This window comes from Orcinus orca, unplaced genomic scaffold, assembly GCF_937001465.1.
Source record: "Orcinus orca unplaced genomic scaffold, mOrcOrc1.1 scaffold_120, whole genome shotgun sequence".
In the NCBI taxonomy this organism is placed as follows: domain Eukaryota; kingdom Metazoa; phylum Chordata; class Mammalia; order Artiodactyla; family Delphinidae; genus Orcinus; species Orcinus orca.
In genome coordinates this window covers 550,001-692,708 of record NW_026043917.1, presented here as the reverse complement: position 1 = coordinate 692,708, position 142,708 = coordinate 550,001, and the positions used below count along the sequence as shown (strand labels likewise).

The 142,708-nt window shown below is 61.0% G+C and overlaps 1 long non-coding RNA gene across 1 annotated transcript; it reads right to left on the bottom strand.

Moving 5' to 3' along the window:
• Positions 1–43,820: 43,820 nt before the first annotated feature.
• On the bottom strand, positions 43,821–111,988 carry LOC125963352 (uncharacterized). The gene is made up of 3 exons (XR_007475191.1): positions 111,958–111,988; positions 58,199–58,277; positions 43,821–43,931 (listed from the first exon to the last, which is right to left on the bottom strand). It is a non-coding gene; the product is annotated as an uncharacterized LOC125963352 (long non-coding RNA).
• Positions 111,989–142,708: the final 30,720 nt, after the last annotated feature.

The window sequence follows — 142,708 nt, the reverse complement described above, 5'->3', positions numbered from 1 at the left end:
ATCCTTCCCCGAAGCCTGACCCTCAGCCGTCCCCTAATCCTAACCCGTACGCTGACACTCACCCGCGCCCTCACACGTACGCTCCCCCTAAAGCGTTGTCGTACCCTCACCTGGACCCTAAACCGTCCCCGTCCCCTAACCCTAACCCTAGCCCGAACCCTAACCCTAACCCTTCCCCGAAGCCTGACCCTCACCCGTCCCCTAATCCTAACCCGTACGCTGACACTCACCCACGCCCTCACACGTACGCTCCCCCTAAAGCGTTGTCGTACCCTCACCTGGACCCTAAACCGTCCCCGTCCCCTAACCCTAACCCTAGCCCGAACCCTAACCCTAACCCTTCCCCGAAGCCTGACCCTCAGCCGTCCCCTAATCCTAACCCGTACGCTGACACTCACCCGCGCCCTCACACGTACGCTCCCCCTAAAGCGTTGTCGTACCCTCACCTGGACCCTAAACCGTCCCCGTCCCCTACCCCTAACCCTAGCCCGAACCCTAACCCTAACCCTTCCCCGAAGCCTGACCCTCACCCGTCCCCTAATCCTAACCCGTACGCTGACACTCACCCGCTCCCTCACACGTACGCTCCCCCTAAAGCGTTGTCGTACCCTCACCTGGACCCTAAACCGTCCCCGTCCCCTAACCCTAACCCTAGCCCGAATCCTAACCCTAAACCTTCCCCGAAGCCTGACCCTCACCCGTCCCCTAATCCTAACCCGTACACTGACACTCACCCGCGCCCTCACACGTACGCTCCCCCTAAAGCGTTGTCGTACCCTCACCTGGACCCTAAAGCGTCCCTGTCCCCTAACCCTAACCCTAGCCCGAACCCTAACCCTAACCCTTCCCCGAAGCCTGACCCTCACCCGTCCCCTAATCCTAACCCGTACGCTGACACTCACCCGCGCCCTCACACGTAGGCTCCCCCTAAAGCGTTGTCGTACCCTCACCTGGACCCTAAACCGTCCCCGTCCCCTAACCCTAACCCTAGCCCGAACCCTAACCCTAACCCTTCCCCGAAGCCTGACCCTCACCCGTCCCCTAATCCTAACCCGTACGCTGACACTCACCTGCGCCCTCACATGTAGGCTCCCCCTAAAGCGTTGTCTTACCCTCACCTGGACCCTAAACTGTCCCCGTCCCCTAACCCTAACCCTAGCCCGAACCCTAACCCTAACCCTTCCCCGAAGCCTGACCCTCACCCGTCCCCTAATCCTAACCCGTAGGCTGACACTCACCCACGCCCTCACACCAACGCTCCCCCTAAAGCGTTGTCGTACCCTCACCTGGACGCTAAACCGTCCCCGTCCCCTAACCCTAACCCTAGCCCGAACCCTAACCCTAACCCTTCCCCGAAGCCTGACCCTCACCCGTCCCCTAATCCTAACCCATACGCTGACACTCACCCGCGCCCTCACACGTAGGCTCCCCCTAAAGCGTTGTCGTACCCTCACCTGGACCCTAAACCGTCCCCGTCCCCTAACCCTAACCCTAGCCCGAACCCTAACCCTAACCCTTCCCCGAAGCCTGACCCTCAGCCGTCCCCTAATCCTAACCCGTACGCTGACACTCACCCGCGCCCTCACACGTACGCTCCTCCTAAAGCGTTGTCGTACCCTCACCTGGATCCTAAGCCGTCCCCGTCCCCTAACCCTAACCCTAGCCCGAACCCTAACCCTAACCCTTCCCCGAAGCCTGACCCTCAGCCGTCCCCTAATCCTAACCCGTACGCTGACACTCACCCGCGCCCTCACACGTACGCTCCCCCTAAAGCGTTGTCGTACCCTCACCTGGACCCTAAACCGTCCCCGTCCCCTAACCCTAACCCTAGCCCGAACCCTAACCCTAACCCTTCCCCGAAGCCTGACCCTCACCCGTCCCCTAATCCTAACCCGTACGCTGACACTCACCCGCGCCCTCACACGTACGCTCCCCCTAAAGCGTTGTCGTACCCTCACCTGGACCCTAAACCGTCCCCGTCCCCTAACCCTAACCCTAGCCCGAACCCTAACCCTAACCCTTCCCCGAAGCCTGACCCTCAGCCGTCCCCTAATCCTAACCCGTACGCTGACACTCACCCGCGCCCTCACACGTACGCTCCCCCTAAAGCGTTGTCGTACCCTCACCTGGACCCTAAACCGTCCCCGTCCCCTAACCCTAACCCTAGCCCGAACCCTAACCCTAACCCTTCCCCGAAGCCTGACCCTCACCCGTCCCCTAATCCTAACTCGTATGCTGACACTCTCCCACGCCCTCACACGTACTCTCCCCCTAAAGTGTTGTCGTACCCTCACCTGGACCCTAAACTGTCCCCGTCCCCTAACCCTAACCCTAGCCCGAACCCTAACCCTAACACTTCCCCGAAGCCTGACCCTCACCCGTCCCCTAATCCTAACCCGTACGCTGACACTCACCCGCGCCCTCACACATACGCTCCCCCTAAAGCGTTGTCGTACCCTCACCTGGACCCTAAACCGTCCCCGTCCCCTAACACTAACCCTAGCCCGAAACCTAACCCTAACCCTTCCCCGAAGCCTGACCCTCACCCGTCCCCTAATCCTAACCCGTACGCTGACACTCACCCGCGCCCTCACATGTACGCTCCCCCTAAAGCGTTGTCGTACCCTCACCTGGACCCTAAACCGTCCCCGTCCCCTAACCCTAACCCTAGCCCGAACCCTAACCCTAACCCTTCCCCGAAGCCTGACCCTCACCCGTCCCCTAATCCTAACCCGTACGCTGACACTCACCCGCGCCCTCACACGTACGCTCCCCCTAAAGCGTTGTCGTACCCTCACCTGGACCCTAAACCGTCCCCGTCCCCTAACCCTAACCCTAGCCCGAACCCTAACCCTAACCCTTCCCCAAAGCCTGACCCTCAGCCGTCCCCTAATCCTAACCCGTACGCTGACACTCACCCGCGCCCTCACACGTACGCTCCCCTAAAGCGTTGTCGTACCCTCACCTGGACCCTAAACCGTCCCCGTCCCCTAACCCTAACCCTAGCCCGAACCCTAACCCTAACCCTTCCCCGAAGCCTGACCCTCACCCGTCCCCTAATCCTAACCCGTACGCTGACACTCACCCGCGCCCTCACACGTAGGCTCCCCCTAAAGAGTTGTCGTACCCTCACCTGGACCCTAAACCGTCCCCGTCCCCTAACCCTAACCCTAGCCCGAACCCTAACCCTAACACTTCCCCGAAGCCTGACCCTCACCCATCCCCTAATCCTAACCCGTACGCTGACACTCACCCGCGCCCTCACACGTACGCTCCCCCTAAAGCGTTGTCGTACCCTCACCTGGACCCTAAACCGTCCCCGTCCCCTAACCCTAACCCTAGCCCGAAACCTAACCCTAACCCTTCCCCGAAGCCTGACCCTCACCCGTCCCCTAATCCTAACCCGTACGCTGACACTCACCCGCGCCCTCACAAGTACGCTCCCCCTAAAGCGTTGTCGTACCCTCACCTGGACCCTAAACCGTCCCCGTCCCCTAACCCTAACCCTAGCCCGAACCCTAACCCTAATCCTTCCCCGAAGCCTGACCCTCACCCGTCCCCTAATCCTAACCCGTACGCTGACACTCACCCGCGCCCTCACACGTACGCTCCCCCTAAAGCGTTGTCGTACCCTCACCTGGACCCTAAACCGTCCCCGTCCCCTAACCCTAACCCTAGCCCGAACCCTAACCCTAACCCTTCCCCAAAGCCTGACCCTCAGCCGTCCCCTAATCCTAACCCGTACGCTGACACTCACCCGCGCCCTCACACGTACGCTCCCCTAAAGCGTTGTCGTACCCTCACCTGGACCCTAAACTGTCCCCCGTCCCCTAACCCTAACCCTAGCCCGAACCCTAACCCTAACCCTTCCCCGAAGCCTGACCCTCACCCGTCCCCTAATCCTAACCCGTACGCTGACACTCACCCGCGCCCTCACACGTAGGCTCCCCCTAAAGAGTGGTCGTACCCTCACCTGGACCCTAAACCGTCCCCGTCCCCTAACCCTAACCCTAGCCCGAACCCTAACCCTAACACTTCCCCGAAGCCTGACCCTCACCCATCCCCTAATCCTAACCCGTACGCTGACACTCACCCGCGCCCTCACACGTACGCTCCCCCTAAAGCGTTGTCGTACCCTCACCTGGACCCTAAACCGTCCCCGTCCCCTAACCCTAACCCTAGCCCGAAACCTAACCCTAACCCTTCCCGAAGCCTGACCCTCACCCGTCCCCTAATCCTAACCCGTACGCTGACACTCACCCGCGCCCTCACACGTACGCTCCCCCTAAAGCGTTGTCGTACCCTCACCTGGACCCTAAACCGTCCCCGTCCCCTAACCCTAACCCTAGCCCGAATCCTAACCCTAAACCTTCCCCGAAGCCTGACACTCACCCGTCCCCTAATCCTAACCCGTACGCTAACACTCACCCGCGCCCTCACACGTACGCTCCCCCTAAAGTGTTGTCGTACCCTCACCTGGACCCTAAAGCGTCCCTTTCCCCTAACCCTAACCCTAGCCCGAACCCTAACCCTAACCCTTCCCCGAAGCCTGACCCTCACCCGTCCCCTAATCCTAACCCGTACGCTGACACTCACCCACGCCCTCACACCAACGCTCCCCCTAAAGCGTTGTCGTACCCTCACCTGGACGCTAAACCGTCCCCGTCCCCTAACCCTAACCCTAGCCCGAACCCTAAACCTAACCCTTCCCCGAAGCCTGACCCTCAGCCGTCCCCTAATCCTAACCCGTACGCTGACACTCACCCGCGCCCTCACACGTACGCTCCTCCTAAAGCGTTGTCGTACCCTCACCTGGATCCTAAGCCGTCCCCGTCCCCTAACCCTAACCCTAGCCCGAACCCTAACCCTAATCCTTCCCCGAAGCCTGACCCTCAGCCGTCCCCTAATCCTAACCCGTACGCTGACACTCACCCGCGCCCTCACACGTACGCTCCCCCTAAAGCGTTGTCGTACCCTCACCTGGACCCTAAACCGTCCCCGTCCCCTAACCCTAACCCTAGCCCGAACCCTAACCCTAACCCTTCCCCGAAGCCTGACCCTCACCCGTCCCCTAATCCTAACCCGTACGCTGACACTCACCCGCGCCCTCACACGTACGCTCCCCCTAAAGCGTTGTCGTACCCTCACCTGGACCCTAAACCGTCCCCGTCCCCTAACCCTAACCCTAGCCCGAACCCTAACCCTAACCCTTCCCCGAAGCCTGACCCTCAGGCGTCCCCTAATCCTAACCCGTACGCTGACACTCACCCGCGCCCTCACACGTACGCTCCCCCTAAAGCGTTGTCGTACCCTCACCTGGACCCTAAACCGTCCCCGTCCCCTACCCCTAACCCTAGCCCGAACCCTAACCCTAACCCTTCCCCGAAGCCTGACCCTCACCCGTCCCCTAATCCTAACCCGTACGCTGACACTCACCCGCTCCCTCACACGTACGCTCCCCCTAAAGCGTTGTCGTACCCTCACCTGGACCCTAAACCGTCCCCGTCCCCTAACCCTAACCCTAGCCCGAATCCTAACCCTAAACCTTCCCCGAAGCCTGACACTCACCCGTCCCCTAATCCTAACCCGTACGCTAACACTCACCCGCGCCCTCACACGTACGCTCCCCCTAAAGCGTTGTCGTACCCTCACCTGGACCCTAAAGCGTCCCTGTCCCCTAACCCTAACCCTAGCCCGAACCCTAACCCTAACCCTTCCCCGAAGCCTGACCCTCACCCGTCCCCTAATCCTAACCCGTACGCTGACACTCACCCGCGCCCTCACACGTAGGCTCCCCCTAAAGCGTTGTCGTACCCTCACCTGGACCCTAAACCGTCCCCGTCCCCTAACCCTAACCCTAGCCCGAACCCTAACCCTAACCCTTCCCCGAAGCCTGACCCTCACCCGTCCCCTAATCCTAACCCGTACGCTGACACTCACCTGCGCCCTCACATGTAGGCTCCCCCTAAAGCGTTGTCTTACCCTCACCTGGACCCTAAACTGTCCCCGTCCCCTAACCCTAACCCTAGCCCGAACCCTAACCCTAACCCTTCCCCGAAGCCTGACCCTCACCCGTCCCCTAATCCTAACCCGTAGGCTGACACTCACCCACGCCCTCACACCAACGCTCCCCCTAAAGCGTTATCGTACCCTCACCTGGACGCTAAACCGTCCCCGTCCCCTAACCCTAACCCTAGCCCGAACCCTAACCCTAACCCTTCCCCGAAGCCTGACCCTCACCCGTCCCCTAATCCTAACCCATACGCTGACACTCACCCGCGCCCTCACACGTAGGCTCCCCCTAAAGCGTTGTCGTACCCTCACCTGGACCCTAAACCGTCCCCGTCCCCTAACCCTAACCCTAGCCCGAACCCTAACCCTAACCCTTCCCCGAAGCCTGACCCTCAGCCGTCCCCTAATCCTAACCCGTACGCTGACACTCACCCGCGCCCTCACACGTACGCTCCTCCTAAAGCGTTGTCATACCCTCACCTGGATCCTAAGCCGTCCCCGTCCCCTAACCCTAACCCTAGCCCGAACCCTAACCCTAACCCTTCCCCGAAGCCTGACCCTCAGCCGTCCCCTAATCCTAACCCGTACGCTGACACTCACCCGCGCCCTCACACGTACGCTCCCCCTAAAGCGTTGTCGTACCCTCACCTGGACCCTAAACCGTCCCCGTCCCCTAACCCTAACCCTAGCCCGAACCCTAACCCTAACCCTTCCCCGAAGCCTGACCCTCACCCGTCCCCTAATCCTAACCCGTACGCTGACACTCACCCGCGCCCTCACACGTACGCTCCCCCTAAAGCGTTGTCGTACCCTCACCTGGACCCTAAACCGTCCCCGTCCCCTAACCCTAACCCTAGCCCGAACCCTAACCCTAACCCTTCCCCGAAGCCTGACCCTCAGCCGTCCCCTAATCCTAACCCGTACGCTGACACTCACCCACGCCCTCACACGTACGCTCCCCCTAAAGCGTTGTCGTACCCTCACCTGGACCCTAAACCGTCCCCGTCCCCTAACCCTAACCCTAGCCCGAACCCTAACCCTAACCCTTCCCCGAAGCCTGACCCTCACCCGTCCCCTAATCCTAACTCGTATGCTGACACTCTCCCACGCCCTCACACGTACTCTCCCCCTAAAGTGTTGTCGTACCCTCACCTGGACCCTAAACCGTCCCCGTCCCCTAACCCTAACCCTAGCCCGAACCCTAACCCTAACACTTCCCCGAAGCCTGACCCTCACCCGTCCCCTAATCCTAACCCGTACGCTGACACTCACCCGCGCCCTCACACATACGCTCCCCCTAAAGCGTTGTCGTACCCTCACCTGGACCCTAAACCGTCCCCGTCCCCTAACACTAACCCTAGCCCGAAACCTAACCCTAACCCTTCCCCGAAGCCTGACCCTCACCCGTCCCCTAATCCTAACCCGTACGCTGACACTCACCCGCGCCCTCACATGTACGCTCCCCCTAAAGCGTTGTCGTACCCTCACCTGGACCCTAAACCGTCCCCGTCCCCTAACCCTAACCCTAGCCCGAACCCTAACCCTAACCCTTCCCCGAAGCCTGACCCTCACCCGTCCCCTAATCCTAACCCGTACGCTGACACTCACCCGCGCCCTCACACGTACGCTCCCCCTAAAGCGTTGTCGTACCCTCACCTGGACCCTAAACCGTCCCCGTCCCCTAACCCTAACCCTAGCCCGAACCCTAACCCTAACCCTTCCCCAAAGCCTGACCCTCAGCCGTCCCCTAATCCTAACCCGTACGCTGACACTCACCCGCGCCCTCACACGTACGCTCCCCCTAAAGCGTTGTCGTACCCTCACCTGGACCCTAAACCGTCCCCGTCCCCTAACCCTAACCCTAGCCCGAACCCTAACCCTAACCCTTCCCCGAAGCCTGACCCTCACCCGTCCCCTAATCCTAACCCGTACGCTGACACTCACCCGCGCCCTCACACGTAGGCTCCCCCTAAAGAGTTGTCGTACCCTCACCTGGACCCTAAACCGTCCCCGTCCCCTAACCCTAACCCTAGCCCGAACCCTAACCCTAACACTTCCCCGAAGCCTGACCCTCACCCATCCCCTAATCCTAACCCGTACGCTGACACACACCCGCGCCCTCACACGTACGCTCCCCCTAAAGCGTTGTCGTACCCTCACCTGGACCCTAAACCGTCCCCGTCCCCTAACCCTAACCCTAGCCCGAAACCTAACCCTAACCCTTCCCCGAAGCCTGACCCTCACCCGTCCCCTAATCCTAACCCGTACGCTGACACTCACCCGCGCCCTCACAAGTACGCTCCCCCTAAAGCGTTGTCGTACCCTCACCTGGACCCTAAACCGTCCCCGTCCCCTAACCCTAACCCTAGCCCGAACCCTAACCCTAATCCTTCCCCGAAGCCTGACCCTCACCCGTCCCCTAATCCTAACCCGTACGCTGACACTCACCCGCGCCCTCACACGTACGCTCCCCCTAAAGCGTTGTCGTACCCTCACCTGGACCCTAAACCGTCCCCGTCCCCTAACCCTAACCCTAGCCCGAACCCTAACCCTAACCCTTCCCCAAAGCCTGACCCTCAGCCGTCCCCTAATCCTAACCCGTACGCTGACACTCACCCGCGCCCTCACACGTACGCTCCCCGTAAAGCGTTGTCGTACCCTCACCTGGACCCTAAACTGTCCCCGTCCCCTAACCCTAACCCTAGCCCAAACCCTAACCCTAACCCTTCCCCGAAGCCTGACCCTCACCCGTCCCCTAATCCTAACCCGTACGCTGACACTCACCCGCGCCCTCACACGTAGGCTCCCCCTAAAGAGTTGTCGTACCCTCACCTGGACCCTAAACCGTCCCCGTCCCCTAACCCTAACCCTAGCCCGAACCCTAACCCTAACACTTCCCCGAAGCCTGACCCTCACCCATCCCCTAATCCTAACCCGTACGCTGACACTCACCCGCGCCCTCACACGTACGCTCCCCCTAAAGCGTTGTCGTACCCTCACCTGGACCCTAAACCGTCCCCGTCCCCTAACCCTAACCCTAGCCCGAAACCTAACCCTAACCCTTCCCCGAAGCCTGACCCTCACCCGTCCCCTAATCCTAACCCGTACGCTGACACTCACCCGCGCCCTCACAAGTACGCTCCCCCTAAAGCGTTGTCGTACCCTCACCTGGACCCTAAACCGTCCCCGTCCCCTAACCCTAACCCTAGCCCGAACCCTAACCCTAACCCTTCCCCGAAGCCTGACCGTCAGCCGTCCCCTAACCCTAACCCGTACGCTGACACTCACCCGCGCCCTCACACGTACGCTCCCCCTAAAGCGTTGTCGTACCCTCACCTGGACCCTAAACCGTCCCCGTCCCCTAACCCTAACCCTAGCCCGAACCCTAACCCTAATCCTTCCCCGAAGCCTGACCCTCACCCGTCCCCTAATCCTAACCCGTACGCTGACACTCACCCGCGCCCTCACACGTACGCTCCCCCTAAAGCGTTGTCGTACCCTCACCTGGACCCTAAACCGTCCCTGTCCCCTAACCCTAACCCTAGCCCGAACCCTAACCCTAACCCTTCCCCGAAGCCTGACCGTCAGCCGTCCCCTAACCCTAACCCGTACGCTGACACTCACCCGCGCCTTCACACGTACGCTCCCCCTAAAGCGTTGTCGTACCCTCACCTGGACCCTAAACCGTCCCCGTCCCCTAACCCTAACCCTAGCCCGAACCCTAACCCTAAACCTTCCCCGAAGCCTGACCCTCACCCGTCCCCTAATCCTAACCCGTACGCTGACACTCACCCGCGCCCTCACACGTAGGCTCCCCCTAAAGCGTTGTCGTACCCTCACCTGGACCCTAAACCGTCCCCGTCCCCTAACCCTAACCCTAGCCCGAACCCTAACCCTAACCCTTCCCCGAAGCCTGACCCTCACCCGTCCCCTAATCCTAACCCGTACGCTGACACTCACCCGCGCCCTCACACGTACGCTCCCCCTAAAGCGTTGTCGTACCCTCACCTGGACCCTAAACCGTCCCCGTCCCCTAACCCTAACCCTAGCCCGAACCCTAACCCTAACCCTTCCCCGAAGCCTGACCCTCACCCGTCCCCTAATCCTAACCCGTACGCTGACACTCACCCGTGCCCTCACACGTACGCTCCCCCTAAAGCGTTGTCGTACCCTCACCTGGACCCTAAACCGTCCCCGTCCCCTAACCCTAACCCTAGCCCGAACCCTAACCCTAACCCTTCCCCGAAGCCTGACCCTCACCCGTCCCCTAATCCTAACCCGTACGCTGACACTCACCCGCGCCCTCACACGTACGCTCCCCCTAAAGCGTTGTCGTACCCTCACCTGGACCCTAAACCGTCCCCGTCCCCTAACCCTAACCCTAGCCCGAACCCTAACCCTAACCCTTCCCCGAAGCCTGACCCTCACCCGTCCCCTAATCCTAACCCGTACGCTGACACTCACCCGCGCCCTCACACGTACGCTCCCCCTAAAGCGTTGTCGTACCCTCACCTGGACCCTAAACCGTCCCCGTCCCCTAACCCTAACCCTAGCCCGAACCCTAACCCTAACCCTTCCCCGAAGCCTGACCCTCACCCGTCCCCTAATCCTAACCCGTACGCTGACACTCACCAGCGCCCTCACACGTACGCTCCCCCTAAAGCGTTGTCGTACCCTCACCTGGACCCTAAACCGTCCCCGTCCCCTAACCCTAACCCTAGCCCGAACCCTAACCCTAACCCTTCCCCGAAGCCTGACCCTCACCCGTCCCCTAATCCTAACCCGTACGCTGACACTCACCCGCGCCCTCACACGTACGCTCCCCCTAAAGCGTTGTCGTACCCTCACCTGGACCCTAAACCGTCCCCGTCCCCTAACCCTAACCCTAGCCCGAACCCTAACCCTAACCCTTCCCCGAAGCCTGACCCTCACCCGTCCCCTAATCCTAACCCGTACGCTGACACTCACCCGCGCCCTCACACGTACGCTCCCCCTAAAGCGTTGTCGTACCCTCACCTGGACCCTAAACCGTCCCCGTCCCCTAACCCTAACCCTAGCCCGAATCCTAACCCTAAACCTTCCCCGAAGCCTGACACTCACCCGTCCCCTAATCCTAACCCGTACGCTAACACTCACCCGCGCCCTCACACGTACGCTCCCCCTAAAGTGTTGTCGTACCCTCACCTGGACCCTAAAGCGTCCCTTTCCCCTAACCCTAACCCTAGCCCGAACCCTAACCCTAACCCTTCCCCGAAGCCTGACCCTCACCCGTCCCCTAATCCTAACCCGTACGCTGACACTCACCCGCGCCCTCACACGTAGGCTCCCCCTAAAGCGTTGTCGTACCCTCACCTGGACCCTAAACCGTCCCCGTCCCCTAACCCTAACCCTAGCCCGAACCCTAACCCTAACCCTTCCCCGAAGCCTGACCCTCACCCGTCCCCTAATCCTAACCCGTACGCTGACACTCACCTTCGCCCTCACACGTAGGCTCCCCCTAAAGCGTTGTCTTACCCTCACCTGGACCCTAAACCGTCCCCGTCCCCTAACCCTAACCCTAGCCCGAACCCTAACCCTAATCCTTCCCCGAAGCCTGACCCTCACCCGTCCCCTAATCCTAACCCGTACGCTGACACTCACCCGCGCCCTCACACGTACGCTCCCCCTAAAGTGTTGTCGTACCCTCACCTGGACCCTAAACCGTCCCCGTCCCCTAACCCTAACCCTAGCCCGAACCCTAACCCTAACCCTTCCCCGAAGCCTGACCGTCAGCCGTCCCCTAACCCTAACCCGTACGCTGACACTCACCCGCGCCTTCACACGTACGCTCCCCCTAAAGCGTTGTCGTACCCTCACCTGGACCCTAAACCGTCCCCGTCCCCTAACCCTAACCCTAGCCCGAACCCTAACCCTAAACCTTCCCCGAAGCCTGACCCTCACCCGTCCCCTAATCCTAACCCGTACGCTGACACTCACCCGCGCCCTCACACGTAGGCTCCCCCTAAAGCGTTGTCGTACCCTCACCTGGACCCTAAACCGTCCCCGTCCCCTAACCCTAACCCTAGCCCGAACCCTAACCCTAACCCTTCCCCGAAGCCTGACCCTCACCCGTCCCCTAATCCTAACCCGTACGCTGACACTCACCCGCGCCCTCACACGTACGCTCCCCCTAAAGCGTTGTCGTACCCTCACCTGGACCCTAAACCGTCCCCGTCCCCTAACCCTAACCCTAGCCCGAATCCTAACCCTAAACCTTCCCCGAAGCCTGACACTCACCCGTCCCCTAATCCTAACCCGTACGCTAACACTCACCCGCGCCCTCACACGTACGCTCCCCCTAAAGTGTTGTCGTACCCTCACCTGGACCCTAAAGCGTCCCTGTCCCCTAACCCTAACCCTAGCCCGAACCCTAACCCTAACCCTTCCCCGAAGCCTGACCCTCACCCGTCCCCTAATCCTAACCCGTACGCTGACACTCACCCGCGCCCTCACACGTAGGCTCCCCCTAAAGCGTTGTCGTACCCTCACCTGGACCCTAAACCGTCCCCGTCCCCTAACCCTAACCCTAGCCCAAACCCTAACCCTAACCCTTCCCCGAAGCCTGACCCTCACCCGTCCCCTAATCCTAACCCGTACGCTGACACTCACCTGCGCCCTCACACGTAGGCTCCCCCTAAAGCGTTGTCTTACCCTCACCTGGACCCTAAACCGTCCCCGTCCCCTAACCCTAACCCTAGCCCGAACCCTAACCCTAATCCTTCCCCGAAGCCTGACCCTCACCCGTCCCCTAATCCTAACCCATACGCTGACACTCACCCGCGCCCTCACACGTACGCTCCCCCTAAAGCGTTGTCGTACCCTCACCTGGACCCTAAACCGTCCCCGTCCCCTAACCCTAACCCTAGCCCGAACCCTAACCCTAACCCTTCCCCGAAGCCTGACCGTCAGCCGTCCCCTAACCCTAACCCGTACGCTGACACTCACCCGCGCCTTCACACGTACGCTCCCCCTAAAGCGTTGTCGTACCCTCACCTGGACCCTAAACCGTCCCCGTCCCCTAACCCTAACCCTAGCCCGAACCCTAACCCTAAACCTTCCCCGAAGCCTGACCCTCACCCGTCCCCTAATCCTAACCCGTACGCTGACACTCACCCGCGCCCTCACACGTAGGCTCCCCCTAAAGCGTTGTCGTACCCTCACCTGGACCCTAAACCGTCCCCGTCCCCTAACCCTAACCCTAGCCCGAACCCTAACCCTAACCCTTCCCCGAAGCCTGACCCTCACCCGTCCCCTAATCCTAACCCGTACGCTGACACTCACCCGCGCCCTCACACGTACGCTCCCCCTAAAGCGTTGTCGTACCCTCACCTGGACCCTAAACCGTCCCCGTCCCCTAACCCTAACCCTAGCCCGAACCCTAACCCTAACCCTTCCCCGAAGCCTGACCCTCACCCGTCCCCTAATCCTAACCCGTACGCTGACACTCACCCGCGCCCTCACACGTACGCTCCCCCTAAAGCGTTGTCGTACCCTCACCTGGACCCTAAACCGTCCCCGTCCCCTAACCCTAACCCTAGCCCGAACCCTAACCCTAACCCTTCCCCGAAGCCTGACCCTCACCCGTCCCCTAATCCTAACCCGTACGCTGACACTCACCAGCGCCCTCACACGTACGCTCCCCCTAAAGCGTTGTCGTACCCTCACCTGGACCCTAAACCGTCCCCGTCCCCTAACCCTAACCCTAGCCCGAACCCTAACCCTAACCCTTCCCCGAAGCCTGACCCTCACCCGTCCCCTAATCCTAACCCGTACGCTGACACTCACCCGCGCCCTCACACGTACGCTCCCCCTAAAGCGTTGTCGTACCCTCACCTGGACCCTAAACCGTCCCCGTCCCCTAAGCCTAACCCTAGCCCGAACCCTAACCCTAACACTTCCCCGAAGCCTGACCCTCACCCGTCCCCTAATCCTAACCCGTACGCTGACACTCACCCGCGCCCTCACACGTACGCTCCCCCTAAAGCGTTGTCTTACCCTCACCTGGACCCTAAACCGTCCCCGTCCCCTAACCCTAACCCTAGCCCGAACCCTAACCCTAACCCTTCCCCGAAGTCTGACCCTCACCCGTCCCCTAATCCTAACCCGTACGCTGACAGTCACCCGCGCCCTCACACGTAGGCTCCCCCTGAAGCGTTGTCGTACCCTCACCTGGACCCTAAACCGTCCCCGTCCCCTAACCCTAACCCTAGCCCGAACCCTAACCCTTACCCTTCCCCGAAGCCTGACCCTCAGCCGTCCCCTAATCCTAACCCGTACGCTGACACTCACCCGCGCCCTCACACGTACGCTCCCCCTAAAGCGTTGTCATACCCTCACCTGGACCCTAAACCGTCCCCGTCCCCTAACCCTAACCCTAACCCGAACCCTAACCCTAACCCTTCCCCGAAGCCTGACACTAACCCGTCCCCTAATCCTAACCCGTACGCTGACACTCACCCGCGCCCTCACACGTACGCTCCCCCTAAAGCGTTGTCGTACCCTCACCTGGACCCTAAACCGTCCCCGTCCCCTAACCCTAACCCTAGCCCGAACCCTAACCCTAACCCTTCCCCGAAGCCTGACCCTCAGCCGTCCCCTAATCCTAACCCGTACGCTGACACTCACCCGCGCCCTCACACGTACGCTCCCCCTAAAGCGTTGTCGTACCCTCACCTGGACCCTAAACCGTCCCCGTCCCCTACCCCTAACCCTAGCCCGAACCCTAACCCTAACCCTTCCCCGAAGCCTGACCCTCACCCGTCCCCTAATCCTAACCCGTACGCTGACACTCACCCGCGCCCTCACACGTACGCTCCCCCTAAAGCGTTGTCGTACCCTCACCTGGACCCTAAACCGTCCCCGTCCCCTAACCCTAACCCTAGCCTGAATCCTAACCCTAAACCTTCCCCGAAGCCTGACACTCACCCGTCCCCTAATCCTAACCCGTACGCTAACACTCACCCGCGCCCTCACACGTACGCTCCCCCTAAAGCGTTGTCGTACCCTCACCTGGACCCTAAAGCGTCCCTGTCCCCTAACCCTAACCCTAGCCCGAACCCTAACCCTAACCCTTCCCCGAAGCCTGACCCTCACCCGTCCCCTTATCCTAACCCGTACGCTGACACTCACCCGCGCCCTCACACGTAGGCTCCCCCTAAAGCGTTGTCGTACCCTCACCTGGACCCTAAACCGTCCCCGTCCCCTAACCCTAACCCTAGCCCGAACCCTAACCCTAACCCTTCCCCGAAGCCTGACCCTCACCCGTCCCCTAATCCTAACCCGTACGCTGACACTCACCTGCGCCCTCACACGTAGGCTCCCCCTAAAGCGTTGTCTTACCCTCACCTGGACCCTAAACCGTCCCCGTCCCCTAACCCTAACCCTAGCCCGAACCCTAACCCTAACCCTTCCCCGAAGCCTGACCCTCACCCGTCCCCTAATCCTAACCCGTACGCTGACACTCACCCGCGCCCTCACACGTACGCTCCCCCTAAAGCGTTGTCGTACCCTCACCTGGACCCTAAACCGTCCCCGTCCCCTAACCCTAACCCTAGCCCGAACCCTAACCCTAACCCTTCCCCGAAGCCTGACCCTCAGCCGTCCCCTAATCCTAACCCGTACGCTGACACTCACCCGCGCCCTCACACGTACGCTCCCCCTAAAGCGTTGTCGTACCCTCACCTGGACCCTAAACCGTCCCCGTCCCCTAACCCTAACCCTAGCCCGAACCCTAACCCTAACCATTCCCCGAAGCCTGACCCTCACCCGTCCCCTAATCCTAACCCGTACGCTGACACTCACCAGCGCCCTCACACGTACGCTCCCCCTAAAGCGTTGTCGTACCCTCACCTGGACCCTAAACCGTCCCCGTCCCCTAACCCTAACCCTAGCCCGAACCCTAACCCTAACCCTTCCCCGAAGCCTGACCCTCACCCGTCCCCTAATCCTAACCCGTACGCTGACACTCACCCGCGCCCTCACACGTACGCTCCCCCTAAAGCGTTGTCGTACCCTCACCTGGACCCTAAACCGTCCCCGTCCCCTAACCCTAACCCTAGCCCGAATCCTAACCCTAAACCTTCCCCGAAGCCTGACACTCACCCGTCCCCTAATCCTAACCCGTACGCTAACACTCACCCGCGCCCTCACACGTACGCTCCCCCTAAAGTGTTGTCGTACCCTCACCTGGACCCTAAAGCGTCCCTGTCCCCTAACCCTAACCCTAGCCCGAACCCTAACCCTAACCCTTCCCCGAAGCCTGACCCTCACCCGTCCCCTAATCCTAACCCGTACGCTGACACTCACCCGCGCCCTCACACGTAGGCTCCCCCTAAAGCGTTGTCGTACCCTCACCTGGACCCTAAACCGTCCCCGTCCCCTAACCCTAACCCTAGCCCGAACCCTAACCCTAACCCTTCCCCGAAGCCTGACCCTCACCCGTCCCCTAATCCTAAACCGTACGCTGACACTCACCTGCGCCCTCACACGTAGGCTCCCCCTAAAGCGTTGTCTTACCCTCACCTGGACCCTAAACCGTCCCCGTCCCCTAACCCTAACCCAAGCCCGAACCCTAACCCTAACCCTTCCCCGAAGCCTGACCCTCACCCGTCCCCTAATCCTAACCCGTACGCTGACACTCACCCACGCCCTCACACCAACGCTCCCCCTAAAGCGTTGTCGTACCCTCACCTGGACGCTAAACCGTCCCCGTCCCCTAACCCTAACCCTAGCCCGAACCCTAACCCTAACCCTTCCCCGAAGCCTGACCCTCACCCGTCCCCTAATCCTAACCCGTACGCTGACACTCACCCGCGCCCTCACACGTACGCTCCCCCTAAAGCGTTGTCGTACCCTCACCTGGACCCTAAACCGTCCCCGTCCCCTAAGCCTAACCCTAGCCCGAACCCTAACCCTAACACTTCCCCGAAGCCTGACCCTCACCCGTCCCCTAATCCTAACCCGTACGCTGACACTCACCCGCGCCCTCACACGTACGCTCCCCCTAAAGCGTTGTCGTACCCTCACCTGGACCCTAAACCGTCCCCGTCCCCTAACCCTAACCCTAGCCCGAACCCTAACCCTAACCCTTCCCCGAAGCCTGACACTCACCCGTCCCCTAATCCTAACCCATACGCTGACACTCACCCGCGCCCTCACACGTAGGCTCCCCCTAAAGCGTTGTCGTACCCTCACCTGGACCCTAAACCGTCCCCGTCCCCTAACCCTAACCCTAGCCCGAACCCTAACCCTAACCCTTCCCCGAAGCCTGACCCTCACCCGTCCCCTAATCCTAACCCGTACGCTGACACTCACCCGCGCCCTCACACGTATGCTCCCCCTAAAGCGTTGTCGTACCCTCACCTGGACCCTAAACCGTCCCCGTCCCCTAAGCCTAACCCTAGCCCGAAACCTAACCCTAACCCTTCCCCGAAGCCTGAACCTCACCCGTCCCCTAATCCTAACCCGTACGCTGACACTCACCCGCGCCCTCACACGTACGCTCCCCCTAAAGCGTTGTCGTACCCTCACCTTGACCCTAAACCATCCCCGTCCCCTAACCCTAACCCTAGCCCGAACCCTAACCCTAACCCTTCCCCGAAGCCTGACCCTCACCCGTCCCCTAATCCTAACCCGTACGCTGACACTCATCCGCGCCCTCACACGTACGCTCCCCCTAAAGCGTTGTCTTACCCTCACCTGGACCCTAAACCGTCCCCGTCCCCTAACCCTAACCCTAGCCCGAACCCTAACCCTAACCCTTCCCCGAAGTCTGACCCTCACCCGTCCCCTAATCCTAACCCGTACGCTGACAGTCACCCGCGCCCTCACACGTAGGCTCCCCCTGAAGCGTTGTCTTACCCTCACCTGGACCCTAAACCGTCCCCGTCCCCTAACCCTAACCCTAGCCCGAACCCTAACCCTTACCCTTCCCCGAAGCCTGACCCTCAGCCGTCCCCTAATCCTAACCCGTACGCTGACACTCACCCGCGCCCTCACACGTACGCTCCCCCTAAAGCGTTGTCGTACCCTCACCTGGACCCTAAACCGTCCCCGTCCCCTAACCCTAACCCTAGCCCGAACCCTAACCCTAACCCTTCCCCGAAGCCTGACACTAACCCGTCCCCTAATCCTAACCCGTACGCTGACACTCACCCGCGCCCTCACACGTACGCTCCCCCTAAAGCGTTGTCGTACCCTCACCTGGACCCTAAACCGTCCCCGTCCCCTAACCCTAACCCTAGCCCGAACCCTAACCCTAACCCTTCCCCGAAGCCTGACCCTCAGCCGTCCCCTAATCCTAACCCGTACGCTGACACTCACCCGCGCCCTCACACGTACGCTCCCCCTAAAGCGTTGTCGTACCCTCACCTGGACCCTAAACCGTCCCCGTCCCCTACCCCTAACCCTAGCCCGAACCCTAACCCTAACCCTTCCCCGAAGCCTGACCCTCACCCGTCCCCTAATCCTAACCCGTACGCTGACACTCACCCGCGCCCTCACACGTACGCTCCCCCTAAAGCGTTGTCGTACCCTCACCTGGACCCTAAACCGTCCCCGTCCCCTAACCCTAACCCTAGCCTGAATCCTAACCCTAAACCTTCCCCGAAGCCTGACACTCACCCGTCCCCTAATCCTAACCCGTACGCTAACACTCACCCGCGCCCTCACACGTACGCTCCCCCTAAAGCGTTGTCGTACCCTCACCTGGACCCTAAAGCGTCCCTGTCCCCTAACCCTAACCCTAGCCCGAACCCTAACCCTAACCCTTCCCCGAAGCCTGACCCTCACCCGTCCCCTAATCCTAACCCGTACGCTGACACTCACCCGCGCCCTCACACGTAGGCTCCCCCTAAAGCGTTGTCGTACCCTCACCTGGACCCTAAACCGTCCCCGTCCCCTAACCCTAACCCTAGCCCGAACCCTAACCCTAACCCTTCCCCGAAGCCTGACCCTCACCCGTCCCCTAATCCTAACCCGTACGCTGACACTCACCTGCGCCCTCACACGTAGGCTCCCCCTAAAGCGTTGTCTTACCCTCACCTGGACCCTAAACCGTCCCCGTCCCCTAACCCTAACCTTAGCCCGAACCCTAACCCTAACCCTTCCCCGAAGCCTGACCCTCACCCGTCCCCTAATCCTAACCCGTACGCTGACACTCACCCGCGCCCTCACACGTACGCTCCCCCTAAAGCGTTGTCGTACCCTCACCTGGACCCTAAACCGTCCCCGTCCCCTAACCCTAACCCTAGCCCGAACCCTAACCCTAACCCTTCCCCGAAGCCTGACCCTCACCCGTCCCCTAATCCTAACCCGTACGCTGACACTCACCCGCGCCCTCACACGTACGCTCCCCCTAAAGCGTTGTCGTACCCTCACCTGGACCCTAAACCGTCCCCGTCCCCTAACCCTAACCCTAGCCCGAACCCTAACCCTAACCCTTCCCCGAAGCCTGACCCTCACCCGTCCCCTAATCCTAACCCGTACGCTGACACTCACCCGCGCCCTCACACGTACGCTCCCCCTAAAGCGTTGTCGTACCCTCACCTGGACCCTAAACCGTCCCCGTCCCCTAACCCTAACCCTAGCCCGAACCCTAACCCTAACCCTTCCCCGAAGCCTGACCCTCACCCGTCCCCTAATCGTAACCCGTACGCTGACACTCACCCGCGCCCTCACACGTATGCTCCCCCTAAAGCGTTGTCGTACACTCACCTGGACCCTAAACCGTCCCCGTCCCCTAACCCTAACCCTAGCCCGAACCCTAACCCTAACCCTTCCCCGAAGCCTGACCCTCAGCCGTCCCCTAATCCTAACCCGTACGCTGACACTCACCTGCGCCCTCACACGTACGCTCCTCCTAAAGCGTTGTCGTACCCTCACCTGGACCCTAAGCCGTCCCCGTCCCCTAACCCTAACCCTAGCCCGAACCCTAACCCTTCCCCGAAGCCTGACCCTCACCCGTCCCCTAATCCTAACCCGTACGCTGACACTCACCCGCGCCCTCACACATACGCTCCCCCTAAAGCGTTGTCGTACCCTCACCTGGACCCTAAACCGTCCCCGTCCCCTAACACTAACCCTAGCCCGAAACCTAACCCTAACCCTTCCCCGAAGCCTGACCCTCACCCCTCCCCTAATCCTAACCCGTACGCTGACACTCACCCGCGCCCTCACATGTACGCTCCCCCTAAAGCGTTGTCGTACCCTCACCTGGACCCTAAACCGTCCCCGTCCCCTAACCCTAACCCTAGCCCGAACCCTAACCCTAACCCTTCCCCGAAGCCTGACCCTCACCCGTCCCCTAATCCTAACCCGTACGCTGACACTCACCCGCGCCCTCACACGTACGCTCCCCCTAAAGCGTTGTCGTACCCTCACCTGGACCCTAAACCGTCCCCGTCCCCTAACCCTAACCCTAGCCCGAACCCTAACCCTAACCCTTCCCCAAAGCCTGACCCTCAGCCGTCCCCTAATCCTAACCCGTACGCTGACACTCACCCGCGCCCTCACACGTACGCTCCCCCTAAAGCGTTGTCGTACCCTCACCTGGACCCTAAACCGTCCCCGTCCCCTAACCCTAACCCTAGCCCGAACCCTAACCCTAACCCTTCCCCGAAGCCTGACCCTCACCCGTCCCCTAATCCTAACCCGTACGCTGACACTCACCCGCGCCCTCACACGTAGGCTCCCCCTAAAGAGTTGTCGTACCCTCACCTGGACCCTAAACCGTCCCCGTCCCCTAACCCTAACCCTAGCCCGAACCCTAACCCTAACACTTCCCCGAAGCCTGACCCTCACCCATCCCCTAATCCTAACCCGTACGCTGACACTCACCCGCGCCCTCACACGTACGCTCCCCCTAAAGCGTTGTCGTACCCTCACCTGGACCCTAAACCGTCCCCGTCCCCTAACCCTAACCCTAGCCCGAAACCTAACCCTAACCCTTCCCCGAAGCCTGACCCTCACCCGTCCCCTAATCCTAACCCGTACGCTGACACTCACCCGCGCCCTCACAAGTACGCTCCCCCTAAAGCGTTGTCGTACCCTCACCTGGACCCTAAACCGTCCCCGTCCCCTAACCCTAACCCTAGCCCGAACCCTAACCCTAATCCTTCCCCGAAGCCTGACCCTCACCCGTCCCCTAATCCTAACCCGTACGCTGACACTCACCCGCGCCCTCACACGTACGCTCCCCCTAAAGCGTTGTCGTACCCTCACCTGGACCCTAAACCGTCCCGGTCCCATAACCCTAACCCTAGCCCAAACCCTAACCCTAACCCTTCCCCAAAGCCTGACCCTCAGCCGTCCCCTAATCCTAACCCGTACGCTGACACTCACCCGCGCCCTCACACGTACGCTCCCCCTAAAGCGTTGTCGTACCCTCACCTGGACCCTAAATCGTCCCCGTCCCCTAACCCTAACCCTAGCCCGAACCCTAACCCTAACCCTTCCCCGAAGCCTGACCCTCACCCGTCCCCTAATCCTAACCCGTACGCTGACACTCACCCGCGCCCTCACACGTACGCTCCCCCTAAAGCGTTGTCATACCCTCACCTGGACCCTAAACCGTCCCCGGCCCCTAACCCTAACCCTAACCCGAACCCTAACCCTAAACCTTCCCCGAAGCCTGACCCTCACCCGTCCCCTAATCCTAACCCGTACGCTGACACTCACCCGCGCCCTCACACGTACGCTCCCCCTAAAGCGTTGTCGTACCCTCACCTGGACCCTAAACCGTCCCCGTCCCCTAACCCTAACCCTAGCCCGAACCCTAACCCTAACCCTTCCCCGAAGCCTGACCCTCAGCCGTCCCCTAATCCTAACCCGTACGCTGACACTCACCTGCGCCCTCACACGTACGCTCCTCCTAAAGCGTTGTCGTACCCTCACCTGGACCCTAAGCCGTCCCCGTCCCCTAACCCTAACCCTAGCCCGAACCCTAACCCTTCCCCGAAGCCTGACCCTCACCCGTCCCCTAATCCTAACCCGTACGCTGACACTCACCCGCGCCCTCACACATACGCTCCCCCTAAAGCGTTGTCGTACCCTCACCTGGACCCTAAACCGTCCCCGTCCCCTAACACTAACCCTAGCCCGAAACCTAACCCTAACCCTTCCCCGAAGCCTGACCCTCACCCGTCCCATAATCCTAACCCGTACGCTGACACTCACCCGCGCCCTCACATGTACGCTCCCCCTAAAGCGTTGTCGTACCCTCACCTGGACCCTAAACCGTCCCCGTCCCCTAACCCTAACCCTAGCCCGAACCCTAACCCTAACCCTTCCCCGAAGCCTGACCCTCACCCGTCCCCTAATCCTAACCCGTACGCTGACACTCACCCGCGCCCTCACACGTACGCTCCCCCTAAAGCGTTGTCGTACCCTCACCTGGACCCTAAACCGTCCCCATCCCCTAACCCTAACCCTAGCCCGAACCCTAACCCTAACCCTTCCCCAAAGCCTGACCCTCAGCCGTCCCCTAATCCTAACCCGTACGCTGACACTCACCCGCGCCCTCACACGTACGCTCCCCCTAAAGCGTTGTCGTACCCTCACCTGGACCCTAAACCGTCCCCGTCCCCTAACCCTAACCCTAGCCCGAACCCTAACCCTAACCCTTCCCCGAAGCCTGACCCTCACCCGTCCCCTAATCCTAACCCGTACGCTGACACTCACCCGCGCCCTCACACGTACGCTCCCCCTAAAGAGTTGTCGTACCCTCACCTGGACCCTAAAGCTTCCCCGTCCCCTAACCCTAACCCTAGCCCGAACCCTAACCCTAACACTTCCCCGAAGCCTGACCCTCACCCATCCCCTAATCCTAACCCGTACGCTGACACTCACCCGCGCCCTCACACGTACGCTCCCCCGAAAGCGTTGTCGTACCCTCACCTGGACCCTAAACCGTCCCCGTCCCCTAACCCTAACCCTAGCCCGAAACCTAACCCTAACCCTTCCCCGAAGCCTGACCCTCACCCGTCCCCTAATCCTAACCCGTACGCTGACACTCACCCGCGCCCTCACAAGTACGCTCCCCCTAAAGCGTTGTCGTACCCTCACCTGGACCCTAAACCGTCCCCGTCCCCTAACCCTAACCCTAGCCCGAACCCTAACCCTAATCCTTCCCCGAAGCCTGACCCTCACCCGTCCCCTAATCCTAACCCATACGCTGACACTCACCCGCGCCCTCACACGTACGCTCCCCCTAAAGCGTTGTCGTACCCTCACCTGGACCCTAAACCGTCCCGGTCCCATAACCCTAACCCTAGCCCAAACCCTAACCCTAACCCTTCCCCAAAGCCTGACCCTCAGCCGTCCCCTAATCCTAACCCGTACGCTGACACTCACCCGCGCCCTCACACGTACGCTCCCCCTAAAGCGTTGTCGTACCCTCACCTGGACCCTAAATCGTCCCCGTCCCCTAACCCTAACCCTAGCCCGAACCCTAACCCTAACCCTTCCCCGAAGCCTGACCCTCACCCGTCCCCTAATCCTAACCCGTATGCTGACACTTACCCGCGCCCTCACACGTACGCTCCCCCTAAAGCGTTGTCATACCCTCACCTGGACCCTAAACCGTCCCCGGCCCCTAACCCTAACCCTAACCCGAACCCTAACCCTAACCCTTCCCCGAAGCCTGACCCTCACCCGTCCCCTAATCCTAACCCGTACGCTGACACTCACCCGCGCCCTCACACGTACGCTCCCCCTAAAGCGTTGTCGTACCCTCACCTGGACCCTAAACCGTCCCCGTCCCCTAACCCTAACCCTAGCCCGAACCCTAACCCTAACTCTTCCCCGAAGCCTGAACCTCACCCGTCCCCTAAACCTAACCCGTACGCTGACACTCACCCGCGCCCTCACACGTACGCTCCCCCTAAAGCGTTGTCGTACCCTCACCTGGACCCTAAACCGTCCCCGTCCCCTAACCCTAACCCTAGCCCGAACCCTAACCCTAACCCTTCCCCGAAGCCTGACCGTCAGCCGTCCCCTAACCCTAACCCGTACGCTGACACTCACCCGCGCCTTCACACATACGCTCCCCCTAAAGCGTTGTCGTACCCTCACCTGGACCCTAAACCGTCCCCGTCCCCTAACCCTAACCCTAGCCCAAACCCTAACCCTAAACCTTCCCCGAAGCCTGACCCTCACCCGTCCCATAATCCTAACCCGTACGCTGACACTCACCCGCGCCCTCACACGTAGGCTCCCCCTAAAGCGTTGTCGTACCCTCACCTGGACCCTAAACCGTCCCCGTCCCCTAACCCTAACCCTAGCCCGAACCCTAACCCTAACCCTTCCCCGAAGCCTGACCCTCACCCGTCCCCTAATCCTAACCCGTACGCTGACACTCACCCGCGCCCTCACACGTACGCTCCCCCTAAAGCGTTGTCGTACCCTCACCTGGACCCTAAACCGTCCCCGTCCCCTAACCCTAACCCTAGCGCGAACCCTAACCCTAACCCTTCCCCGAAGCCTGACCCTCACCCGTCCCCTAATCCTAACCCGTACGCTGACACTCACCCGCGCCCTCACACGTACGCTCCCCCTAAAGCGTTGTCGTACCCTCACCTGGACCCTAAACCGTCCCCGTCCCCTAACCCTAACCCTAGCCCGAACCCTAACCCTAACCCTTCCCCGAAGCCTGACCCTCACCCGTCCCCTAATCCTAACCCGTACGCTGACACTCACCAGCGCCCTCACACGTACGCTCCCCCTAAAGCGTTGTCGTACCCTCACCTGGACCCTAAACCGTCCCCGTCCCCTAACCCTAACCCTAGCCCGAACCCTAACCCTAACCCTTCCCCGAATCCTGACCCTCACCCGTCCCCTAATCCTAACCCGTACGCTGACACTCACCCGCGCCCTCACACGTACGCTCCCCCTAAAGCGTTGTCGTACCCTCACCTGGACCCTAAACCGTCCCCGTCCCCTAACCCTAACCCTAGCCCGAACTCTAACCCTAACCCTTCCCCGAAGCCTGACCCTCACCCGTCCCCTAATCCTAACCCGTACGCTGACACTCACCAGCGCCCTCACACGTACGCTCCCCCTAAAGCGTTGTCGTACCCTCACCTGGACCCTAAACCGTCCCCGTCCCCTAACCCTAACCCTAGCCCGAACCCTAACCCTAACCCTTCCCCGAAGCCTGACCCTCACCCGTCCCCTAATCCTAACCCGTACGCTGACACTCACCCGCGCCCTCACACGTACGCTCCCCCTAAAGCGTTGTCGTACCCTCACCTGGACCCTAAACCGTCCCCGTCCCCTAACCCTAACCCTAGCCTGAACCCTAACCCTAACCCTTCCCCGAAGCCTGACCCTCAGCCGTCCCCTAATCCTAACCCGTACGCTGACACTCACCCGCGCCCTCACACGTACGCTCCCTCTAAAGCGTTGTCGTACCCTCACCTGGACCCTAAACCGTCCCCGTCCCCTAAGCCTAACCCTAGCCCGAACCCTAACCCTAACCCTTCCCCGAAGCCAGACCCTCAGCCGTCCCCTAATCCTAACCCGTACGCTGACACTCACCCGCGCCCTCACACGTACGCTCCCCCTAAAGCGTTGTCGTACCCTCACCTGGACCCTAAAGCGTCCCTGTCCCCTAACCCTAACCCTAGCCCGAACCCTAACCCTAACCCTTCCCCGAAGCCTGACCCTCACCCGTCCCCTAATCCTAACCCGTACGCTGACACTCACCCGCGCCCTCACACGTAGGCTCCCCCTAAAGCGTTGTCGTACCCTCACCTGGACCCTAAACCGTCCCCGTCCCCTAACCCTAACCCTAGCCCGAACCCTAACCCTAACCCTTCCCCGAAGCCTGACCCTCACCCGTCCCCTAATCCTAACCCGTACGCTGACACTCACCTGCGCCCTCACACGTAGGCTCCCCCTAAAGCGTTGTCTTACCCTCACCTGGACCCTAAACCGTCCCCGTCCCCTAACCCTAACCCTAGCCCGAACCCTAACCCTAACCCTTCCCCGAAGCCTGACCCTCACCCGTCCCCTAATCCTAACCCGTAGGCTGACACTCACCCACACCCTCACACCAACGCTCCCCCTAAAGCGTTGTCGTACCCTCACCTGGACGCTAAACCGTCCCCGTCCCCTAACCCTAACCCTAGCCCGAACCCTAACCCTAACCCTTCCCCGAAGCCTGACCCTCACCCGTCCCCTAATCCTAACCCGTACGCTGACACTCACCCGCGCCCTCACACGTACGCTCCCCCTAAAGCGTTGTCGTACCCTCACCTGGACCCTAAACCGTCCCCGTCCCCTAAGCCTAACCCTAGCCCGAACCCTAAACCTAACACTTCCCCGAAGCCTGACCCTCACCCGTCCCCTAATCCTAACCCGTACGCTGACACTCACCCACGCCCTCACACGTACGCTCCCCCTAAAGCGTTGTCGTACCCTCACCTGGACCCTAAACCGTCCCCGTCCCCTAACCCTAACCCTAGCCCGAACCCTAACCCTAACCCTTCCCCGAAGCCTGACACTCACCCGTCCCCTAATCCTAACCCATACGCTGACACTCACCCGCGCCCTCACACGTAGGCTCCCCCTAAAGCGTTGTCGTACCCTCACCTGGACCCTAAACCGTCCCCGTCCCCTAACCCTAACCCTAGCCCGAACCCTAACCCTAACCCTTCCCCGAAGCCTGACCCTCAGCCGTCCCCTAATCCTAACCCGTACGCTGACACTCACCCGCGCCCTCACACGTACGCTCCCCCTAAAGCGTTGTCGTACCCTCACCTGGATCCTAAGCCGTCCCCGTCCCCTAACCCTAACCCTAGCCCGAACCCTAACCCTAACCCTTCCCCGAAGCCTGACCCTCAGCCGTCCCCTAATCCTAACCCGTACGCTGACACTCACCCGCGCCCTCACACGTACGCTCCCCCTAAAGCGTTGTCGTACCCTCACCTGGACCCTAAACCGTCCCCGTCCCCTAACCCTAACCCTAGCCCGAACCCTAACCCTAACCCTTCCCCGAAGCCTGACCCTCACCCATCCCCTAATCCTAACCCGTACGCTGACACTCACCCGCGCCCTCACACGTACGCTACCCCTAAAGCGTTGTCGTACCCTCACCTGGACCCTAAACCGTCCCCGTCCCCTAACCCTAACCCTAGCCCGAACCCTAACCCTAACCCTTCCCCGAAGCCTGACCCTCAGCCGTCCCCTAATCCTAACCCGTACGCTGACACTCAACCGCGCCCTCACACGTACGCTCCCCCTAAAGCGTTGTCGTACCCTCACCTGGACCCTAAACCGTCCCCGTCCCCTAACCCTAACCCTAGCCCGAACCCTAACCCTAACCCTTCCCCGAAGCCTGACCCTCACCCGTCCCCTAATCCTAACTCGTATGCTGACACTCTCCCACGCCCTCACACGTACTCTCCCCCTAAAGCGTTGTCGTACCCTCACCTGGACCCTAAACCGTCCCCGTCCCCTAACCCTAACCCTAGCCCGAACCCTAACCCTAACACTTCCCCGAAGCCTGACCCTCACCCGTCCCCTAATCCTAACCCGTACGCTGACACTCACCCGCGCCCTCACATGTACGCTCCCCCTAAAGCGTTGTCGTACCCTCACCTGGACCCTAAACCGTCCCCGTCCCCTAACCCTAACCCTAGCCCGAACCCTAACCCTAACCCTTCCCCGAAGCCTGACCCTCACCCGTCCCCTAATCCTAACCCGTACGCTGACACTCACCCGCGCCCTCACACGTACGCTCCCCCTAAAGCGTTGTCGTACCCTCACCTGGACCCTAAACCGTCCCCGTCCCCTAACCCTAACCCTAGCCCGAACCCTAACCCTAACCCTTCCCCGAAGCCTAACCCTCACCCGTCCCCTAATCCTAACCCGTACGCTGACACTCACCCGCGCCCTCACACGTACGCTCCCCCTAAAGCGTTGTCGTACACTCACCTGGACCCTAAGCCGTCCCCGTCCCCTAACCCTAATCCTAGCCCGAACCCTAACCCTTCCCCGAAGCCTGACCCTCACCCGTCCCCTAATCCTAACCCGTACGCTGACACTCACCCGCGCCCTCACACATACGCTCCCCCTAAAGCGTTGTCGTACCCTCACCTGGACCCTAAACCGTCCCCGTCCCCTAACACTAAACCTAGCCCGAAACCTAACCCTAACCCTTCCCCGAAGCCTGACCCTCACCCGTCCCCTAATCCTAACCCGTACGCTGACACTCACCCGCGCCCTCACATGTACGCTCCCCCTAAAGCGTTGTCGTACCCTCACCTGGACCCTAAACCGTCCCCGTCCCCTAACCCTAACCCTAGCCCGAACCCTAACCCTAACCCTTCCCCGAAGCCTGACCCTCACCCGTCCCCTAATCCTAACCCGTACGCTGACACTCACCCGCGCCCTCACACGTACGCTCCCCCTAAAGCGTTGTCGTACCCTCACCTGGACCCTAAACCGTCCCCGTCCCCTAACCCTAACCCTAGCCCGAACCCTAACCCTAACCCTTCCCCAAAGCCTGACCCTCAGCCGTCCCCTAATCCTAACCCGTACGCTGACACTCACCCGCGCCCTCACACGTACGCTCCCCCTAAAGCGTTGTCGTACCCTCACCTGGACCCTAAACCGTCCCCGTCCCCTAACCCTAACCCTAGCCCGAACCCTAACCCTAACCCTTCCCCGAAGCCTGACCCTCACCCGTCCCCTAATCCTAACCCGTACGCTGACACTCACCCGCGCCCTCACACGTAGGCTCCCCCTAAAGAGTTGTCCTACCCTCACCTGGACCCTAAACCGTCCCCGTCCCCTAACCCTAACCCTAGCCCGAACCCTAACCCTAACACTTCCCCGAAGCCTGACCCTCACCCATCCCCTAATCCTAACCCGTACGCTGACACTCACCCGCGCCCTCACACGTACGCTCCCCCTAAAGCGTTGTCGTACCCTCACCTGGACCCTAAACCGTCCCCGTCCCCTAACCCTAACCCTAGCCCGAAACCTAACCCTAACCCTTCCCCGAAGCCTGACCCTCACCCGTCCCCAAATCCTAACCCGTACGCTGACACTCACCCGCGCCTTCACAAGTACGCTCCCCCTAAAGCGTTGTCGTACCCTCACCTGGACCCTAAACCGTCCCCGTCCCCTAACCCTAACCCTAGCCCGAACCCTAACCCTAATCCTTCCCCGAAGCCTGACCCTCACCCGTCCCCTAATCCTAACCCGTACGCTGACACTCACCCGCGCCCTCACACGTACGCTCCCCCTAAAGCGTTGTCGTACCCTCACCTGGACCCTAAACCGTCCCGGTCCCATAACCCTAACCCTAGCCCAAACCCTAACCCTAACCCTTCCCCAAAGCCTGACCCTCAGCCGTCCCCTAATCCTAACCCGTACGCTGACACTCACCCGCGCCCTCACACGTACGCTCCCCCTAAAGCGTTGTCGTACCCTCACCTGGACCCTAAATCGTCCCCGTCCCCTAACCCTAACCCTAGCCCGAACCCTAACACTAACCCTTCCCCGAAGCCTGACCCTCACCCGTCCCCTAATCCTAACCCGTACGCTGACACTCACCCGCGCCCTCACACGTACGCTCCCCCTAAAGCGTTGTCATACCCTCACCTGGACCCTAAACCGTCCCCGGCCCCTAACCCTAACCCTAACCCGAACCCTAACCCTAAACCTTCCCCGAAGCCTGACCCTCACCCGTCCCCTAATCCTAACCCGTACGCTGACACTCACCCGCGCCCTCACACGTACGCTCCCCCGAAAGCGTTGTCGTACCCTCACCTGGACCCTAAACCGTCCCCGTCCCCTAACCCTAACCCTAGCCCGAAACCTAACCCTAACCCTTCCCCGAAGCCTGACCCTCACCCGTCCCCTAATCCTAACCCGTACGCTGACACTCACCCGCGCCCTCACAAGTACGCTCCCCCTAAAGCGTTGTCGTACCCTCACCTGGACCCTAAACCGTCCCCGTCCCCTAACCCTAACCCTAGCCCGAACCCTAACCCTAATCCTTCCCCGAAGCCTGACCCTCACCCGTCCCCTAATCCTAACCCATACGCTGACACTCACCCGCGCCCTCACACGTACGCTCCCCCTAAAGCGTTGTCGTACCCTCACCTGGACCCTAAACCGTCCCGGTCCCATAACCCTAACCCTAGCCCAAACCCTAACCCTAACCCTTCCCCAAAGCCTGACCCTCAGCCGTCCCCTAATCCTAACCCGTACTCTGACACTCACCCGCGCCCTCACACGTACGCTCCCCCTAAAGCGTTGTCGTACCCTCACCTGGACCCTAAATCGTCCCCGTCCCCTAACCCTAACCCTAGCCCGAACCCTAACCCTAACCCTTCCCCGAAGCCTGACCCTCACCCGTCCCCTAATCCTAACCCGTATGCTGACACTTACCCGCGCCCTCACACGTACGCTCCCCCTAAAGCGTTGTCATACCCTCACCTGGACCCTAAACCATCCCCGGCCCCTAACCCTAACCCTAACCCGAACCCTAACCCTAAAACTTCCCCGAAGCCTGACCCTCAGCCGTCCCCTAATCCTAACCCGTACGCTGACACTCACCCGCGCCCTCACACGTACGCTCCCTCTAAAGCGTTGTCGTACCCTCACCTGGACCCTAAACCGTCCCCGTCCCCTAAGCCTAACCCTAGCCCGAACCCTAACCCTAACCCTTCCCCGAAGCCAGACCCTCAGCCGTCCCCTAATCCTAACCCGTACGCTGACACTCACCCGCGCCCTCACACGTACGCTCCCCCTAAAGCGTTGTCGTACCCTCACCTGGACCCTAAAGCGTCCCTGTCCCCTAACCCTAACCCTAGCCCGAACCCTAACCCTAACCCTTCCCCGAAGCCTGACCCTCACCCGTCCCCTAATCCTAACCCGTACGCTGACACTCACCCGCGCCCTCACACGTAGGCTCCCCCTAAAGCGTTGTCGTACCCTCACCTGGACCCTAAACCGTCCCCGTCCCCTAACCCTAACCCTAGCCCGAACCCTAACCCTAACCCTTCCCCGAAGCCTGACCCTCACCCGTCCCCTAATCCTAACCCGTACGCTGACACTCACCTGCGCCCTCACACGTAGGCTCCCCCTAAAGCGTTGTCTTACCCTCACCTGGACCCTAAACCGTCCCCGTCCCCTAACCCTAACCCTAGCCCGAACCCTAACCCTAACCCTTCCCCGAAGCCTGACCCTCACCCGTCCCCTAATCCTAACCCGTAGGCTGACACTCACCCACACCCTCACACCAACGCTCCCCCTAAAGCGTTGTCGTACCCTCACCTGGACGCTAAACCGTCCCCGTCCCCTAACCCTAACCCTAGCCCGAACCCTAACCCTAACCCTTCCCCGAAGCCTGACCCTCACCCGTCCCCTAATCCTAACCCGTACGCTGACACTCACCCGCGCCCTCACACGTACGCTCCCCCTAAAGCGTTGTCGTACCCTCACCTGGACCCTAAACCGTCCCCGTCCCCTAAGCCTAACCCTAGCCCGAACCCTAAACCTAACACTTCCCCGAAGCCTGACCCTCACCCGTCCCCTAATCCTAACCCGTACGCTGACACTCACCCGCGCCCTCACACGTACGCTCCCCCTAAAGCGTTGTCGTACCCTCACCTGGACCCTAAACCGTCCCCGTCCCCTAACCCTAACCCTAGCCCGAACCCTAACCCTAACCCTTCCCCGAAGCCTGACACTCACCCGTCCCCTAATCCTAACCCATACGCTGACACTCACCCGCGCCCTCACACGTAGGCTCCCCCTAAAGCGTTGTCGTACCCTCACCTGGACCCTAAACCGTCCCCGTCCCCTAACCCTAACCCTAGCCCGAACCCTAACCCTAACCCTTCCCCGAAGCCTGACCCTCAGCCGTCCCCTAATCCTAACCCGTACGCTGACACTCACCCGCGCCCTCACACGTACGCTCCCCCTAAAGCGTTGTCGTACCCTCACCTGGATCCTAAGCCGTCCCCGTCCCCTAACCCTAACCCTAGCCCGAACCCTAACCCTAACCCTTCCCCGAAGCCTGACCCTCAGCCGTCCCCTAATCCTAACCCGTACGCTGACACTCACCCGCGCCCTCACACGTACGCTCCCCCTAAAGCGTTGTCGTACCCTCACCTGGACCCTAAACCGTCCCCGTCCCCTAACCCTAACCCTAGCCCGAACCCTAACCCTAACCCTTCCCCGAAGCCTGACCCTCACCCATCCCCTAATCCTAACCCGTACGCTGACACTCACCCGCGCCCTCACACGTACGCTACCCCTAAAGCGTTGTCGTACCCTCACCTGGACGCTAAACCGTCCCCGTCCCCTAACCCTAACCCTAGCCCGAACCCTAACCCTAACCCTTCCCCGAAGCCTGACCCTCAGCCGTCCCCTAATCCTAACCCGTACGCTGACACTCACCCGCGCCCTCACACGTACGCTCCCCCTAAAGCGTTGTCGTACCCTCACCTGGACCCTAAACCGTCCCCGTCCCCTAACCCTAACCCTAGCCCGAACCCTAACCCTAACCCTTCCCCGAAGCCTGACCCTCACCCGTCCCCTAATCCTAACTCGTATGCTGACACTCTCCCACGCCCTCACACGTACTCTCCCCCTAAAGCGTTGTCGTACCCTCACCTGGACCCTAAACCGTCCCCGTCCCCTAACCCTAACCCTAGCCCGAACCCTAACCCTAACACTTCCCCGAAGCCTGACCCTCACCCGTCCCCTAATCCTAACCCGTACGCTGACACTCACCCGCGCCCTCACATGTACGCTCCCCCTTAAGCGTTGTCGTACCCTCACCTGGACCCTAAACCGTCCCCGTCCCCTAACCCTAACCCTAGCCCGAACCCTAACCCTAACCCTTCCCCGAAGCCTGACCCTCACCCGTCCCCTAATCCTAACCCGTACGCTGACACTCACCCGCGCCCTCACACGTACGCTCCCCCTAAAGCGTTGTCGTACCCTCACCTGGACCCTAAACCGTCCCCGTCCCCTAACCCTAACCCTAGCCCGAACCCTAACCCTAACCCTTCCCCGAAGCCTGACCCTCACCCGTCCCCTAATCCTAACCCGTACGCTGACACTCACCCGCGCCCTCACACGTACGCTCCCCCTAAAGCGTTGTCGTACACTCACCTGGACCCTAAGCCGTCCCCGTCCCCTAACCCTAATCCTAGCCCGAACCCTAACCCTTCCCCGAAGCCTGACCCTCACCCGTCCCCTAATCCTAACCCGTACGCTGACACTCACCCGCGCCCTCACACATACGCTCCCCCTAAAGCGTTGTCGTACCCTCACCTGGACCCTAAACCGTCCCCGTCCCCTAACACTAAACCTAGCCCGAAACCTAACCCTAACCCTTCCCCGAAGCCTGACCCTCACCCGTCCCCTAATCCTAACCCGTACGCTGACACTCACCCGCGCCCTCACATGTACGCTCCCCCTAAAGCGTTGTCGTACCCTCACCTGGACCCTAAACCGTCCCCGTCCCCTAACCCTAACCCTAGCCCGAACCCTAACCCTAACCCTTCCCCGAAGCCTGACCCTCACCCGTCCCCTAATCCTAACCCGTACGCTGACACTCACCCGCGCCCTCACACGTACGCTCCCCCTAAAGCGTTGTCGTACCCTCACCTGGACCCTAAACCGTCCCCGTCCCCTAACCCTAACCCTAGCCCGAACCCTAACCCTAACCCTTCCCCAAAGCCTGACCCTCAGCCGTCCCCTAATCCTAACCCGTACGCTGACACTCACCCGCGCCCTCACACGTACGCTCCCCCTAAAGCGTTGTCGTACCCTCACCTGGACCCTAAACCGTCCCCGTCCCCTAACCCTAACCCTAGCCCGAACCCTAACCCTAACCCTTCCCCGAAGCCTGACCCTCACCCGTCCCCTAATCCTAACTCGTATGCTGACACTCTCCCACGCCCTCACACGTACTCTCCCCCTAAAGCGTTGTCGTACCCTCACCTGGACCCTAAACCGTCCCCGTCCCCTAACCCTAACCCTAGCCCGAACCCTAACCCTAACACTTCCCCGAAGCCTGACCCTCACCCGTCCCCTAATCCTAACCCGTACGCTGACACTCACCCGCGCCCTCACATGTACGCTCCCCCTAAAGCGTTGTCGTACCCTCACCTGGACCCTAAACCGTCCCCGTCCCCTAACCCTAACCCTAGCCCGAACCCTAACCCTAACCCTTCCCCGAAGCCTGACCCTCACCCGTCCCCTAATCCTAACCCGTACGCTGACACTCACCCGCGCCCTCACACGTACGCTCCCCCTAAAGCGTTGTCGTACCCTCACCTGGACCCTAAACCGTCCCCGTCCCCTAACCCTAACCCTAGCCCGAACCCTAACCCTAACCCTTCCCCGAAGCCTGACCCTCACCCGTCCCCTAATCCTAACCCGTACGCTGACACTCACCCGCGCCCTCACACGTACGCTCCCCCTAAAGCGTTGTCGTACACTCACCTGGACCCTAAGCCGTCCCCGTCCCCTAACCCTAATCCTAGCCCGAACCCTAACCCTTCCCCGAAGCCTGACCCTCACCCGTCCCCTAATCCTAACCCGTACGCTGACACTCACCCGCGCCCTCACACATACGCTCCCCCTAAAGCGTTGTCGTACCCTCACCTGGACCCTAAACCGTCCCCGTCCCCTAACACTAAACCTAGCCCGAAACCTAACCCTAACCCTTCCCCGAAGCCTGACCCTCACCCGTCCCCTAATCCTAACCCGTACGCTGACACTCACCCGCGCCCTCACATGTACGCTCCCCCTAAAGCGTTGTCGTACCCTCACCTGGACCCTAAACCGTCCCCGTCCCCTAACCCTAACCCTAGCCCGAACCCTAACCCTAACCCTTCCCCGAAGCCTGACCCTCACCCGTCCCCTAATCCTAACCCGTACGCTGACACTCACCCGCGCCCTCACACGTACGCTCCCCCTAAAGCGTTGTCGTACCCTCACCTGGACCCTAAACCGTCCCCGTCCCCTAACCCTAACCCTAGCCCGAACCCTAACCCTAACCCTTCCCCAAAGCCTGACCCTCAGCCGTCCCCTAATCCTAACCCGTACGCTGACACTCACCCGCGCCCTCACACGTACGCTCCCCCTAAAGCGTTGTCGTACCCTCACCTGGACCCTAAACCGTCCCCGTCCCCTAACCCTAACCCTAGCCCGAACCCTAACCCTAACCCTTCCCCGAAGCCTGACCCTCACCCGTCCCCTAATCCTAACCCGTACGCTGACACTCACCCGCGCCCTCACACGTAGGCTCCCCCTAAAGAGTTGTCCTACCCTCACCTGGACCCTAAACCGTCCCCGTCCCCTAACCCTAATCCTAGCCCGAACCCTAACCCTAACACTTCCCCGAAGCCTGACCCTCACCCATCCCCTAATCCTAACCCGTACGCTGACACTCACCCGCGCCCTCACACGTACGCTCCCCCTAAAGCGTTGTCGTACCCTCACCTGGACCCTAAACCGTCCCCGTCCCCTAACCCTAACCCTAGCCCGAAACCTAACCCTAACCCTTCCCCGAAGCCTGACCCTCACCCGTCCCCAAATCCTAACCCGTACGCTGACACTCACCCGCGCCTTCACAAGTACGCTCCCCCTAAAGCGTTGTCGTACCCTCACCTGGACCCTAAACCGTCCCCGTCCCCTAACCCTAACCCTAGCCCGAACCCTAACCCTAATCCTTCCCCGAAGCCTGACCCTCACCCGTCCCCTAATCCTAACCCGTACGCTGACACTCACCCGCGCCCTCACACGTACGCTCCCCCTAAAGCGTTGTCGTACCCTCACCTGGACCCTAAACCGTCCCGGTCCCATAACCCTAACCCTAGCCCAAACCCTAACCCTAACCCTTCCCCAAAGCCTGACCCTCAGCCGTCCCCTAATCCTAACCCGTACGCTGACACTCACCCGCGCCCTCACACGTACGCTCCCCCTAAAGCGTTGTCGTACCCTCACCTGGACCCTAAATCGTCCCCGTCCCCTAACCCTAACCCTAGCCCGAACCCTAACACTAACCCTTCCCCGAAGCCTGACCCTCACCCGTCCCCTAATCCTAACCCGTACGCTGACACTCACCCGCGCCCTCACACGTACGCTCCCCCTAAAGCGTTGTCATACCCTCACCTGGACCCTAAACCGTCCCCGGCCCCTAACCCTAACCCTAACCCGAACCCTAACCCTAAACCTTCCCCGAAGCCTGACCCTCACCCGTCCCCTAATCCTAACCCGTACGCTGACACTCACCCGCGCCCTCACACGTACGCTCCCCCTAAAGCGTTGTCGTACCCTCACCTGGACCCTAAACCGTCCCCGTCCCCTAACCCTAACCCTAGCCCGAACCCTAACCCTAACACTTCCCCGAAGCCTGACCCTCACCCGTCCCCTAAACCTAACCCGTACGCTGACACTCACCCGCGCCCTCACACGTACGCTCCCCCTAAAGCGTTGTCGTACCCTCACCTGGACCCTAAACCGTCCCCGTCCCCTAACCCTAACCCTAGCCCGAACCCTAACCCTAACCCTTCCCCGAAGCCTGACCGTCAGCCGTCCCCTAACCCTAACCCGTACGCTGACACTCACCCGCGCCTTCACACGTACGCTCCCCCTAAAGCGTTGTCGTACCCTCACCTGGACCCTAAACCGTCCCCGTCCCCTAACCCTAACCCTAGCCCGAACCCTAACCCTAAACCTTCCCCGAAGCCTGACCCTCACCCGTCCCCTAATCCTAACCCGTACGCTGACACTCACCCGCGCCCTCACACGTAGGCTCCCCCTAAAGCGTTGTCGTACCCTCACCTGGACCCTAAACCGTCCCCGTCCCCTAACCCTAGCCCTAGCCCGAACCCTAACCCTAACCCTTCCCCGAAGCCTGACCCTCACCCGTCCCCTAATCCTAACCCGTACGCTGACACTCACCCGCGCCCTCACACGTACGCTCCCCCTAAAGCGTTGTCGTACCCTCACCTGGACCCTAAACCGTCCCCGTCCCCTAACCCTAACCCTAGCCCGAACCCTAACCCTAACCCTTCCCCGAAGCCTGACCCTCACCCGTCCCCTAATCCTAACCCGTACGCTGACACTCACCCGCGCCCTCACACGTACGCTCCCCCTAAAGCGTTGTCGTACCCTCACCTGGACCCTAAACCGTCCCCGTCCCCTAACCCTAACCCTAGCCCGAACCCTAACCCTAACCCTTCCCCGAAGCCTGACCCTCACCCGTCCCCTAATCCTAACCCGTACGCTGACACTCACCAGCGCCCTCACACGTACGCTCCCCCTAAAGCGTTGTCGTACCCTCACCTGGACCCTAAACCGTCCCCGTCCCCTAACCCTAACCCTAGCCCGAACCCTAACCCTAACCCTTCCCCGAAGCCTGACCCTCACCCGTCCCCTAATCCTAACCCGTACGCTGACACTCACCCGCGCCCTCACACGTACGCTCCCCCTAAAGCGTTGTCGTACCCTCACCTGGACCCTAAACCGTCCCCGTCCCCTAACCCTAACCCTAGCCCGAACCCTAACCCTAACCCTTCCCCGAAGCCTGACCCTCACCCGTCCCCTAATCCTAACCCGTACGCTGACACTCACCAGCGCCCTCACACGTACGCTCCCCCTAAAGCGTTGTCGTACCCTCACCTGGACCCTAAACCGTCCCCGTCCCCTAACCCTAACCCTAGCCCGAACCCTAACCCTAACCCTTCCCCGAAGCCTGACCCTCACCCGTCCCCTAATCCTAACCCGTACGCTGACACTCACCCGCGCCCTCACACGTACGCTCCCCCTAAAGCGTTTTCGTACCCTCACCTGGACCCTAAACCGTCCCCGTCCCCTAACCCTAACCCTAGCCCGAACCCTAACCCTAACCCTTCCCTGAAGCCTGACCCTCACCCTTCCCCTAATCCTAACCCGTACGCTGACACTCACCCGCGCCCTCACACGTATACTCCCCCTAAAGCGTTGTCGTACCCTCACCTGGACCCTAAACCGTCCCCGTCCCCTAACCCTAACCCTAGCCCGAACCCTAACCCTAAACCTTCCCCGAAGCCTGACCCTCACCCGTCCCCTAATCCTAACCCGTACGCTGACACTCACCCGTGCCCTCACACGTACGCTCCCCCTAAAGCGTTGTCGTACCCTCACCTGGACCCTAAACCGTCCCCGTCCCCTAACCCTAACCCTAGCCCGAACCCTAACCCTAACCCTTCCCCGAAGCCTGACCCTCACCCGTCCCCTAATCCTAACCCGTACGCTGACACTCACCCGCGCCCTCACACGTACGCTCCCCCTAAAGCGTTGTCGTACCCTCACCTGGACCCTAAACCGTCCCCGTCCCCTAACCCTAACCCTAGCCCGAACCCTAACCCTAACCCTTCCCCGAAGCCTGAACCTCACCCGTCCCCTAATCCTAACCCGTACGCTGACACTCACCCGCGCCCTCACACGTACGCTCCCCCTAAAGCGTTGTCGTACCCTCACCTGGACCCTAAACCGTCCCCGTCCCCTAACCCTAACCCTAGCCCGAACCCTAACCCTAACCCTTCCCCGAAGCCTGACCCTCACCCGTCCCCTAATCCTAACCCGTACGCTGACACTCACCCGCGCCCTCACACGTACGCTCCCCCTAAAGCGTTGTCGTACCCTCACCTGGACCCTAAACCGTCCCCGTCCCCTAACCCTAACCCTAGCCCGAACCCTAACCCTAAACCTTCCCCGAAGCCTGACCCTCACCCGTCCCCTAATCCTAACCCGTACGCTGACACTCACCCGCGCCCTCACACGTACGCTCCCCCTAAAGCGTTGTCGTACCCTCACCTGGACCCTAAACCGTCCCCGTCCCCTAACCCTAACCCTAGCCCGAACCCTAACCCTAACCCTTCCCCGAAGCCTGACCCTCACCCGTCCCCTAATCCTAACCCATACGCTGATACTCACCCGCGCCCTCACACGTACGCTCCCCCTAAAGCGTTGTCGTACCCTCACCTGGACCCTAAACCGTCCCCGTCCCCTAAGCCTAACCCTAGCCCGAACCCTAACCCTAACCCTTCCCCGAAGCCTGACCCTCACCTGTCCCCTAATCCTAACCCGTACGCTGACACTCACCCGCGCCCTCACACGTACGCTCCCCCTAAAGCGTTGTCGTACCCTCACCTGGACCCTAAACCGTCCCCGTCCCCTAAGCCTAACCCTAGCCCGAACCCTAACCCTAACCCTTCCCCGAAGCCTGACCCTCACCCGTCCCCTAGTCTTAACCCGTACGCTGACACTCACCCGCGCCCTCACACGTACGCTCCCCCTAAAACGTTGTCGTACCCTCACCTGGACCCTAAACCGTCCCCGTCCCCTAAGCCTAACCCTAGCCCGAACCCTAACCCTAACACTTCCCCGAAGCCTGACCCTCACCCGTCCCCTAATCCTAACCCGTACGCTGACACTCACCCGCGCCCTCACACGTACGCTCCCCCTAAAGCGTTGTCGTACCCTCACCTGGACCCTAAACCGTCCCCGTCCCCTAAGCCTAACCCTAGCCCGAACCCTAACCCTAACCCTTCCCCGAAGCCTGACCCTCACCCGTCCCCTAATCCTAACCCGTACGCTGACACTCACCCGCGCCCTCACACGTACGCTCCTCCTAAAGCGTTGTCGTACCCTCACCTGGACCCTAAACCGTCCCCGTCCCCTAATCCTAACCCTAGCCCGAACCCTAACCCTAACCCTTCCCCGAAGCCTGACCCTCACCCGTCCCCTAATCCTAACCCGTACGCTGACACTCACCCACGCCCTCACACATACGCTCCCCCTAAAGCGTTGTCGTACCCTCACCTGGACCCTAAACCGTCCCCGTCCCCTAACCCTAACCCTAGCCCGAACCCTAACCCTAACCCTTCCCCGAAGCCTGACCCTCACCCTTCCCCTAATCCTAACCCGTACGCTGACATTCATCCGCGCCCTCACACGTACGCTCCCCCTAAAGCGTTGTCGTACCCTCACCCTGACCGTAAACCGTCCCCGTCCCCTAACCCTAACCCTAGCCCGAACCCTAACCCTAACCCTTCCCCGAAGCCTGACCCTCAGCCGTCCCCTAATCCTAACCCGTACGCTGACACTCACCCGCGCCCTCACACGTATGCTCCCCCTAAAGCGTTGTCGTACCCTCACCTGGACCCTAAACCGTCCCCGTCCCCTAACCCTAACCCTAGCCCGAACCCTAACCCTAACCCTTCCCCGAAGCCTGACTCTCACCCGTCCCCTAATCCTAACCCGTACGCTGACACTCACCCGCGCCCTCACACGTACGCTCCCCCTAAAGCGTTGTCGTACCCTCACCTGGACCCTAAACCGACCCCGTCCCCTAACCCTAACCCTAGCCCGAAACCTAACCCTAACCCTTCCCCGAAGCCTGACCCTCACCCGTCCCCTAATCCTAACCCGTACGCTGACACTCACCCGCGCCCTCACACGTACGCTCCCCCTAAAGCGTTGTCGTACCCTCACCTGGACCCTAAACCGTCCCCGTCCCCTAACCCTAACCCTAGCCCGAACCCTAACCCTAACCCTTCCCCGAAGCCTGACCCTCACCCGTCCCATAATCCTAACCCGTACGCTGACACTCACCCGTGCCCTCACACGTACGCTCCCCCTAAAGCGTTGTCGTACACTTACCTGGACCCTAAACCGTCCCCGTCCCCTAACCCTAACCCTAGCCCGAACCCTAACCCTAACCCTTCCCCGAAGCCTGACCCTCACCCGTCCCCTAATCCTAACCCGTACACTGACACTCACCCGCGCCCTCACACGTACGTTCCCCCTAAAGCGTTGTCGTACCCTCACCTGGACCCTAAACCGTCCCCGTCCCCTAACCCTAACCCTAGCCCGAACCCTAACCCTAAACCTTCCCCGAAGCCTGACCCTCACCCGTCCCCTAATCCTAACCCGTACGCTGACACTCACCCGCGCCCTCACACGTACGCTCCCCCTAAAGCGTTGTCGTACCCTCACCTGGACCCTAAACCGTCCCCGTCCCCTAACCCTAACCCTAGCCCGAACCCTAACCCTAACCCTTCCCCGAAGCCTGACCCTCACCCGTCCCCTAATCCTAACCCGTACGCTGACACTCACCCGCGCCCTCACACGTAGGCTCCCCCTAAAGCGTTGTCGTACCCTCACCTGGATCCTAAACCGTCCCCGTCCCCTAACCCTAACCCTAGCCCGAAACCTAACCCTAACCCTTCCCCGAAGCCTGACCCTCACCCGTCCCCTAATCCTAACCCGTACGCTGACACTCACCCGCACCCTCACACGTACGCTCCCCCTAAAGCGTTGTCGTACCCTCACCTGGACCCTAAACCGTCCCCGTCCCCTAACCCTAACCCTAGCCCGAACCCTAACCCTAACCCTTCCCCGAAGCCTGACCCTCACCCGTCCCCTAATCCTAACCCGTACGCTGACACTCACCCGCGCCCTCACACGTACGATCCCCCTAAAGCGTTGTCGTACCCTCACCTGGACCCTAAACCGTCCCCGTCCCCTAACCCTAACCCTAGCCCGAACCCTAACCCTAACCCTTCCCCGAAGCCTGACCCTCACCCGTCCCATAATCCTAACCCGAACGCTGACACTCACCCGTGCCCTCACACGTACGCTCCCCCTAAAGCGTTGTCGTACCCTTACCTGGACCCTAAACCGTCCCCGTCCCCTAACCCTAACCCTAGCCCGAACCCTAACCCTAACCCTTCCCCGAAGCCTGACCCTCACCCGTCCCCTAATCCTAACCCGTACACTGACACTCACCCGCGCCCTCACACGTACGCTCCCCCTAAAGCGTTGTCATACCCTCACCTGGACCCTAAACCGTCCCCGTCCCCTAACCCTAACCCTAGCCCGAACCCTAACCCTAAACCTTCCCCGAAGCCTGACCCTCACCCGTCCCCTAATCCTAACCCGTACGCTGACACTCACCCGCGCCCTCACACGAACGCTCCCCCTAAAGCGTTGTCGTACCCTCACCTGGACCCTAAACCGTCCCCGTCCCCTAACCCTAACCCTAGCCCGAACCCTAACCCTAACCCTTCCCCGAAGCCTGACCCTCACCCGTCCCCTAATCCTAACCCGTACGCTGACACTCACCCACGCCCTCACACGTACGCTCCCCCTAAAGCGTTGTCGTACCCTCACCTGGACCCTAAACCGTCCCCGTCCCCTAACCCTAACCCTAGCCCGAACCCTAATCCTAGCCCTTCCCCGAAGCCTGACCCTCACCCGTCCCCTAATCCTAACCCGTACGCTGACACTCACCCACGCCCTCACACGTACGCTCCCCCTAAAGCGTTGTCGTACCCTCACCTGGACCCTAAACCGTCCCCGTCCCCTAACCCTAACCCTAGCCCGAACCCTAATCCTAGCCCTTCCCCGAAGCCTGACCCTCACCCGTCCCCTAATCCTAACCCGTACGCTGACTCTCACCCGCGCCCTCACACGTACGCTCCCCCTAAAGCGTTGTCGTACCCTCATCTGGACCCTAAACCGTCCCCGTACCCTAACCCTAACCCTAGCCCGAACCCTAACCCTAACCCCTCCCCGAAGCCTGACCCTCACCCGTCCCCTAATCCTAACCCGTACGCTGACACTCACCCGCGCCCTCACACGTACGCTCCCCCTAAAGCGTTGTCGTACCCTCACCTGGACCCTAAACCGTCCCCGTCCCCTAACCCTAACCCTAGCCCGAACCCTAACCCTAACCCTTCCCCGAAGCCTGACCCTCACCAGTCCCCTAATCCTAACCCGTACGCTGACACTCACCCGCGCCCTCACACGTACGCTCCCCCTAAAGCGTTGTCGTACCCTCACCTGGACCCTAAACCGTCCCCGTCCCCTAACCCTAACCCTAGCCCGAACCCTAACCCTAACCCTAACCCTTCCCCGAAGCCTGACCCTCACCCGTCCCCTAATCCTAACCCGTACGCTGACTCTCAACCGCGCCCTCACACGTACGCTCCCCCTAAAGCGTTGTCGTACCCTCACCTGGACCCTAAACCGTTCCCGTACCCTAACCCTAACCCTAGCCCGAACCCTACCCTAACCCCTCCCCGAAGCCTGACCCTCACCCGTCCCCTAATCCTAACCCGTACGCTGACACTCACCCGCGCCCTCACACGTACGCTCCCCCTAAAGCGTTGTCGTACCCTCACCTGGACCCTAAACCGTCCCCGTCCCCTAACCCTAACCCTAGCCCGAACCCTAACCCTAACCCTTCCCCGAAGCCTGACCCTCACCCTTCTCCTAATCCTAACCCGTACGCTGACACTCACCCACGCCCTCACACGTACGCTCCCCCTAAAGCGTTGTCGTACCCTCACCTGGACCCTAAACCGTCCCCGTTCCCTACCCCTAACCCTAGCCCGAACCCTAACCCTAACCCTTCCCCGAAGCCTGACCCTCACCCGTCCCCTAATCCTAACCCGTATGCTGACACTCACCCGCGCCCTCACACGTACGCTCCCCCTAAAGCGTTGTCGTACCCTCACCTGGACCCTAAACCGTCCCCGTCCCCTAACCCTAACCCTAGCCCGAACCCTAACCCCAACCCTTCCCCGAAGCCTGACTCTCACCCGTCCCCTAATCCTAACCCGTACGCTGACACTCACCCGAGCCCTCACACGTACGCTCCCCCTAAAGCGTTGTCGTACCCTCACATGGACCCTAAACCGTCCCCGTCCCCTAACCCTAACCCTAGCCCGAACCCTAACCCTAACCCTTCCCCGAAGCCTGACCCTCAGCCGTCCCCTAATCCTAACCCGTACGCTGACACTCACCCGCGCCCTCACACGTACGCTCCCCCTAAAGCGTTGCCGTACCCTCACCTGGACCCTAAACCGTCCCCGTACCCTAACCCTAACCCTAGCCCGAACCCTAACCCTAACCCCTCCCCGAAGCCTGACCCTCACCCGTCCCCTAATCCTAACCCGTACGCTGACACTCACCCGCGCCCTCACACGTACGCTCCCCCTAAAGCGTTGTCGTACCCTCACCTGGACCCTAAACCGTCCCCGTCCCCTAACCCTAACCCTAGCCCGAACCCTAACCCTAACCCTTCCCCGAAGCCTGACCCTCACCCGTCCCATAATCCTAACCCGTACGCTGACACTCACCCGCGCCCTCACACGTACGCTCCCCCTAAAGCGTTGTCGTACCCTCACCTGGACCCTAAACCGTCCCCGTCCCCTAACCCTAACCCTAGCCCGAACCCTAACTCTAACCCTTCCCCGAAGCCTGACCATCACCCGTCCCCTAATCCTAACCCGTACGCTGACACTCACCCACGCCCTCACACGTACGCTACCCCTAAAACGTTGTCGTACCCTCACCTGGACCCTAAACCGTCCCCGTCCCCTAACCCTAACCCTAGCCCGAACCCTAACCCTAACCCTTCCCCGAAGCCTGACCCTCAGCCGTCCCCTAATCCTAACCCGTACGCTGACACTCACCCGCGCCCTCACACGTTCGCTCCCCCTAAAGCGTTATCGTACCCTCACCTGGACCCTAAACCGTCCCCGTCCCCTAAACCTAACCCTAGCCCGAAACCTAACCCTAACCCTTCCCCGAAGCCTGACCCTCACCCGTCCCCTAATCCTAACCCGTACGCTGACACTCACCCGCGCCCTCACACGTACGCTCCCCCTAAAGCGTTGTCGTACCCTCACCTGGACCCTAAACCGTCCCCGTCCCCTAACCCTAACCCTAGCCCGAACCCTAACCCTAACCCTTCCCCGAAGCCTGACCCTCACCCGTCCCCTAATCCTAACCCGTACGCTGACACTCACCCGCGCCCTCACACGTACGCTCCCCGTAAAGCGTTGTCGTACCCTCACCTGGACCCTAAACCGTCCCCGTCCCCTAACCCTAACCCTAGCCCGAACCCTAACCCTAACCCTTCCCCGAAGCCTGACCCTCACCCGTCCCCTAATCCTAACCCGTACGCTGACACTCACCCGCGCCCTCACACGTACGCTCCCCCTAAAGCGTTGTCATACACTCACCTGGACCCTAAACCGTCCCCGTCCCCTAAGCCTAACCCTAGCCCGAACCCTAACCCTAAACCTTCCCCGAAGCCTGACCCTCACCCGTCCCCTAATCCTAACCCGTACGCTGACACTCACCCGCGCCCTCACACGTACGCTCCCCCTAAAGCGTTGTCGTACCCTCACCTGGACCCTAAACCGTCCCCGTCCCCTAACCCTAACCCTAGCCCGAACCCTAACCCTAACCCTTCCCCGAAGCCTGACCCTCACCCGTCCCCTAATCCTAACCCGTACGCTGACACTCACCCGCACCCTCACACGTACGCTACCCCTAAAGCGTTGTCGTACCCTCACCTGGACCCTAAACCGTCCCCGTCCCCTAACCCTAACCCTAGCCCGAACCCTAACCCTAACCCTTCCCCGAAGCCTGACCCTCAGCCGTCCCCTAATCCTAACCCGTACGCTGACACTCACCCGCGCCCTCACACGCACGCTCCCCCTAAAGTGTTGTCGTACCCTCACCTGGACCCTAAACCGTCCCCGTCCCCTAACTCTAACCCTAGCCCGAAACCGAACCCTAACCCTTCCCCGAAGCCTGACCCTCACCCGTCCCCTAATCCTAACCCGTACGCTGACACTCACCCGCGCCCTCACACGTACGCTCCCCCTAAAGCGTTGTCGTACCCTCACCTGGACCCTAAACCGTCCCCGTCCCCTAACCCTAACCCTAGCCCGAACCCTAACCCTAACCCTTCCCCGAAGCCTGACCCTCACCCGTCCCCTAATCCTAACCCGTACGCTGACACTCACCCGCGCCCTCACACGTACGCTCCCCCTAAAGCGTTGTCGTACCCTCACCTGGACCCTAAACCGTCCCCGTCCCCTAACCCTAACCCTAGCCCGAACCCTAACCCTAACCCTTCCCCGAAGCCTCACCCTCACCCGTACCCTAATCCTAACCCGTACGCTGACACTCACCCGCGCCCTCACACGTACGCTCCCCCTAAAGCGTTGTCGTACCCTCACCTGGACCCTAAACCGTCCCCGTCCCCTAACCCTAACCCTAGCCCGAACCCTAACCCTAACCCTTCCCCGAAGCCTGACCCTCACCCGTCCCCTAATCCTAACCCGTACGTTGACACTCACCCGCGCCCTCACACGTACGCTCCCCCTAAAGCGTTGTCGTACCCTCACCTGGACCCTAAACCGTCCCCGTCCCCTAACCCTAACCCTAGCCCAAACCCTAACCCTAACCCTTCCCCGAAGCCTGACCCTCACCCGTCCCCTAATCCTAACCCGTACGCTGACACTCACCCGCGCCCTCACACGTACGCTCCCCCTAAAGCGTTGTCGTACCCTCACCTGGACCCTAAACCGTCCCCGTCCCCTAACCCTAACCCTAGCCCGAACCCTAACCCTAACCCTTCCCCGAAGCCTGACCCTCACCAGTCCCCTAATCCTAACCCGTACGCTGACATTCACCCGCGCCCTCACACGTACGCTCCCCCTAAAGCGTTGTCGTACCCTCACCTGGACCCTAAACCGTCCCCGTCCCCTAACCCTAACCCTAGCCCAAACCCTAACCCTAACCCTTCCCCGAAGCCTGACCCTCACCCGTCCCCTAATCCTAACCCGTACGCTGACACTCACCCGCACCCTCACACGTACGCTCCCCCTAAAGCGTTGTCGTACCCTCACCTGGACCCTAAACCGTCCCCGTCCCCTAACCCTATCCCTAGCCCGAACCCTAACCCTAAACCTTCCCCGAAGCCTGACCCTCACCCGTCCCCTAATCCTAACCCGTACGCTGACACTCACCCGCGCCCTCACACGTACGCTCCCCCTAAAGCGTTGTCGTACCCTCACCTGGACCCTAAACCGTCCCCGTCCCCTAACCCTAACCCTAGCCCGAACCCTAACCCTAAACCTTCCCCGAAGCCTGACCCTCACCCGTCCCCTAATCCTAACCCGTACGCTGACACTCACCCGCGCCCTCACACGTACGCTCCCCCTAAAGCGTTGTCGTACCCTCACCTGGACCCTAAACCGTCCCCGTCCCCTAACCCTAACCCTAGCCCGAACCCTAACCCTAACCCTTCCCCGAAGCCTGACCCTCACCCGTCCCCTAATCCTAACCCGTACGCTGACACTCACCCGCACCCTCACACGTACGCTACCCCTAAAGCGTTGTCGTACCCTCACCTGGACCCTAAACCGTCCCCGTCCCCTAACCCTAACCCTAGCCCGAACCCTAACCCTAACCCTTCCCCGAAGCCTGACCCTCAGCCGTCCCCTAATCCTAACCCGTACGCTGACACTCACCCGCGCCCTCACACGCACGCTCCCCCTAAAGTGTTGTCGTACCCTCACCTGGACCCTAAACCGTCCCCGTCCCCTAACTCTAACCCTAGCCCGAAACCGAACCCTAACCCTTCCCCGAAGCCTGACCCTCACCCGTCCCCTAATCCTAACCCGTACGCTGACACTCACCCGCGCCCTCACACGTACGCTCCCCCTAAAGCGTTGTCGTACCCTCACCTGGACCCTAAACCGTCCCCGTCCCCTAACCCTAACCCTAGCCCGAACCCTAACCCTAACCCTTCCCCGAAGCCTGACCCTCACCCGTCCCCTAATCCTAACCCGTACGCTGACACTCACCCGCGCCCTCACACGTACGCTCCCCCTAAAGCGTTGTCGTACCCTCACCTGGACCCTAAACCGTCCCCGTCCCCTAACCCTAACCCTAGCCCGAACCCTAACCCTAACCCTTCCCCGAAGCCTCACCCTCACCCGTACCCTAATCCTAACCCGTACGCTGACACTCACCCACGCCCTCACACGTACGCTCCCCCTAAAGCGTTGTCGTACCCTCACCTGGACCCTAAACCGTCCCCGTCCCCTAACCCTAACCCTAGCCCGAACCCTAACCCTAACCCTTCCCCGAAGCCTGACCCTCACCCGTCCCCTAATCCTAACCCGTACGTTGACACTCACCCGCGCCCTCACACGTACGCTCCCCCTAAAGCGTTGTCGTACCCTCACCTGGACCCTAAACCATCCCCGTCCCCTAACCCTAACCCTAGCCCAAACCCTAACCCTAACCCTTCCCCGAAGCCTGACCCTCACCCGTCCCCTAATCCTAACCCGTACGCTGACACTCACCCGCGCCCTCACACGTACGCTCCCCCTAAAGCGTTGTCGTACCCTCACCTGGACCCTAAACCGTCCCCGTCCCCTAACCCTAACCCTAGCCCGAACCCTAACCCTAACCCTTCCCCGAAGCCTGACCCTCACCAGTCCCCTAATCCTAACCCGTACGCTGACATTCACCCGCGCCCTCACACGTACGCTCCCCCTAAAGCGTTGTCGTACCCTCACCTGGACCCTAAACCGTCCCCGTCCCCTAACCCTAACCCTAGCCCAAACCCTAACCCTAACCCTTCCCCGAAGCCTGACCCTCACCCGTCCCCTAATCCTAACCCGTACGCTGACACTCACCCGCACCCTCACACGTACGCTCCCCCTAAAGCGTTGTCGTACCCTCACCTGGACCCTAAACCGTCCCCGTCCCCTAACCCTAACCCTAGCCCGAACCCTAACCCTTCCCCGAAGCCTGACCCTCACCCGTCCCCTAATCCTAACCCGTACGCTGACACTCACCCGCGCCCTCACACGTACCCCCCCCCTAAAGCGTTGTCGTACCCTCACCTGGACCCTAAACCGTCCCCGTCCCCTAACCCTAACCCTAGCCCGAACCCTAACCCTAACCCTTCCCCGAAGGCTGACCCTCACCCGTCCCCTAATCCTAACCCGTACGCTGACACTCACCCGCACCCTCACACGTACGCTCCCCCTAAAGCGTTGTCGTACCCTCACCTGGACCCTAAACAGTCCCCGTCCCCTAACCCTAACCCTAGCCCGAACCCTAACCCTAACCCTTCCCCGAAGCCTGACCCTCACCCGTCCCCTAATCCTAACCCGTACGCTGACACTCACCCGCGCCCTCACACGTACGCTCCCCCTAAAGCGTTGTCGTACCCTCACCTGGACCCTAAACCGTCCCCGTCCCCTAACCCTAACCCTAGCCCGAACCCTAACCCTAACCCTTCCCCGAAGCCTGACCCTCACCAGTCCCCTAATCCTAACCCGTACGCTGACACTCACCCGCGCCCTCACACGTACACTCCCCCTAAAGCGTTGTCGTACCCTCACCTGGACCCTAAACCGTCCCCGTCCCCTAACCCTAACCCTAGCCCGAACCCTAACCCTAACACTTCCTCGAAGCCTGACCCTCACCCGTCCCCTAATCCTAACCCGTACGCTGACACTCACCCGCGCCCTCACACGTACGCCCCACCAAAGCGTTGTCGTACCCTCACCTGGACCCTAAACCGTCCCCGTCCCCTAACCCTAACCCTAGCCCGAACCCTAAACCTAACACTTCCCCGAAGCCTGACCCTCACCCGTCCCCTAATCCTAACCCGTACGCTGACACTCACCCGCGCCCTCACACGTACTCTCCCCCTAAAGCGTTGTCGTACCTTCACCTGGACCCTAAACTGTCGCCGTCCCCTAACCCTAACCCTAGCCCGAACCCTAACCCTAACCCTTCCCCGAAGCCTGACCCTCACCCGTCCCCTAATCCTAACCCGTACGCTGACACTCACCCACGCCCTCACACGTACGCTCCCCCTAAAGCGTTGTCGTACCCTCACCTGTACCCTAAACCGTCCCCGTCCCCTAAGCGTAACCCTAGCCCGAACCCTAACCCTAACACTTCCCCGAAGCCTGACCCTCACCCGTCCCCTAATCCTAACACGTACGCTGACACTCACCCGCGCCCTCACACATACGCTCCCCCTAAAGCGTTGTCGTACCCTCACCTGGACCCTAAACCGTCCCCGTCCCCTAACCCTAACTCTAGCCCAAACCCTAACCCTAACCCTTCCCCGAAACCTGACCCTCACCCGTCCCTTAATCCTAACCCGTACGCTGACACTCACCCGCGCCCTCACACGTACGCCCCCCCTAAAGCGTTGTCGTACCCTCACCTGGACCCTAAACCGTCCCCGTCCCCTAACCCTAACCCTAGCCCGAACCCTAACCCTAACCCTTCCCCGAAGCCTGACCCTCACCCGTCCCCTAATCCTAACCCGTACGCTGACACTCACCCGCGCCCTCACACGTACGCTCCCCCTAAAGCATTGCAGTACCCTCACCTGGACCCTAAACCGTCCCCGTCCCCTAACCTTAACCCTAGCCCGAACCCTAACCCTAACCCTTCCCCGAAGCCTGACCCTCACCCGTCCCCTAATCCTAACCCGTACGCTGACACTCACCCACGCCCTCACAAGTATGCTCCCCCTAAAGCGTTGTCGTACCCTCACCTGGATCCTAAACCGTCCCCGTCCCCTAACCCTAACCCTAGCCCGAACCCTAACCCTAACCCTTCCCCGAAGCCTGACCCTCACCCGTCCCCTAATCCTAACCCGTACACTGACACTCACCCGCGCCCTCACACGTACTCTCCCCCTAAAGCGTTGTCGTACCCTCACCTGGACCCTAAACCGTTCCCGTCCCCTAACCCTAACCCTAGCCCGAACCCTAACCCTAACCCTTCCCAGAAGCCTAACACTCACCCGTCCCATAATCCTAACCCGTACGCTGACACTCACCCACGCCCTCACACGTACGCTCCCCCTAAAGCGTTGTCGTACCCTCACCTGGACCCTAAACCGTCCCCGTCCCCTAACCCTAACCGTAGCCCGAACCCTAACCCTAACCCTTCCCCGAAGCCTGACCCTCAGCCGTCCCCTAATCCTAACCCGTACACTGACACTCACCCGCGCCCTCACACGTACGCCTTACCAAAGCGTTGTCGTACCCTCACCTGGACCCTAAACCGTCCCCGTCCCCTAACCCTAACCGTAGCCCGAACCCTAACCCTAACCCTTCCCCGAAGCCTGACCCTCACCCGTCCCCTAATCCTAACCCGTACGCTGACACTCACCCACGCCCTCACACGTACGCTCCCCCTAAAGCGTTGTTGTTCCCTCACCTGTACCCTAAACCGTCCCCGTCCCCTAAGCGTAACCCTAGCCCGAACCCTAACCCTAACACTTCCCCGAAGCCTGACCCTCACCCGTCCCCTAATCCTAACCCGTACGCTGACACTCACCCGCGCCCTCAAACATACGCTCCCCCTAAAGCGTTGTCGTACCCTCACCTGGACCCTAAACCGTCCCCGTCCCCTAACCCTAACCCTAGCCCGAACCCTAACCCTAACCCTTCCCCGAAGCCTGACGCTCACCCGTCCCCTAATCCTAACCCGTACGCTGACACTCACCCGCGCCCTCACACGTACGCTCCCCCCAAAGCGTTGTCGTACCCTCACCTGGACCCTAAACCGTCCCCGTCCCCTAACCCTAACCCTAGCCCGAACCCTAACCCTAACCCTTCCCCGAAGCCTGACCCTCACCCGTCCCCTAATCCTAACCCGTACGCTGACACTCACCCGCGCCCTCACACGTACGCTCCCCCTAAAGCATTGTCGTACCCTCACCTGGACCCTAAACCGTCTTCGTCCCCTAACCCTAACCCTACCCCGAACCCTAACCCTAACACTTCCCCGAAGCCTGACCCTCACCCGTCCCCTAATCCTAACCCGTACGCAGACACTCACCCGCGCCCTCACACGTACGCTCCCCCTAAAGCATCTTACCATCACCTGGACCCTAAACCGTCCCCGTCCCCTAACCCTAACCCTAGCCCGAACCCTAACCCTAACCCTTCCCCGAAGTCTGACCCTCAGCCGTCCCCTAATCCTAACCCGTACGCTGACACTCACCCGCGCCCTCACACGTACGCTCCCCCTAAAGCGTTGTCGTACACTCACCTGGACCCTAAACCGTCCCCGTCCCCTAACCCTAACCCTAGCCCGAACCCTAACCCTAACACTTCCCCGAAGCCTGACCCTCACCCGTCCCCTAATCCTAACCCGTACGCTGACACTCACCCGCGCCCTCACACGTACGCTCCCCCTAAAGCGTTGTCGTACCCTCATCTGGACCCTAAACCGTCCCCGCCCCTAACCCTAACCCTAGCCCGAACCCTAACCCTAACCCTTCCCCGAAGCCTGACCCTCACCCGTCCCATAATCCTAACCCGTACGCTGACACTCACCCGCGCCCTCACACGTACGCTCCCCCTAAAGCGTTGTCGTACCCTCACCTGGACCCTAAACCGTCCCCGTCCCCTAACCCTAACCCTAGCCCGAAACCGAACCCTAACCCTTCCCCGAAGCCTGACCCTCACCCGTCCCCTAATCCTAACCCGTACGCTGACACTCACCCGCGCCCTCACACGTACGCTCCCCCTAAAGCGTTGTCGTACCCTCACCTGGACCCTAAACCGTCCCCATCCCCTAACCCTAACCCTAGCCCGAACCCTAACCCTAACACTTCCCCGAAGCCTGACCCTCACCCGTCCCCTAATCCTAACCCGTACGCTGACACTCACCCGCGCCCTCACACGTACGCTCCCCCTAAAGCGTTGTCGTACCCTCACCTGGACCCTAAACCGTCCCCGTCCCCTAACCCTAACCCTAGCCCGAACCCTAACCCTTACCCTTCCCCGAAGCCTGACCCTCACCCGTCCCCTAATCCTAACCCGTACGCTGACACTCACCCGCGCCCTCACACGTACGCTCCACCTAAAGCGTTGTCGTACCCTCATCTGGACCCTAAACCGTCCCCGCCCCTAACCCTAACCCTAGCCCGAACCCTAACCCTAACCCTTCCCCGAAGCCTGACCCTCACCCTTCCCATAATCCTAACCCGTACGCTGACACTCACCCACGCCCTCACACGTACTCTCCCCCTAAAGCGTTGTCGTACCTTCACCTGGACCCTAAACTGTCGCCGTCCCCTAACCCTAACCCTAGCCCGAACCCTAACCCTAACCCTTCCCCGAAGCCTGACCCTCACCCGTCCCCTAATCCTAACCCGTACGCTGACACTCACCCGCGCCCTCACACGTACGCTCCCCCTAAAGCGTTGTCATACCCTCACCTGGACCCTAAACCGTCCCCGGCCCCTAACCCTAACCCTAACCCGAACCCTAACCCTAAACCTTCCCCGAAGCCTGACCCTCACCCGTCCCCTAATCCTAACCCGTACGCTGACACTCACCCGCGCCCTCACACGTACGCTCCCCCTAAAGCGTTGTCGTACCCTCACCTGGACCCTAAACCGTCCCCGTCCCCTAACCCTAACCCTAGCCCGAACCCTAACCCTAACACTTCCCCGAAGCCTGACCCTCACCCGTCCCCTAAACCTAACCCGTACGCTGACACTCACCCGCGCCCTCACACGTACGCTCCCCCTAAAGCGTTGTCGTACCCTCACCTGGACCCTAAACCGTCCCCGTCCCCTAACCCTAACCCTAGCCCGAACCCTAACCCTAACCCTTCCCCGAAGCCTGACCGTCAGCCGTCCCCTAACCCTAACCCGTACGCTGACACTCACCCGCGCCTTCACACGTACGCTCCCCCTAAAGCGTTGTCGTACCCTCACCTGGACCCTAAACCGTCCCCGTCCCCTAACCCTAACCCTAGCCCGAACCCTAACCCTAAACCTTCCCCGAAGCCTGACCCTCACCCGTCCCCTAATCCTAACCCGTACGCTGACACTCACCCGCGCCCTCACACGTAGGCTCCCCCTAAAGCGTTGTCGTACCCTCACCTGGACCCTAAACCGTCCCCGTCCCCTAACCCTAACCCTAGCCCGAACCCTAACCCTAACCCTTCCCCGAAGCCTGACCCGCACCCGTCCCCTAATCCTAACCCGTACGCTGACACTCACCCGCGCCCTCACACGTACGCTCCCCCTAAAGCGTTGTCGTACCCTCACCTGGACCCTAAACCGTCCCCGTCCCCTAACCCTAACCCTAGCCCGAACCCTAACCCTAACCCTTCCCCGAAGCCTGACCCTCACCCGTCCCCTAATCCTAACCCGTACGCTGACACTCACCCGCGCCCTCACACGTACGCTCCCCCTAAAGCGTTGTCGTACCCTCACCTGGACCCTAAACCGTCCCCGTCCCCTAACCCTAACCCTAGCCCGAACCCTAACCCTAACCCTTCCCCGAAGCCTGACCCTCACCCGTCCCCTAATCCTAACCCGTACGCTGACACTCACCAGCGCCCTCACACGTACGCTCCCCCTAAAGCGTTGTCGTACCCTCACCTGGACCCTAAACCGTCCCCGTCCCCTAACCCTAACCCTAGCCCGAACCCTAACCCTAACCCTTCCCCGAAGCCTGACCCTCACCCGTCCCCTAATCCTAACCCGTACGCTGACACTCACCCGCGCCCTCACAAGTACGCTCCCCCTAAAGCGTTGTCGTACCCTCACCTGGACCCTAAACCGTCCCCGTCCCCTAACCCTAACCCTAGCCCGAACCCTAACCCTAACCCTTCCCCGAAGCCTGACCCTCACCCGTCCCCTAATCCTAACCCGTACGCTGACACTCACCAGCGCCCTCACACGTACGCTCCCCCTAAAGCGTTGTCGTACCCTCACCTGGACCCTAAACCGTCCCCGTCCCCTAACCCTAACCCTAGCCCGAACCCTAACCCTAACCCTTCCCCGAAGCCTGACCCTCACCCGTCCCCTAATCCTAACCCGTACGCTGACACTCACCCGCGCCCTCACACGTACGCTCCCCCTAAAGCGTTGTCGTACCCTCACCTGGACCCTAAACCGTCCCCGTCCCCTAACCCTAACCCTAGCCCGAACCCTAACCCTAACCCTTCCCTGAAGTCTGACCCTCACCCTTCCCCTAATCCTAACCCGTACGCTGACACTCACCCGCGCCCTCACACGTATACTCCCCCTAAAGCGTTGTCGTACCCTCACCTGGACCCTAAACCGTCCCCGTCCCCTAACCCTAACCCTAGCCCGAACCCTAACCCTAAACCTTCCCCGAAGCCTGACCCTCACCCGTCCCCTAATCCTAACCCGTACGCTGACACTCACCCGTGCCCTCACACGTACGCTCCCCCTAAAGCGTTGTCGTACCCTCACCTGGACCCTAAACCGTCCCCGTCCCCTAACCCTAACCCTAGCCCGAACCCTAACCCTAACCCTTCCCCGAAGCCTGACCCTCACCCGTCCCCTAATCCTAACCCGTACGCTGACACTCACCCGCGCCCTCACACGTACGCTCCCCCTAAAGCGTTGTCGTACCCTCACCTGGACCCTAAACCGTCCCCGTCCCCTAACCCTAACCCTAGCCCGAACCCTAACCCTAACCCTTCCCCGAAGCCTGAACCTCACCCGTCCCCTAATCCTAACCCGTACGCTGACACTCACCCGCGCCCTCACATGTACGCTCCCCCTAAAGCGTTGTCGTACCCTCACCTGGACCCTAAACCGTCCCCGTCCCCTAACCCTAACCCTAGCCCGAACCCTAACCCTAACCCTTCCCCGAAGCCTGACCCTCACCCGTCCCCTAATCCTAACCCGTACGCTGACACTCACCCGCGCCCTCACACGTACGCTCCCCCTAAAGCGTTGTCGTACCCTCACCTGGACCCTAAACCGTCCCCATCCCCTAACCCTAACCCTAGCCCGAACCCTAACCCTAAACCTTCCCCGAAGCCTGACCCTCACCCGTCCCCTAATCCTAACCCGTACGCTGACACTCACCCGCGCCCTCACACGTACGCTCCCCCTAAAGCGTTGTCGTACCCTCACCTGGACCCTAAACCGTCCCCGTCCCCTAACCCTAACCCTAGCCCGAACCCTAACCCTAACCCTTCCCCGAAGCCTGACCCTCACCCGTCCCCTAATCCTAACCCGTACGCTGATACTCACCCGCGCCCTCACACGTACGCTCCCCCTAAAGCGTTGTCGTACCCTCACCTGGACCCTAAACCGTCCCCGTCCCCTAAGCCTAACCCTAGCCCGAACCCTAACCCTAACCCTTCCCCGAAGCCTGACCCTCACCTGTCCCCTAATCCTAACCCGTACGCTGACACTCACCCGCGCCCTCACACGTACGCTCCCCCTAAAGCGTTGTCGTACCCTCACCTGGACCCTAAACCGTCCCCGTCCCCTAAGCCTAACCCTAGCCCGAACCCTAACCCTAACCCTTCCCCGAAGCCTGACCCTCACCCGTCCCCTAATCTTAACCCGTACGCTGACACTCACCCGCGCCCTCACACGTACGCTCCCCCTAAAACGTTGTCGTACCCTCACCTGGACCCTAAACCGTCCCCGTCCCCTAAGCCTAACCCTAGCCCGAACCCTAACCCTAACACTTCCCCGAAGCCTGACCCTCACCCGTCCCCTAATCCTAACACGTACGCTGACACTCACCCGCGCCCTCACACGTACGCTCCCCCTAAAGCGTTGTCGTACCCTCACCTGGACCCTAAACCGTCCCCGTCCCCTAACCCTAACCCTAGCCCGAACCCTAACCCTAACCCTTCCCCGAAGCCTGACCCTCACCCGTCCCCTAATCCTAACCCGTACGCTGACACTCACCCGTGCCCTCACACGTACGCTCCTCCTAAATCGTTGTCGTACCCTCACCTGGACCCTAAACCGTCCCCGTCCCCTAATCCTAACCCTAGCCCGAACCCTAACCCTAACCCTTCCCCGAAGCCTGACCCTCACCCGTCCCCTAATCCTAACCCGTACGCTGACACTCACCCACGCCCTCAAACGTACGCTCCCCCTAAAGCGTTGTCGTACCCTCACCTGGACCCTAAACCGTCCCCGTCCCCTAACCCTAACCCTAGCCCGAACCCTAACCCTAACCCTTCCCCGAAGCCTGACCCTCACCCTTCCCCTAATCCTAACCCGTACGCTGACATTCATCCGCGCCCTCACACGTACGCTCCCCCTAAAGCGTTGTCGTACCCTCACCCTGACCGTAAACCGTCCCCGTCCCCTAACCCTAACCCTAGCCCGAACCCTAACCCTAACCCTTCCCCGAAGCCTGACCCTCAGCCGTCCCCTAATCCTAACCCGTACGCTGACACTCACCCGCGCCCTCACACGTACGCTCCCCCTAAAGCGTTGTCGTACCCTCACCTGGACCCTAAACCGTCCCCGTCCCCTAACCCTAACCCTAGCCCGAACCCTAACCCTAACCCTTCCCCGAAGCCTGACCCTCACCCGTCCCCTAATCCTAACCCGTACGCTGACACTCACCCGCGCCCTCACACGTACGCTCCCCCTAAAGCGTTGTCGTACCCTCACCTGGACCCTAAACCGACCCCGTCCCCTAACCCTAACCCTAGCCCGAAACCTAACCCTAACCCTTCCCCGAAGCCTGACCCTCACCCGTCCCCTAATCCTAACCCGTACGCTGACACTCACCCGCGCCCTCACACGTACGCTCCCCCTAAAGCGTTGTCGTACCCTCACCTGGACCCTAAACCGTCCCCGTCCCCTAACCCTAACCCTAGCCCGAACCCTAACCCTAACCCTTCCCCGAAGCCTGACCCTCACCCGTCCCATAATCCTAACCCGTACGCTGACACTCACCCGTGCCCTCACACGTACGCTCCCCCTAAAGCGATGTCGTACACTTACCTGGACCCTAAACCGTCCCCGTCCCCTAACCCTAACCCTAGCCCGAACCCTAACCCTAACCCTTCCCCGAAGCCTGACCCTCACCCGTCCCCTAATCCTAACCCGTACGCTGACACTCACCCGCGCCCTCACATGTACGCTCCCCCTAAAGCGTTGTCGTACCCTCACCTGGACCCTAAACCGTCCCCGTCCCCTAACCCTAACCCTAGCCCGAACCCTAACCCTAAACCTTCCCCGAAGCCTGACCCTCACCCGTCCCCTAATCCTAACCCGTACACTGACACTCACCCGCGCCCTCACACGTACGCTCCCCCTAAAGCGTTGTCGTACCCTCACCTGGACCCTAAACCGTCCCCGTCCCCTAACCCTAACCCTAGCCCGAACCCTAACCCTAACCCTTCCCCGAAGCCTGACCCTCACCCGTCCCCTAATCCTAACCCGTACGCTGACACTCACCCGCGCCCTCACACGTACGCTCCCCCTAAAGCGTTGTCGTACCCTCACCTGGACCCTAAACCGTCCCAGTCCCCTAACCCTAACCCTAGCCCGAACCCTAACCCTAACCCTTCCCCGAAGCCTGACCCTCACCCGTCCCCTAATCCTAACCCGTACGCTGACTCTCACCCGCGCCCTCACACGTACGCTCCCCCTAAAGCGTTGTCGTACCCTCACCTGGACCCTAAACCGTCCCCGTACCCTAACCCTAACCCTAGCCCGAACCCTAACCCTAACCCCTCCCCGAAGCCTGACCCTCACCCGTCCCCTAATCCTAACCCGTACGCTGACACTCACCCGCGCCCTCACACGTACGCTCCCCCTAAAGCGTTGTCGTACCCTCACCTGGACCCTAAACCGTCCCCGTCCCCTAACCCTAACCCTAGCCCGAACCCTAACCCTAACCCTTCCCCGAAGCCTGACCCTCACCCGTCTCCTAATCCTAACCCGTACGCTGACACTCACCACGCCCTCACATGTACGCTCCCCCTAAAGCGTTGTCGTACCCTCACCTGGACCCTAAACCGTCCCCGTCCCCTACCCCTAACCCTAGCCCGAACCCTAACCCTAACCCTTCCGCGAAGCCTGACCCTCACCCGTCCCCTAATCCTAACCCGTACGCTGACACTAACCCGCGCCCTCACACGTATGCTCCCCCTAAAGCATTTTCGTACCCTCACCTGGACCCTAAACCGTCCCCGTCCCCTAACCCTAACCCTAGCCCGAACCCTAACCCTAACCCTTCCCCGAAGCCTGACCCTCACCTGTCCCCTAATCCTAACCCGTACGCTGACACTCACCCGCGCCCTCACACGTAGGCTCCCCCTAAAGCGTTGTCGTACCCTCACCTGGATCCTAAACCGTCCCCGTCCCCTAACCCTAACCCTAGCCCGAAACCTAACCCTAACCCTTCCCCGAAGCCTGACCCTCACCCGTCCCCTAATCCTAACCCGTACGCTGACACTCACCCGCACCCTCACACGTACGCTCCCCCTAAAGCGTTGTCGTACCCTCACCTGGACCCTAAACCGTCCCCGTCCCCTAACCCTAACCCTAGCCCGAACCCTAACCCTAACCCTTCCCCGAAGCCTGACCCTCACCCGTCCCCTAATCCTAACCCGTACGCTGACACTCACCCGCGCCCTCACACGTACGATCCCCCTAAAGCGTTGTCGTACCCTCACCTGGACCCTAAACCGTCCCCGTCCCCTAACCCTAACCCTAGCCCGAACCCTAACCCTAACCCCTCCCCGAAGCCTGACCCTCACCCGTCCCCTAATCCTAACCCGTACGCTGACACTCACCCGCGCCCTCACACGTACGCTCCCCCTAAAGCGTTGTCGTACCCTCACCTGGACCCTAAACCGTCCCTGTCCCCTAACCCTAACCCTAGCCCGAACCCTAACCCTAACCCTTCCCCGAAGCCTGACCCTCACCCGTCTCCTAATCCTAACCCGTACGCTGACACTCACCCACGCCCTCACATGTACGCTCCCCCTAAAGCGTTGTCGTACCCTCACCTGGACCCTAAACCGTCCCCGTACCCTACCCCTAACCCTAGCCCGAACCCTAACCCTAACCCTTCCCCGAAGCCTGACCCTCACCCGTCCCCTAATCCTAACCCGTACGCTGACACTCACCCGCGCCCTCACACGTAGGCTCCCCCTAAAGCGTTGTCGTACCCTCACCTGGACCCTAAACCGTCCCCGTCCCCTAACCCTAACCCTAGCCCGAAACCTAACCCTAACCCTTCCCCGAAGCCTGACCCTCACCCGTCCCCTAATCCTAACCCGTACGCTGACACTCACCCGCGCCCTCACACGTACGCTCCCCCTAAAGCGTTGTCGTACCCTCACCTGGACCCTAAACCGTCCCCGTCCCCTAACCCTAACCCTAGCCCGAACCCTAACCCTAACCCTTCCCCGAAGCCTGACCCTCACCAGTCCCCTAATCCTAACCCGTACGCTGACACTCACCCGCGCCCTCACACGTACGCTCCCCCTAAAGCGTTGTCGTACCCTCACCTGGACCCTAAACCGTCCCCGTCCCCTAACCCTAACCCTAGCCCGAACCCTAACCCTAACCCTAACCCTTCCCCGAAGCCTGACCCTCACCCGTCCCCTAATCCTAACCCGTACGCTGACTCTCAACCGCGCCCTCACACGTACGCTCCCCCTAAAGCGTTGTCGTACCCTCACCTGGACCCTAAACCGTTCCCGTACCCTAACCCTAACCCTAGCCCGAACCCTAACCCTAACCCCTCCCCGAAGCCTGACCCTCAGCCGTCCCCTAATCCTAACCCGTACGCTGACACTCACCCGCGCCCTCACACGTACGCTCCCCCTAAAGCGTTGTCGTACCCTCACCTGGACCCTAAACCGTCCCCGTCCCCTAACCCTAACCCTAGCCCGAACCCTAACCCTAACCCTTCCCCGAAGCCTGACCCTCACCCGTCCCCTAATCCTAACCCGTACGCTGACACTCACCCGCGCCCTCACACGTACGCTCCCCCTAAAGCGTTGTCGTACCCTCACCTGGACCCTAAACCGACCCCGTCCCCTAACCCTAACCCTAGCCCGAAACCTAACCCTAACCCTTCCCCGAAGCCTGACCCTCACCCGTCCCCTAATCCTAACCCGTACGCTGACACTCACCCGCGCCCTCACACGTACGCTCCCCCTAAAGCGTTGTCGTACCCTCACCTGGACCCTAAACCGTCCCCGTCCCCTAACCCTAACCCTAGCCCGAACCCTAACCCTAACCCTTCCCCGAAGCCTGACCCTCACCCGTCCCATAATCCTAACCCGTACGCTGACACTCACCCGTGCCCTCACACGTACGCTCCCCCTAAAGCGTTGTCGTACACTTACCTGGACCCTAAACCGTCCCCGTCCCCTAACCCTAACCCTAGCCCGAACCCTAACCCTAACCCTTCCCCGAAGCCTGACCCTCACCCGTCCCCTAATCCTAACCCGTACGCTGACACTCACCCGCGCCCTCACATGTACGCTCCCCCTAAAGCGTTGTCGTACCCTCACCTGGACCCTAAACCGTCCCCGTCCCCTAACCCTAACCCTAGCCCGAACCCTAACCCTAAACCTTCCCCGAAGCCTGACCCTCACCCGTCCCCTAATCCTAACCCGTACACTGACACTCACCCGCGCCCTCACACGTACGCTCCCCCTAAAGCGTTGTCGTACCCTCACCTGGACCCTAAACCGTCCCCGTCCCCTAACCCTAACCCTAGCCCGAACCCTAACCCTAACCCTTCCCCGAAGCCTGACCCTCACCCGTCCCCTAATCCTAACCCGTACGCTGACACTCACCCGCGCCCTCACACGTACGCTCCCCCTAAAGCGTTGTCGTACCCTCACCTGGACCCTAAACCGTCCCAGTCCCCTAACCCTAACCCTAGCCCGAACCCTAACCCTAACCCTTCCCCGAAGCCTGACCCTCACCCGTCCCCTAATCCTAACCCGTACGCTGACTCTCACCCGCGCCCTCACACGTACGCTCCCCCTAAAGCGTTGTCGTACCCTCACCTGGACCCTAAACCGTCCCCGTACCCTAACCCTAACCCTAGCCCGAACCCTAACCCTAACCCCTCCCCGAAGCCTGACCCTCACCCGTCCCCTAATCCTAACCCGTACGCTGACACTCACCCGCGCCCTCACACGTACGCTCCCCCTAAAGCGTTGTCGTACCCTCACCTGGACCCTAAACCGTCCCCGTCCCCTAACCCTAACCCTAGCCCGAACCCTAACCCTAACCCTTCCCCGAAGCCTGACCCTCACCCGTCTCCTAATCCTAACCCGTACGCTGACACTCACCACGCCCTCACATGTACGCTCCCCCTAAAGCGTTGTCGTACCCTCACCTGGACCCTAAACCGTCCCCGTCCCCTACCCCTAACCCTAGCCCGAACCCTAACCCTAACCCTTCCGCGAAGCCTGACCCTCACCCGTCCCCTAATCCTAACCCGTACGCTGACACTAACCCGCGCCCTCACACGTATGCTCCCCCTAAAGCATTTTCGTACCCTCACCTGGACCCTAAACCGTCCCCGTCCCCTAACCCTAACCCTAGCCCGAACCCTAACCCTAACCCTTCCCCGAAGCCTGACCCTCACCTGTCCCCTAATCCTAACCCGTACGCTGACACTCACCCGCGCCCTCACACGTAGGCTCCCCCTAAAGCGTTGTCGTACCCTCACCTGGATCCTAAACCGTCCCCGTCCCCTAACCCTAACCCTAGCCCGAAACCTAACCCTAACCCTTCCCCGAAGCCTGACCCTCACCCGTCCCCTAATCCTAACCCGTACGCTGACACTCACCCGCACCCTCACACGTACGCTCCCCCTAAAGCGTTGTCGTACCCTCACCTGGACCCTAAACCGTCCCCGTCCCCTAACCCTAACCCTAGCCCGAACCCTAACCCTAACCCTTCCCCGAAGCCTGACCCTCACCCGTCCCCTAATCCTAACCCGTACGCTGACACTCACCCGCGCCCTCACACGTACGATCCCCCTAAAGCGTTGTCGTACCCTCACCTGGACCCTAAACCGTCCCCGTCCCCTAACCCTAACCCTAGCCCGAACCCTAACCCTAACCCCTCCCCGAAGCCTGACCCTCACCCGTCCCCTAATCCTAACCCGTACGCTGACACTCACCCGCGCCCTCACACGTACGCTCCCCCTAAAGCGTTGTCGTACCCTCACCTGGACCCTAAACCGTCCCTGTCCCCTAACCCTAACCCTAGCCCGAACCCTAACCCTAACCCTTCCCCGAAGCCTGACCCTCACCCGTCTCCTAATCCTAACCCGTACGCTGACACTCACCCACGCCCTCACATGTACGCTCCCCCTAAAGCGTTGTCGTACCCTCACCTGGACCCTAAACCGTCCCCGTACCCTACCCCTAACCCTAGCCCGAACCCTAACCCTAACCCTTCCCCGAAGCCTGACCCTCACCCGTCCCCTAATCCTAACCCGTACGCTGACACTCACCCGCGCCCTCACACGTAGGCTCCCCCTAAAGCGTTGTCGTACCCTCACCTGGACCCTAAACCGTCCCCGTCCCCTAACCCTAACCCTAGCCCGAAACCTAACCCTAACCCTTCCCCGAAGCCTGACCCTCACCCGTCCCCTAATCCTAACCCGTACGCTGACACTCACCCGCGCCCTCACACGTACGCTCCCCCTAAAGCGTTGTCGTACCCTCACCTGGACCCTAAACCGTCCCCGTCCCCTAACCCTAACCCTAGCCCGAACCCTAACCCTAACCCTTCCCCGAAGCCTGACCCTCACCAGTCCCCTAATCCTAACCCGTACGCTGACACTCACCCGCGCCCTCACACGTACGCTCCCCCTAAAGCGTTGTCGTACCCTCACCTGGACCCTAAACCGTCCCCGTCCCCTAACCCTAACCCTAGCCCGAACCCTAACCCTAACCCTAACCCTTCCCCGAAGCCTGACCCTCACCCGTCCCCTAATCCTAACCCGTACGCTGACTCTCAACCGCGCCCTCACACGTACGCTCCCCCTAAAGCGTTGTCGTACCCTCACCTGGACCCTAAACCGTTCCCGTACCCTAACCCTAACCCTAGCCCGAACCCTAACCCTAACCCCTCCCCGAAGCCTGACCCTCACCCGTCCCCTAATCCTAACCCGTACGCTGACACTCACCCGCGCCCTCACACGTACGCTCCCCCTAAAGCGTTGTCGTACCCTCACCTGGACCCTAAACCGTCCCCGTCCCCTAACCCTAACCCTAGCCCGAACCCTAACCCTAACCCTTCCCCGAAGCCTGACCCTCACCCGTCTCCTAATCCTAACCCGTACGCTGACACTCACCCACGCCCTCACACGTACGCTCCCCCTAAAGCGTTGTCGTACCCTCACCTGGACCCTAAACCGTCCCCGTTCCCTACCCCTAACCCTAGCCCGAACCCTAACCCTAACCCTTCCCCGAAGCCTGACCCTCACCCGTCCCCTAATCCTAACCCGTATGCTGACACTTACCCGCGCCCTCACACGTACGCTCCCCCTAAAGCGTTGTCGTACCCTCACCTGGACCCTAAACCGTCCCCGTCCCCTAACCCTAACCCTAGCCCGAACCCTAACCCCAACCCTTCCCCGAAGCCTGACCCTCACCCGTCCCCTAATCCTAACCCGTACGCTGACACTCACCCGAGCCCTCACACGTACGCTCCCCCTAAAGCGTTGTCGTACCCTCACATGGACCCTAAACCGTCCCCGTCCCCTAACCCTAACCCTAGCCCGAACCCTAACCCTAACCCTTCCCCGAAGCCTGACCCTCAGCCGTCCCCTAATCCTAACCCGTACGCTGACACTCACCCGCGCCCTCACACGTACGCTCCCCCTAAAGCGTTGCCGTACCCTCACCTGGACCCTAAACCGTCCCCGTACCCTAACCCTAACCCTAGCCCGAACCCTAACCCTAACCCCTCCCCGAAGCCTGACCCTCACCCGTCCCCTAATCCTAACCCGTACGCTGACACTCACCCGCGCCCTCACACGTACGCTCCCCCTAAAGCGTTGTCGTACCCTCACCTGGACCCTAAACCGTCCCCGTCCCCTAACCCTAACCCTAGCCCGAACCCTAACCCTAACCCTTCCCCGAAGCCTGACCCTCACCCGTCCCATAATCCTAACCCGTACGCTGACACTCACCCGCGCCCTCACACGTACGCTCCCCCTAAAGCGTTGTCGTACCCTCACCTGGACCCTAAACCGTCCCCGTCCCCTAACCCTAACCCTAGCCCCAACCCTAACTCTAACACTTCCCCGAAGCCTGACCATCACCCGTCCCCTAATCCTAACCCGTACGCTGACACTCACCCGCGCCCTCACACGTACGCTACCCCTAAAACGTTGTCGTACCCTCACCTGGACCCTAAACCGTCCCCGTCCCCTAACCCTAACCCTAGCCCGAACCCTAACCCTTCCCCGAAGCCTGACCCTCAGCCGTCCCCTAATCCTAACCCGTACGCTGACACTCACCCGCGCCCTCACACGTTCGCTCCCCCTAAAGCGTTATCGTACCCTCACCTGGACCCTAAACCGTCCCCGTCCCCTAAACCTAACCCTAGCCCGAAACCTAACCCTAACCCTTCCCCGAAGCCTGACCCTCACCCGTCCCCTAATCCTAACCCGTACGCTGACACTCACCCGCGCCCTCACACGTACGCTCCCCCTAAAGCGTTGTCGTACCCTCACCTGGACCCTAAACCGTCCCCGTCCCCTAACCCTAACCCTAGCCCGAACCCTAACCCTAACCCTTCCCCGAAGCCTGACCCTCACCCGTCCCCTAATCCTAACCCGTACGCTGACACTCACCCGCGCCCTCACACGTACGCTCCCCCTAAAGCGTTGTCGTATCCTCACCTGGACCCTAAACCGTCCCCGTCCCCTAACCCTAACCCTAGCCCGAACCCTATCCCTAACCCTTCCCCGAAGCCTGACCCTCACCCGTCCCCTAATCCTAACCCGTATGCTGACACTCACCCGCGCCCTCACACGTACGCTCCCCCTAAAGCGTTGTCATACACTCACCTGGACCCTAAACCGTCCCCGTCCCCTAACCCTAACCCTAGCCCGAACCCTAACCCTAAACCTTCCCCGAAGCCTGACCCTCACCCGTCCCCTAATCCTAACCCGTACGCTGACACTCACCCGCGCCCTCACACGTACGCTCCCCCTAAAGCGTTGTCGTACCCTCACCTGGACCCTAAACCGTCCCCGTCCCCTAACCCTAACCCTAGCCCGAACCCTAACCCTAACCCTTCCCCGAAGCCTGACCCTCACCCGTCCCCTAATCCTAACCCGTACGCTGACACTCACCCGCACCCTCACACGTACGCTACCCCTAAAGCGTTGTCGTACCCTCACCTGGACCCTAAACCGTCCCCGTCCCCTAACCCTAACCCTAGCCCGAACCCTAACCCTAACCCTTCCCCGAAGCCTGACCCTCAGCCGTCCCCTAATCCTAACCCGTACGCTGACACTCACCCGCGCCCTCACACGCACGCTCCCCCTAAAGTGTTGTCGTACCCTCACCTGGACCCTAAACCGTCCCCGTCCCCTAACCCTAACCCTAGCCCGAAACCGAACCCTAACCCTTCCCCGAAGCCTGACCCTCACCCGTCCCCTAATCCTAACCCGTACGCTGACACTCACCCGCGCCCTCACACGTACGCTCCCCCTAAAGCGTTGTCGTACCCTCACCTGGACCCTAAACCGTCCCCGTCCCCTAACCCTAACCCTAGCCCGAACCCTAACCCTAACCCTTCCCCGAAGCCTGACCCTCACCAGTCCCCTAATCCTAACCCGTACGCTGACATTCACCCGCGCCCTCACACGTACGCTCCCCCTAAAGCGTTGTCGTACCCTCACCTGGACCCTAAACCGTCCCCGTCCCCTAACCCTAACCCTAGCCCGAACCCTAACCCTAACCCTTCCCCGAAGCCTGACCCTCACCCGTCCCCTAATCCTAACCCGTACGCTGACACTCACCCGCGCCCTCACACGTACGCTCCCCCTAAAGCGTTGTCGTACCCTCACCTGGACCCTAAACCGTCCCCGTCCCCTAACCCTAACCCTAGCCCGAACCCTAACCCTTCCCCGAAGCCTGACCCTCACCCGTCCCCTAATCCTAACCCGTACGCTGACACTCACCCGCGCCCTCACACGTACGCCCCCCCTAAAGCGTTGTCGTACCCTCACCTGGACCCTAAACCGTCCCCGTCCCCTAACCCTAACCCTAGCCCGAACCCTAACCCTAACCCTTCCCCGAAGGCTGACCCTCACCCGTCCCCTAATCCTAACCCGTACGCTGACACTCACCCGCGCCCTCACACGTACGCTCCCCCTAAAGCGTTGTCGTACCCTCACCTGGACCCTAAACAGTCCCCGTCCCCTAACCCTAACCCTAGCCCAAACCCTAACCCTAACCCTTCCCCGAAGCCTGACCCTCACCCGTCCCCTAATCCTAACCCGTACGCTGACACTCACCCGCGCCCTCACACGTACGCTCCCCCTAAAGCGTTGTCGTACCCTCACCTGGACCCTAAACCGTCCCCGTCCCCTAACCCTAACCCTAGCCCGAACCCTAACCCTAACCCTTCCCCGAAGCCTGACCCTCAGCCGTCCCCTAATCCTAACCCGTACGCTGACACTCACCCGCGCCCTCACACGTACGCTCCCCCTAAAGCGTTGTCGTACCCTCACCTGGACCCTAAACCGTCCCCGTCCCCTAACCCTAACCCTAGCCCGAATCCTAACCCTAACCCTTCCCCGAAGCCTGACCCTCACCCGTCCCCTAATCCTAACCCGTACGCTGACACTCACCCGCGCCCTCACACGTACGCTCCCCCTAAAGCGTTGTCGTACCCTCACCTGGACCCTAAACCGTCCCCGTCCCCTAACCCTAACCCTAGCCCGAACCCTAACCCTAACCCTTCCCCGAAGCCTGACCCTCACCAGTCCCCTAATCCTAACCCGTACGCTGACACTCACCCGCGCCCTCACACGTACGCTCCCCCTAAAGCGTTGTCGTACCCTCACCTGGACCCTAAACCGTCCCCGTCCCCTAACCCTAACCCTAGCCCGAACCCTAACCCTAACCCTTCCCCGAAGCCTGACCCTCACCAGTCCCCTAATCCTAACCCGTACGCTGACACTCACCCGCGCCCTCACACGTACGCTCCCCCTAAAGCGTTGTCGTACCCTCACCTGGACCCTAAACCGTCCCCGTCCCCTAACCCTAACCCTAGCCCGAACCCTAACCCTAACACTTCCTCGAAGCCTGACCCTCACCCGTCCCCTAATCCTAACCCGTACGCTGACACTCACCCGCGCCCTCACACGTACGCTCCCCCTAAAGCGTTGTCGTACCCTCACCTGGACCCTAAACCTTCCCCGTCCCCTAACCCTAACCCTAGCCCGAACCCTAAACCTAACACTTCCCCGAAGCCTGACCCTCACCCGTCCCCTAATCCTAACACGTACGCTGACACTCACCCGCGCCCTCACACATACGCTCCCCCTAAAGCGTTGTCGTACCCTCACCTGGACCCTAAACCGTCCCCGTCCCCTAACCCTAACCCTAGCCCGAACCCTAACCCTAACCCTTCCCCGAAGCCTGACCCTCACCCGTCCCCTAATCCTAACCCGTACGCTGACACTCACCCGCGCCCTCACACGTACGCTCCCCCTAAAGCATTGCAGTACCCTCACCTGGACCCTAAACCGTCCCCGTCCCCTAACCTTAACCCTAGCCCGAACCCTAACCCTAACCCTTCCCCGAAGCCTGACCCTCACCCGTCCCCTAATCCTAACCCGTACACTGACACTCACCCGCGCCCTCACACGTACGCTCCCCCTAAAGCGTTGTCGTACCCTCACCTGGACCCTAAACCGTTCCCGTCCCCTAACCCTAACCCTAGCCCGAACCCTAACCCTAACCCTTCCCAGAAGCCTAACACTCACCCGTCCCATAATCCTAACCCGTACGCTGACACTCACCCACGCCCTCACACGTACGCTCCCCCTAAAGCGTTGTCGTACCCTCACCTGGACCCTAAACCGTCCCCGTCCCCTAACCCTAACCGTAGCCCGAACCCTAACCCTAACCCTTCCCCGAAGCCTGACCCTCACCCGTCCCCTAATCCTAACCCGTACACTGACACTCACCCGCGCCCTCACACGTACGCCTTACCAAAGCGTTGTCGTACCCTCACCTGGACCCTAAACCGTCCCCGTCCCCTAACCCTAACCGTAGCCCGAACCCTAACCCTAACCCTTCCCCGAAGCCTGACCCTCACCCGTCCCCTAATCCTAACCCGTACGCTGACACTCACCCACGCCCTCACACGTACGCTCCCCCTAAAGCGTTGTTGTTCCCTCACCTGTACCCTAAACCGTCCCCGTCCCCTAAGCGTAACCCTAGCCCGAACCCTAACCCTAACACTTCCCCGAAGCCTGACCCTCACCCGTCCCCTAATCCTAACCCGTACGCTGACACTCACCCGCGCCCTCAAACATACGCTCCCCCTAAAGCGTTGTCGTACCCTCACCTGGACCCTAAACCGTCCCCGTCCCCTAACCCTAACCCTAGCCCGAACCCTAAACCTAACCCTTCCCCGAAGCCTGACCCTCACCCGTCCCCTAATCCTAACCCGTACGCTGACACTCACCCACGCCCTCACACGTACGCTCCCCCTAAAGCGTTGTCGTACCCTCACCTGGACCCTAAACCGTCCCCGTCCCCTAACCCTAACCCTAGCCCGAACCCTAACCCTAACACTTCCTCGAAGCCTGACCCTCACCCGTCCCCTAATCCTAACCCGTACGCTGACACTCACCCGCGCCCTCACACGTACGCTCCCCCTAAAGCGTTGTCGTACCCTCACCTGGACCCTAAACCTTCCCCGTCCCCTAACCCTAACCCTAGCCCGAACCCTAAACCTAACACTTCCCCGAAGCCTGACCCTCACCCGTCCCCTAATCCTAACACGTACGCTGACACTCACCCGCGCCCTCACACATACGCTCCCCCTAAAGCGTTGTCGTACCCTCACCTGGACCCTAAACCGTCCCCGTCCCCTAACCCTAACCCTAGCCCGAACCCTAACCCTAACCCTTCCCCGAAGCCTGACCCTCACCCGTCCCCTAATCCTAACCCGTACGCTGACACTCACCCGCGCCCTCACACGTACGCTCCCCCTAAAGCATTGCAGTACCCTCACCTGGACCCTAAACCGTCCCCGTCCCCTAACCTTAACCCTAGCCCGAACCCTAACCCTAACCCTTCCCCGAAGCCTGACCCTCACCCGTCCCCTAATCCTAACCCGTACACTGACACTCACCCGCGCCCTCACACGTACGCTCCCCCTAAAGCGTTGTCGTACCCTCACCTGGACCCTAAACCGTTCCCGTCCCCTAACCCTAACCCTAGCCCGAACCCTAACCCTAACCCTTCCCAGAAGCCTAACACTCACCCGTCCCATAATCCTAACCCGTACGCTGACACTCACCCACGCCCTCACACGTACGCTCCCCCTAAAGCGTTGTCGTACCCTCACCTGGACCCTAAACCGTCCCCGTCCCCTAACCCTAACCGTAGCCCGAACCCTAACCCTAACCCTTCCCCGAAGCCTGACCCTCACCCGTCCCCTAATCCTAACCCGTACACTGACACTCACCCGCGCCCTCACACGTACGCCTTACCAAAGCGTTGTCGTACCCTCACCTGGACCCTAAACCGTCCCCGTCCCCTAACCCTAACCGTAGCCCGAACCCTAACCCTAACCCTTCCCCGAAGCCTGACCCTCACCCGTCCCCTAATCCTAACCCGTACGCTGACACTCACCCACGCCCTCACACGTACGCTCCCCCTAAAGCGTTGTTGTTCCCTCACCTGTACCCTAAACCGTCCCCGTCCCCTAAGCGTAACCCTAGCCCGAACCCTAACCCTAACACTTCCCCGAAGCCTGACCCTCACCCGTCCCCTAATCCTAACCCGTACGCTGACACTCACCCGCGCCCTCAAACATACGCTCCCCCTAAAGCGTTGTCGTACCCTCACCTGGACCCTAAACCGTCCCCGTCCCCTAACCCTAACCCTAGCCCGAACCCTAAACCTAACCCTTCCCCGAAGCCTGACCCTCACCCGTCCCCTAATCCTAACCCGTACGCTGACACTCACCCACGCCCTCACACGTACGCTCCCCCTAAAGCGTTGTCGTACCCTCACCTGGACCCTAAACCGTCCCCGTCCCCTAACCCTAAACCTAGCCCGAACCCTAACCCTAACCCTTCCCCGAAGCCTGACGCTCACCCGTCCCCTAATCCTAACCCGTACGCTGACACTCACCCGCGCCCTCACACGTACGCTCCCCCCAAAGCGTTGTCGTACCCTCACCTGGACCCTAAACCGTCCACGTCCGCTAACCCTAACCCTAGCCCGAACCCTAACCCTAACCCTTCCCCGAAGCCTGACCCTCACCCGTCCCCTAATCCTAACCCGTACGCTGACACTCACCCGCGCCCTCACACGTACGCTCCCCCTAAAGCATTGTCGTACCCTCACCTGGACCCTAAACCGTCTTCGTCCCCTAACCCTAACCCTACCCCGAACCCTAACCCTAACCCTTCCCCGAAGCCTGACCCTCACCCGTCCCCTAATCCTAACCCGTACGCAGACACTCACCCGCGCCCTCACACGTACGCTCCCCCTAAAGCATCTTACCATCACCTGGACCCTAAACCGTCCCCGTCCCCTAACCCTAACCCTAGCCCGAACCCTAACCCTAACCCTTCCCCGAAGTCTGACCCTCAGCCGTCCCCTAATCCTAACCCGTACGCTGACACTCACCCGCGCCCTCACACGTACGCTCCCCCTAAAGCGTTGTCGTACCCTCATCTGGACCCTAAACCGTCCCCGCCCCTAACCCTAACCCTAGCCCGAACCCTAACCCTAACCCTTCCCCGAAGCCTGACCCTCACCCGTCCCATAATCCTAACCCGTACGCTGACACTCACCCGCGCCCTCACACGTACGCTCCCCCTAAAGCGTTGTCGTACCCTCACCTGGACCCTAAACCGTCCCCGTACCCTAACCCTAACCCTAGCCCGAAACCGAACCCTAACCCTTCCCCGAAGCCTGACCCTCACCCGTCCCCTAATCCTAACCCGTACGCTGACACTCACCCGCGCCCTCACACGTACGCTCCCCCTAAAGCGTTGTCGTACCCTCACCTGGACCCTAAACCGTCCCCATCCCCTAACCCTAACCCTAGCCCGAACCCTAACCCTAACACTTCCCCGAAGCCTGACCCTCACCCGTCCCCTAATCCTAACCCGTACGCTGACACTCACCCGCGCCCTCACACGTACGCTCCCCCTAAAGCGTTGTCGTACCCTCACCTGGACCCTAAACCGTCCCCGTCCCCTAACCCTAACCCTAGCCCGAACCCTAACCCTTACCCTTCCCCGAAGCCTGACCCTCACCCGTCCCCTAATCCTAACCCGTACGCTGACACTCACCCGCGCCCTCACACGTACGCTCCCCCTAAAGCGTTGTCGTACCCTCACCTGGACCCTAAACCGTCTTCGTACCCTAACCCTAACCCTAGCCCGAACCCTAACCCTAACCCTTCCCTGAAGCCTGACCCTCACCCGTCCCCTAATCCTAACCCGTACGCAGACACTCACCCGCGCCCTCACACGTACGCTCCCCCTAAAGCATCTTACCATCACCTGGACCCTAAACCGTCCCCGTCCCCTAACCCTAACCCTAGCCCGAACCCTAACCCTAACACTTCCCCGAAGCCTGACCCTCACCCGTCCCCTAATCCTAACCCGTACGCTGACACTCACCCGCGCCCTCACACGTACGCTCCCCCTAAAGCGTTGTCGTACCCTCACCTGGACCCTAAACCGTCCCCGTCCCCTAAGCCTAACCCTAGCCCGAACCCTAACCCTAACCCTTCCCCGAAGCCTGACCCTCACCCTTCCCATAATCCTAACCCGTACGCTGACACTCACCCACGCCCTCACACGTACTCTCCCCCTAAAGCGTTGTCGTACCTTCACCTGGACCCTAAACTGTCGCCGTCCCCTAACCCTAACCCTAGCCCGAACCCTAACCCTAACCCTTCCCCGAAGCCTGACCCTCACCCGTCCCCTAATCCTAACCCATACGCTGACACTCACCCACGCCCTCACACGTACGCTCCCCCTAAAGCGTTGTCGTACCCTCACCTGTACCCTAAACCGTCCCCGTCCCCTAAGCGTAACCCTAGCCCGAACCCTAACCCTAACACTTCCCCGAAGCCTGACCCTCACCCGTCCCCTAATCCTAACACGTACGCTGACACTCACCCGCGCCCTCACACGTACGCTCCCCCTAAAGCGTTGTCGTACCCTCACCTGGACCCTAAACCGTCCCCGTCCCCTAACCCTAACTCTAGCCCAAACCCTAACCCTAACCCTTCCCCGAAACCTGACCCTCACCCGTCCCTTAATCCTAACCCGTACGCTGACACTCACCCGCGCCCTCACACGTACGCCCCCCCTAAAGCGTAGTCGTACCCTCACCTGGACCCTAAACCGTCCCCGTCCCCTAACCCTAACCCTAGCCCGAACCCTAACCCTAACCCTTCCCCGAAGCCTGACCCTCACCCGTCCCCTAATCCTAACCCGTACGCTGACACTCACCCGCGCCCTCACACGTACGCTCCCCCTAAAGCATTGCAGTACCCTCACCTGGACCCTAAACCGTCCCCGTCCCCTAACCTTAACCCTAGCCCGAACCCTAACCCTAACCCTTCCCCGAAGCCTGACCCTCACCCGTCCCCTAATCCTAACCCGTACGCTGACACTCACCCACGCCCTCACAAGTATGCTCCCCCTAAAGCGTTGTCGTACCCTCACCTGGACCCTAAACCGTCCCCGTCCCCTAACCCTAACCCTAGCCCGAACCCTAACCCTAACCCTTCCCCGAAGCCTGACCCTCACCCGTCCCCTAATCCTAACCCGTACGCTGACACTCACCCGCGCCCTCACACGTACGCTCCCCCTAAAGCGTTGTCGTACCCTCACCTGGACCCTAAACCGTCCCCGTCCCCTAACCCTAACCCTAGCCCGAACCCTAACCCTAACCCTTCCCAGAAGCCTAACACTCACCCGTCCCATAATCCTAACCCGTACGCTGACACTCACCCACGCCCTCACACTTACGCTCCCCCTAAAGCGTTGTCGTACCCTCACCTGGACCCTAAACCGTCCCCGTCCCCTAACCCTAACCCTAGCCCGAACCCTAACCCTAACCCTTCCCCGAAGCCTGACCCTCACCCGTCCCCTAATCCTAACCCGTACACTGACACTCACCCGCGCCCTCACACGTACGCCTTACCAAAGCGTTGTCGTACCCTCACCTGGACCCTAAACCGTCCCCGTCCCCTAACCCTAACCCTAGCCCGAACCCTAACCCTAACACTTCCCCGAAGCCTGACCCTCACCCGTCCCCTAATCCTAACCCGTACGCTGACACTCCCCAGCGCCCTCACACGTACTCTCCCCCTAAAGCGTTGTCGTACCTTCACCTGGACCCTAAACCGTCGCCGTCCCCTAACCCTAACCCTAGCCCGAACCCTAACCCTAACCCTTCCCCGAAGCCTGACCCTCACCCTTCCCCTAATCCTAACCCGTACGCTGACACTCACCCACGCCCTCACACGTACGCTCCCCCTAAAGCGTTGTTGTTCCCTCACCTGGACCCTAAACCGTCCCCGTCCCCTAAGCGTAACCCTAGCCCGAACCCTAACCCTAACACTTCCCCGAAGCCTGACCCTCACCCGTCCACTAATCCTAACCCGTACGCTGACACTCACCCGCGCCCTCAAACATACGCTCCCCCTAAAGCGTTGTCGTACCCTCACCTGGACCCTAAACCGTCCCCGTCCCTTAACCCTAACCCTAGCCCGAACCCTAAACCTAACCGTTCCCCGAAGCCTGACCCTCACCCGTCCCCTAATCCTAACCCGTACGCTGACACTCACCCACGCCCTCACACGTACGCTCCCCCTAAAGCGTTGTCGTACCCTCACCTGGACCCTAAACCGTCCCCGTCCCCTAACCCTAACCCTAGCCCGAACCCTAACCCTAACCCTTCCCCGAAGCCTGACGCTCACCCGTCCCCTAATCCTAACCCGTACGCTGACACTCACCCGCGCCCTCACACGTACGCTCCCCCTAAAGCGTTGTCGTACCCTCACCTGGACCCTAAACCGTCCCCGTCCCCTAACCCTAACCCTAGCCCGAACCCTAACCCTAACCCTTCCCCGAAGCCTGACCCTCACCCGTCCCCTAATCCTAACCCGTACGCTGACACTCACCCGCGCCCTCACACGTACGCTCCCCCTAAAGCATTGTCGTACCCTCACCTGGACCCTAAACCGTCTTCGTCCCCTAACCCTAACCCTACCCCGAACCCTAACCCTAACCCTTCCCCGAAGCCTGACCCTCACCCGTCCCCTAATCCTAACCCGTACGCAGACACTCACCCGCGCCCTCACACGTACGCTCCCCCTAAAGCATCTTACCATCACCTGGACCCTAAACCGTCCCCGTCCCCTAACCCTAACCCTAGCCCGAACCCTAACCCTAACCCTTCCCCGAAGTCTGACCCTCAGCCGTCCCCTAATCCTAACCCGTACGCTGACACTCACCCGCGCCCTCACACGTACGCTCCCCCTAAAGCGTTGTCGTACACTCACCTGGACCCTAAACCGTCCCCGTCCCCTAACCCTAACCCTAGCCCGAACCCTAACCCTAACACTTCCCCGAAGCCTGACCCTCACCCGTCCCCTAATCCTAACCCGTACGCTGACACTCACCCGCGCCCTCACACGTACGCTCCCCCTAAAGCGTTGTCGTACCCTCATCTGGACCCTAAACCGTCCCCGCCCCTAACCCTAACCCTAGCCCGAACCCTAACCCTAACCCTTCCCCGAAGCCTGACCCTCACCCGTCCCATAATCCTAACCCGTACGCTGACACTCACCCGCGCCCTCACACGTACGCTCCCCCTAAAGCGTTGTCGTACCCTCACCTGGACCCTAAACCGTCCCCGTCCCCTAACCCTAACCCTAGCCCGAAACCGAACCCTAACCCTTCCCCGAAGCCTGACCCTCACCCGTCCCCTAATCCTAACCCGTACGCTGACACTCACCCACGCCCTCACACGTACGCTCCCCCTAAAGCGTTGTCGTACCCTCACCTGGACCCTAAACCGTCCCCATCCCCTAACCCTAACCCTAGCCCGAACCCTAACCCTAACACTTCCCCGAAGCCTGACCCTCACCCGTCCCCTAATCCTAACCCGTACGCTGACACTCACCCGCGCCCTCACACGTACGCTCCCCCTAAAGCGTTGTCGTACCCTCACCTGGACCCTAAACCGTCCCCGTCCCCTAACCCTAACCCTAGCCCGAACCCTAACCCTTACCCTTCCCCGAAGCCTGACCCTCACCCGTCCCCTAATCCTAACCCGTACGCTGACACTCACCCGCGCCCTCACACGTACGCTCCCCCTAAAGCGTTGTCGTACCCTCACCTGGACCCTAAACCGTCTTCGTACCCTAACCCTAACCCTAGCCCGAACCCTAACCCTAACCCTTCCCTGAAGCCTGACCCTCACCCGTCCCCTAATCCTAACCCGTACGCAGACACTCACCCGCGCCCTCACACGTACGCTCCCCCTAAAGCATCTTACCATCACCTGGACCCTAAACCGTCCCCGTCCCCTAACCCTAACCCTAGCCCGAACCCTAACCCTAACACTTCCCCGAAGCCTGACCCTCACCCGTCCCCTAATCCTAACCCGTACGCTGACACTCACCCGCGCCCTCACACGTACGCTCCCCCTAAAGCGTTGTCGTACCCTCATCTGGACCCTAAACCGTCCCCGCCCCTAACCCTAACCCTAGCCCGAACCCTAACCCTAACCCTTCCCCGAAGCCTGACCCTCACCCTTCCCATAATCCTAACCCGTACGCTGACACTCACCCACGCCCTCACACGTACTCTCCCCCTAAAGCGTTGTCGTACCTTCACCTGGACCCTAAACTGTCGCCGTCCCCTAACCCTAACCCTAGCCCGAACCCTAACCCTAACCCTTCCCCGAAGCCTGACCCTCACCCGTCCCCTAATCCTAACCCGTACGCTGACACTCACCCACGCCCTCACACGTACGCTCCCCCTAAAGCGTTGTCGTACCCTCACCTGTACCCTAAACCGTCCCCGTCCCCTAAGCGTAACCCTAGCCCGAACCCTAACCCTAACACTTCCCCGAAGCCTGACCCTCACCCGTCCCCTAATCCTAACACGTACGCTGACACTCACCCGCGCCCTCACACGTACGCTCCCCCTAAAGCGTTGTCGTACCCTCACCTGGACCCTAAACCGTCCCCGTCCCCTAACCCTAACTCTAGCCCAAACCCTAACCCTAACCCTTCCCCGAAACCTGACCCTCACCCGTCCCTTAATCCTAACCCGTACGCTGACACTCACCCGCGCCCTCACACGTACGCCCCCCCTAAAGCGTTGTCGTACCCTCACCTGGACCCTAAACCGTCCCCGTCCCCTAACCCTAACCCTAGCCCGAACCCTAACCCTAACCCTTCCCCGAAGCCTGACCCTCACCCGTCCCCTAATCCTAACCCGTACGCTGACACTCACCCGCGCCCTCACACGTACGCTCCCCCTAAAGCATTGCAGTACCCTCACCTGGACCCTAAACCGTCCCCGTCCCCTAACCTTAACCCTAGCCCGAACCCTAACCCTAACCCTTCCCCGAAGCCTGACCCTCACCCGTCCCCTAATCCTAACCCGTACGCTGACACTCACCCACGCCCTCACAAGTATGCTCCCCCTAAAGCGTTGTCGTACCCTCACCTGGACCCTAAACCGTCCCCGTCCCCTAACCCTAACCCTAGCCCGAACCCTAACCCTAACCCTTCCCCGAAGCCTGACCCTCACCCGTCCCCTAATCCTAACCCGTACGCTGACACTCACCCGCGCCCTCACACGTACGCTCCCCCTAAAGCGTTGTCGTACCCTCACCTGGACCCTAAACCGTCCCCGTCCCCTAACCCTAACCCTAGCCCGAACCCTAACCCTAACCCTTCCCAGAAGCCTAACACTCACCCGTCCCATAATCCTAACCCGTACGCTGACACTCACCCACGCCCTCACACGTACGCTCCCCCTAAAGCGTTGTCGTACCCTCACCTGGACCCTAAACCGTCCCCGTCCCCTAACCCTAACCCTAGCCCGAACCCTAACCCTAACCCTTCCCCGAAGCCTGACCCTCACCCGTCCCCTAATCCTAACCCGTACACTGACACTCACCCGCGCCCTCACACGTACGCTCCCCCTAAAGCGTTGTCGTACCCTCACCTGGACCCTAAACCGTCCCCGTCCCCTAACCCTAACCCTAGCCCGAACCCTAACCCTAACACTTCCCCGAAGCCTGACCCTCACCCGTCCCCTAATCCTAACCCGTACGCTGACACTCCCCAGCGCCCTCACACGTACTCTCCCCCTAAAGCGTTGTCGTACCTTCACCTGGACCCTAAACCGTCGCCGTCCCCTAACCCTAACCCTAGCCCGAACCCTAACCCTAACCCTTCCCCGAAGCCTGACCCTCACCCGTCCCCTAATCCTAACCCGTACGCTGACACTCACCCACGCCCTCACACGTACGCTCCCCCTAAAGCGTTGTTGTTCCCTCACCTGGACCCTAAACCGTCCCCGTCCCCTAAGCGTAACCCTAGCCCGAACCCTAACCCTAACACTTCCCCGAAGCCTGACCCTCACCCGTCCCCTAATCCTAACCCGTACGCTGACACTCACCCGCGCCCTCAAACATACGCTCCCCCTAAAGCGTTGTCGTACCCTCACCTGGACCCTAAACCGTCCCCGTCCCCTAACCCTAACCCTAGCCCGAACCCTAAACCTAACCGTTCCCCGAAGCCTGACCCTCACCCGTCCCCTAATCCTAACCCGTACGCTGACACTCACCCACGCCCTCACACGTACGCTCCCCCTAAAGCGTTGTCGTACCCTCACCTGGACCCTAAACCGTCCCCGTCCCCTAACCCTAACCCTAGCCCGAACCCTAACCCTAACCCTTCCCCGAAGCCTGACGCTCACCCGTCCCCTAATCCTAACCCGTACGCTGACACTCACCCGCGCCCTCACACGTACGCTCCCCCTAAAGCGTTGTCGTACCCTCACCTGGACCCTAAACCGTCCCCGTCCCCTAACCCTAACCCTAGCCCGAACCCTAACCCTAACCCTTCCCCGAAGCCTGACCCTCACCCGTCCCCTAATCCTAACCCGTACGCTGACACTCACCCGCGCCCTCACACGTACGCTCCCCCTAAAGCATTGTCGTACCCTCACCTGGACCCTAAACCGTCTTCGTCCCCTAACCCTAACCCTACCCCGAACCCTAACCCTAACCCTTCCCCGAAGCCTGACCCTCACCCGTCCCCTAATCCTAACCCGTACGCAGACACTCACCCGCGCCCTCACACGTACGCTCCCCCTAAAGCATCTTACCATCACCTGGACCCTAAACCGTCCCCGTCCCCTAACCCTAACCCTAGCCCGAACCCTAACCCTAACCCTTCCCCGAAGTCTGACCCTCACCCGTCCCCTAATCCTAACCCGTACGCTGACACTCACCCGCGCCCTCACACGTACGCTCCCCCTAAAGCGTTGTCGTACCCTCACCTGGACCCTAAACCGTCCCCGTCCCCTAACCCTAACCCTAGCCCGAACCCTAACCCTAACACTTCCCCGAAGCCTGACCCTCACCCGTCCCCTAATCCTAACCCGTACGCTGACACTCACCCGCGCCCTCACACGTACGCTCCCCCTAAAGCGTTGTCGTACCCTCATCTGGACCCTAAACCGTCCCCGCCCCTAACCCTAACCCTAGCCCGAACCCTAACCCTAACCCCTCCCCGAAGCCTGACCCTCACCCGTCCCATAATCCTAACCCGTACGCTGACACTCACCCGCGCCCTCACACGTACGCTCCCCCTAAAGCGTTGTCGTACCCTCACCTGGACCCTAAACCGTCCCCGTCCCCTAACCCTAACCCTAGCCCGAACCCTAACCCTAACCCTTCCCCGAAGCCTGACCCTCACCCGTCCCCTAATCCTAACCCGTACGCTGACACTCACCCGCGCCCTCACACGTACGCTCCCCCTAAAGCGTTGTCGTACCCTCACCTGGACCCTAAACCGTCCCCATCCCCTAACCCTAACCCTAGCCCGAACCCTAACCCTAACCCTTCCCCGAAGCCTGACCCTCACCCGTCCCCTAATCCTAACCCGTACGCTGACACTCACCCGCGCCCTCACACGTACGCTCCCCCTAAAGCGTTGTCGTACCCTCACCTGGACCCTAAACCGTCCCCGTCCCCTAACCCTAACCCTAGCCCGAACCCTAACCCTAACCCTTCCCCGAAGCCTGACCCTCACCCGTCCCCTAATCCTAACCCGTACGCTGACACTCACCCGCGCCCTCACACGTACGCTCCCCCTAAAGCATCTTACCATCACCTGGACCCTAAACCGTCCCCGTCCCCTAACCCTAACCCTAGCCCGAACCCTAACCCTAACACTTCCCCGAAGCCTGACCCTCACCCGTCCCCTAATCCTAACCCGTACGCTGACACTCACCCGCGCCCTCACACGTACGCTCCCCCTAAAGCGTTGTCGTACCCTCATCTGGACCCTAAACCGTCCCCGCCCCTAACCCTAACCGTAGCCCGAACCCTAACCCTAACCCTTCCCCGAAGCCTGACCCTCACCCGTCCCCTAATCCTAACCCGTACGCTGACACTCACCCGCGCCCTCACACGTACGCTCCCCCTAAAGCGTTGTCGTACCCTCACCTGGACCCTAAACCGTCCCCGTCCCCTAACCCTAACCCTAGCCCGAACCCTAACCCTAACCCTTCCCCGAAGCCTGACCCTCACCCGTCCCCTAATCCTAACCCGTACGCTGACACTCACCCGCGCCCTCACACGTACGCTCCCCCTAAAGCGTTGTCGTACCCTCACCTGGACCCTAAACCGTCCCCGTCCCCTAACCCTAACCCTAGCCCGAACCCTAACCCTAACCCCTCCCCGAAGCCTGACCCTCACCCGTCCCCTAATCCTAACCCGTACGCTGACACTCACCCGCGCCCTCACACGTACGCTCCCCCTAAAGCGTTGTCGTACCCTCACCTGGACCCTAAACCGTCCCCGTCCCCTAACCCTAACCCTAGCCCGAACCCTAACCCTAACCCTTCCCCGAAGCCTGACCCTCACCCGTCCCCTAATCCTAACCCGTACGCTGACACTCACCCGCGCCCTCACACGTACGCTCCCCCTAAAGCGTTGTCGTACCCTCACCTGGACCCTAAACCGTCCCCGTCCCCTAACCCTAACCCTAGCCCGAACCCTAACCCTAACACTTCCCCGAAGCCTGACCCTCACCCGTCCCCTAATCCTAACCCGTACGCTGACTCTCACCCGAGCCCTCACACGTACGCTCCCCCTAAAGCGTTGTCGTACCCTCACCTGGACCCTAAACCGTCCCCGTCCCCTAACCCTAACCCTAGCCCGAACACTAACCCTAACCCCTCCCCGAAGCCTGACCCTCACCCGTCCCCTAATCCTAACCCGTACGCTGACACTCACCCGCGCCCTCACACGTACGCTCCCCCTAAAGCGTTGTCGTACCCTCACCTGGACCCTAAACCGTCCCCGTCCCCTAACCCTAACCCTAGCCCGAACCCTAACCCTAACCCCTCCCCGAAGCCTGACCCTCACCCGTCCCCTAATCCTAACCCGTACGCTGACACTCACCCGCGCCCTCACACGTACGCTCCCCCTAAAGCGTTGTCGTACCCTCACCTGGACCCTAAACCGTCCCCGTCCCCTAACCCTAACCCTAGCCCGAACCCTAACCCTAACCCTTCCCCGAAGCCTGACCCTCACCCGTCCCCTAATCCTAACCCGTACGCTGACACTCACCCGCGCCCTCACACGTACGCTCCCCCTAAAGCGTTGTCGTACCCTCACCTGGACCCTAAACCGTCCCCGTCCCCTAACCCTAACCCTAGCCCGAACCCTAACCCTAACACTTCCCCGAAGCCTGACCCTCACCCGTCCCCTAATCCTAACCCGTACGCTGACTCTCACCCGAGCCCTCACACGTACGCTCCCCCTAAAGCGTTGTCGTACCCTCACCTGGACCCTAAACCGTCCCCGTCCCCTAACCCTAACCCTAGCCCGAACCCTAAACCTAGCCCCTCCCCGAAGCCTGACCCTCACCCGTCCCCTAATCCTAACCCGTACGCTGACACTCACCCGCGCCCTCACACGTACGCTCCCCCTAAAGCGTTGTCGTACCCTCACCTGGACCCTAAACCGTCCCCGTCCCCTAACCCTAACCCTAGCCCGAACCCTAACCCTAACCCCTCCCCGAAGCCTGACCCTCGCCCGTCCCCTAATCCTAACCCGTACGCTGACACTCACCCGCGCCCTCACACGTACGCTCCCCCTAAAGCGTTGTCGTACCCTCACCTGGACCCTAAACCGTCCCCGTCCCCTAACCCTAACCCTAGCCCGAACCCTAACCCTAACCCTTCCCCGAAGCCTGACCCTCACCCGTCCCCTAATCCTAACCCGTACGCTGACACTCACCCGCGCCCTCACACGTACGCTCCCCCTAAAGCGTTGTCGTACCCTCACCTGGACCCTAAACCGTCCCCGTCCCCTAACCCTAACCCTAGCCCGAACCCTAACCCTAACCCCTCTCCGAAGCCTGACCCTCACCCGTCCCCTAATCCTAACCCGTACGCTGACACTCACCCGTGCCCTCACACGTACGCTCCCCCTAAAGCGTTGTCGTACCCTCACCTGGACCCTAAACCGTCTTCGTACCCTAACCCTAACCCTAGCCCGAACCCTAACCCTAACCCTTCCCTGAAGCCTGACCCTCACCCGTCCCCTAATCCTAACCCGTACGCAGACACTCACCTGCGCCCTCACACGTACGCTCCCCCTAAAGCATCTTACCCTCACCTGGACCCTAAACCGTCCCCGTCCCCTAACCCTAACCCTAGCCCGAACCCTAACCCTAACACTTCCCCGAAGCCTGACCCTCACCCGTCCCCTAATCCTAACCCGTACGCTGACACTCACCCACGCCCTCACACGTACGCTCCCCCTAAAGCGTTGTCGTACCCTCATCTGGACCCTAAACCGTCCCCGCCCCTAACCCTAACCCTAGCCCGAACCCTAACCCTAACCCTTCCCCGAAGCCTGACCCTCACCCGTCCCATAATCCTAACCCGTACGCTGACACTCACCCGCGCCCTCACACGTACGCTCCCCCTAAAGCGTTGTCGTACCCTCTCCTGGACCCTAAACCGTCCCCGTCCCCTAACCCTAACCCTAGCCCGAACCCTAACCCTAACCCTTCCCCGAAGCCTGACCCTCACCCGTCCCCTAATCCTAACCCGTACGCTGACACTCACCCGCGCCCTCACACGTACGCTCCCCCTAAAGCGTTGTCGTACCCTCACCTGGACCCTAAACCGTCCCCGTCCCCTAACCCTAACCCTAGCCCGAACCCTAACCCTAACCCCTCCCCGAAGCCTGACCCTCACCCGTCCCCTAATCCTAACCCGTATGCTGACACTCACCCGCGCCCTCACACGTACGCTTCCCCTAAAGCGTTGTCGTACCCTCACCTGGACCCTAAACCGTCCCCGTCCCCTAACCCTAACCCTAGCCCGAACCCTAACCCTAACCCTTCCCCGAAGCCTGACCCTCACCCGTCCCCTAATCCTAACCCGTACACTGACACTCACCCGCGCCCTCACACGTACGCTCCCCCTAAAGCGTTGTCGTACCCTCACCTGGACCCTAAACCGTCCCCGTCCCCTAACCCTAACCCTAGCCCGAACCCTAACCCTAACACTTCCCCGAAGCCTGACCCTCACCCGTCCCCTAATCCTAACCCGTACGCTGACTCTCACCCGAGCCCTCACACGTACGCTCCCCCTAAAGCGTTGTCGTACCCTCACCTGGACCCTAAACCGTCCCCGTCCCCTAACCCTAACCCTACCCCGAACCCTAACCCTAACCCCTCCCCGAAGCCTGACCCTCACCCGTCCCCTAATCCTAACCCGTACGCTGACACTCACCCGCGCCCTCACACGTACGCTCCCCCTAAAGCGTTGTCGTACCCTCACCTGGACCCTAAACCGTCCCCGTCCCCTAACCCTAACCCTAGCCCGAACCCTAACCCTAACCCCTCCCCGAAGCCTGACCCTCACCCGTCCCCTAATCCTAACCCGTACGCTGACACTCACCCGCGCCCTCACACGTACGCTCCCCCTAAAGCGTTGTCGTACCCTCACCTGGACCCTAAACCGTCCCCGTCCCCTAACCCTAACCCTAGCCCGAACCCTAACCCTAACCCTTCCCCGAAGCCTGACCCTCACCCGTCCCCTAATCCTAACCCGTACGCTGACACTCACCCGCGCCCTCACACGTACGCTCCCCCTAAAGCGTTGTCGTACCCTCACCTGGACCCTAAACCGTCCCCGTCCCCTAACCCTAACCCTAGCCCGAACCCTAACCCTAACCCCTCCCCGAAGCCTGACCCTCACCCGTCCCCTAATCCTAACCCGTACGCTGACACTCACCCGCGCCCTCACACGTACGCTCCCCCTAAAGCGTTGTCGTACCCTCACCTGGACCCTAAACCGTCCCCGTCCCCTAACCCTAACCCTAGCCCGAACCCTAACCCTAACCCTTCCCCGAAGCCTGACCCTCACCCGTCCCCTAATCCTAACCCGTACGCTGACACTCACCCGCGCCCTCACACGTACGCTCCCCCTAAAGCGTTGTCGTACCCTCAACTGGACCCTAAACCGTCCCCGTCCCCTAACCCTAACCCTAGCCCGAACCATAATCCTAACCCTTCCCCGAAACCTGACCCTCACCCGTCCCCTAATCCTAACCCGTACGCTGACACTCACCCGCGCCCTCACACGTACGCTCCCCCTAAAGCGTTGTCGTACCCTCACCTGGACCCTAAACCGTCCCCGTCCCCTAACCCTAACCCTAGCCCGAACCCTAACCCTAACCCTTCCCCGAAGCCTGACCCTCACCCGTCCCCTAATCCTAACCCGTACGCTGACACTCACCCGCGCCTTCACACGTACGCTCCCCCAAAGCGTTGTCGTACCCTCACCTGGACCCTAAACCGTCCCCGTCCCCTAACCCTAACCCTAGCCCGAACCCTAACCCTAACCCTTCCCCGAAGCCTGACCATCACCCGTCCCCTAATCCTAACCCGTACGCTGACACTCACCCGCGCCCTCACACGTACGCTACCCCTAAAGCGTTGTCGTACCCTCCCCTGGACCCTAAACCGTCCCCGTCCCCTAACCCTAACCCTAGCCCGAACTCTAACCCTAACCCCTCCCCGAAGCCTGACCCTCACCCGTCCCCTAATCCTAACCCGTACGCTGACACTCACCCACGCCCTCACATGTACGCTCCCCCTAAAGCGTTGTCGTACCCTCACCTGGACCCTAAACCGTACCCGTCCCTAACCCTAACCCTACCCCGAACCCTAACCCTAACACTTCCCCGAAGCCTGACCCTCACCCGTCCCCTAATCCTAACCCGTACGCTGACACTCACCCGCGCCCTCACACGTACGCTCCCCCTAAAGCGTTGTCGTACCCTCACCTGGACCCTAAACCGTCCCCGTCCCCTAACCCTAACCCTAGCCCGAACCCTAACCCTAACCCTTCCCCGAAGCCTGACCCTCACCCGTCCCCTAATCCTAACCCGTACGCTGACACTCACCCGCGCCCTCACACGTACGCTCCCCCTAAAGCGTTGTCGTACCCTCACCTGGACCCTAAACCGTCCCCGTCCCCTAACCCTAACCCTAGCCCGAACCCTAACCCTAACCCTTCCCCGAAGCCTGACCCTCACCCGTCCCCTAATCCTAACCCGTACGCTGACACTCACCCGCGCCCTCACACATACGCTCCCCCTAAAGCATCTTACCATCACCTGGACCCTAAACCGTCCCCGTCCCCTAACCCTAACCCTAGCCCGAACCCTAACCCTAACCCTTCCCCGAAGCCTGACCCTCACCCGTCCCCTAATCCTAACCCGTACGCTGACACTCACCCGCGCCCTCACACGTACGCTCCCCCTAAAGCGTTGTCGTACCCTCACCTGGACCCTAAACCGTCCCCGTCCCCTAACCCTAACCCTAGCCCGAACCCTAACCCTAACACTTCCCCGAAGCCTGACCCTCACCCGTCCCCTAATCCTAACCCGTACGCTGACACTCACCCGCGCCCTCACATGTACGCTCCCCCTAAAGCGTTGTCGTACCCTCACCTGGACCCTAAACCGTCCCCGTCCCCTAACCCTAACCCTAGCCCGAACCCTAACCCTAACCCTTCCCCGAAGCCTGACCCTCACCCGTCCCATAATCCTAACCCGTACGCTGACACTCACCCGCGCCCTCACACGTACGCTCCCCCTAAAGCGTTGTCGTACCCTCACCTGGACCCTAAACCGTCCCCGACCCCTAACCCTAACCCTAGCCCGAACCCTAACCCTAACCCTTCCCCGAAGCCTGACCCTCACCCGTCCCCTAATCCTAACCCGTACGCTGACACTCACCCGCGCCCTCACACGTACGCTCCCCCTAAAGCGTTGTCGTACCCTCACCTGGACCCTAAACCGTCTTCGTACCCTAACCCTAACCCTAGCCCGAACCCTAACCCTAACCCTTCCCTGAAGCCTGACCCTCACCCGTCCCCTAATCCTAACCCGTACGCAGACACTCACCCGCGCCCTCACACGTACGCTCCCCCTAAAGCATCTTACCATCACCTGGACCCTAAACCTTCCCCGTCCCCTAACCCTAACCCTAGCCCGAACCCTAACCCTAACACTTCCCCGAAGCCTGACCCTCACCCGTCCCCTAATCCTAACCCGTACGCTGACACTCACCCGCGCCCTCACACGTACGCTCCCCCTAAAGCGGTGTCGTACCCTCATCTGGACCCTAAACCGTCCCCGCCCCTAACCCTAACCCTAGCCCGAACCCTAACCCTAACCCTTCCCCGAAGCCTGACCCTCACCCGTCCCATAATCCTAACCCGTACGCTGACACTCACCCGCGCCGTCACACGTACGCTCCCCCTAAAGCGTTGTCGTACCCTCACCTGGACCCTAAACCGTCCCCGTCCACTAACCCTAACCCTAGCCCGAACCCTAACCCTAACCCTTCCCCGAAGCCTGACCCTCACCCGTCCCCTAATCCTAACCCGTACGCTGACACTCACCCGCGCCCTCACACGTACGCTCCCCCTAAAGCGTTGTCGTACCCTCACCTGGACCCTAAACCGTCCCCGTCCCCTAACCCTAACCCTAGCCCGAACCCTAACCCTAACCCTTCCCCGAAGCCTGACCCTCACCCGTCCCATAATCCTAACCCGTACGCTGACACTCACCCGCGCCCTCACACGTACGCTCCCCCTAAAGCGTTGTCGTACTCTCACCTGGACCCTAAACCGTCCCCGTCCCCTAACCCTAACCCTAGCCCGAACCATAACCCTAACCCTTCCCCGAAGCCTGACCCTCACCCGTCCCCTAATCCTAACCCGTACGCTGACACTCACCCGCGCCCTCACACGTACGCTCCCCCTAAAGCGTTGTCGTACCCTCACCTGGACCCTAAACCGTCCCCGTCCCCTAACCCTAACCGTAGCCCGAACCCTAACCCTAACCCTTCCCCGAAGCCTGACCCTCACCCGTCCCCTAATCCTAACCCGTACGCTGACACTCACCCGCGCCCTCACACGTACGCTCCCCCTAAAGCGTTGTCGTACCCTCACCTGGACCCTAAACCGTCCCCGTCCCCTAACCCTTACCCTAGCCCGAACCCTAACCCTAACCCTTCCCCGAAGCCTGACCCTCACTCGTCCCCTAATCCTAACCCGTACGCTGACACTCACCCGCGCCCTCACACGTACGCTCCACCTAAAGCGTTGTCGTACCCTCACCTGGACCCTAAACCGTCCCCGTCCCCTAACCCTAACCCTAGCCCGAACCCTAACCCTAACACTTCCCCGAAGCCTGACCCTCACCCGTCCCCTAATCCTAACCCGTACGCTGACACTCACCCGCGCCCTCACACGTACGCTCCCCCTAAAGCGTTGTCGTACCCTCACCTGGACCCTAAACCGTCCCCGTCCCCTAACCCTAACCCTAGCCCGAACCCTAACCCTAACCCTTCCCCGAAGCCTGACCCTCACCCGTCCCATAATCCTAACCCGTACGCTGACACTCACCCGCGCCCTCACACGTACGCTCCCCCTAAAGCGTTGTCGTACCCTCACCTGGACCCTAAACCGTCCCCGTCCCCTAACCCTAACCCTAGCCCGAACCCTAACCCTAACCCTTCCCCGAAGCCTGACCCTCACCCGTCCCCTAATCCTAACCCGTACGCTGACACTCACCCGCGCCCTCACACGTACGCTCCCCCTAAAGCGTTGTCGTACCCTCACCTGGACCCTAAACCGTCTTCGTACCCTAACCCTAACCCTAGCCCGAACCCTAACCCTAACCCTTCCCTGAAGCCTGACCCTCACCCGTCCCCTAATCCTAACCCGTACGCAGACACTCACCCGCGCCCTCACACATACGCTCCCCCTAAAGCATCTTACCATCACCTGGACCCTAAACCTTCCCCGTCCCCTAACCCTAACCCTAGCCCGAACCCTAACCCTAACACTTCCCCGAAGCCTGACCCTCACCCGTCCCCTAATCCTAACCCGTACGCTGACACTCACCCGCGCCCTCACACGTACGCTCCCCCTAAAGCGGTGTCGTACCCTCATCTGGACCCTAAACCGTCCCCGCCCCTAACCCTAACCCTAGCCCGAACCCTAACCCTAACCCTTCCCCGAAGCCTGACCCTCACCCGTCCCATAATCCTAACCCGTACGCTGACACTCACCCGCGCCCTCACACGTACGCTCCCCCTAAAGCGTTGTCGTACCCTCACCTGGACCCTAAACCGTCCCCGTCCACTAACCCTAACCCTAGCCCGAACCCTAACCCTAACCCTTCCCCGAAGCCTGACCCTCACCCGTCCCCTAATCCTAACCCGTACGCTGACACTCACCCGCGCCCTCACACGTACGCTCCCCCTAAAGCGTTGTCGTACCCTCACCTGGACCCTAAACCGTCCCCGTCCCCTAACCCTAACCCTAGCCCGAACCCTAACCCTAACCCTTCCCCGAAGCCTGACCCTCACCCGTCCCATAATCCTAACCCGTACGCTGACACTCACCCGCGCCCTCACACGTACGCTCCCCCTAAAGCGTTGTCGTACTCTCACCTGGACCCTAAACCGTCCCCGTCCCCTAACCCTAACCCTAGCCCGAACCATAACCCTAACCCTTCCCCGAAGCCTGACCCTCACCCGTCCCCTAATCCTAACCCGTACGCTGACACTCACCCGCGCCCTCACACGTACGCTCCCCCTAAAGCGTTGTCGTACCCTCACCTGGACCCTAAACCGTCCCCGTCCCCTAACCCTAACCCTAGCCCGAACCCTAACCCTAACCCTTCCCCGAAGCCTGACCCTCACCCGTCCCATAATCCTAACCCGTACGCTGACACTCACCCGCGCCCTCACACGTACGCTCCCCCTAAAGCGTTGTCGTACCCTCACCTGGACCCTAAACCGTCCCCGTCCCCTAACCCTAACCCTAGCCCGAACCCTAACCCTAACCCTTCCCCGAAGCCTGACCCTCACCCGTCCCCTAATCCTAACCCGTACGCTGACACTCACCCGCGCCCTCACACGTACGCTCCCCCTAAAGCGTTGTCGTACCCTCACCTGGACCCTAAACCGTCTTCGTACCCTAACCCTAACCCTAGCCCGAACCCTAACCCTAACCCTTCCCTGAAGCCTGACCCTCACCCGTCCCCTAATCCTAACCCGTACGCAGACACTCACCCGCGCCCTCACACGTACGCTCCCCCTAAAGCATCTTACCATCACCTGGACCCTAAACCGTCCCCGTCCCCTAACCCTAACCCTAGCCCGAACCCTAACCCTAACACTTCCCCGAAGCCTGACCCTCACCCGTCCCCTAATCCTAACCCGTACGCTGACACTCACCCGCGCCCTCACACGTACGCTCCCCCTAAAGCGTTGTCGTACCCTCATCTGGACCCTAAACCGTCCCCGCCCCTAACCCTAACCCTAGCCCGAACCCTAACCCTAACCCTTCCCCGAAGCCTGACCCTCACCCGTCCCATAATCCTAACCCGTACGCTGACACTCACCCGCGCCCTCACACGTACGCTCCCCCTAAAGCGTTGTCGTACCCTCACCTGGACCCTAAACCGTCCCCGTCCCCTAACCCTAACCCTAGCCCGAACCCTAACCCTAACCCTTCCCCGAAGCCTGACACTCACCCGTCCCCTAATCCTAACCCGTACGCTGACACTCACCCGCGCCCTCACACGTACGCTCCCCCTAAAGCGTTGTCGTACCCTCACCTGGACCCTAAACCGTCCCCGTCCCCTAACCCTAACCCTAGCCCGAACCCTAACCCTAACCCTTCCCCGAAGCCTGACCCTCACCCGTCCCATAATCCTAACCCGTACGCTGACACTCACCCGCGCCCTCACACGTACGCTCCCCCTAAAGCGTTGTCGTACCCTCACCTGGACCCTAAACCGTCCCCGTCCCCTAACCCTAACCCTAGCCCGAACCCTAACCCTAACCCTAACCCTTCCCCGAAGCCTGACCCTCACCCGTCCCCTAATCCTAACCCGTACGCTGACACTCACCCGCGCCCTCACACGTACGCTCCCCCTAAAGCGTTGTCGTACCCTCACCTGGACCCTAAACCGTCCCCGTCCCCTAACCCTAACCCTAGCCCGAACCCTAACCCTAACACTTCCCCGAAGCCTGACCCTCACCCGTCCCCTAATCCTAACCCGTACGCTGACTCTCACCCGAGCCCTCACACGTACGCTCCCCTTAAAGCGTTGTCGTACCCTCACCTGGACCCTAAACCGTCCCCGTCCCCTAACCCTAACCCTAGCCCGAACCCTAACCCTAACCCCTCCCCGAAGCCTGACCCTCACCCGTCCCCTAATCCTAACCCGTACGCTGACACTCACCCGCGCCCTCACACGTACGCTCCCCCTAAAGCGTTGTCGTACCCTCACCTGGACCCTAAACCGTCCCCGTCCCCTGTCCCTAACCTTAGCCCGAACCCTAACCCTAACCCCTCCCCGAAGCCTGACCCTCACCCGTCCCCTAATCCTAACCCGTACGCTGACACTCACCCGCGCCCTCACACGTACGCTCCCCCTAAAGCGTTGTCGTACCCTCACCTGGACCCTAAACCGTCCCCGTCCCCTAACCCTAACCCTAGCCCGAACCCTAACCCTAACCCCTCCCCGAAGCCTGACCCTCACCCGTCCCCTAATCCTAACCCGTACGCTGACACTCACCCGCGCCTTCACACGTACGCTCCCCCTAAAGCGTTGTCGTACCCTCACCTGGACCCTAAACCGTCCCCGTCCCCTAACCCTAACCCTAGCCCGAACCCTAACTCTAACCCTTCCCCGAAGCCTGACCATCACCCGTCCCCTAATCCTAACCCGTATGCTGACACTCACCCGCGCCCTCACACGTACGCTCCCCCTAAAGCGTTGTCGTACCCTCCCCTGGACCCTAAACCGTCCCCGTCCCCTAACCCTAACCCTAGCCCGAACTCTAACCCTAACCCCTCCCCGAAGCCTGACCCTCACCCGTCCCCTAATCCTAACCCGTACGCTGACACTCACCCACGCCCTCACACGTACGCTCCCCCTAAAGCGTTGTCGTACCCTCACCTGGACCCTAAACCGTCCCCGTCCCCTAACCCTAACCCTAGCCCGAACGCTAACCCTAACCCTTCCCCGAAGCCTGACCCTCACCCGTCCCCTAATCCTAACCCGTACGCTGACACTCACCCGCGCCCTCACACGTACGCTCCCCCTAAAGCGTTGTCGTACCCTCACCTGGACCCTAAACCGTCCCCGTCCCCTAACCCTAACCCTAGCCCGAACCCTAACCCTAACCCTTCCCCGAAGACTGACCCTCACCCGTCCCCTAATCCTAACCCGTACGCTGACACTCACCCGCGCCCTCACACGTATGCTCCCCCTAAAGCGTTGTCGTACCCTCACCTGGACCCTAAACCGTCCCCGTCCCCTAACCCTAACCCTAGCCCGAACCCTAACCCTAACCCTTCCCCGAAGCCTGACCCTCACCCGTCCCCTAATCCTAACCCGTACGCTGACACTCACCCGCGCCCTCACACATACGCTCCTCCTAAAGCATCGTACCATCACCTGGACCCTAAACCGTCCCCGTCCCCTAACCCTAACCCTAGCCCGAACCCTAACCCTAACCCTTCCCCGAAGCCTGACCCTCACCCGTCCCCTAATCCTAACCCGTACGCTGACACTCACCCGCGCCCTCACACGTACGCTCCCCCTAAAGCGTTGTCGTACCCTCACCTGGACCCTAAACCGTCCCCGTCCCCTAACCCTAACCCTAGCCCGAACCCTAACCCTAACACTTCCCCGAAGCCTGACCCTCACCCGTCCCCTAATCCTAACCCGTACGCTGACACTCACCCGCGCCCTCACACGTACGCTCCCCCTAAAGCGTTGTCGTACCCTCACCTGGACCCTAAACCGTCCCCGTCCCCTAACCCTAACCCTAGCCCGAACCCTAACCCTAACCCTTCCCCGAAGCCTGACCCTCACCCGTCCCCTAATCCTAACCCGTACGCTGACACTCACCCACGCCCTCACACGTACGCTCCCCCTAAAGCGTTGTTGTTCCCTCACCTGTACCCTAAACCGTCCCCGTCCCCTAAGCGTAACCCTAGCCCGAACCCTAACCCTAACACTTCCCCGAAGCCTGACCCTCACCCGTCCCCTAATCCGAACCCGTACGCTGACACTCACCCGCGCCCTCAAACATACGCTCCCCCTAAAGCGTTGTCGTACCCTCACCTGGACCCTAAACCGTCCCCATCCCCTAACCCTAACCCTAGCCCGAACCCTAAACCTAACACTTCCCCGAAGCCTGACCCTCACCTGTCCCCTAATCCTAACCCGTACGCTGACACTCACCCACGCCCTCACACGTACGCTCCCCCTAAAGCGTTGTCGTACCCTCACCTGGACCCTAAACCGTCCCCGTCCCCTAACCCTAACCCTAGCCCGAACCCTAACCCTAACCCTTCCCCGAAGCCTGACGCTCACCCGTCCCCTAATCCTAACCCGTACGCTGACACTCACCCGCGCCCTCACACGTACGCTCCCCCTAAAGCGTTGTCGTACCCTCACCTGGACCCTAAACCGTCCCCGTCCCCTAACCCTAACCCTAGCCCGAACCCTAACCCTAACCCTTCCCCGAAGCCTGACCCTCACCCGTCCCCTAATCCTAAACCGTACGCTGACACTCACCCGCGCCCTCACACGTACGCTCCCCCTAAAGCATTGTCGTACCCTCACCTGGACCCTAAACCGTCTTCGTCCCCTAACCCTAACCCTAGCCCGAACCCTAACCCTAACCCTTCCCCGAAGCCTGACCCTCACCCGTCCCCTAATCCTAACCCGTACGCAGACACTCACCCGCGCCCTCACACGTACGCTCCCCCTAAAGCATCTTACCATCACCTGGACCCTAAACCGTCCCCGTCCCCTAACCCTAACCCTAGCCCGAACCCTAACCCTAACCCTTCCCCGAAGTCTGACCCTCACCCGTCCCCTAATCCTAACCCGTACGCTGACACTCACCCGCGCCCTCACACGTACGCTCCCCCTAAAGCGTTGTCGTACCCTCACCTGGACCCTAAACCGTCCCCGTCCCCTAACCCTAACCCTAGCCCGAACCCTAACCCTAACACTTCCCCGAAGCCTGACCCTCACCCGTCCCCTAATCCTAACCCGTACGCTGACACTCACCCGCGCCCTCACACGTACGCTCCCCCTAAAGCGTTGTCGTACCCTCATCTGGACCCTAAACCGTCCCCGCCCCTAACCCTAACCCTAGCCCGAACCCTAACCCTAACCCTTCCCCGAAGCCTGACCCTCACCCGTCCCCTAATCCTAACCCGTACGCTGACACTCACCCGCGCCCTCACACGTACGCTCCCCCTAAAGCGTTGTCGTACCCTCACCTGGACCCTAAACCGTCCCCGTCCCCTAACCCTAACCCTAGCCCGAACCCTAACCCTAACCCTTCCCCGAAGCCTGACCCTCACCCGTCCCGTAATCCTAACCCGTACGCTGACACTCACCCGCGCCCTCACACGTACGCTCCCCCTAAAGCGTTGTCGTACCCTCACCTGGACCCTAAACCGTCCCCATCCCCTAACCCTAACCCTAGCCCGAACCCTAACCCTAACCCTTCCCCGAAGCCTGACCCTCACCCGTCCCCTAATCCTAACCCGTACGCTGACACTCACCCGCGCCCTCACACGTACGCTCCCCCTAAAGCGTTGTCGTACCCTCACCTGGACCCTAAACCGTCCCCGTCCCCTAACCCTAACCCTAGCCCGAACCCTAACCCTAACCCTTCCCCGAAGCCTGACCCTCACCCGTCCCCTAATCCTAACCCGTACGCTGACACTCACCCGCGCCCTCACACGTACGCTCCCCCTAAAGCGTTGTCGTACCCTCACCTGGACCCTAAACCGTCTTCGTACCCTAACCCTAACCCTAGCCCGAACCCTAACCCTAACCCTTCCCTGAAGCCTGACCCTCACCCGTCCCCTAATCCTAACCCGTACGCAGACACTCACCCGCGCCCTCACACGTACGCTCCCCCTAAAGCATCTTACCATCACCTGGACCCTAAACCGTCCCCGTCCCCTAACCCTAACCCTAGCCCGAACCCTAACCCTAACCCTTCCCCGAAGCCTGACCCTCACCCGTCCCCTAATCCTAACCCGTACGCTGACACTCACCCGCGCCCTCACACGTACGCTCCCCCTAAAGCGTTGTCGTACCCTCATCTGGACCCTAAACCGTCCCCGGCCCTAACCCTAACCCTAGCCCGAACCCTAACCCTAACCCTTCCCCGAAGCCTGACCCTCACCCGTCCCATAATCCTAACCCGTACGCTGACACTCACCCGCGCCCTCACACGTACGCTCCCCCTAAAGCGTTGTCGTACCCTCACCTGGACCCTAAACCGTCCCCGTCCCCTAACCCTAACCCTAGCCCGAACCCTAACCCTAACCCTTCCCTGAAGCCTGACCCTCACCCGTCCCCTAATCCTAACCCGTACGCAGACACTCACCCGCGCCCTCACACGTACGCTCCCCCTAAAGCATCTTACCATCACCTGGACCCTAAACCGTCCCCGTCCCCTAACCCTAACCCTAGCCCGAACCCTAACCCTAACACTTCCCCGAAGCCTGACCCTCACCCGTCCCCTAATCCTAACCCGTACGCTGACACTCACCCGCGCCCTCACACGTACGCTCCCCCTAAAGCGTTGTCGTACCCTCATCTGGACCCTAAACCGTCCCCGCCCCTAACCCTAACCCTAGCCCGAACCCTAACCCTAACCCTTCCCCGAAGCCTGACCCTCACCCGTCCCATAATCCTAACCCGTACGCTGACACTCACCCGCGCCCTCACACGTACGCTCCCCCTAAAGCGTTGTCGTACCCTCACCTGGACCCTAAACCGTCCCCGTCCCCTAACCCTAACCCTAGCCCGAACCCTAACCCTAACCCTTCCCCGAAGCCTGACCCTCACCCGTCCCCTAATCCTAACCCGTACGCTGACACTCACCCGCGCCCTCACACGTACGCTCCCCCTAAAGCGTTGTCGTACCCTCACCTGGACCCTAAACCGTCCCCGTCCCCTAACCCTAACCCTAGCCCGAACCCTAACCCTAACCCCTCCCCGAAGCCTGACTCTCACCCGTCCCCTAATCCTAACCCGTACGCTGACACTCACCCGCGCCCTCACACGTACGCTCCCCCTAAAGCGTTGTCGTACCCTCACCTGGACCCTAAACCGTCCCCGTCCCCTAACCCTAACCCTAGCCCGAACCCTAACCCTAACCCTTCCCCGAAGCCTGACCCTCACCCGTCCCCTAATCCTAACCCGTACGCTGACACTCACCCGCGCCCTCACACGTACGCTCCCCCTAAAGCGTTGTCGTACCCTCACCTGGACCCTAAACCGTCCCCGTCCCCTAACCCTAACCCTAGCCCGAACCCTAACCCTAACACTTCCCCGAAGCCTGACCCTCACCCGTCCCCTAATCCTAACACGTACGCTGACTCTCACCCGAGCCCTCACACGTACGCTCCCCCTAAAGCGTTGTCGTACCCTCACCTGGACCCTAAACCGTCCCCGTCCCCTAACCCTAACCCTAGCCCGAACCCTAACCCTAACCCCTCCCCGAAGCCTGACCCTCACCCGTCCCCTAATCCTAACCCGTACGCTGACACTCACCCGCGCCCTCACACGTACGCTCCCCCTAAAGCGTTGTCGTACCCTCACCTGGACCCTAAACCGTCCCCGTCCCCTAACCCTAACCCTAGCCCGAACCCTAACCCTAACCCCTCCCCGAAGCCTGACCCTCACCCGTCCCCTAATCCTAACCCGTACGCTGACACTCACCCGCGCCCTCACACGTACGCTCCCCCTAAAGCGTTGTCGTACCCTCACCTGGACCCTAAACCGTCCCCGTCCCCTAACCCTAACCCTAGCCCGAACCCTAACCCTAACCCTTCCCCGAAGCCTGACCCTCACCCGTCCCCTAATCCTAACCCGTACGCTGACACTCACCCGCGCCCTCACACGTACGCTCCCCCTAAAGCGTTGTCGTACCCTCACCTGGACCCTAAACCGTCCCCGTCCCCTAACCCTAACCCTAGCCCGAACCCTAACCCTAACCCCTCCCCGAAGCCTGACCCTCACCCGTCCCCTAATCCTAACCCGTAAGCTGACACTCACCCGCGCCATCACACGTACGCTCCCCCTAAAGCGTTGTCGTACCCTCACCTGGACCCTAAACCGTCCCCGTCCCCTAACCCTAACCCTAGCCCGAACCCTAACCCTAACCCTTCCCCGAAGCCTGACCCTCACCCGTCTCCTAATCCTAACCCGTACGCTGACACTCACCCGCGCCCTCACACGTACGCTCCCCCTAAAGCGTTGTCGTACCCTCAACTGGACCCTAAACCGTCCCCGTCCCCTAACCCTAACCCTAGCCCGAACTCTAACCCTAACCCCTCCCCGAAGCCTGACCCTCACCCGTCCCCTAATCCTAACCCGTACGCTGACACTCACCCACGCCCTCACACGTACGCTCCCCCTAAAGCGTTGTCGTACCCTCACCTGGACCCTAAACCGTCCCCGTCCCCTAACCCTAACCCTAGCCCGAACCCTAACCCTAACCCTTCCCCGAAGCCTGACCCTCACCCGTCCCCTAATCCTAACCCGTACGCTGACACTCACCCGCGCCCTCACACATACGCTCCCCCTAAAGCATCGTACCATCACCTGGACCCTAAACCGTCCCCGTCCCCTAACCCTAACCCTAGCCCGAACCCTAACCCTAACCCTTCCCCGAAGCCTGACACTCACCCGTCCCATAATCCTAACCCGTACGCTGACACTCACCCGCGCCCTCACACGTACGCTCCCCCTAAAGCGTTGTCGTACTCTCACCTGGACCCTAAACCGTCCCCGTCCCCTAACCCTAACCCTAGCCCGAACCATAACCCTAACCCTTCCCCGAAGCCTGACCCTCACCCGTCCCCTAATCCTAACCCGTACGCTGACACTCACCCGCGCCCTCACACGTACGCTCCCCCTAAAGCGTTGTCGTACCCTCACCTGGACCCTAAACCGTCCCCGTCCCCTAACCCTAACCCTAGCCCGAACCCTAACCCTAACCCTTCCCCGAAGCCTGACCCTCACCCGTCCCCTAATCCTAACCCGTAAGCTGACACTCACCCGCGCCCTCACACGTACGCTCCCCCTAAAGCGTTGTCGTACCCTCACCTGGACCCTAAACCGTCCCCGTCCCCTAACCCTAACCCTAGCCCGAACCCTAACCCTAACCCTTCCCCGAAGCCTGACCCTCACTCGTCCCCTAATCCTAACGCGTACGCTGACACTCACCCGCGCCCTCACACGTACGCTCCCCCTAAAGCGTTGTCGTACCCTCACCTGGACCCTAAACCGTCCCCGTCCCCTAACCCTAACCCTAGCCCGAACCCTAACCCTAACACTTCCCCGAAGCCTGACCCTCACCCGTCCCCTAATCCTAACCCGTACGCTGACACTCACCCGCGCCCTCACACGTACGCTCCCCCTAAAGCGTTGTCGTACCCTCACCTGGACCCTAAACCGTCCCCGTCCCCTAACCCTAACCCTAGCCCGAACCCTAACCCTAACCCTTCCCCGAAGCCTGACGCTCACCCGTCCCATAATCCTAACCCGTACGCTGACACTCACCCGCGCCCTCACACGTACGCTCCCCCTAAAGCGTTGTCGTACCCTCACCTGGACCCTAAACCGTCCCCGTCCCCTAACCCTAACCCTAGCCCGAACCCTAACCCTAACCCTTCCCCGAAGCCTGACCCTCACCCGTGCCCTAATCCTAACCCGTACGCTGACACTCACCCGCGCCCTCACACGTACGCTCCCCCTAAAGCGTTGTCGTACCCTCACCTGGACCCTAAACCGTCCCCGTCCCCTAACCCTAACCCTAGCCCGAACCCTAACCCTAACCCTTCCCCGAAGCCTGACCCTCACTCGTCCCATAATCCTAACCCGTACGCTGACACTCACCCGCGCCCTCACACGTACGCTCCCCCTAAAGCGTTGTCGTACCCTCACCTGGACCCTAAACCGTCCCCGTCCCCTAACCCTAACCCTAGCCCGAACCCTAACCCTAACCCTTCCCCGAAGCCTGACCCTCACCCGTCCCATAATCCTAACCCGTACGCTGACACTCACCCGCGCCCTCACACGTACGCTCCCCCTAAAGCGTTGTCGTACCCTCACCTGGACCCTAAACCGTCCCCGTCCCCTAACCCTAACCCTAGCCCGAACCCTAACCCTAACCCTTCCCCGAAGGCTGACCCTCACTCGTCCCCTAATCCTAACCCGTACGCTGACACTCACCCGCGCCCTCACACGTACGCTCCCCCTAAAGCGTTGTCGTACCCTCACCTGGACCCTAAACCGTCCCCGTCCCCTAACCCTAACCCTAGCCCGAACCCTAACCCTAACCCTTCCCCGAAGCCTGACCCTCACCCGTCCCCTAATCCTAACCCGTACGCTGACACTCACCCGCGCCCTCACACGTACGCTCCCCCTAAAGCGTTGTCGTACCCTCACCTGGACCCTAAACCGTCCCCGTCCCCTAACCCTAACCCTAGCCCGAACCCTAACCCTAACCCTTCCCCGAAGCCTGACCCTCACCCGTCCCCTAATCCTAACCCGTACGCTGACACTCACCCGCGCCCTCACACATACGCTCCCCCTAAAGCGTTGTCGTACCCTCACCTGGACCCTAAACCGTCCCCGTCCCCTAACCCTAACCCTAGCCCGAAACCTAACCCTAACCCTTCCCCGAAGCCTGACCCTCACCCGTCCCCTAATCCTAACCCGTACGCTGACACTCACCCGCGCCCTCACACGTACGCTCCCCCTAAAGCGTTGTCGTACCCTCACCTGGACCCTAAACCGTCCCCGTCCCCTAACCCTAACCCTAACCAGAACCCTAACCCTAACCCTTCCCCGAAGCCTGACCCTCACCCGTCCCCTAATCCTAACCCGTACGCTGACACTCACCCGCGCCCTCACACGTACGCTCCCCCTAAAGCGTTGTCGTACCCTCACCTGGACCCTAAACCGTCCCCGTCCCCTAACCCTAACCCTAGCCCGAACCCTAACCCTAACACTTCCCCGAAGCCTGACCCTCACCCGTCCCCTAATCCTAACCCATACGCTGACACTCACCCGCGCCCTCACACGTACGCTCCCCCTAAAGCGTTGTCGTACCCTCACCTGGACCCTAAACCGTCCCCGTCCCCTAACCCTAACCCTAGCCCGAACCCTAACCCTAACCCTTCCCCGAAGCCTGACCCTCACCTGTCCCATAATGCTAACCCGTACGCTGACACTCACCCGCGCCCTCACACGTACGCTCCCCCTAAAGCATTGTCGTACCCTCACCTGGACCCTAAACCATCCCCGTCCCCTAACCCTAACCCTAGCCCGAACCCTAACCCTAACCCTTCCCCGAAGCCTGACCCTCACCCGTCCCCTAATCCTAACCCGTACGCTGACACTCACCCGCGCCCTCACACGTACGCTCCCCCTAAAGCGTTGTCGTACCCTCACCTGGACCCTAAACCGTCCCCGTCCCCTAACCCTAACCCTAGCCCGAACCCTAACCCTAACCCTTCCCCGAAGCCTGACCCTCACCCGTCCCCTAATCCTAACCCGTACGCTGACACTCACCCGCGCCCTCACACGTACGCTCCCCCTAAAGCGTTGTCGTACCCTCACCTGGACCCTAAACCGTCCCCGTCCCCTAACCCTAACCCTAGCCCGAACCCTAACCCTAACCCTTCCCCGAAGCCTGACCCTCACCCGTCCCCTAATCCTAACCCGTACGCTGACACTCACCCACGCCCTCACACGTACGCTCCCCCTAAAGCGTTGTCGTACCCTCACCTGGACCCTAAACCGTCCCCGTCCCCTAACCCTAACCCTAGCCCGAACCCTAACCCTAACCCTTCCCCGAAGCCTGACCCTCACCCGTCCCCTAATCCTAACCCGTACGCTGACTCTCACCCGCGCCCTCACACGTACGCTCCCCCTAAAGCGTTGTCGTACCCTCACCTGGACCCTAAACCGTCCCCGTCCCATAACCCTAACCCTAGCCCGAACCCTAACCCTAACCCTTCCCCGAAGCCTGACCCTCACCCGTCCCTTAATCCTAACCCGTACGCTGACACTCACCCGCGCCCTCACACGTACGCTCCCCCTAAAGCGTTGTCGTACCCTCACCTGCACCCTAAACCGTCCCCGTCCCCTAACCCTAACCCTAGCCCGAACCCTAACCCTAACCTTTCCCCGAAGCCTGACCATCACCCGTCCCCTAATCCTAACCCGTACGCTGACACTCACCCGCGCCCTCACACGTACGCTACCTCTAAAGCGTTGTCGTACCCTCACCTGGACCCTAAACCGTCCCCGTCCCCTAACCCTAACCCTAGCCCGAACCCTAACCCTAACCCCTCCCCGAAGCCTGACCCTCACTCGTCCCCTAATCCTAACCCGTACGCTGACACTCACCCGCGCCCTCACACGTACGCTCCCCCTAAAGCGTTGTCGTACCCTCACCTGGACCCTAAACCGTCCCCGTCCCCTAACCCTAACCCTAGCCCAAACCCTAACCCTAACCCTTCCCCGAAGCCTGACCCTCACCAGTCCCCTAATCCTAACCCGTACGCTGACATTCACCCGCGCCCTCACACGTACGCTCCCCCTAAAGCGTTGTCGTACCCTCACCTGGACCCTAAACCGTCCCCGTCCCCTAACCCTAACCCTAGCCCGAACCCTAACCCTAACCCTTCCCCGAAGCCTGACCCTCACCCGTCCCCTAATCCTAACCCGTAAGCTGACACTCACCCGCGCCCTCACACGTACGCTCCCCCTAAAGCGTTGTCGTACCCTCACCTGGACCCTAAACCGTCCCCGTCCCCTAACCCTAACCCTAGCCCAAACCCTAACCCTAACCCTTCCCCGAAGCCTGACCCTCACCCGTCCCCTAATCCTAACCCGTACGCTGACACTCACCTGCGCCCTCACACGTACGCTCCCCCTAAAGCGTTGTCGTACCCTCACCTGGACCCTAAACCGTCCCCGTCCCCTAACCCTAAAACTAGCCCGAACCCTAACCCTAACCCTTCCCCGAAGCCTGACCCTCACCCGTCCCCTAATCCTAACCCGTACGCTGACACTCACCCGCACCCTCACACGTACGCTCCCCCTAAAGCGTTGTCGTACCCTCACCTGGACCCTAAACCGTCCCCGTCCCCTAACCCTAACCCTAGCCCGAACCCTAACCCTTCCCCAAAGCCTGACACTCACCCGTCCCCTAATCCTAACCCGTAAGCTGACACTCACCCGCGCCCTCACACGTACGCCCCCCCTAAAGCGTTGTCGTACCCTCACCTGGACCCTAAACCGTCCCCGTCCCCTAACCCTAACCCTAGCCCGAACCCTAACCCTAACCCTTCCCCGAAGCCTGACCCTCACCCGTCCCCTAATCCTAACCCGTACGCAGACACTCACCCGCGCCCTCACACGTACGCTCCCCCTAAAGCGTTGTCGTACCCTCACCTGGACCCTAAACCGTCCCCGTCCCCTAACCCTAACCCTAGCCCGAACCCTAACCCTAACCCTTCCCAGAAGCCTAACACTCACCCGTCCCCTAATCCTAACCCGTACGCTGACACTCACCCACGCCCTCACACGTACGCTCCCCCTAAAGCGTTGTCGTACCCTCACCTGGACCCTAAACCGTCCCCGTCCCCTAACCCTAACCCTAGCCCGAACCCTAACCCTAACCCTTCCCCGAAGCCTGACCCTCACCCGTCCCCTAATCCTAACCCGTACGCTGACACTCACCCGCGCCCTCACACGTACGCCCCACCAAAGCGTTGTCGTACCCTCACCTGGACCCTAAACCGTCCCCGTCCCCTAACCCTAACCCTAGCCCGAACCCTAAACCTAACACTTCCCCGAAGCCTGACCCTCACCCGTCCCCTAATCCTAACCCGTACGCTGACACTCACCCGCGCCCTCACACGTACTCTCCCCCTAAAGCGTTGTCGTACCTTCACCTGGACCCTAAACTGTCGCCGTCCCCTAACCCTAACCCTAGCCCGAACCCTAACCCTAACCCTTCCCCGAAGCCTGACCCTCACCCGTCCCCTAATCCTAACCCGTACGCTGACACTCACCCACGCCCTCACACGTACGCTCCCCCTCAAGCGTTGTCGTACCCTCACCTGGACCCTAAACCGTCCCCGTCCCCTAACCCTAATCCTAGCCCGAACCCTAACCCTAACCCTTCCCCGAAGCCTGACCCTCACCCGTCCCCTAATCCTAACCCGTACGCTGACACTCACCCGCGCCCTCACACGTACGCCTCACCAAAGCGTTGTCGTACCCTCACCTGGACCCTAAACCGTCCCCGTCCCCTAACCCTAACCCTAGCCCGAACCCTAACCCTAACACTTCCCCGAAGCCTGACCCTCAACCGTCCCCTAATCCTAACCCGTACGCTGACACTCACCCGCGCCCTCACACTTACGCTCCCCCTAAAGCGTTGTCGTACCCTCACCTGGACCCTAAACCGTCCCCGTCTCCTAACACTAACCCTAGCCCGAACCCTAACCCTAACCCTTCCCCGAAGCCTGACCCTCACCCGTCCCCTAATACTAACCCGTACGCTGACTCTCACCCGCGCCCTCACACGTACGCTCCCCCTAAAGCGTTGTCGTACCCTCACCTGGACCCTAAACCGTCCCCGTCCCCTAACCCTAACCCTAGCCCGAACCCTAACCCTAACCCCTCCCCGAAGCCTGACCCTCACCCGTCCCCTAATCCTAACCCGTACGCTGACACTCACCCGCGCCCTCACACGTACGCTCCCCCTAAAGCGTTGTCGTACCCTCACCTGGACCCTAAACCGTCCCCGTCCCCTAACCCTAACCCTAGCCCGATCCCTAACCCTAACCCCTCCCCGAAGCCTGACCCTCACCCGTCCCCTAATCCTAACCCGTACGCTGACACTCACCCGCGCCCTCACACGTACGCTCCCCCTAAAGCGTTGTCGTACCCTCACCTGGACCCTAAACCGTCCCCGTCCCCTAACCCTAACCCTAGCCCGAACCCTAACCCTAACCCTTCCCCGAAGCCTGACCCTCACCCGTCCCCTAATCCTAACCCGTACGCTGACACTCACCCGCGCCCTCACACGTACGCTCCCCCTAAAGCGTTGTCGTACCTTCACCTGGACCCTAAACCGTCGCCGTCCCCTAACCCTAACCCTAGCCCGAACTCTAACCCTAACCCTTCCCCGAAGCCTGACCCTCACCCGTCCCCTAATCCTAACCCGTAGGCTGACACTCACCCACGCCCTCACACGTACGCTCCCCCTAAAGCGTTGTTGTTCCCTCACCTGTACCCTAAACCGTCCCCGTCCCCTAAGCGTAACCCTAGCCCGAACCCTAACCCTAACACTTCCCCGAAGCCTGACCCTCACCCGTCCCCTAATCCTAACCCGTACGCTGACACTCACCCGCGCCCTCAAACATACGCTCCCCCTAAAGCGTTGTCGTACCCTCACCTGGACCCTAAACCGTCCCCGTCCCCTAACCCTAACCCTAGCCCGAACCCTAAACCTAACCCTTCCCCGAAGCCTGACCCTCACCCGTCCCCTAATCCTAACCCGTACGCTGACACTCACCCACGCCCTCACACGTACGCTCCCCCTAAAGCGTTGTCGTACCCTCACCTGGACCCTAAACCGTCCCCGTCCCCTAACCCTAACCCTAGCCCGAACCCTAACCCTAACCCTTCCCCGAAGCCTGACCCTCACCCGTCCCCTAATCCTAACCCGTACGCTGACACTCACCCGCGCCCTCACACGTACGCTCCCCCTAAAGCGTTGTCGTTCCCTCACCTGGACCCTAAACCGTCCCCGTCCCCTAACCCTAGCCCGAACCCTAACCCTAACCCTTCCCCGAAGCCTGACCCTCACCCGTCCCCTAATCCTAACCCGTACGCTGACACTCACCCGCGCCCTCACACGTACGCTCCCCCTAAAGCGTTGTCGTACCCTCACCTGGACCCTAAACCGTCCCCGTCTCCTAACACTAACCCTAGCCCGAACCCTAACCCTAACCCTTCCCCGAAGCCTGACCCTCACCCGTCCCCTAATCCTAACCCGTACGCTGACTCTCACCCGCGCCCTCACTCGTACGCTCCCCCTAAAGCGTTGTCGTACCCTCACCTGGACCCTAAACCGTCCCCGTCCCCTAACCCTAACCCTAGCCCGAACCCTAACCCTAACCCCTCCCCGAAGCCTGACCCTCACCCGTCCCCTAATCCTAACCCGTACGCTGACACTCACCCGCGCCCTCACACGTACGCTCCCCCTAAAGCGTTGTCGTACCCTCACCTGGACCCTAAACCGTCCCCGTCCCCTAACCCTAACCCTAGCCCGAACCCTAACCCTAACCCTTCCCCGAAGCCTGACCCTCACCCGTCCCCTAATCCTAACCCGTACGCTGACACTCACCCACGCCCTCACACGTACGCTCCCCCTAAAGCGTTGTCGTACCCTCACCTGGACCCTAAACCGTCCCCGTCCCCTAACCCTAACCCTAGCCCGAACCCTAACCCTAACCCTTCCCCGAAGCCTGACCCTCACCCGTCCCCTAATCCTAACCCGTACGCTGACACTCACCCGCGCCCTCACACGTACGCTCCCCCTAAAGCGTTGTCGTTCCCTCACCTGGACCCTAAACCGTCCCCGTCCCCTAACCCTAACCCTAGCCCGAACCCTAACCCTAACCCTTCCCCGAAGCCTGACCCTCACCCGTCCCCTAATCCTAACCCGTACGCTGACACTCACCCGCGCCCTCACACGTACGCTCCCCCTAAAGCGTTGTCGTACCCTCACCTGGACCCTAAACCGCCCCCGTCCCCTAACCCTAACCCTAGCCCGAACCCTAACCCTAACCCTTCCCCGAAGCCTGACCCTCACCCGTCCCCTAATCCTAAACCGTACGCTGACACTCACCCGCGCCCTCACACGTACGCTCCCCCTAAAGCGTTGTCGTACCCTCACCTGGACCCTAAACCGTCCCCGTCCCCTAAACCTAACCCTAGCCCGAACCCTAACCCTAACCCTTCCCCGAAGCCTGACCCTCACCCGTCCCATAATCCTAACCCGTACGCTGACACTCACCCGCGCCCTCACACGTACGCTCCCCCTAAAGCGTTGTCGTACCCTCACCTGGACCCTAAACCGTCCCCGTCCCCTAACCCTAACCCTAGCCCGAACACTAACCCTAACCCTTCCCCGATGCCTGACCCTCACCCGTCCCCTAATCCTAACCCGTACGCTGACACTCACCCGCGCCCTCACACGTACGCTCCCCCTAAAGCGTTGTCGTACCCTCACCTGGACCCTAAACCGTCCCCGTCCCCTAACCCTAACCCTAGCCCGAACCCTAACCCTAACCCTTCCCCGAAGCCTGACCCTCACCCGTCCCCTAATCCTAACCCGTACGCTGACACTCACCCGCGCCCTCACACGTACGCTCCCCCTAAAGCGTTGTCGTACCCTCACCTGGACCCTAAACCGTCCCCGTCCCCTAACCCTAACCCTAACCCGAACCCTAACCCTAACCCTTCCCCGAAGCCTGACCCTCAGCCGTCCCCTAATCCTAACCCGTACGCTGACACTCACCGGCGCCCTCACACGTACGCTCCCCCTAAAGCGTTGTCGTACCCTCACCTGGACCCTAAACCGTCCCCGTCCCCTAACCCTAACCCTAGCCCGAAACCTATCCCTAACCCTTCCCCGAAGCCTGACCCTCACCCGTCCCCTAATCCTAACCCGTACGCTGACACTCACCCGCGCCCTCACACGTACGCTCCCCATAAAGCGTTGTCGTACCCTCACCTGGACCCTAAACCGTCCCCGTCCCCTAACCCTAACCCTAGCCCGAACCCTAACCCTAACCCTTCCCCGAAGCCTGACCCTCACCCGTCCCCTAATCCTAACCCGTACGCTGATACTCACCCGTGCCCTCACACGTACGCTCCCCCTAAAGCGTTGTCGTACCCTCACCTGGACCCTAAACCGTCCCCGTCCCCTAACCCTAACCCTAGCCCGAACCCTAACCCTAACCCTTCCCCGAAGCCTGACCCTCACCCGTCCCTTAATCCTAACCCGTACGCTGATACTCACCCGTGCCCTCACACGTACGCTCCCCCTAAAGCGTTGTCGTACCCTCACCTGGACCCTAAACCGTCCCCGTCCCCTAACCCTAACCCTAGCCCGAACCCTAACCCTAACCCTTCCCCGAAGCCTGACCCTCACCCGTCCCCTAATCCTAACCCGTACGCTGACACTCACCCGCGCCCTCACACGTATGCTACCCCTAAAGCGTTGTCGTACCCTCACCTGGACCCTAAACCGTCCCCGTCCCCTAACCCTAACCCTAGCCCGAACCCTAACCCTAACCCCTCCCCGAAGCCTGACCCTCACCCGTCCCCTAATCCTAACCCGTACGCTGACACTCACCCGCGCCCTCACACGTACGCTCCCCCTAAAGCGTTGTCGTACCCTCACCTGGACCCTAAACCGCCCCCGTCCCCTAACCCTAACCCTAGCCCGAACCCTAACCCTAACACTTCCCCGAAGCCTGACCCTCACCCGTCCCCTAATCCTAAACCGTACGCTGACACTCACCCGCGCCCTCACACGTACGCTCCCCCTAAAGCGTTGTCGTACCCTCACCTGGACCCTAAACCGTCCCCGTCCCCTAAACCTAACCCTAGCCCGAACCCTAACCCTAACCCTTCCCCGAAGCCTGACCCTCACCCGTCCCATAATCCTAACCCGTACGCTGACACTCACCCGCGCCCTCACACGTACGCTCCCCCTAAAGCGTTGTCGTACCCTCACCTGGACCCTAAACCGTCCCCGTCCCCTAACCCTAACCCTAGCCCGAACACTAACCCTAACCCTTCCCCGAAGCCTGACCCTCACCCGTCCCCTAATCCTAACCCGTACGCTGACACTCACCCGCGCCCTCACACGTACGCTCCCCCTAAAGCGTTGTCGTACCCTCACCTGGACCCTAAACCGTCCCCGTCCCCTAACCCTAACCCTAGCCCGAACCCTAACCCTAACCCTTCCCCGAAGCCTGACCCTCACCCGTCCCCTAATCCTAATCCGTACGCTGACACTCACCCGCGCCCTCACACATACGCTCCCCCTAAAGCATCGTACCATCACCTGGACCCTAAACCGTCCCCGTCCCCTAACCCTAACCCTAGCCCGAACCCTAACCCTAACCCTTCCCCGAAGCCTGACCCTCACCCGTCCCCTAATCCTAACCCGTACGCTGACACTCACCCGCGCCCTCACACGTACGCTCCCCCTAAAGCGTTGTCGTACCCTCACCTGGACCCTAAACCGTCCCCGTCCCCTAACCCTAACCCTAGCCCGAACCCTAACCCTAACACTTCCCCGAAGCCTGACCCTCACCCGTCCCCTAATCCTAACCCGTACGCTGACACTCACCCGCGCCCTCACACGTACGCTCCCCCTAAAGCGTTGTCGTACCCTCACCTGGACCCTAAACCGTCCCCGTCCCCTAACCCTAACCCTAGCCCGAACCCTAACACTAACCCTTCCCCGAAGCCTGACCCTCACCCGTCCCATAATCCTAACCCGTACGCTGACACTCACCCGCGCCCTCACACGTACGCTCCCCCTAAAGCGTTGTCGTACCCTCACCTGGACCCTAAACCGTCCCCGTCCCCTAACCCTAACCCTAGCCCGAACCCTAACCCTAACCCTTCCCCGAAGCCTGACCCTCACCCGTCCCCTAATCCTAACCCGTACGCTGACACTCACCCGCGCCCTCACACGTACGCTCCCCCTAAAGCGTTGTCGTACCCTCACATGGACCCTAAACCGTCCCCGTCCCCTAACCCTAACCCTAGCCCGAACCCTAACCCTAACCCTTCCCCGAAGCCTGACCCTCACCCGTCCCCTAATCCTAACCCGTACGCTGACACTCACCCGCGCCCTCACACGTACGCTCCCCCTAAAGCGTTGTCGTACCCTCACCTGGACCCTAAACCGTCCCCGTCCCCTAACCCTAACCCTAGCCCGAACCCTAACCCTAAACCTTCCCCGAAGCCTGACCCTCACCCGTCCCCTAATCCTAACCCGTACGCTGACACTCACCCGCGCCCTCACACGTACGCTCCCCCTAAAGCGTTGTCGTACCCTCACCTGGACCCTAAACCGTCCCCGTCCCCTAACCCTAACCCTAGCCCGAACCCTAACCCTAACCCTTCCCCGAAGCCTGACCCTCACCCGTCCCCTAATCCTAACCCGTACGCTGACACTCACCCGCGCCCTCACACGTACGCTCCCCCTAAAGCGTTGTCGTACCCTCACCTGGACCCTAAACCGTCCCCGTCCCCTAACCCTAACCCTAGCCCGAACCCTAACCCTAACCCTTCCCCGAAGCCTGACCCTCACCCGTCCCATAATCCTAACCCGTACGCTGACACTCACCCGTGCCCTCACACGTACGCTCCCCCTAAAGCGTTGTCGTACCCTCACCTGGACCCTAAACCGTCCCCGTCCCCTAACCCTAACCCTAGCCCGAACCCTAACCCTAACCCTTCCCCGAAGCCTGACCCTCACCCGTCCCCTAATCCTAACCCGTACGCTGACACTCACCCGCGCCCTCACACGTACGCTCCCCCTAAAGCGTTGTCGTACCCTCACCTGGACCCTAAACCGTCCCCGTCCCCTAACCCTAACCCTAGCCCGAACCCTAACCCTAACCCTTCCCCGAAGCCTGACCCTCACCCGTCCCCTAATCCTAACCCGTACGCTGACACTCACCCGCGCCCTCACACGTACGCTCCCCCTAAAGCGTTGTCGTACCCTCACCTGGACCCTAAACCGTCCCCGTCCCCTAACCCTAACCCTAGCCCGAACCCTAACCCTAACCCTTCCCCGAAGCCTGACCCTCACCCGTCCCCTAATCCTAACCCGTACGCTGACACTCACCCGCGCCCTCACACGTACGCTCCCCCTAAAGCGTTGTCGTACCCTCACCTGGACCCTAAACCGTCCCCGTCCCCTAACCCTAACCCTAGCCCGAACCCTAACCCTAACCCTTCCCCGAAGCCTGACCCTCACCCGTCCCCTAATCCTAACCCGTACGCTGACACTCACCCGCGCCCTCACACGTACGCTCCCCCTAAAGCGTTGTCGTACCCTCACCTGGACCCTAAACCGTCCCCGTCCCCTAACCCTAACCCTAGCCCGAACCCTAACCCTAACCCTTCCCCGAAGCCTGACCCTCACCCGTCCCATAATCCTAACCCGTACGCTGACACTCACCCGCGCCCTCACACGTACGCTCCCCCTAAAGCGTTGTCGTACCCTCACCTGGACCCTAAACCGTCCCCGTCCCCTAACCCTAACCCTAGCCCGAAACCTAACCCTAACCCTTCCCCGAAGCCTGACCCTCACCCGTCCCCTAATCCTAACCCGTACGCTGACACTCACCCGCGCCCTCACACGTACGCTCCCCCTAAAGCGTTGTCGTACCCTCACCTGGACCCTAAACCGTCCCCGTCCCCTAACCCTAACCCTAGCCCGAACACTAACCCTAACCCTTCCCCGAAGCCTGACCCTCACCCGTCCCCTAATCCTAACCCGTATGCTGACACTCACCCACGCCCTCACACGTACGCTCCCCCTAAAGCGTTGTCGTACCCTCACCTGGACCCTAAACCGTCCCCGTCCCCTAACCCTAACCCTAGCCCGAACCCTAACCCTAACCCTTCCCCGAAGCCTGACCCTCACCCGTACCCTAATCCTAACCCGTACGCTGACACTCACCCGCGCCCTCACACGTACGCTCCCCCTAAAGCGTTGTCGTACCCTCACCTGGACCCTAAACCGTCCCCGTCCCCTAACACTAACCCTAGCCCGAACCCTAACACTAACCCTTCCCCGAAGCCTGACCCTCACCCGTCCCCTAATCCTAACCCGTACGCTGACACTCACCCTCGCCCTCACACGTACGCTACCCCTAAAGCGTTGTCGTACCCTCACCTGGACCCTAAACCGTCCCCGTCCCCTAACCCTAACCCTAGCCCGAACCCTAACCCTAACCCCTCCCCGAAGCCTGACCCTCATCCATCCCCTAATCCTAACCCGTACGCTGACACTCACCCGCGCCCTCACACGTACGCTCCCCCTAAAGCGTTGTCGTACCCTCACCTGGACCCTAAACCGTCCCCGTCCCCAACCCTAACCCTAGCCCGAACCCTAACCCTAACCCTTCCCCGAAGCCTGACCCTCAGCCGTCCCCTAATCCTAACCCGTACGTTGACACTCAGCCGCGCCCTCACACGTACGCTCCCCCTAAAGCGTTGTCGTACCCTCACCTGGACCCTAAACCGTCCCCGTACCCTAACCCTAACCCTAGCCCGAAACCTATCCCTAACCCTTCCCCGAAGCCTGACCCTCACCCGTCCCCTAATCCTAACCCGTACGCTGACACTCACCCACGCCCTCACACGTACGCTCCCCCTAAAGCGTTGTCGTACCCTCACCTGGACCCTAAACCGTCCCCGTCCCCTAACCCTAACCCTAGCCCGAACCCTAACCCTAACCCTTCCCCGAAGCCTGACCCTCACCCGTCCCCTAATCCTAACCCCTACGCTGACAATCACCCGCGCCCTCACACGTACGCCCCACCAAAGCGTTGTCGTACCCTCACCTGGACCCTAAACCGTCCCCGTCCCCTAACCCTAACCCTAGCCCGAACCCTAACACTAACACTTCCCCGAAGCCTGACCCTCACCCGTCCCCTAATCCTAACCCGTACGCTGACACTCACCCGCGCCCTCACACGTACTCTCCCCCTAAAGCGTTGTCGTACCTTCACCTGAACCCTAAACCGTCGCCGTCCCCTAACCCTAACCCTAGCCCGAACCCTAACCCTAACCCTTCCCCGAAGCCTGACCCTCACCCGTCCCCTAATCCTAACCCGTACGCTGACACTCACCCACGCCCTCACACGTACGCTCCCCCTAAAGCGTTGTCGTACCCTCACCTGTACCCTAAACCGTCCCCGTCCCCTAAGCGTAACCCTAGTCCGAACCCTAACCCTAACACTTCCCCGAAGCCTGAACCTCACCCGTCCCCTAATCCTAATCCGTACGCTGACACTCACCCGCGCCCTCACACATACGCTCCCCCTAAAGCGTTGTCGTACCCTCACCTGGACCCTAAACCGTCCCCGTCCCCTAACCCTAACCCTAGCCCGAACCCTAACCCTAACCCTTCCCCGAAACCTGACCCTCACCCGTCCCCTAATCCTAACCCGTACGCTGACACTCACCCGCGCCCTCACACATACGCTCCCCCTAAAGCGTTGTCGTACCCTCACCTGGACCCTAAACCGTCCCCGTCCCCTAACCCTAACCCTAGACCGAACCCTAACCCTAACCCTTCCCCGAAACCTGACCCTCACCCGTTCCCTAATCCTAACCCGTACGCTGACACTCACCCACGCCCTCACACGTACGCTCCCCCTAAAGCATTGTCGTACCCTCACCTGGACCCTAAACCGTCCCCGTCCCCTAACCCTAACCCTAGCCCGAACCCTAACCCTAACACTTCCCCGAAGCCTGACCCTCACCCGTCTCCTAATCCTAACCCGTACGCTGACACTCACCCGCGCCCTCACACGTACGCTCCCCCTAAAGCGTTGTCGTACCCTCACCTGGACCCTAAACCGTCCCCGTCCCCTAACCCTAACCCTAGCCCGAACCCTAACCCTAACCCTTCCCCGAAGCCTGACCCTCACCCGTCCCCTAATCCTAACCCGTACGCTGACACTCACCCGCGCCCTCACACGTACGCTCCCCCTAAAGCGTTGTCGTACCCTCACCTGGACCCTAAACCGTCCCCGTCCCCCAACCCTAACCCTAGCCCGAACCCTAACCCTAACCCTTCCCCGAAGCCTGACGCTCACCCGTCCCCTACTCCTAACCCGTACGCTGACACTCACCTGCGCCCTCACACGTACGCTCCCCCTAAAGCGTTGTCGTACCCTCACCTGGACCCTAAACCGTCCCCGTCCACAACCCTAACCCTAGCCCGAACCCTAACCCTAACCCTTCCCCGAAGCCTGACCCTCAGCCGTCCCCTAATCCTAACCCGTACGTTGACACTCACCCGCGCCCTCACACGTACGCTCCCCCTAAAGCGTTGTCGTACCCTCACCTGGACCCTAAACCGTCCCCGTCCCCTAACCCTAACCCTAGCCCGAAACCTATCCCTAACCCTTCCCCGAAGCCTGACCCTCACCCGTCCCCTAATCCTAACCCGTACGCTGACACTCACCCACGCCCTCACACGTACGCTCCCCCTAAAGCGTTGTCGTACCCTCACCTGGACCCTAAACCGTCCCCGTCCCCTAACTCTAACCCTAGCCCGAACCCTAACCCTAACCCTTCCCCGAAGCCTGACCCTCAACCGTCCCCTAATCCTAACCCGTACGCTGACACTCACCCGCGCCCTCACACGTACGCCCCACCAAAGCGTTGTCGTACCCTCACCTGGACCCTAAACCGTCCCCGTCCCCTAACCCTAACCCTAGCCCGAACCCTAACACTAACACTTCCCCGAAGCCTGACCCTCACCCGTCCCCTAATCCTAACCCGTACGCTGACACTCACCCGCGCCCTCACACGTACTCTCCCCCTAAAGCGTTGTCGTACCTTCACCTGAACCCTAAACCGTCGCCGTCCCCTAACCCTAACCCTAGCCCGAACCCTAACCCTAACCCTTCCCCGAAGCCTGACCCTCACCCGTCCCCTAATCCTAACCCGTACGCTGACACTCACCCGCGCCCTCACACGTACGCTACCCCTAAAGAGTTGTCGTACCCTCACCTGGACCCTAAACCGTCCCCGTCCCCTAACCCTAACCCTAGCCCGAACCCTAACCCTAACCCTTCCCCGAAGCCTGACGCTCACCCGTCCCCTACTCCTAACCCGTACGCTGACACTCACCTGCGCCCTCACACGTACGCTCCCCCTAAAGCGTTGTCGTACCCTCACCTGGACCCTAAACCGTCCCCGTCCCCAACCCTAACCCTAGCCCGAACCCTAACCCTAACCCTTCCCCGAAGCCTGACCCTCAGCCGTCCCCTAATCCTAACCCGTACGTTGACACTCACCCGCGCCCTCACACGTACGCTCCCCCTAAAGCGTTGTCGTACCCTCACCTGGACCCTAAACCGTCCCCGTCCCCTAACCCTAACCCTAGCCCGAAACCTATCCCTAACCCTTCCCCGAAGCCTGACCCTCACCCGTCCCCTAATCCTAACCCGTACGCTGACACTCACCCACGCCCTCACACGTACGCTCCCCCTAAAGCGTTGTCGTACCCTCACCTGGACCCTAAACCGTCCCCGTCCCCTAACCCTAACCCTAGCCCGAACCCTAACCCTAACTCTTCCCCGAAGCCTGACCCTCACCCGTCCCCTAATCCTAACCCGTACGCTGACACTCACCCGCGCCCTCACACGTACGCCCCACCAAAGCGTTGTCGTACCCTCACCTGGACCCTAAACCGTCCCCGTCCCCTAACCCTAACCCTAGCCCGAACCCTAACACTAACACTTCCCCGAAGCTTGACCCTCACACGTCCCCTAATCCTAACCCGTACGCTGACACTCACCCGCGCCCTCACACGTACTCTCCCCCTAAAGCGTTGTCGTACCTTCACCTGAACCCTAAACCGTCGCCGTCCCCTAAACCTAACCCTAGCCCGAACCCTAACCCTAACCCTTCCCCGAAGCCTGACCCTCACCCGTCCCCTAATCCTAACCCGTACGCTGACACTCACCCACGCCCTCACAAGTACGCTCCCCCTAAAGCGTTGTCGTACCCTCACCTGTACCCTAAACCGTCCCCGTCCCCTAAGCGTAACCCTAGTCCGAACCCTAACCCTAACACTTCCCCGAAGCCTGACCCTCACCCGTCCCCTAATCCTAATCCGTACGCTGACACTCACCCGCGCCCTCACACATACGCTCCCCCTACAGCGTTGTCGTACCCTCACCTGGACCCTAAACCGTCCCCGTCCCCTAACCCTAACCCTAGCCCGAACCCTAACCCTAACACTTCCCCGAAGCCTGACCCTCACCCGTCTCCTAATCCTAACCCGTACGCTGACACTCACCCGCGCCCTCACACGTACGCTCCCCCTAAAGCGTTGTCGTACCCTCACCTGGACCCTAAACCGTCCCCGTCCCCTAACCCTAACCCTAGCCCGAACCCTAACCCTAACCCTTCCCCGAAGCCTGACCCTCACCCGTCCCCTAATCCTAACCCGTACGCTGACACTCACCCGCGCCCTCACACGTACGCTACCCCTAAAGCGTTGTCGTACCCTCACCTGGACCCTAAACCGTCCCCGTCCCCTAACCCTAACCCTAGCCCGAACCCTAACCCTAACCCTTCCCCGAAGCCTGACGCTCACCCGTCCCCTACTCCTAACCCGTACGCTGACACTCACCTGCGCCCTCACACGTACGCTCCCCGTAAAGCGTTGTCGTACCCTCACCTGGACCCTAAACCGTCCCCGTCCCCTAACCCTAACCCTAGCCCGAAACCTAACCCTAACCGTTCCCCGAAGCCTGACCCTCACCCGTCCCCTAATCCTAACCCGTACGCTGACACTCACCCGCGCCCTCACACGTACGCTCCCCCTAAAGCGTTGTCGTACCCTCACCTGGACCCTAAACCGTCCCCGTCCCCTAACCCTAACCCTAGCCCGAACCCTAACCCTAACCCTTCCCCGAAACCTGACCCTCAGCCGTCCCCTAATCCTAACCCGTACGCTGACACTCACCCGCGCACTCACACGTACGCTCCCCTTAAAGTGTTGTCGTACCCTCACCTGGACTCTAAACCGTCCCTGTCCCCTAACCCTAACCCTAGCCCGAAACCTAACCCTAACCCTTCCCCGAAGCCTGACCCTCACCCGTCCCCTAATCCTAACCCGTACGCTGACACTCACCCGCGCCCTCACACGTACGCTCCCCCTAAAGCGTTGTCGTACCCTCATCTGGACCCTAAACCGTCCCCGTCCCCTAAGCCTAACCCTAGCCCGAACCCTAACCCTAACCCTTCCCCGAAGCCTGACCCTCACCCGTCCCCTAATCCTAACCCGTACGCTGACACTCACCCGCGCCCTCACACGTACGCTCCCCCTAAAGCGTTGTCGTACCCTCACCTGGACCCTAAACCGTCCCCGTCCCCTAGCCCTAACCCTAGCCCGAACCCTAACCCTAACCCTTCCCCGAAGCCTGACCCTCACCCGTCCCCTAATCCTAACCCGTACGCTGACACTCACCCGCGCCCTCACACGTATGCTCCCCCTAAAGCGTTGTCGTACCCTCACCTGGACCCTAAACCGTCCCCATCCCCTAACCCTAACCCTAGCCCGAACCCTAACCCTAACACTTCCCCGAAGCCTGACCCTCACCCGTCCCCTAATCCTAACCCGTACGCTGACACTCACCCGCGCCCTCACACGTACGCTGCCCCTAAAGCGTTGTCGTACCCTCACCTGGACCCTAAACCGTCCCCATCCCCTAACCCTAACCCTAGCCCGAACCCTAACCCTAACCCTTCCCCGAAGCCTGACCCTCACCCGTCCCCTAATCCTAACCAGTACGCTGACACTCACCCGCGCCCTCACAAGTACGCTCCCCCTAAAGTGTTCTCGTACCCTCACCTGGACCCTAAACCGTCCCCGTCCCCTAACCCTAACCCTAGCCCGAACCATAATCCTAACCCTTCCCCGAAACCTGACCCTCACCCGTCCCCTAATCCTAACCCGTACGCTGACACTCAACCGCACCCTCAAACGTACGCTCCCCCTAAAGCGTTGTCGTACCCTCACCTGGACCCTAAACCGTCCCCGTCCCCTAACCCTATCCCTAGCCCGAACCCTAACCCTAACCCTTCCCCGAAGCCTGACCGTCACCCGTCCCCTAATCCTAACCCGTACGCTGACACTCACCCGCGCCCTCACACGTACGCTCCCCCTAAAGCGTTGTCGTACCCTCACCTGGACCCTAAACCATCCCCTAACCCTAACCCTAACCCTAGCCCGAAACCTATCCCTAACCCTTCCCCGAAGCCTGACCCTCACCCGTCCCCTAATCCTAACCCGTACGCTGACACTCACCCGCTCCCTCACACGTACGCTCCCCCTAAAGTGTTGTCGTACCCTCACCTGGACCCTAAACCGTCCCCGTCCCCTAACCCTAACCCTAGCCCGAACCCTAACCCTAACCCTTCCCCGAAGCCTGACCCTCACCCGTCCCCTAATCCTAACCCGTACGCTGACACTCACCCGTGCCATCACACGTACGCTCCCCCTAAAGCGTTGTCATACCCTCACCTGGACCCTAAACCGTCCCCGTCCCCTAACCCTAACCCTAGCCCGAACCCTAACCCTAACCCTTCCCCGAAGCCTGACCCTCACCCGTCCCCTAATCCTAACCCGTACGCTGACACTCACCCACGCCCTCACACGTACGGTCCCCCCAAAGCATTGTCGTACCCTCACCTGGACCCTAAACCGTCCCCGTCCCCTAACCCTAACCCTAGCCTGAACCCTAACCCTAACCCTTCCCCGAAACCTGACCCTCACCCGGCCCCTATACCTAACCCGTACGCTGACACTCACCCACGCCCTCGCACGTACGCTCCCCCCAAAGCGTTGTCGTACCCTCACCTGGACCCTAAACCGTCCCCGTCCCCTAACCCTAACCCTAGCCCGAACCCTAACCCTAACCCTTCCCCGAAGCCTGACCCTCACCCGTCCCCTAATCCTAACCCGTACGCTGACACTCACCCGCGCCCTCGCACGTACGCTCCCCCTAAAGCGTTGTCGTACCCTCACCTGCCCCCTAAACCGTCCCCGTCCCCTAACCCTAACCCTAGCCCGAACCCTAACCCTAACCCTTCCCCGAAGCCTGACCCTCACCCGTCCCCTAATCCTAACCCGTACGCTGACACTCACCCGCGCCCTCGCACGTACGCTCCCCCCAAAGCGTTGTCGTACCCTCACCTGGACCCTAAACCGTCCCCGTCCCCTAACCCTAACCCTAGCCCGAACCCTAACCCTAACCCTTCCCCGAAGCCTGACCCTCACCCGTCCCCTAATCCTAACCCGTACGCTGACACTCATCCGCGCCCTCGCACGTACGCTCCCCCTAAAGCGTTGTCGTACCCTCACCTGCCCCCTAAACCGTCCCTGTCCCCTAACCCTAACCCTAGCCCGAACCCTAACCCTAACCCTTCCCCGAAGCCTGACACTCAAACGTCCCCTAATCCTAACCCGTACGCTGACACTCACCCACGCCCTCATACGTACGCTCGCCCTAAAGCGTTGTCGTACCCTCACCTGGACCCTAAACCGTCCCCGTCCCCTAACCCTAACCCTAGCCGAACCCTAACCCTAACCCCTCCCCGAAGCCTGACCCTCACCCGTCCCCTAATCCTAACCCGTACGCTGACACTCACCCGCGCCCTCACACGTACGCTCCCCCCAAAGCGTTGTCGTACCCTCACCTGGACCCTAAACCGTCCCCGTCCCCTAACCCTAACCCTAGCCCGAACCCTAACCCTAACCCTTCCCCGAAGCCTGACACTCAGCCGTCCCCTAATCCTAACCCGTACGCTGACACTCACCCGCGCCCTCACACGTGCGCTCCCCCTAAAGCGTTGTCGTACCCTCACCTGGACCCTAAACCGTCCCCGTCCCCTAACCCTAACCCTAGCCCGAACCCTAACCCTAACCCTTCCCCGAAGCCTGAACCTCACCCGTCCCCTAATCCTAACCTGTATGCTGACACTCACCCGCGCCCTCACACGTACGCTCCCCCCAAAGCGTTGTCGTACCCTCACCTGGACCCTAAACCGTCCCCGTCCCCTAACCCTAACCCTAGCCCGAACCCTAACCCTAACACTTCCCCGAAGCCTGACCCTCACCCGTCCCCTAATCCTAACCCGTACGCTGACACTCACCCGCGCCCTCACACGTACCTCCCCCCAAAGCGTTGTCGTACCCTCACCTGGACCCTAAACCGTCCCCGTCCCCTAACCCTAACCCTAGCCCGAACCCTAACCCTAACCCTTCCCCGAAGCCTGACCCTCACCCGTCCCCTAATCCTAACCCGTACGCTGACACTCACCCGCGCCCTCACACGTACGCTCCCCCCAAAGCGCTGTCGTACCCTCACCTGGACCCTAAACCGTCCCCGTCCCCTAACCCTAACCCTAGCCCGAACCCTAACCCTAACCCTTCCCCGAAGCCTGACCCTCACCCGTCCCCTAATCCTAAACCGTACGCTGACACTCACCCATGCCATCACACGTACGCTCCCCCTAAAGCGTTGTCATACCCTCACCTGGACCCTAAACCGTCCCCGTCCCCTAACCCTAACCCTAGCCCGAACCCTAACCCTAACCCTTCCCCGAAGCCTGACCCTCACCCGTCCCCTAATCCTAACCCGTACGCTGACACTCACCCGCGCCCTCACACGTACGCTCCCCCTAAAGCGTTGTCGTACCCTCACCTGGACCCTAAACCGTCCCCGTCCCCTAACCCTAACCCTAGCCCGAACCCTAACCCTAACCCTTCCCCGAAGCCTGACCCTCACCCGTCCCCTAATCCTAACCAGTACGCTGACACTCACCCGCGCCCTCACACGTACGCTCCCCCTAAAGCGTTCTCGTACCCTCACCTGGACCCTAAACCGTCCCCGTCCCCTAACCCTAACCCTAGCCCGAACCATAATCCTAACCCTTCCCCGAAACCTGACCCTCACCCATCCCCTAATCCTAACCCGTACGCTGACACTCAACCGCACCCTCACACGTACGCTCCCCCTAAAGCGTTGTCGTACCCTCACCTGGACCCTAAACCGTCCCCGTCCCCTAACCCTATCCCTAGCCCGAACCCTAACCCTAACCCTTCCCCGAAGCCTGACCCTCACCCGTCCCCTAATCCTAACCCGTACGCTGACACTAACCCGCGCCCTCACACGTACGCTCCCCCTAAAGCGTTGTCGTACCCTCACCTGGACCCTAAACCGTCCCCGTCCCCTAACCCTAACCCTAGCCCGAACCCTAACCCTAACCCTTCCCCGAAGCCTGACCCTCACCCGTCCCCTAATCCTAACCCGTACGCTGACACTCACCCGCGCCCTCACACGTACGCTCCCCCTAAAGCGTTGTCATACCATCACCTGGACCCTAAACCGTCCCCGTCCCCTAACCCTAACCCTAGCCCGAACCCTAACCCTAACCCTTCCCCGAAGCCTGACCCTCAGCCGTCCCCTAATCCTAACCCGTACGCTGACACTCACCCGCGCCCTCACACGTACGCTCCCCCTAAAGCGTTGTCGTACCCTCACCTGGACCCTAAACCGTCCCCGTCCCCTAACCCTAACCCTAGCCCGAACACTAACACTAACCCTTCCCCGAAGCCTGACCCTCACCCGTCCCCTAATCCTAACCCGTACGCTGACACTCACCCGCGCCCTCACACGTACGCTCCCCCCAAAGCGTTGTCGTACCCTCACCTGGACCCTAAACCGTCCCCGTCCCCTAACCCTAACCCTAGCCCGAACCCTAACCCTAACCCTTCCCCGAAGCCTGACCCTCACCCGTCCCCTAATCCTAACCCGTACGCTGACACTCACCCGCGCCCTCACACGTACTCCCCCCAAAGCGTTGTCGTACCCTCACCTGGACCCTAAACCGTCCCCGTCCCCTAACCCTAACCCTAGCCCGAACCCTAACCCTAACCCTTCCCCGAAGCCTGACCCTCACCCGTCCCCTAATCCTAACACGTACGCTGACACTCACCCGCGCCCTCACACGTACGCTCCCCCCAAAGCGTTGTCGTACCCTCACCTGGACCCTAAACCGTCCCCGTCCCCTAACCCTAACCCTAGCCCGAACCCTAACCCTAACCCTTCCCCGAAGCCTGACCCTCACCCGTCCCCTAATCCTAAACCGTACGCTGACACTCACCCGTGCCATCACACGTACGCTCCCCCTAAAGCGTTGTCATACCCTCACCTGGACCCTAAACCGTCCCCGTCCCCTAACCCTAACCCTAGCCCGAACCCTAACCCTAACCCTTCCCCGAAGACTGACCCTCACCCGTCCCCTAATCCTAACCCGTACGCTGACACTCACCCGCGCCCTCACACGTACGGTCCCCCCAAAGCATTGTCGTACCCTCACCTGGACCCTAAACCGTCCCCGTCCCCTAACCCTAACCCTAGCCCGAACCCTAACCCTAAACCTTCCCCGAAACCTGACCCTCACCCGGCCCCTATACCTAACCCTTACGCTGACACTCACCCACGCCCTCACACGTACGCTCGCCCTAAAGCGTTGTCGTACCCTCACCTGGACCCTAAACCGTCCCCGTCCCCTAACCCTAACCCTAGCCGAACCCTAACCCTAACCCCTCCCCGAAGCCTGACCCTCACCCGTCCCCTAATCCTAACCCGTACGCTGACACTCACCCGCGCCCTCACACGTACGCTCCCCCTAAAGCGTTGTCGTACCCTCACCTGGACCCCAAACCGACCCCGTCCCCTAACCCTAAACCTAGCCCGAACCCTAACCCTAACCCTTCCCCGAAGCCTGACCCTCACCCGTCCCCTAATCCTAACCCGTACGCTGACACTCACCCGCGCCCTCACACGTACGCTCCCCCTAAAGCGTTGTCGTACCCTCACCTGCACCCTAAACCATCCCCGTCCACTAAACCTAACCCTAGCCCGAACCCTAACCCTAAACCTTCCCCGAAACCTGACCCTCACCCGGCCCCTATACCTTACCCGTACGCTGACACTCACCCACGCCCTCGCACGTACGCTCCCCCCAAAGCGTTGTCGTACCCTCACCTGGACCCTAAACCGTCCCCGTCCCCTAACCCTAACCCTAGCCCGAACCCTAACCCTAACCCTTCCCCGAAGCCTGACCCTCACCCGTCCCCTAATCCTAACCCGTACGCTGACACTCACCCGCGCCCTCGCACGTACGCTCCCCCTAAAGCGTTGTCGTACCCTCACCTGCCCCCTAAACCGTCCCCGTCCCCTAACCCTAACCCTAGCCCGAACCCTAACCTTAACCCTACCCCGAAGCCTGACCCTCACCCGTCCCCTAATCCTAACCCGTACGCTGACACTCACCCGCGCCCTCGCACGTACGCTCCCCCCAAAGCGTTGTCGTACCCTCACCTGGACCCTAAACCGTCCCCGTCCCCTAACCCTAACCCTAGCCCAAACCCTAACCCTAACACTTCCCCGAAGCATGACCCTCACCCGTCCCCTAATCCTAAACCGTACGCTGACACTCATCCGCGCCCTCGCACGTACGCTCCCCCTAAAGCGTTGTCGTACCCTCACCTGCCCCCTAAACCGTCCCCGTCTCCTAACCCTAAACCTAGCCCGAACCCTAACCCTAACCCTTCCCCGAAGCCTGACACTCACACGTCCCCTAATCCTAACCCGTACGCTGACACTCACCCACGCCCTCACACGTACGCTCGCCCTAAAGCGTTGTCGTACCCTCACCTGGACACTAAACCGTCCCCGTCCCCTAACCCTAACCCTAGCCGAACCCTAAACCTAACCCCTCCCCGAAGCCTGACTCTCACCCGTCCCCTAATCCTAACCCGTACCCTGACACTCACCCGCGCCCTCACACGTACGCTCCCCCTAAAGCGTTGTCGTACCCTCACCTGGACCCCAAACCGACCCCGTCCCCTAACCCTAAACCTAGCCCGAACCCTAACCCTAACCCTTCCCCGAAGCCTGACCCTCACCCGTCCCCTAATCCTAACCCGTACGCTGACACTCACCCGCGCCCTCACACGTACGCTCCCCCCAAAGCGTTGTCGTACCCTCACCTGGACCCTAAACCGTCCCCGTCCCCTAATGCTAACCCTAGCCCGAACCCTAACCCTAACCCTTCCCCGAAGCCTGACCCTCACCCATCCCCTAATCCTAACCCGTACGCTGACACTCACCCGCGCCCTCACACGTACCTCCCCCCAAAGCGTTGTCGTACCCTCACCTGGACCCTAAACCGTCCCCGTCCCCTAACCCTAACCCTAGCCCGAACCCTAACCCTAACCCTTCCCCGAAGCCTGACCCTCACCCGTCCCCTAATCCTAATCCGTACGCTGACACTCACCCGCGCCTTCACACGTACGCTCCCCCCAAAGCGCTGTCGTACCCTAACCTGGACCCTAAACCGTCCCCGTCCCCGTCCCCTAACCCTAGCCCGAACCCTAACCCTAACCCTTCCCCGAAGCCTGACCCTCACCCGTCCCCTAATCCTAAACCGTACGCTGACACTCACCCGTGCCATCACACGTACGCTCCCCCTAAAGCGTTGTCATACCCTCACCTGGACCCTAAACCGTCCCCGTCCCCTAACACTAACCCTAGCCCGAACCCTAACCCTAACACTTCCCGGAAGCCTGACCCTCACCCGTCCCCTAATCCTAACCCGTACGCTGACACTCACCCGCGCCCTCACACGTACGCTCCCCCCAAAGCGTTGTCGTACCCTCACCTGGACCCTAAACCGTCCCCGTCCCCTAACCCTAACCCTAGCCCGAACCCTAACCCTAACCCTTCCCCGAAGCCTGACCCTCACCCGTCCCCTAATCCTAACCCGTACGCTGACACTCACCGCGCACTCACACGTACGCTCCCCGTAAAGCGTTGTCGTACCCTCACCTGGACCCTAAACCGTCCCCGTCCCCTAACCCTAACCCTAGCCCGAACCCTAACCCTAACCCTTCCCCGAAGCCTGACCCTCACCCGTCCCCTAATCCTAACCAGTACGCTGACACTCACCCGCGCCCTCACACGTACGCTCCCCCTAAAGCGTTCTCGTACCCTCACCTGGACCCTAAACCGTCCCCGTCCCCTAACCCTAACCCTAGCCCGAACCATAATCCTAACCCTTCCCCGAAACCTGACCCTCACCCGTCCCCTAATCCTAACCCGTACGCTGACACTCAACCGCACCCTCACACGTACGCTCCCCCTAAAGCGTTGTCGTACCCTCACCTGGACCCTAAACCGTCCCCGTCCCCTAACCCTATCCCTAGCCCGAACCCTAACCCTAACCCTTCCCCGAAGCCTGACACTCACCCGTCCCCTAATCCTAACCCGTACGCTGACACTCACCCGCGCCCTCACACGTACGCTCCCCCTAAAGCGCTGTCGTACCCTCACCTGGACCCTAAACCGTCCCCTAACCCTAACCCTAACCCTAGCCCGAAACCTATCCCTAACACTTCCCCGAAGCCTGACCCTCACCCGTCCCCTAATCCTAACCCGTACGCTGACACTCACCCGCTCCCTCACACGTACGCTCCCCCTAAAGCGTTGTCGTACCCTCACCTGGACCCTAAACCGTCCCCGTCCCCTAACCCTAACCCTAGCCCGAACCCTAACCCTAACCCTTCCCCGAAGCCTGACCCTCACCCGTCCCCTAATCCTAACCCGTACGCTGACACTCACCCGCGCCCTCACACGTACGCTCCCCCTAAAGCGTTGTCATACCATCACCTGGACCCTAAACCGTCCCCGTCCCCTAACCCTAACCCTAGCCCGAACCCTAACCCTAACCCTTCCCCGAAGCCTGACCCTCACCCGTCCCCTAATCCTAACCCGTACGCTGACACTCACCCGCGCCCTCGCACGTACGCTCCCCCTAAAGCGTTGTCTTACCCTCACCTGCCCCCTAAACCGTCCCCGTCCCCTAACCCTAACCCTAGCCCGAACCCTAACCCTAACCCTTCCCCGAAGCCTGACCCTCACCCGTCCCCTAATCCTAACCCGTACGCAGACACTCACCCGCGCCCTCGCACGTACGCTCCCCCCAAAGCGTTGTCGTACCCTCACCTGGACCCTAAACCGTCCCCGTCCCCTAACCCTAACCCTAGCCCGAACCCTAACCCTAACCCTTCCCCGAAGCCTGACCCTCACCCGTCCCCTAATCCTAACCCGTACGCTGACACTCATCCGCGCCCTCGCACGTACGCTCCCCCTAAAGCGTTGTCGTACCCTCACCTGCCCCCTAAACCGTCCCCGTCCCCTAACCCTAACCCTAGCCCGAACCCTAACCCTAACCCTTCCCCGAAGCCTGACACTCACACGTCCCCTAATCCTAACCCGTACGCTGACACTCACCCACGCCCTCATACGTACGCTCGCCCTAAAGCGTTGTCGTACCCTCACCTGGACCCTAAACCGTCCCCGTCCCCTAACCCTAACCCTAGCCGAACCCTAACCCTAACCCCTCCCCGAAGCCTGACCCTCACCCGTCCCCTAATCCTAACCCGTACGCTGACACTCACCCGCGCCCTCACACGTACGCTCCCCCCAAAGCGTTGTCGTACCCTCACCTGGACCCTAAACCGTCCCCGTCCCCTAACCCTAACCCTAGCCCGAACCCTAACCCTAACCCTTCCCCGAAGCCTGACACTCACCCGTCCCCTAATCCTAACCCGTACGCTGACACTCACCCGCGCCCTCACACGTGCGCTCCCCCTAAAGCGTTGTCGTACCCTCACCTGGACCCTAAACTGTCCCCGTCCCCTAACCCTAACCCTAGCCCGAACCCTAACCCTAACCCTTCCCCGAAGCCTGAACCTCACCCGTCCCCTAATCCTAACCTGTATGCTGACACTCACCCGCGCCCTCACACGTACGCTCCCCCCAAAGCGTTGTCGTACCCTCACCTGGACCCTAAACCGTCCCCGTCCCCTAACCCTAACCCTAGCCCGAACCCTAACCCTAACACTTCCCCGAAGCCTGACCCTCACCCGTCCCCTAATCCTAACCCGTACGCTGACACTCACCCGCGCCCTCACACGTACCTCCCCCCAAAGCGTTGTCGTACCCTCACCTGGACCCTAAACCGTCCCCGTCCCCTAACCCTAACCCTAGCCCGAACCCTAACCCTAACCCTTCCCCGAAGCCTGACCCTCACCCGTCCCCTAATCCTAACCCGTACGCTGACACTCACCCGCGCCCTCACACGTACGCTCCCCCTAAAGCGTTGTCGTACCCTCACCTGGACCCTAAACCGTCCCCGTCCCCTAACCCTAACCCTAGCCCGAACCCTAACCCTAACCCTTCCCCGAAGCCTGACCCTCACCCGTCCCCTAATCCTAACCAGTACGCTGACACTCACCCGCGCCCTCACACGTACGCTCCCCCTAAAGCGTTCTCGTACCCTCACCTGGACCCTAAACCGTCCCCGTCCCCTAACCCTAACCCTAGCCCGAACCATAATCCTAACCCTTCCCCGAAACCTGACCCTCACCCATCCCCTAATCCTAACCCGTACGCTGACACTCAACCGCACCCTCACACGTACGCTCCCCCTAAAGCGTTGTCGTACCCTCACCTGGACCCTAAACCGTCCCCGTCCCCTAACCCTATCCCTAGCCCGAACCCTAACCCTAACCCTTCCCCGAAGCCTGACCCTCACCCGTCCCCTAATCCTAACCCGTACGCTGACACTAACCCGCGCCCTCACACGTACGCTCCCCCTAAAGCGTTGTCGTACCCTCACCTGGACCCTAAACCGTCCCCGTCCCCTAACCCTAACCCTAGCCCGAACCCTAACCCTAACCCTTCCCCGAAACCTGACCCTCACCCGTCCCCTAATCCTAACCCGTACGCTGACACTCACCCGCGCCCTCACACGTACGCTCCTCCTAAAGCGTTGTCATACCATCACCTGGACCCTAAACCGTCCCCGTCCCCTAACCCTAACCCTAGCCCGAACCCTAACCCTAACCCTTCCCCGAAGCCTGACCCTCAGCCGTCCCCTAATCCTAACCCGTACGCTGACACTCACCCGCGCCCTCACACGTACGCTCCCCCTAAAGCGTTGTCGTACCCTCACCTGGACCCTAAACCGTCCCCGTCCCCTAACCCTAACCCTAGCCCGAACACTAACACTAACCCTTCCCCGAAGCCTGACCCTCACCCGTCCCCTAATCCTAACCCGTACGCTGACACTCACCCGCGCCCTCACACGTACGCTCCCCCCAAAGCGTTGTCGTACCCTCACCTGGACCCTAAACCGTCCCCGTCCCCTAACCCTAACCCTAGCCCGAACCCTAACCCTAACCCTTCCCCGAAGCCTGACCCTCACCCGTCCCCTAATCCTAACCCGTACGCTGACACTCACCCGCGCCCTCACACGTACCTCCCCCCAAAGCGTTGTCGTACCCTCACCTGGACCCTAAACCGTCCCCGTCCCCTAACCCTAACCCTAGTCCGAACCCTAACCCTAACCCTTCCCCGAAGCCTGACCCTCACCCGTCCCCTAATCCTAACACGAACGCTGACACTCACCCGCGCCCTCACACGTACGCTCCCCCCAAAGCGTTGTCGTACCCTCACCTGGACCCTAAACCGTCCCCGTCCCCTAACCCTAACCCTAGCCCGAACCCTAACCCTAACCCTTCCCCGAAGCCTGACCCTCACCCGTCCCCTAATCCTAAACCGTACGCTGACACTCACCCGTGCCATCACACGTACGCTCCCCCTAAAGCGTTGTCATACCCTCACCTGGACCCTAAACCGTCCCCGTCCCCTAACCCTAACCCTAGCCCGAACCCTAACCCTAACCCTTCCCCGAAGCCTGACCCTCACCCGTCCCCTAATCCTAACCCGTACGCTGACACTCACCCGCGCCCTCACACGTACGGTCCCCCCAAAGCATTGTCGTACCCTCACCTGGACCCTAAACCGTCCCCGTCCCCTAACCCTAACCCTAGCCCGAACCCTAACCCTAAACCTTCCCCGAAACCTGACCCTCACCCGGCCCCTATACCTAACCCGTACGCTGACACTCACCCACGACCTCGCACGTACGCTCCCCCCAAAGCGTTGTCGTACCCTCACCTGGACCCTAAACCGTCCCCGTCCCCTAACCCTAACCCTAGCCCGAACCCTAACCCTAACCCTTCCCCGAAGCCTGACACTCACCCGTCCCCTAATCCTAACCCGTACGCTGACACTCACCCGCGCCCTCGCACGTACGCTCCCCCTAAAGCGTTGTCGTACCCTCACCTGCCCCCTAAACCGTCCCCGTCCCCTAACCCTAACCCTAGCCCGAACCCTAACCCTAACCCTTCCCCGAAACCTGACCCTCACCCGTCCCCTAATCCTAACCCGTACGCTGACACTCACCCGCGCCCTCGCACGTACGCTCCCCCCAAAGCGTTGTCGTACCCTCACCTGGACCCTAAACCGTCCCCGTCCCCTAACCCTAACCCTAGCCCGAACCCTAACCCTAACCCTTCCCCGAAGCCTGACCCTCACCCGTCCCCTAATCGTAACCCGTACGCTGACACTCATCCGCGCCCTCGCACGTACGCTCCCCCTAAAGCGTTGTCGTACCCTCACCTGCCCCCTAAACCGTCCCCGTCCCCTAACCCTAACCCTAGCCCGAACCCTAACCCTAACCCTTCCCCGAAGCCTGACACTCACCCGTCCCCTAATCCTAACCCGTACGCTGACACTCACCCACGCCCTCACACGTACGCTCGCCCTAAAGCGTTGTCGTACCCTCACCTGGACCCTAAACCGTCCCCGTCCCCTAACCCTAACCCTAGCCGAACCCTAACCCTAACCCCTCCCCGAAGCCTGACCCTCACCCGTCCCCTAATCCTAACCCGTACGCTGACACTCACCCGTGCCCTCACACGTACGCTCCCCCTAAAGCGTTGTCGTACCCTCACCTGGACCCCAAACCGACCCCGTCCCCTAACCCTAAACCTAGCCCGAACCCTAACCCTAACCCTTCCCCGAAGCCTGACCCTCACCCGTCCCCTAATCCTAACCCGTACGCTGACACTCACCCGCGCCCTCACATGTACGCTCCCCCTAAAGCGTTGTCGTACCCTCACCTGGACCCTAAACCGTCCCCGTCCACTAAACCTAACCCTAGCCCGAACCCTAACCCTAAACCTTCCCCGAAACCTGACCCTCACCCGGCCCCTATACCTAACCCGTACGCTGACACTCACCCACGCCCTCGCACGTACGCTCCCCCCAAAGCGTTGTCGTACCCTCACCTGGACCCTAAACCGTCCCCGTCCCCTAACCCTAACCCTAGCCCGAACCCTAACCCTAACCCTTCCCCGAAGCCTGACCCTCACCCGTCCCCTAATCCTAACCCGTACGCTGACACTCACCCGCGCCCTCGCACGTACGCTCCCCCTAAAGCGTTGTCGTACCCTCACCTGCCCCCTAAACCGTCCCCGTCCCCTAACCCTAACCCTAGCCCGAACCCTAACCTTAACCCTACCCCGAAGCCTGACCCTCACCCGTCCCCTAATCCTAACCCGTACGCTGACACTCACCCGCGCCCTCGCACGTACGCTCCCCCCAAAGCGTTGTCGTACCCTCACCTGGACCCTAAACCGTCCCCGTCCCCTAACCCTAACCCTAGCCCAAACCCTAACCCTAACACTTCCCCGAAGCATGACCCTCACCCTTCCCCTAATCCTAAACCGTACGCTGACACTCATCCGCGCCCTCGCACGTACGCTCCCCCTAAAGCGTTGTCGTACCCTCACCTGCCCCCTAAACCGTCCCCGTCCCCTAACCCTAAACCTAGCCCGAACCCTAACCCTAACCCTTCCCCGAAGCCTGACACTCACACGTCCCCTAATCCTAACCCGTACGCTGACACTCACCCACGCCCTCACACGTACGCTCGCCCTAAAGCGTTGTCGTACCCTCACCTGGACCCTAAACCGTCCCCGTCCCCTAACCCTAACCCTAGCCGAACCCTAACCCTAACCCCTCCCCGAAGCCTGACTCTCACCCGTCCCCTAATCCTAACCCGTACCCTGACACTCACCCACGCCCTCACACGTACGCTCCCCCTAAAGCGTTGTCGTACCCTCACCTGGACCCCAAACCGACCCCGTCCCCTAACCCTAAACCTAGCACGAACCCTAACCCTAACCCTTCCCCGAAGCCTGACCCTCACCCGTCCCCTAATCCTAACCCGTACGCTGACACTCACCCGCGCCCTCACACGTACGCTCCCCCCAAAGCGTTGTCGTACACTTACCTGGACCCTAAACCGTCCCCGTCCCCTAACCCTAACCCTAGCCCGAACCCTAACCCTAACCCTTCCCCGAAGCCTGACCCTCACCCATCCCCTAATCCTAACCCGTACGCTGACACTCACCCGCGCCCTCACACGTACCTCCCCCCAAAGCGTTGTCGTACCCTCACCTGGACCCTAAACTGTCCCCGTCCCCTAACCCTAACCCTAGCCCGAACCCTAACCCTAACCCTTCCCCGAAGCCTGACCCTCACCCGTCCCCTAATCCTAATCCGTACGCTGACACTCACCCGCGCCCTGACACGTACGCTCCCCCCAAAGCGCTGTCGTACCCTAACCTGGACCCTAAACCGTCCCCGTCCCCTAACCCTAACCCTAGCCCGAACCCTAACCCTAACCCTTCCCCGAAGCCTGACCCTCACCCGTCCCCTAATCCTAAACCGTACGCTGACACTCACCCGTGCCATCACACGTACGCTCCCCCTAAAGCGTTGTCATACCCTCACCTGGACCCTAAACCGTCCCCGTCCCCTAACCCTAACCCTAGCCCGAACCCTAACCCTAACCCTTCCCGGAAGCCTGACCCTCACCCGTCCCCTAATCCTAACCCGTACGCTGACACTCACCCGCGCCCTCACACGTACGCTCCCCCCAAAGCGTTGTCGTACCCTCACCTGGACCCTAAACCGTCCCCGTCCCCTAACCCTAACCCTAGCCCGAACCCTAACCCTAACCCTTCCCCGAAGCCTGACCCTCACCCGTCCTCTAATCCTAACCCGTACGCTGACACTCACCGCGCACTCACACGTACGCTCCCCGTAAAGCGTTGTCGTACCCTCACCTGGACCCTAAACCGTCCCCGTCCCCTAACCCTAACCCTAGCCCGAACCCTAACCCTAACCCTTCCCCGAAGCCTGACCCTCACCCGTCCCCTAATCCTAACCAGTACGCTGACACTCACCCGTGCCCTCACACGTACGCTCCCCCTAAAGCGTTCTCGTACCCTCACCTGGACCCTAAACCGTCCCCGTCCCCTAACCCTAACCCTAGCCCGAACCATAATCCTAACCCTTCCCCGAAATCTGACCCTCACCCGTCCCCTAATCCTAACCCGTACGCTGACACTCAACCGCACCCTCACACGTACGCTCCCCCTAAAGCGTTGTCGTACCCTCACCTGGACCCTAAACCGTCCCCGTCCCCTAACCCTATCCCTAGCCCGAACCCTAACCCTAACCCTTCCCCGAAGCCTGACACTCACACGTCCCCTAATCCTAACCCGTACGCTGACACTCACCCGCGCCCTCACACGTACGCTCCCCCTAAAGCGTTGTCGTACCCTCACCTGGACCCTAAACCGTCCCCGTCCCCTAACCCTAACCCTAGCCCGAACCCTAACCCTAACCCTTCCCCGAAGCCTGACCCTCACCCGTCCCCTAATCCTAACCCGTACGCTGACACTCACCCGCGCCCTCACACGTACGCTCCCCCTAAAGCGTTGTCATACCATCACCTGGACCCTAAACCGTCCCCGTCCCCTAACCCTAACCCTAGCCCGAACCCTAACCCTAACCCTTCCCCGAAGCCTGACCCTCACCCGTCCCCTAATCCTAACCCGTACGCTGACACTCACCCGCGCCCTCACACGTACGCTCTCCCTAAAGCGTTGTCGTACCCTCACCTGGACCCTAAACCGTCCCCGTCCCGTAACCCTAACCCTAGCCCGAACACTAACCCTAACCCTTCCCCGAAGCCTGACCCTCACCCGTCCCCTAATCCTAACCCGTACGCTGACACTCACCCGCGCCCTCACACGTACGCTCCCCCCAAAGCGTTGTCGTACCCTCACCTGGACCCTAAACCGTCCCCGTCCCCTAACCCTAACCCTACCCCGAACCCTAAACCTAACCCTTCCCCGAAGCCTGACCCTCACCCGTCCCCTAATCCTAACCCGTACGCTGACACTCACCCGCGCCCTCACACGTACCTCCCCCCAAAGCGTTGTCGTACCCTCACCTGGACCCTAAACCGTCCCCGTCCCCTAACCCTAACCCTAGCCCGAACCCTAACCCTAACCCTTCCCCGAAGCCTGACCCTCACCCGTCCCCTAATCCTAACACGTACGCTGACACTCACCTGCGCCCTCACACGTACGCTCCCCCCAAAGCGTTGTCGTACCCTCACCTGGACCCTAAACCGTCCCCGTCCCCTAACCCTAACCCTAGCCCGAACCCTAACCCTAACCCTTCCCCGAAGCCTGACCCTCACCCGTCCCCTAATCCTAAACCGTACGCTGACACTCACCCGTGCCATCACACGTACGCTCCCCCTAAAGCGTTGTCATACCCTCACCTGGACCCTAAACCGTCCCCGTCCCCTAACCCTAACCCTAGCCCGAACCCTAACCCTAACCCTTCCCCGAAGCCTGACCCTCACCCGTCCCCTAATCCTAACCCGTACGCTGACACTCACCCGCGCCCTCGCACGTACGCTCCCCCTAAAGCGTTGTCGTACACTCACCTGCCCCCTAAACCGTCCCCGTCCCCTAACCCTAACCCTAGCCCGAACCCTAACCCTAACCCTTCCCCGAAGCCTGACCCTCACCCGTCCCCTAATCCTAACCCGTACGCTGACACTCATCTGCGCCCTCGCACGTACGCTCCCCCCAAAGCGTTGTCGTACCCTCACCTGGACCCTAAACCGTCCCCGTCCCCTAACCCTAACCCTAGCCCGAACCCTAACCCTAACCCTTCCCCGAAGCCTGACCCTCACCCGTCCCCTAATCCTAACCCGTACGCTGACACTCATCCGCGCCCTCGCACGTACGCTCCCCCTAAAGCGTTGTCGTACCCTCACCTGCCCCCTAAACCGTCCCCGTCCCCTAACCCTAACCCTAGCCCGAACCCTAACCCTAACACTTCCCCGAAGCCTGACACTCACCCGTCCCCTGATCCTAACCCGTACGCTGACACTCACCCACGCCCTCACACGTACGCTCGCCCTAAAGCGTTGTCGTACCCTCACCTGGACCCTAAACCGTCCCCGTCCCCTAACCCTAACCCTAGCCGAACCCTAACCCTAACCCCTCCCCGAAGCCTGACCCTCACCCGTCCCCTAATCCTAACCCGTACGCTGACACTCACCCGCGCCCTCACACGTACGCTCCCCCTAAAGCGTTGTCGTACCCTCACCTGGACCCCAAACCGACCCCGTCCCCTAACCCTAAACCTAGCCCGAAACCTAACCCTAACCCTTCCCCGAAGCCTGACCCTCACCCGTCCCCTAATCCTAACCCGTACGCTGACACTCACCCGCGCCCTCACACGTACGCTCCCCCTAAAGCGTTGTCGTACCCTCACCTGGACCCTAAACCGTCCCCGTCCCCTAAACCTAACCCTAGCCCGAAACCTAACCCTAACCCTTCCCCGAAGCCTGACCCTCACCCGTCCCCTAATCCTAACGTGTACGCTGACACTCACCCGCGCCCTCACACGTACGCTCCCCCCAAAGCGTTGTCGTACCCTCACCTGGACCCTAAACCGTCCCCGTCCCCTAACCCTAACCCTAGCCCGAACCCTAACCCTAACCCTTCCCTGAAGCCTGACCCTCACCCGTCACCTAATCCTAACCCGTACGCTGACACTCACCCACGCCCTCGCACGTACGCTCCCCCCAACGCGTTGTCGTACCCTCACCTGGACCCTAAACCGTCCCCGTCCCCTAACCCTAACCCTAGCCCGAACCCTAACCCTAACCCTTCCCCGAAGCCTGACCCTCGCCCGTCTCCTAATCCTAACCCGTACGCTGACACTCACCCGCGCCCTCGCACGTACGCTCCCCCTAAAGCGTTGTCGTACCCTCACCTGGACCCTAAACCATCCCCGTCCCCTAACCCTAACCCTAGCCCGAACCCTAACCCTAACCCTTCCCCGAAGCCTGACCCTCACCCGTCCCCTAATCCTAACCCGTACGCTGACACTCACCCGCGCCCTCACACGTGCGCTCCCCCTAAAGCGTTGTCGTACCCTCACCTGGACCCTAAACCGTCCCCGTCCCCTAACCCTAACCCTAGCCCGAACCCTAACCCTAACCCTTCCCCGAAGCCTGACCCTCACCCGTCCCCTAATCCTAACCTGTACGCTGACACTCACCCGCGCCCTCACACGTACGCTCCCCCCAAAGCGTTGTCGTACCCTCACCTGGACCCTAAACCGTCCCCGTCCCCTAACCCTAACCCGAACCCTAACCCTAACCCTTCCCCGAAGCCTGACCCTCACCCGTCCCCTAATCCTAACCCGTACGCTGACACTCACCCGCGCCCTCACACGTACCTCCCCCCAAAGCGTTTTCGTACCATCACCTGGACCCTAAACCGTCCCCGTCCCCTAACCCTAACCCTAGCCCGAACCCTAACCCTAACCCTTCCCCGAAGCCTGACCCTCACCCGTCCCCTAATCCTAACCCGTACGCTGACACTCACCCGCGCCCTCACATGTACGCTCCCCCCAAAGCGCTGTCGTACCCTCACCTGGACCCTAAACCGTCCCCGTCCACTAACCCTAACCCTAGCCCGAATCCTAACCCTAACCCTTCCCCGAAGCCTGACCCTCACCCGTCCCCTAATCCTAAACCGTACGCTGACACTCACCCATGCCATCACACGTACGCTCCCCCTAAAGCGTTGTCATACCCTCACCTGGACCCTAAACCTTCCCCGTCCCCTAACCCTAAACCTAGCCCGAACCCTAACCCTAACCCTTCCCCGAAGCCTGACCCTCACCCGTCCCCTAATCCTAACCCGTACGCTGACACTCACCCGCGCCCTCACACGTACGCTCCCCCCAAAGCGTTGTCGTACCCTCACCTGGACCCTAAACCGTCCACGTCCCCTAACCCTAACCCTAGCCCGAACCCAAACCCTAACCCTTCCCCGAAGCCTGACCCTCACCCGTCCCCTAATCCTAACCCGTACGCTGACACTCACCCACGCCCTCACACGTACGCTCCCCCTAAAGCGTTGTCATACCATCACCTGGACCCTAAACCGTCCCCGTCCCCGTCCCCTAACCCTAGCCCGAACCCTAACCCTAACCCTTCCCCGAAGCCTGACCCTCAGCCGTCCCCTAATCCTAACCCGTACGCTGACACTCACCCGCGCCCTCACACGTACGCTCCCCCTAAAGCGTTGTCGTACCCTCACCTGGACCCTAAACCGTCCCCGTCCCCTAACCCTAACCCTAGCCCGAACCCTAACCCTAACCCTTCCCCGAAGCCTGACACTCACCCGTCCCCTAATCCTAACCCGTACGCTGACACTCACCCGCGCCCTCACACGTACGCTCCCCCCAAAGCGTTGTCGTACCCTCACCTGGACCCTAAACCGTCCCCATCCCAGTCCCCTAACCCTAGCCCGAACCCTAACCATAACACTTCCCCGAAGCCTGACCCTCACCCGTCCCCTAATCCTAACCCGTACGCTGACACTCACCCGCGCCCTCACACGTACGCTCCCCTTATAGCGTTGTCGTACCCTCACCTGGACCCTAAACCGTCCCCGTCCCCTAACCCTAACCCTAGCCCGAACCCTAACCCTAACCCTTCCCCGAAGCCTGACCCTCACCCGTCCCCTAATCCTAACCCGTATGCTGACACTCACCCGCGCCCTCACACGTACGCACCCCCTGAAGCGTTGTCGTACCCTCACCTGGACCCTAAACCATCCCCGTCCCCTAACCCTAACCCTAGCCCGAACCCTAACCCTAACCCTTCCCCGAAGCCTGACCCTCACCCGTCCCCTAATCCTAACCCATACGCTGACACTCACCCGTGCCCTCACACGTACGCTCCCCCCAAAGCGTTGTCGTACCCTCACCTGGACCCTAAACCGTCCCCGTCCCCTAACCCTAACCCTAGCCCGAACCCTAACCCTAACCCTTCCCCGAAGCCTGACCCTCACCCGTCCCCTAATCCTAACCCGTACGCTGACACTCACCCGCGCCCTCACACGTATGCTCCCCCCAAAGCGTTGTCGTACCCTCACCTGGACCCTAAACCGTCCCCGTCCCCTAACCCTAACCCTAGCCCGAACCCTAACCCTAACCCTTCCCCGAAACCTGACCCTCACCCGTCCCCTAATCCTAACCCGTACGCTGACACTCACCCGCGCCCTCGCACGTACGCTCCCCCCAAAGCGTTGTCGTACCCTCACCTGGACCCTAAACCGTCCCCGTCCCCTAACCCTAACCCTAGCCCGAACCCTAACCCTAACCCTTCCCCGAAGCCTGACCCTCACCCGTCCCCTAATCCTAACCCGTACGCTGACACTCATCCGCGCCCTCGCACGTATGCTCCCCCTAAAGCGTTGTCGTACCCTCACCTGCCCCCTAAACCGTCCCCATCCCCTAACCCTAACCCTAGCCCAAACCCTAACCCTAACCCTTCCCCGAAGCCTGACCCTCACCCGTCCCCTAATCCTAACCCGTATGCTGACACTCACCCGCGCCCTCACACGAGCGCTCCCCCTAAAGCGTTGTCGTACCCTCACCTGGACCCTAAACCGTCCCCGTCCCCTAACCCTAACCCTAGCCCGAACCCTAACCCTAACCCTTCCCCGAAGCCTGACCCTCACCCGTCCCCTAATCCTAACCCGTACGCTGACACTCACCCGGGCCCTCACACGTACGCTCCCCCCAAAGCGTTGTCGTACCCTCACCTGGACCCTAAACCGTCCCCGTCCCCTAACCCTAACCCTAGCCCGAACCCTAACCCTAACCCTTCCCCGAAGCCTGACCCTCACCCGTCCCCTAATCCTAACCCGTACGCTGACACTCACCCGCGCCCTCACACGTACCTCCCCCCAAAGCGTTGTCGTACCCTCACCTGGACCCTAAACCGTCCCCGTCCCCTAACCCTAACCCTAGCCCGAACCCTAACCCTAACCCTTCCCCGAAGACTGACCCTCACCCGTCCCCTAATCCTAACACGTAAGCTGCCACTCACCCGCGCCCTCACACGTACGCTCCCCCCAAAGCGTTGTCGTACCCTCACCTGGACCCTAAACCATCCCCGTCCCCTAACCCTAACCCTAGCCCGAACCCTAACCCTAACCCTTCCCCGAAGCCTGACCCTCACCCGTCCCCTAATCCTAAACCGTACGCTGACACTCACCCGTGCCATCACACGTACGCTCCCCCTAAAGCGTTGTCATACCCTCACCTGGACCCTAAACCGTCCCCGTCCCCTAACCCTAACCCTAGCCCGAACCCTAACCCTAACCCTTCCCCGAAGCCTGACCCTCACCCGTCCCCTAATCCTAACCCGTACGCAGACACTCACCCGCGCCCTCACACGTACGCTCCCCCCAAAGCGTTGTCGTACCCTCACCTGGACCCTAAACCGTCCCCGTCCCCTAACCCTAACCCTAGCCCGAACCCTAACCCTAACCCTTCCCCGAAACCTGACCCTCACCCGTCCCCTAATCCTAACCCGTACGCTGACACTCACCCGCGCCCTCGCACGTACGCTCCCCCCAAAGCGTTGTCGTACCCTCACCTGGACCCTAAACCGTCCCCGTCCCCTAACCCTAACCCTAGCCCGAACCCTAACCCTAACCCTTCCCCGAAGCCTGACCCTCACCCGTCCCCTAATCCTAACCCGTACGCTGACACTCATCCGCGCCCTCGCACGTATGCTCCCCCTAAAGCGTTGTCGTACCCTCAACTGCCCCCTAAACCGTCCCCGTCCCCTAACCCTAACCCTAGCCCGAACCCTAACCCTAACCCTTCCCCGAAGCCTGACCCTCACCCGTCCCCTAATCCTAACCCGTACGCTGACACTCACCCGCGCCCTCACACGTACGCTCACCCTAAAGCGTTGTCGTACCCTCACCTGGACCCTAAACCGTCCCCGTCCCCTAACCCTAACCCTAGCCCGAACCCTAACCCTAACCCTTCACCGAAGCCTGACCCTCACCCGTCCCCTAATCCTAACCCGTACGCTGACACTCACCCGCGCCCTCACACGTACGCTCCCCCTAAAGCGTTGTCGTACCCTCACCTGGACCCTAAACCGTCCCCGTCCCCTAAGCCTAACCCTAGACCGAAACCTAACCCTAACCCTTCCCCGAAGCCTGACCCTCACCCGTCCCCTAATCCTAACCCGTACGCTGACACTCACCCGCGCCCTCACACGTACGCTCCCCCCAAAGCGTTGTCGTACCCTCACCTGGACCCTAAACCGTCCCCGTCCCCTAACCCTAACCCTAGCCCGAACCCTAACCCTAACCCTTCCCCGAAGCCTGACCCTCACCCGTCACCTAATCCAAACCCGTACGCTGACACTCACCAGCGCCCTCGCACGTACGCTCCCCCCAAAGCGTTGTCGTACCCTCACCTGGACCCTAAACCGTCCCCGTCCCCTAACCCTAACCCTAGCCCGAACCCTAACCCTAACCCTTCCCCGAAGCCTGACCCTCACCCGTCTCCTAATCCTAACCCGTACGCTGACACTCACCCGCGCCCTCGCACGTACGCTCCCCCTAAAGTGTTGTCGTACCCTCACCTGGACCCTAAACCATCCCCGTCCCCTAACCCTAACCCTAGCCCGAACCCTAACCCTAACCCTTCCCCGAAGCCTGACCCTCACCCGTCCCCTAATCCTAACCCGTACGCTGACACTCACCCGCGCCCTCACACGAACCTCCCCCCAAAGCGTTGTCGTACCCTCACCTGGACCCTAAACCGTCCCCGTCCCCTAACCCTAACCCTAGCCCGAACCCTAACCCTAACCCTTCCCCGAAGACTGACCCTCACCCGTCCCCTAATCCTAACACGTAAGCTGCCACTCACCCGCGCCCTCACACGTACGCTCCCCCCAAAGCGTTGTCGTACCCTCACCTGGACCCTAAACCGTCCCCGTCCCCTAACCCTAACCCTAGCCCGAACCCTAACCCTAACCCTTCCCCGAAGCCTGACCCTCACCCGTCCCCTAATCCTAAACCGTACGCTGACACTCACCCGTGCCATCACACGTACGCTCCCCCTAAAGCATTGTCATACCCTCACCTGGACCCTAAACCGTCCCCGTCCCCTAACCCTAACCCTAGCCCGAACCCTAACCCTAACCCTTCCCCGAAGCCTGACCCTCACCCGTCCCCTAATCCTAACCCGTACGCTGACACTCACCCGCGCCCTCACACGTACGCTCCCCCCAAAGCATTGTCGTACCCTCACCTGGACCCTAAACCGTCCCCGTCCCCTAACCCTAACCCTAGCCCGAACCCTAACCCTAACCCTTCCCCGAAACCTGACCCTCACCCGGCCCCTATACCTAACCCGTACGCTGACACTCACCCACGCCCTCGCACGTACGCTCCCCCCAAAGCGTTGTCGTACCCTCACCTGGACCCTAAACCGTCCCCGTCCCCTAACCCTAACCCTAGCCCGAACCCTAACCCTAACCCTTCCCCGAAGCCTGACCCTCACCTGTCCCATAATCCTAACCCGTACGCTGACACTCACCCGCGCCCTCGCACGTACGCTCCCCCTAAAGCGTTGTCGTACCCTCACCTGCCCCCTAAACCGTCCCCGTCCCCTAACCCTAACCCTAGCCCGAACCCTAACCCTAACCCTTCCCCGAAGCCTGACCCTCACCCGTCCCCTAATCCTAACCCGTACGCTGACACTCACCCGCGCCCTCGCACGTACGCTCCCCCCAAAGCGTTGTCGTACCCTCACCTGGACCCTAAACCGTCCCCGTCCCCTAACCCTAACCCTAGCCCGAACCCTAACCCTAACCCTTCCCCGAAGCCTGACCCTCACCCGTCCCCTAATCCTAACCCGTACGCTGACACTCATCCACGCCCTCGCACGTACGCTCCACCTAAAGCGTTGTCGTACCCTCACCTGCCCCCTAAACCGTCCCCGTCCCCTAACCCTAACCCTAGCCCGAACCCTAACCCTAACCCTTCCCCGAAGCCTGACACTCACCCGTCCCCTAATCCTAACCCGTACGCTGACACTCACCCGCGCCCTCACACGTACGCTCGCCCTAAAGCGTTGTCGTACCCTCACCTGGACCCTAAACCGTCCCCATACCAGTCCCCTAACCCTAGCCCGAACCCTAACCATAACCCTTCCCCGAAGCCTGACCTTCACCCGTCCGCTAATCCTAACCCGTATGCTGACACTCACCCGCGCCCTCACACGTACGCTCCCCCTAAAGCGTTGTCGTACCCTCACCTGGACCCTAAACCGTCCCCGTCCCCTAACCCTAACCCTAGCCCGAACCCTAACCCTAACCCTTCCCCGAAGCCTGACCCTCACCCGTCCCCTAATCCTAACCCGTACGCTGACACTCACCCGCGCCCTCACACGTACGCTCCCCCCAAAGCGTTGTCGTACCCTCACCTGGACCCTAAACCGTCCCCGTCCCCTAACCCTAACCCTAGCCCGAACCCTAACCCTAACCCTTCCCCGAAGCCTGACCCTCACCCGTCCCCTAATCCTAACCCGTACGCTGACACTCACCCGCGCCCTCACACTTACCTCCCCCCAAAGCGTTGTCGTACCCTCACCTGGACCCTAAACCGTCCCCGTCCCCTAACCCTAACCCTAGCCCGAACCCTAACCCTAACCCTTCGCCGAAGCCTGACCCTCACCCGTCCCCTAATCCTAACCCGTACGCTGACACTCACCCGCGCCCTCACACGTACGCTCCCCCCAAAGCGTTGTCGTACCCTCACCTGGACCCTAAACCGTCCCCGTCCCCTAACCCTAACCCTAGCCCGAACCCTAACCCTAACCCTTCCCCGAAGCCTGACCCTCACCCGTCCACTAATCCTAAACCGTACGCTGACACTCACCCGCGCCCTCACACGTACGCTCCCCCTAAAGCGTTGTCATACCCTCACCTGGACCCTAAACCGTCCCCGTCCCCTAACCCTAACCCTAGCCCGAACCCTAACCCTAACCCTTCCCCGAAGCCTGACCCTCACCCGTCCCCTAATCCTAACCCGTACGCTGACACTCACCCGCGCCCTCACACGTACGCTCCCCCTAAAGCGTTGTCGTACCCTCACCTGGACCCTAAACCATCCCTGTCCCCTAACACTAGCGTGAACCCTAACCCTAACCCTTCCCCGAAGCCTTACCTTCACCCGTTCCCTAATCCTAACCTGTACGCTAACACTAACCCGCACCCTCACACGTACGCTCCCCCTAGAGCGTTGTCGTACTCTCACCTGGACCCTAAACCGTCTCACTCCCCTAACCCTCACCTTAGCCCGAACCCTAACCCTAACCCTTCCGCGAAGCCTGACCCTTACACTTCCCCTAATCCTAATCAGTACGTTAACACTAACCCGCGCTCTCACACGTACACTCCCCCTAAAACGTTGTCGTACCCTCACCTGGACCCTGAACCGTCCCCGTCCCCTAACCCTAACCCTAGCCCGAACCCTAATGCTATCCTTTCCCCGAAGCCTGACCGTCACCCGTCCCCTAATCCTAACACGAACGGTAACACTAACCCGCACCCTCACACGTACGCTACCACTAAAGCTTTGTCGTACCCTCACCTGGACCCTAAACCGTCCCGGTCCCCTAACCCTAACCCTAGCCCGAAACCTAACCCTAACACTTCCCCGAAGCCTGACACTCACCAGTCCCGTAATCCTAACCCGTACGCTAACACTAACCCGCGACCTCACATGTACGCTCCCCCTAAGGCGTTGTCGTACACTCACCTGGACCCTACACCGTCCCCGTACCGTAACCCTAACCCTAGCCCGAACCCTAGCCCTAACCCTTACCCGAAGCCTGACCCTCACCCGTCCCCTAATCCTAACTCGTACGCTAACACTAACCCACGCGCTCACACGTACGCTCCCCCTAAAGTGTTGTCTTACCCTCACCTGGACCCTCTACCGTCCCCGTCCCCTAAAGCTAACCCTAGTCTGAACCCTAACACTAACACTTCCCCAAAGCCTGACCCTCACCCGTCCCCTAATCATAACCCGTACGCTAACACTAACCCACGCCCTCACACGTACGCTCCCCCTAAAGCGTTGTCGTACCCTCACCTGGACCCTAAACCATCCCTTCCCCTAACACTAGCCTAAACCCTAACCCTAACACTTCCCCGAAGCCTTACCTTCACCCGTCCCCTAATCCTAACCCGTATGCTAACACTAACCCGCGCCCTCACACGTACGCTCCCCCTAAAGCGTTGTCGTACCCTCACCTGGACCCTAAACCGTCTCAGTCCCCTAACCCTCACCTTAGCCCGAACCCTAACCCTAACCCTTCCGCGAAGCCTGACCCTTACCCGTCCCCTAATCCTAATCAGTACGCTAACACTAACCCACGCCCTCACACGTACACTCCCCCTAAAACGTTGTCGTACCCTCACCTGGACCCTAAACCGTCCCCGTTCCCTAACCCTTGCCCGAACCCTAACCCTAACCCTTCCCCGAAGCATGACCCTCACCCGTCCCCTAATCCTAAACCGTACGCTACCACTAACCCGCGCCCTCACACGTACGCTCCCCCTAAAACGTTGTCGTACCCTCACCTGGACCCTAAACCGTCCCCGTCCCTTAACCCTAACCCTAGCCCAAACCCTAACCCTAACCCTTCCTCGAAGCCTGACCCTCACCCGTCCCCTAATACTAACCCGTAGGCTAACACTAACCCGCGCCCTCACACGT